General features: G+C 50.9%; 2 protein-coding genes across 7 annotated transcripts; one reads left to right on the forward strand and one right to left on the reverse strand.

Annotated features, from left to right (window-relative positions):
• Window positions 1-919: 919 nt before the first annotated feature.
• C13H8orf74 (chromosome 13 C8orf74 homolog) lies at window positions 920-29,294 on the reverse strand. 3 transcript variants are annotated; one of them, XM_035269879.3, is made up of 5 exons: window positions 29,208-29,294; window positions 28,138-28,343; window positions 26,827-27,019; window positions 3,783-4,189; window positions 920-1,292 (listed from the first exon to the last, which is right to left on the reverse strand). In XM_035269879.3, the coding sequence occupies exons 2-5, from the start codon at window positions 28,264-28,266 to the stop codon at window positions 1,056-1,058; spliced, it is 966 nt and encodes a 321-aa protein (XP_035125770.2). In that variant the 5' UTR covers window positions 28,267-28,343; window positions 29,208-29,294; the 3' UTR covers window positions 920-1,055. The 3 variants fall into 3 exon arrangements, with proteins under 3 accessions (XP_035125770.2, XP_035125771.2, XP_035125772.2); XM_035269880.3 differs by lacking the exon at window positions 28,138-28,343 and having other exon boundaries at window positions 921-1,292; XM_035269881.3 differs by lacking the exon at window positions 28,138-28,343 and having other exon boundaries at window positions 921-1,292; window positions 29,147-29,294.
• Window positions 21,402-98,375, forward strand: RP1L1 (RP1 like 1). Of its 4 annotated transcripts, XM_054243683.2 has the most exons (6): window positions 21,402-22,060; window positions 26,101-26,215; window positions 40,647-40,899; window positions 80,099-80,723; window positions 87,474-87,615; window positions 90,405-98,375. In XM_054243683.2, the coding sequence occupies exons 4-6, from the start codon at window positions 80,118-80,120 to the stop codon at window positions 97,832-97,834; spliced, it is 8,178 nt and encodes a 2,725-aa protein (XP_054099658.2). In that variant the 5' UTR covers window positions 21,402-22,060; window positions 26,101-26,215; window positions 40,647-40,899; window positions 80,099-80,117; the 3' UTR covers window positions 97,835-98,375. The 4 variants fall into 4 exon arrangements, with proteins under 4 accessions (XP_054099658.2, XP_054099656.2, XP_054099657.2 ...); XM_054243681.2 differs by lacking the exon at window positions 26,101-26,215; XM_054243682.2 differs by lacking the exons at window positions 21,402-22,060; window positions 26,101-26,215; window positions 40,647-40,899 and adding an exon at window positions 45,274-45,529.
• The last annotated feature ends 34,392 nt before the right edge of the window (window positions 98,376-132,767 follow it).

Genomic DNA, 132,767 nt, shown 5'->3' on the forward strand with positions numbered 1-132,767 from the left:
GAAAGTAGGTGGCAAAGGAGAGACCAGTGGAATGAGTTAATGACATGGGCCTGCCCCATTGGGCACAAGGGATGTAGCAGGCAGATGGCAGAACAGGGCAGAGGTGGTTTCTGGCTTGGGAAGAGGCAGCACATGGTGACCCCCTCACTGTCCTGATTTTGAGGGCCACAGTCACCTGTCAAACCCACAGCTCCAGGACTTTTGCCGCTGTTTCCATGAGAGGCACAACACCCCCAGGAAACAGCACGGAAGCAGGAGGCCTTCTGCACTCTGCTGTGTGTGACTTTGAGTAGGTTCTTGTGCTCCTTGAACCCTGAAACCCTTGACACGTGGGAAGAGCAAATGTCACCTTGTCTTTCTCCTAGTACATCTTAGTGAGAGAGGGACCTGAGACACCACCCTACAGCACCCCTACTCGGCAGGAGAGAGAGCCGGGGCCCAGAGGTGAAAGGGACGCATGCAGTGTCACACAGCAGATCCACAGCAGAGAGGGCTCCAGGCCAGGTCTCCAACCTCTGGGACAGCACCTGCCCCCTGCCTGAGTCCAGACAGTGCAGATGCTCCTGGGAGAAGGAATTTTCTGGAGGGCACATGGCTCTGCGTCCTATTGTGGGAGAGCTGCGGGCTGGGCTGCATGCGGTGAAGCCTGTGGTGGAAGAGGCAGGAAGAAGAATCCCAGGATAGATTCTCGTCACATAGTACGGGGTTCCCTGGAGGGCTTCACTGGTGTGTGGGGCACCCTCACTATTACCTGCTTGTACCCTTGGGTGGCTCCATCTTCAGCTGAGCTCAGGCTCGTCAGCACATGACCAGCGCCCCCAGAGTAAAGCTCTGTGCTTAGCAGAGGTGCGTAACCCTCTCCTGTCACTCAAGGGAAATTGTCTGGATGGGATTTTAGGTGGTTGCAGGTGGTTTCCAAGACAGAGACCAGACAGCATGGGTTTGTTTCTTTTTCATTGTAAGAAGTCTCTGTGGGTGCTGAGCTGACGGTGCCGCACAACTCACGGCTGTGGATGGCTGGTCCCCAGTCAGTCTTGGGTGGCGGTGGGGGCCTTCTACTTCCTTGCCTTCGCTTTCTTTCCTTTACTCACTTTGTGGGGCTTCAGAGCTTCCTCCTGGCCTGCGTGGCTGGTGATGGGGGGCGGAAAAGGGGCGGGGGTGTTGAGGTTCAGAGTCTTCTTCTGAAGCTTCAGGTCCAAGATGGCGAAAGTGTTCTGGATCTGGCACTGCAGCAGCTCCTGCAGGAATGCCATCTGGATGTGGACGGCCTGGCGGACGAGGCTCTCCAACTCCTGTAAGGAATGGGGAGGACCAGTGAGCGGGGCTGGGGAGCCTCGTGGGATCTGGTTCTCAACTCAGACCCTGTTGTGGGTCCGAGGATGTGTCCACTGTCCACCCTTCTCACCCTGACCATGTGCCATGGCTGCCTTGACCTCTGGCTTCTGGTTGGCTTCAGCCAACTAGGGGCGGGAGGTCTGAGGATGGGGGAGGTCCCATCTTCTGACCAGCTGTGGGCTGGCCATGGCGGGGGGCCCACTACCGATGGTCACCCTTCTGTCCTTCAGCCCTTGCCTATAACTAAAGCTCTCTTCTTGGGTTCCAATAGTCATTCCCTCCTTTTTCTTTTCTGGCTTAGAGTGGTGGCCATGCTGTTTGAGTGTGTCATTTGTCCTGGGCCCATTGGCCAGTGCCATATTTCCTAGAGATTCTACTCCCTGGGCAATGCAGGCTCCATCTGGATGCCCCGTCCCTCATCATCCTCATTCTCACCTCTCAAAGTTCCAGTGGCAACTTCATGGGAGGGGACGGGGAAATTGCTTCAGAGAATGGGCTTATCCTCCACCCAGCCACCCAGAAAAGGAATGGAAATGCAGCCACCGTCCAGCCACCATGTTGAACAGGAAACCCTGTTGCTCAACTCCATCGTGGCCCACAGAGCCTGGAGACATGGACCACGTAGCTGCGTTTCTCCAGGCTCCCTGCCGGAGCGACCACACAGCAGAGGAGCTGTTATTGGGGGAGACGCTGGGAGCCATTGGTTATCTGTAGTGCATTTATTTGAGATCTCGTATTTCACTTAAAATGTATGCAAAATTGTACATTGCCCCAGAATATCTCCTCGGTTGTTTTTGTAGAAAATAATGTTCTTCCACAACATTATTATTATTATTTTGAGACAGAGTTTCGCTCTTTTTGCCCAGTCTGGAGTGCAGTGGCGCTATTTCAGCTTACTGCAACCTCCGCCTCCCTGATTCAAGTGATTCTCCTGCCTTAGCCTCCAGAATAGCTGGGATTACAGGCATGTGCCACCACACCCGGCTACTTTTGTATTTTCAGTAAAGGTGGGGTTTCTCTATGTTGGTCAGGCTGGTCTTGAACAGCCAACCTCAGGTGATCTGCCCGCCTTGGCCTCCCAAAGTGCTGGGATTACCAGTGTGAGCCACCACACCTGGCGAGAATGGGCTGTGTTTATTCTATGGCTTTGAGTGCCCCATCTCAGGTACATGGCTGGGGCACATGGCATGGGGGGGCTCTAGCTCACCAGCTCCACCAGGCAGGGGCCAGCAGTGCCGTGCTGGAGGCTGGACATGGAGCTGAGAGTAGCAGGTAGGAAGAGCTGTGGGACATGCAGGGCATTAGGGGCCAATCTCTCCCACTGTGGCCACCGACCCCGCCTCTACCCTGCCGCCCTGTGTGCTAGAGCAAGGTCCCTGGCAGGGGCCAGAGACACAGACTGTTGCATGGGTTTTGTTGAATGTCTTCATGAGCTAAGATTACACGGCCCCTCAATGTACTATTTGTCTGGAGACTTAACTTTACTTAGATGAGCACCATCCAGGCTAATGTGTTCATTGTTCTTTAGAGATTTTCGTTTGTGTGTGTGTGTCCCTAAAGAAATACTTCCTAGGGCCATTTGCTCTTCAGCTGATGATTCAGAAACCAAAGCCCCTTGGGACTCACAGGCCCTGCGACTCCCACACTCCAATGCCTGAAACACACGCACACACACATACACACACATGCACACACTTGTCTCTCAAGGCATGTTCAAAGATGATTCAACAATGATGGCTTCAATGCCTGTGTGTAGCTAAGAAACCGATGGAGGCTTGGCCAGGCCCTCAGGAAGTCAGCTGCTCTGGGACCGGGCTCATCACAGTCATTGGAGAGCTGGTCATGGGAAATGCTGGCAGCTAGAGCCCCAGTGGTCTGGCAGACCCTCCAAGAGAGCAGTCCAAAGTCTGGGGTTTAGATCCTCCCACGTCTTCCCTGGGCCCCAGCTCCACCCTTTGTCTCCCTAGTCACATGATCCTCCAGAAGCTGTCCCCCTGTCCCTGCTTCCTCCATCTTCTCCCCCAGCCTGGGTACATGCCCGCTCTGGAGAATCTGCTGCAGTTCTAAGGCTGGGGTCTTTTTCCTGACTCTCTTGGTGGAATCTGTCACTGATAAATGACACAGAGGAAGGAGCTTAGAGTGCAGGGTCAGCCAGGTCTCAGTCTGAATGTGAACTCTACCACATGCTAGCTTGGTGACCTTGCAAGTTGATAAGTTCTCTGAGCCTCAGTGGTCTCATCACTAAAATAGGGACATGAATTTCTTCCTTGCAGGGATATTGCATGACGAGGTGCACTCAAAGCCCATGGCTAGACTCTAGATTCCTCCCTGCTTCTTTCCCCCTCCCATGTGTGCCAACGAGGTGCTCCCATCTGCAGTGACTCCAGCCCAGACTGATGTCCTTGCAGGTCTAGGTGCCCACCCTTGGCAAGTAGGCAGAGCCTCACCTGTCTTTCCAGGACCCGGCTGGGCTGCGCTGGCATGGCAGAGGTGAACGCCTTCTGCAGCGAGTTCTTCTTCTCCAGGAGCAGTGCTTCTTTCAGGAGCAGCATGTCGGTGCGTTTCTGTGCCTCAGCCTCGGTCAGCGCAGCCACCTGCTGCTTGTGGGTCCACAAGTCCCTGTCCATGCCCTCGGCCAGTGGGAGGGGCTGGGGTGGCACGCACACCTCCAGGTGGGCAACGGTCAGGTCGACCTGCTGCTCCTGGCCCAGGACATACTGGTAGAGTTTGTAGTGGTGGATGAAGGTGTGGTGGAAGTAGTCACAGAGGGCCAGCAGGCGGGTAGTGTTGAAATGGCCCTTGTAATCTCTGAGCTTGTTTCCCAGGATCATCACAGCCTCAGTAACGGAGCAGCCTGTGGGCACAGGAGCCAGGTAAAGAGTGGGAGTGGGACAGAGCTGCCCTGCCAGGCAGAGGACGTGGGGCTCTGCACATAGACAGCCTGGTCACAGAGCCCATGTCCCACTGCATTTTTTAAAATATGTATTTTTATTTATTTTTGAGATAGGGTCTCACTCTGTCACCCAGGCTGGAGTGCAGTGGTGCAATCATAGCTCACCACAGCCACCAGCTTCCAGGCTCAAGATATCCCCCTGCCTCAGCCTCCTGAGTAGCTGGGATTACAGGCACATGCTACAAACCTAATATTTTTTATTTTTTGTAGAGATGAGATTATCGTTCTTTTGCCCAGGCTGAACTTCTGAGCTGAAGCAGTCCTCCTGCCTCAGCTTCTGAAAGTGCTGGAATTACAGTCGTGAGCCACTGTGCTGGCTCTAACTGCCATTCTTGCTACCGTGATTAGCTCTGGAAAGCTATGCAGTGTACCACATTCCTTTTTTTACCTGCAGTAACTTACACTTATCCCATTTTTTCCTTACATGATTATCCCAGTATAATCATATAAATATGATATGATCTCAGTATAATCACATAATCATTACCATAATTTTTGTTTTCAAACTCTTGAGCTCAAGCAATCCTTCCACCTTGGCCTCCCAAAGTGCGGGGATTACAGGAGTGAACCAACACACCTGGCCAGTATTTTGTCTTTTAAAACTTATTTTAAAAGACAAAATACTAGGCAGGTGTGGTGGTTCAAGATAAAGCACACCTGTTACTTTAGCTGTGCTTTATTTTGTTTCATTTCTAACTTTTTTTTTTTTGAGATGGAGTTTCACTCTTGTTACCCAGGCTGGAGTGCAATGGCGCGATCTCGGCTCACTGCAACCTCCGCCTCCTGGGTTCAGGCAATTCTCCTGCCTCAGCCTCCTGAGTAGCTGGGATTACAGGCACGCGCCACCATGCCCAGCTAATTTTTTGTATTTTTAGTAGAGACGGGGTTTCACCATGTTGACCAGGATGGTCTCGATCTCTTGACCTCGTGATCCACCCGCCTCGGCCTCCCAAAGTGCTGGGATTACAGGCGTGAGCCACCGTGCTCGGCCTAACACTTTTAACTCTTTAGGAAGGAGATGAGGATGTAGAAAAGGAATTCTGATAAGAGTGAAGTAGGAAGTGGTGGGCATGGTGGCTCACACCTGAAATCCCACCATTTTGGGAGGCTGAGGTGGGTGGATCACTTGAGGTCAGAAGTTTGAGACCAGCCTGGCCAACATGACAAAACCCTGTCTCTATGAAAAATACAAATATTATCTGGGTGTGGTGGCAGGTGCCAGTAATCCCAACTACTCAGGAGGCTGAGGCAGGAGAATAGCTTGTGAGAGGAGGTTGCAGTGAGCCAAGACCATGCCACTGCACTCCAGCCTGGGCAACAGAGTAAGACTCCGTCTAAAACAAAGAAAAAAATTCCAACACTTTGGGAGGCCAAGGCAGGAGAATCACCTGAGCTTGGGAGTTTGAGACCAGCCAGGGCAACAGAGTAAGACTCTGTCTAAAACAAAGAAAAAAATCCCAACACTTTGGGAGGCCAAGGCAGGTGAATCACCTGAGGTTGGGAGTTTGAGACCAGCCTGACCAACATGGAGGAACTAAAAATACAAAATGAGCTGGACATTGTGGCGCATGCCTGTAATCTCAGCTACTCGGGAGGCTGAGGTGAGCTGAGATCATGCATTGTACTCCAGCCTGGGCAGCAAAAGCAAAACTCTGTCTCAAAAAAAAACAAAAGAGTGGAGCAGAAGGTGATTGATGCCCAGACAACTTGCTGTGCTGGTGGTTTGTGCCATAGACACAATGGGAAAATATTCTTGATCCCATTTGTGCGAAGGATTGGCTCTGAGGGTAGCACTACGGGCAGTGCTCCTCGGGGCATGACCTGTCTCCCCACTTCTCTCCTCCTCTCCCCTTCACTCCTGCTCACAACTCTTTCAGGTACTCAGCACACTGGTTAGAGGCTGGGCAATCCCAGCATCTGCTTGGGACTTGACAGAGGAGGGGGTTCATGAAGGGTTGTGGCCGAATTACATGCCTGCCCTGCTGAGCAGATGAGCAGACACCAGGCAGAGAGACAGGCAAGTCAAGGGCAGCAGAAGAGCATGGTCCTGGCATGGAGATCTGGGTTCTCATAGACACTGTCCTGGAAGTGCACTGTGGACTTGACCGAGCCTCTCCTGCTCTCTGACTCAGTGTTCCTTCTGAAGAGCAAGGGCTTGGGCCAGGCGTCCACCAGATCATGAGCTTCGGAGAATTTCATAGTTCCTTCTGCTAACAATGAAGGTATCATGCTATAGGCAAGGAGCTGAACTTTTGCCCGAGGTAGAGGACCTGGCTTGTTCACAGACCCCCTTCATTTTCTCTTCCTCTGTGTGAGCCCTCCATGGGGCCCTGTGGAGTTTCCCCACCCCCAGCTAGAGTGCTCCATGCCCCTTCAGCAGGGACTGTCTCAGCCTTGCCCACGAGGTTGTTTTAAAGTCCTCCCACCCCTCATTCCCTGCATGTTTCCTCTTGGCTGGTCATTGAGGCTGTCTTTCTTTGTATGGAAATATTCGCCTTGAATCTCCCCAAAGTACCCAGAGGGTGGAGACCCCATGGTCTTGGGAAAATATTAGCAAAAGCGGTACCAATCCACTTGGAGCCATGTTAGGATGTGCTGGGAGTGATGCTCAGATTCTGGCAATCTCAGTCTCCTGGCGGAGGGAAGGAGGGACAGCTCCATCACGCAGAATCCAGGCTGGAGGCTATACTTCCCCTTTCTTTCATGGCAAACCAGCAGGCTCAGAGCCCAAGGGTTATGCTCCCCTTGGGAAGGTACTGGGTTTGGAGGACTGTGATACTCTGTCCCTCTTAGATATGATACTTGGGCCTTTTTCTCTCACAAGTAAAATTTAGAATAGTGATTTGACTTCACAGCCTTGTTGGAAGGGCCTTATGGGGTAAGATGTCCAGCTTTGTACAGAGCCTAATACAAGCCAGCCATCAATGAATGCTGTAGAAATAGTTTACTTCTACCTTTGCAGAAAAAAGTGTCTTCTTTCCCCTCTTCCCTTCCATCCTGCCTTCCCTCTATTAATTCCTTCCTCAATCTCTGTCCATCTTTTTATTCATCCATTCTTCTACTTATCCTTCCACCCATGCATCCATCCATCCTTTCATTCATCCATTCATTCCTCCATCCACTCATCCATCCATCCATATACCCATCTATCCATTCATCCATCCAACCATCGCATCCATCTATCCTTTCTTCTATTTATCCATCCAACCATGCATCTATCCATTCTTTCATTCATTCTTCCATCCATCCATCCATCCACCCATCCACTTATCCATCCATCCATCCATCCATTTATCTATCTATCCGTCCATCCATCCATCCATCCATTTATCTATCTGTCCATCCATCCATTTATCCACCCATCCATTCATTCATCCATCCTTCTATCGATTCATTCATACATTTTTTCATCCATCTATTTTTCCACTCATTTGTTTATCCATTTACCTATTCATCCATCCATTAATTCTTCAATCTATCCATCCATCTATTCACCCATCCTTCCATCCATTTGTGAAAGGAAAATAAAAACTTGGGAACCCAATTCATTATACCAAAAGAAAAAAATTAAGCTGAAAGTTGAGTAATATGAGAAACTGCCTTTCCTTTTATTCCTAAGCAGATAGAATAAAAGGTCAAATATCTCCACAGGCAGCTATTCTATGTTCACCTTATCCTATGCAAAGTCCCAATTGACTGAGCAAGGGAGGAATACATAATTGATTATTTACCACCTGCTCCTTTTCTCTTGTAACATGTGGATTACCATATCCTCCTTCTTTCTCCTCCAGCCCACTTTCCCCTTTAAATATTGCAGCCCTCAAAATTATCTTTGGAGAAAGACCAGACCTTTCTCCCAGGTATGTCATTAACCTTGGAAAAATAACCTTCTAAATTGATTGAGACCTGTCTTAGATACTTTTTTGTTTACACATTTATCCTTCCATTCACCCAAGATTAGTTTGTCAAATGGTGACTGAACCTATAAATTGTTACTGCCTATTAATTTTACTTAGCACTATGCGAGATTCTGGCAATACTATGACAACAAGCCATATCTCCTGCTCTCAGGTGCTTCCAGGAGAGACACAAGCAGAAAATGGCAGTATATAGTAAAGGGGAACAGAGTTGGGTGAAGAAGAGCAAGGACTTCAGGACCGGGTCCTCCTAGAGAAGGCAATGTGTGACCTGCATCCCAGGGAAGGCTGAGCCAGGCCCAGAGGTGGGGCCACTTCACAGCCCAGCTGAGTGACAGCAAGGAGCAGGCAGCAACCTGGCCTGGGTGACAGCAGGGCGAGGCTTGTTGTCGTTGGCACCTAAAGGTGGAGGCAGATGATGGAAAGAGCTGCATGGAGAGGTGGGTGGAAGGCAGACCCGAAGGCCTTGAACACCACACTCAGAAGCCAGGGCTCTGTCTTCTGGGCAGTGCACAGAAGGAGCAGATATGAGTGTGAGGACCTGGCTATCCTTGGATGTAGGGCGTGCAAGACAGAAACCTGCAAAACCCCCAGGTTCTTATGGGAATGTTTGAGGGACAGTGGGCCCACTAACAGAGAGAATACCATATGGTGGGATGCTGACCTCTGACATGACCCCTGCCCTCAGAGCACTTCCAGTCTCAGCGACAGTTGAACAAATGATGGCTACCTTTGTATTCTCAGCCCCCAGCACTGTGAGTTGTGCATAGGAGAGGCCCAAAGTCTAGAGAGTGAATGAACCAGCTTTAATATGTCAATGCAGAACTGTTCATTCATTCTGTCCACAAATACTTATTCGGGACTTTCCATGTGCCAAGAGGTCTTCCAGGTTCCAGGGAGGTGGTGGAGGGAGGAAACACAGATACCTAGCTCTGCACAGGGCTGTGTGGGGTTGGCAGAGCACATGACAGGAAGAAGGTCAGGAAAGGCTTCCCTGAGGAGGCAGTAAAGGAGCTGGGATGGACTTGCTCAGAGGGGTTTACTGGGCAAAGAGGCGGTGAAGAGCGAGGCAGGAGGGAGTGCAGCTTGTGCAAAGCCCCTGTGGTTGAAGCAAGCACGGCCCACTGAGGGAACAAAAGGCAGGGGAGAAAGGCAGTAAGCAGGATGGACATCTGTGGGTGGGGAGCCAGCTGGCGGGAGATGAGGCTGGGCAGGCCAGGCCCTGCAAGCCCCTAGGATGCCCTGCCTTGCGGGGGTCCCACCCCCAGGGCCACCATCTTGCAGAGGCCCATCTCCCTACCCCACCATGGAGTCTTTCACCAGAGTAAGTCTCCCCTGATGCCAGGCACTGGGGGATGTTGCCTATGGCTGGAGGCTGCTGGGCTGGCAGAACAGGCCCCAAAGGCCAGGCCCACCTGAACATGGCAAAAGGGTTTCCAGCAGGCGGAAGACAGGGGGTGAGCGGAGCCAGGTTTCTGGAAGCCAATTCTGGAGGAACAAGCTGTGTTGGAAGGAAGGGCCAAGGCATCGGGGGTATCAGCCTAGGGCAGGGTCCAGGTCCAGCTTCACCAGCCAGAAGCTCTTGGCTGCCCTCAGGACAACAAAGACCCCGGGCCCCACATGCCCTGTGTCTCTTCCTGTCCTTTCACTCAGAGCAGGACATCAGAGCATGCAGGACTCCTCTACCACGAGGGCTGCCATCATTTAGCAGGAACTTCCCCACAGGGACACAGGGAGAGAGGACGGGAGCTCTGAGATGTCAGGAGATCTGCACATGCCCCATGTTGGGGGCACCAGCCTGGGGTCCAGAGGTCAGTGGGAAAGCCACCCAAGCAGAGGGACCAGCAGTGGTGAAGGCTGGAGGTAAGCAGGGCCACACCCAGCTGTCCGGGAGGCAAAGCTGGATTCTGGGGACTGAGCTGAGGGACCAAGCGTTTGTGGTCAGTTTGGACAGGGTCATTCATGATAGTCCTGTGTGCTGTGTGAAAGAGCTGACTTCACCACGGAACACCAGTACCTCCAAGGATAGCTTACATAGAGAGAATAATCAAATTCCTCAGAGTTTGGAAGCCGGCAGAGTGGTACCGAGGCCAGACGTGAGAGGTTGGGGCCACCCCAGAGGGAAGGCAGTGGCCACGTGGAGGACAGCAGGGGCGGCCCATCGAGGGATCCCAGAGGGTGGCCGGGCATGAGGCCATCATTTCTCATCGGCAAGCTGGACTCCCAGCCTGTGTGGAGGTGATGGTGTGTGAGTCTCATCAGGTGACTCATAGCACCTTCTCTGAACTTGCTGGAAGGTGCCCTGCTCCTCCTCCAGCCTGGCCTGACCTGATGGAGCATGGGGTGGGGCCACCTGCATCCTGCAGCTGTGGGTGGCTGTGTCTGCCTCCTCGGTCAAGGCCAGCTCGTGGACCCATCTGTTTAGCCCCCAGCAGCCACACAGAGTCTGGATCTGAACGGAGAAGTCCGAGAGGCTCAGTGTGAAAGTGCTCAGTAGCCGTGTGGGGGTGTCTTGGCGGCTTGCAATCCTGGCCACTGCCCTGTGATAGCCATGCCTGCGGCCTCTACCTACGAGGTCATACAAACCAAGTGCAGACCTAGTCCTGGGTCAACAGGGAAGGAGCCCCTGGGCTGAATCCTAACTTTCAGCCCCCAGACGCTCTTGGCTGGTTCTGGGTTTCAGCAACGCTTGTTGGAAGCCAGCTCATGCGACACTTTCTTGGCCTCAGACCACACTCCCCAGGCCTCGGGTTGAGAAGTTCCTGGTGACTCAGAAAGTGGAGGGATTAAGTCTCAGGGAGAAGCCGCTGGCTGCCGGGTGGACAGATCTGTGCCTGCAAGTTGCTCTTCAATAACAGGGAGTGGCCTTCATTTGCATTGGCTGCTGGGAACTTCCTGAAGATGGTCCCCAACCCCCTGGAGGCCAGCACCTGTGAGGAGAGCATCGGGAGTGGAGGAGGAGAGGAATGAGGAGGGGAAGGGCGGGGGATGGGCGTGCTGGCAGATGTCAGCACGGGACGATCCGACATCAGGGCAGAAAGCACCGGGGGGGCTCCAGGTGGCTTCCTTGACCCCTCACATCTGGAGTCTGGACTGGGCAAAGGGTGGGAGGAGGGAGATGCTCCACATCCCTGTGGGGCTGGAAATGGGGAGGGCTGCTCCTCTGGGTGGGCCTGGGCGGGAGGCCCCAGGTGCCCCGAAAAACCAGTTTGGTTCCCCCATCTTGCCTCCCAGGGGCAGGAACCAAGTCAGGCTAGAGCCTGGCACTGCTCGCCTCTCCCAGCACCTGAGTGCCTACCAGGGCTGGCCCAGTATGGTGGGAAGCAGAAAAAAGCAAGGGCTGCCATCTCCACCCAACGCATTCTTCACCCCTCTACATTGCCCCTGCCCCCTTTGTGCTCCTGGGGAGACTCTGCTAAACTCCTTCACCCTGGGTACCAGGGACTGTATCACCCAGGCATGCTCCCCTCAGTTAGGGAGCTCCCACTGCCTTGTGCCATGCATGTCCTGGGTCACTCGGCCTCCCAGCTCCCAGCACCCTTAGGCTGGCACAGGCCCCAACCCCTCTTCACCCAGGAGAGAAACTGAGCCTTAAAGAGGCTGAAGGATTTGCTCAAGGCCACTCAGCTGGTAAGTGCCTCAGCTGGAATTCAAACCCCAGGCTATCCAGCACCAAGCAGCTTTGGGGTCTTGTTGTAGATCCTTGGAGGTGGGCACTGCAAGGGACCTCCAACCCCATTGGTCACATTTTCCAAAGGACGTTTTGCAATGGCTACTACAGTTGACCCGGGAACAACGTGGGTCGGAACTGCATGAGGAAGGAGTCCCTGAGCTGAATTTTAACTTTCAGCTTCCAGATGCTCCTTCGGGTCCACTTACACATAGATTTTCTTCCTGTGCCACTCCCAAAACGCAAGACCACCCCTTCCTCTTCCTCCTCCTCCTCCTCCTCAGCCTGTTCAGTAAGAAGATGACGAGAATGGTGACCCTGATGATAATCCACTTCTCCTTCATGAAGATTAAATGTATTTTCTCTTCCTTTATGATTTTCTTAATGACTTTCTTTTCTTGAGCCTACTTTATTGTAAGAACATAGTACATAATCATATTACATACAAAACATGTGAATCGACTGTTTATATTATCAGGAAGGCTTCTGGTCAACAGTAGGCTGTTAGTAAGTACATTCTTGAAGAGTCCAAAGTTATACATGGATTTTCGACTGCACAGGAGGTTGGTGGCCCTAAATCTCATGTTGTTCAAGGGTCACCTGTACATCAAAATGAATGTTTCATAGCCAGAGAGACCTTTAAGATATGTTGGATCCAAGAAGATTAAATAGAGCCTTAATATGCTAATAAGCACAACCCAATATGCAAATGAACTTAGCAGATCACCAAAAGGCATCTAGCTTTTGCAGTGTTTCTCGAATCTATTCAGAGCACATAGTCTCTCCCAACCAAGGAGCACATCTCTCTGGACCAAGGAGAAATGTTGAACTTGTCCAATCATTTTTCTCTACAAATGGGGAAACTGAGGCCCAAAAGAAGGATGAGACTTGCCTAAAGCTAACCTGTGGCAAAGTCAGGACCTGAGCTCCAGCCCAGGTGCGGGGGTCAGGACCTGGTAGTGGAGCTGCCCTCCCCATCACCACTCCCTGTGTGGGGAAGGGGGTTGGTGTCTATTTCTTTTCATTGCCCTGGTCCTGGTGCTTTTTGGTAGGTCAGACATGTCTGCGAAAGGTGGGCTGGGGCACTGTCTGCCCAGGGAAGGCAAAGGAAGAGCCGAGGCAGGAGACTGGGTGCTGTTCTTGGGAGTTGCCTTTGTGGCTGCACTGCTGACCACGGCCTGGGGACAGGATTGTCAGGGAGAGCCCTGATAGCTCGCCACCCTTGCTTGAGACCTTTTCTGTGGCCTGGGGTCCTTGGGCTGCTGGCCTCTCCAGTTCCTACTGCAGCACAAGTGGTCCCTTCGGGATGACCCCTTTCCAAAGCCACATGGTGAACTGCAGGGAGAGGAGAGAGGGTAGGCTGGTTGGGTCTGATGCTCCCATGGGGAGGAGTAGCAGCTGCATGCCTACTGACCTCATCAGGATGGGCCTGGACTGGCCAGAGGAGGATCATGCTGGCTGGAGATGCATTGTCCTTCTGCCTGGCGACTTTGGCAGCAAGGATTCAATAGTTGTGTGTTCCGTTCTCAGCTACTATTCACGGTCACATGGCCGCCATCATTGAATCTAGGGCACTCTCCTATACTGAAGATGGCACTGATGCTGGGGCCATTCCCTGAAGCTCAGTTCCTGTTAGGGGCAGTGGGGTGTGTCTGGTAAGAGCAGACTGGAATTCCTGCAGACGTGGGCTCACATTGGGCTGCCTGACTTCATCGCTTGCACAAGTTATTTTGCCTCTCTGGGCATCAGTGTTCTTTGTCTTTTATATTCAATTTATTAAAGTTCAAAAACTAGCACAGCTACAGTGTTAGAAGTCAGTAGTAGTATCTGGAAAGAGTCAGAAAGGGGCTTTTGGTTGCTGATAATGATCTTTTTTTTTTTTTGGAGACAGAGTCTTGCTCTGCTGCCTAGGCTGGAGTGCAGTGGCACGATCTTGGCTCACTGCAGCCTCCACCTTCCCGGTTCAACTGATTCTCCTGCCTCAACCTCCCAAGCAGCTGGGACTACAGGTGCGCGCAACCATGCCTGGCTAATTTTTTGTATTTTTAGTAGAGACAGCATTTCGTCATATTGGCCAGGCTCGAACTCCTGATCTCAGGTGATCCACCCACCTCAGCCTCCCAAAGTGTTGGGATTACGGGTGTGAGCCACTGCTCCTGGCCTGGTTGCTGATAATGTTTCAGTTCTACTTTCTAGTTCTGGATGCTGTTAAACAGGTGGGCATACTTTCTGAGAAATATCAAGATGAACATTTATAAATTATGCATTTTTCTATGTGTATGCTATAATTAAAGACTTACTTTGAAAAGATGGTGACCCAGAAAAATAAGTGATTCCTAATTTGTGCAATGATGACAAAAGTCACAGAAAAGTCAATAGATTTACAAATCGGTATTTAAAAGCAGAATCTTTCCACACTGGAAGCTATTTTTCTAATGCAATCTATTTCCTTTTTGAGATGGAGTCTCGCTGTGCCACCCAGGCTGGATTGCAGTGGCACGATTTCGGCTCCCTGCAACTTCCAACTCCTGGATTCAAGCGATTCTTTTGTCTCAGCTTCCCAAATGGCTACATTTTTAGTAGCAATGGGGTTCCACCACGTTGGTCAGGCTAGTCTTGAACTCCTGACCTCAGGTGATCCATCTGCCTTGGCCTCCCAAAATGCTGGAATTACAGGCATGAGCCACCACACCAGGCTGTAACGCAATCTATTTCTATTATGCAAGACTTTTAATAAAAACGATTGCATATATTGATTGCAGAGTTTAAGAGACATGGGCAGCAGAGTTCCTGTCTGTAAAATAGAGGCAATAAAACTGTCCACCTCGTAAGGTTAAAGGGCAGCATGCATACATGGAGCTTTCCATAGCACCTGGTACACAGTAAGCACTCAATAAATAATGCCATCATCGCTGTTATAGCCATCATCAGGACTCTGCTGATGTTCCTACTCCCTGGTGTGCTGTGTGGTCTCCTGGACTCAAACTGGTCTGGTAGAGAGTGAAGCATGGCTCTAGGGCAATAGCCCTGGAAATTGGATTTCTTCAATTTCTTCAATCCAATCCCTTCTTGGTGGTTGCCTGGTGATTTTATTTACCATGGTGGGATGAGTGGGCATGGGGCCCCACCTGAAGACTAATGGAGGCCTCTTTCCTGGCCACTCAAACAGTGGAGGGGACAGGACAGCTGGGAGTGGGCCGGGTCCCCAGTTATGGGATGCAGAGGGCAGGGGAAGAGGCCAAAACTTACTGTATAACTCAACAGTCCATTGTGCTGTATCCTCTTTCTCCCCACTATTGTGGGTGCCTCTGTGGCAAGAACATGCTAGATGGGCCAGACTTCCCAAACCCCAATCAAGATTCTCTTTTTATTACTATTACTTCACTGAATTAGTTAATGGTTAAAGCCTACAGCACCAATTATTCCAGGGTGCTCTCCCATCCAAATACTAACCAGGCCCGACTCTGCTTAGCTTCCAAGGCCAGACAAGATAGGCCCGGTCAGGGTGGTCATGGACCCAAGTCTAGACCTTTTCTTGTACTGAAAAGCGTGTGGGTGCTTATGAGAACAACAGGGCAGAAAATGAAAACTTAAGATCTTCCCAGAAAGTTCTGGACATGTGCTTGCTGCCCAGGGCTAAGCTCTCAGGAAATAATACCACTACATTAGTGTGTTATTTTACAGTTTTAAAGCATTTCAGTTATCCATCAACTTATTTAATTATCACATCCAACCTATGAAATAGGCATTTGACACCATTTAACAGACAAAGAAATGGAGGTTTAGAGCACGCATGTGGCTTGTCTATTGCTATTCAGTAGCAAAATCAGGTCTCGAATCAGATCCTCCAACTCCAAGGAGAGTATACCACAGCCATTTTTTAGCAGTGAGTGGAAGCTATATGAAATATACAGCACTAGAACATGTCCACTAGGATTTCTTAGATTTAAATTTCATTTTTCAATTGCAAATATACCTAACATAAAATTGACCAAGTTACCTATTTTTAAATGTATAGTTCTGTGGCATTAAGAACATTCACATTCTTTTCAACCATCACCACTATCCATCTCCAGAACTTTTTCATCATCCCAAACTGGAACTCCATATCCATCAAACAGTAACTCCCTACTCCCCCTCCTCCTGGCCCTCGGCAATTCCCATTCTACTTCCTGTCTCTATGAATTTGACTACTCTGGGTTCCTCATAGACATGGGCTCATATTTGTTCTTTTGTATCTGGATTCTTTCACATAACATAATGTCTTCAAGGTTCCTCCAAGTTGTAGCATGGGGCAGAATTGCCTTCCTTTGTAAGGCTGAATGATGTTGCATTGTATGGATAGACCACATTCTGCCTAGCCATTCATCCATCCATGGCCACTTGGGTGGCTTCCACTTTTGGCTATGGTAAGTAATGTTTCTATGAGCATGGGTGTACAAACATCTGTCCGAGTCTCCACTTTCAATGCTTCTGTGAGTACCCAGAGGAGCAATTGTTGAATCATAGGCCAATTCCATGGTTACCTTCTTGAGGAATCGCCATCCTTGTTTCCCATCCACTATGTCTTTTCACTTTGTTTGATGAGATACAGTAGTCTCCCCTTAACTACAGCTCCAGTGTCCTTGGTTTTAGTAACCTGTGGTCAACTGCAGTCCAAAGACATTAAGTGGAAAATTCGGGAAATAAATAGTTCATAAGTTTTAGATGTTGCACTGTTTTGAGTGGCATGATGGAATCTGCATCATCCTGCTTCATCCCACGTGAAGCATGGATCACTCCTCCCTTCAGTGAACCCATGCTGTCGACGCCACCCTCCTGTCGATCACTTAGGAGCCATCTCCATTATCAGATGGACTGTTGTCACTGTATTGCAGTGCTCAAGTCACCCTCATTTGACTTAATCACAGCCCCAAAGTACAACAGGAGTGATGCTGGCAATTTGGATATGCCAAACAGAAGCTGCCAACTGCTTCTTTTCAGTGAAAAGGTGAGTTTTCAATTTCTTAAGAAAGAAAATCTTATGCTGAGATTGTTAAGAACTACATAAGAAAAAATCTATCTGTGAAACTGTGAAGAGAGAAAAATAAATTTGTGAGTGGTGGCTTTAAGATGTGGTACTATCCCCAGTTTCAGGCATCCCCTGGGGGTTTTGAAGTATATCCCCAGTGGACTAGAGGGGACTACTATAAACCAGTGGCCCTATTAAGGGGAAATCTACTCAAACACTAGGCTTAGAAATATTTCAGTGTCCTTTTAAAGACATCCTTTTTGGTCACTTGCCTAGGGTTCAAAGGGCAAGCACAGGATCATATGTTTTAAAGACTGTCATGGGCTCTTGTCCACCCACATCCTTCTTTGTTCACAATGGTTTCCCTACCTTGTCCGCTTAGGAGACTCCGCCCCTCACCAATCCTTGCTCCCATTTCTGAGGAAGCTAGAATGATTCACGTGAAAGAGCTTTGGCAGAAGGGACAGAACTTCAGTTGTTAGTGAAATGGGGACAACAGTACCCATCTACCCAAGACTGCCATGGAGATTAAGTGAGATGATATGTGATTTGGGCTCACTCTGTGCTTACTGGAGAATGGGGCAGAACAGGGACCAGCTGGCGGAAGGTTCAAAGAGGCAGCTTCCAGCGCAACAGCAGGAAGAACTTTCCAGAAGCATGGGCCGCTCACTGGCAGAGTAGGTCTCCTCTTCAGAAGTGAGGAGGCGTTTCCCATCAGCCTGACAGCTGAGAGCCTCAGGTGCTTAGACACTGGAGAGACCGGATTCCTGGATGTGTGTTGGGTGGGGGTTGGATATGGTGACCTCTGGGGTGCCTCTCAACTCTCAGAAGCTGTGGGGATTTCCATGGAATTGACGGTCCCTGTAGCCACAGCTGAGGCACTGCTGGTGTGTCTTGGCCAAGCCATGCAGCTGACTCGAACTTGGTGAGGGGAGCCTTGACTTGGGGTCCTCGTCATCGTCATGGTCATCGTCCCTTGAAGATGGAAGTGATTGGGCAGTCCCACCGTCTAAGGGACACAGAGCCATTGCCAGCTTGAGATGTGGCTACTCCATCTGCCCACACACAGATGGCACATCCAGGTCAGGGCACCTTGGCCAATGGGCACAACTCACCCTGCCAGCTGGGCCTGGGCCACTCACCATCTTGGAGCCCTCCTGCTGGGGTCAGGATCCCAGCCTCTCCTGTGAGCAGCTCTGGGTGACCCAGTTAGGAACGCAGCAGGTGTCTGACCTGGCTTATCCAGCTGTCATTCCATCTGCACTCTGCAGCCCCTGCCCACTTGCTGTGGGGGCTCTCCTGGGCTGCTGGCTTCTCAGAATTTGCTGCACCCCTGGATGGGTGGACAGGTCCCCATGGTCAAAACAAAAAGTCACATGGTGGGGTGGGTGCTGACCTGGGTTCAAATCCCGGCATCCCTCACTTGACATGTAGCCTTGGGCAAGTGACCTAACTTCTCCAGAACTCAGTGTCTTCATCTTTCAAATGGCACCTGCAAGGCCAGGCTGCAGCAACAATGACAGAAGCTGTGTGAAAGGCCAGGCATGTGACACATAAGGCCTCCCTCTGTGGATGAACGGTCTGTTGCAGGAGGCAGGGGAAGGTTTCTATAGCCCCGTCTTGATTTCTGGCCTACTTATGACACCGGCTCACCCGAGGAGCGGTGACCTCACTCAGTGTTACGGGCAGCACTGCTCGCACTCTACGTATTGAAGTCCTAACCCCAGTACGTCAGGACGTACCTTGAAATAGGGTCTTTACAGAGGTGATTAAGGTCAAATGAGATCATTAGGGCTGACCTCCATCTAACAGGACTGCTGTCATCATAAGCAGAGAAAATGTAGACACACACAGAGACACCGGGGCACACTTGCACAGAGGGAGACCACGAGAGGATGTGGGGAGAAGGTGGCCATCCGCAAGACAAGGAGAGAGGCTTCAGGAGAAATTCGCCCTGCCAGCACCTTGACCTTGGACTTCCAGCCTCCAGAACTATGAGAAAGTAAATGCTTATTGTTGAAGCCACATTGTGTGTGGTTCTTTGTGGCAGCTCTGGTAAACTAATACCCCAGGGAGGCATCTACAAAAGGAGAGCTGCCTGTTTGTCCCAAGAAATGCCCCCCCACCCCAAGATTTCAATCTAGGACCGCTGTGGAGACTTTCACCATCAATCAACCATGAAGTCTCATCCAAAGGCTCCTCCAGGTCTTGCCTGAGAAGTGAGGGGTTCTGGCTGGGAAGGAGGGTCCCTGGAGGCCTTTCCCAGGCTGCAGATGGTGGCACCTTCTCTCCGCTTGGCTGGTCTTGAGAGGCTGGAGGCTCCCCAATGTGAGGGTGGGGTATTTCAGGGCCACTGGGCAGACCCTAGGCATGGCCATGAGTGTCCCGGCAAGAACTGTCATGCCAAGAGCTTGGGAGAGTCACTGCCTCCTGCCAGCCCAGGCTGCCGTGGGCGGTGGGTGGCTGCCATCCCATCCTAGGCTACCTGGGCAGCATTTCCTCTAGACTCAGGAATGGCTGTGGGTGGAACTGCAGATGCCAGGACCATGAAACCTTTCACCAGGCCCTTAACCGACTGCCCTATGCCTCCGCTGACCGGTCACAAGGCCCACTTCCTGCCAGGCCTGGGATTTGGAGGCCTGGCCCGCATACAAGAGTTCTTCCTTTTTCAGCTGCCTTGATGGAGTCTTAGAGAGAGGTCGTGCCTGCCATGCATGATGGGGATGAAGGGTGGAGCAGCACAGAGGTCAGAGTGGTGGGCTGGGGAGGTCCTGCAGGTGGCAAGTGGCCACAGGTGGCAGACCTCCAGGCTCAGCTTCCTGCCAAGGGAGGCCTGAAGCAGGGGAGGCTGTCCCCACCTTCCCGGCCTCCTGTGCAGGCTCCTCAAGGCACCCGCATCCCTCTCCTATCCTAAGCCTCCCAGTCTTAGATAAAGCAGGCAAACTGTGCCCAGTTTCTGCTGTTTTCTCCCACTGGTCCTATCCCAAGCTGAAAGACTCCTGCTCCTCTGTACGGGTGGCTTCACCCTTGGCCTGGAGGAGATGGCTGGATGTAATCTGCCCAGAGCTTCCAGGAGGCTGGCCAAGAAGGCACAAGGAAAGGACTCCTTCTGGCCTGGTGTGGAGAGCAAAACATCTTGGAGAGGTGTTTGCCAGGCCAGAGCCAGCTGAAGTTTTTGAAGAAAGGGCGCCTTCCCTCCCTGCACCAAGGTCTGATCGGGTTGGGAGATACACTGCACTGGCAGCTGTGTCCTGGCAGAGCTCCGAGTCACTGCCATGCAAACACTACCTCCTTCACCATGCCTGCCAACTTTGTTATCTAGAATGCAAACACAACGCAACCATCCTTTAGCTGTGGATTAGCAACAATAACAAAAACATCCCTGGTGAAGCTACCTTCCAAGATGACCGAAAGCCCAGTGTGGATTTTAGCCAAAACAGACACAGAACCCCCGCCCCCACCCTGGCTGCCTGCACCCACATTCTGGGATGCAGGACACTGCCAGGAGGAGGGCAGGGTGGCATATAAGGTGGGAAAGAGCTGGAATGCACCAAGGACCTGACCTGCTACCTGCACCAGCTCTTCCCACCCCCAACTGCGTTGACCCCCTCCTGAGGGCAGCAAACAGTGTCCCGCTCTCCTGGTCTGGTGGGCAGCAAGGCTGGCTCCCCTCTGTGCCAGGGCCAGGTATAGATGTGGGCAGCCGGTTAGAGTCCAGGCCAGAGGTGGCCTGGTTTTCCCTTCTGCTGGCCCATGCCTTGAACCCATCTGCAAGATGAAGGGAAGACAAGAAAGGGTGTAGACAATGAGCACTCTGATGGCCCATGTGCAGCTCCTTCTTGCCCTGAATTGTGATGGGTCCATCCTGTGTCGCCTCCAGGCACGTGGTAGTGAACATTTATTGAGCACTTGCGATGTGCTGGTCACCCTGCTGTGAGTTCTGCACGTCCGATTCCTTTGCTCCTTCCTATGAGTAGGAACTGTTACTGCTCTCATTTTACAGAGGAGGAAACAGGCACAGAGAGAGAAGCTAATGCTCTCAAGGCTGTGAACTGACAGTGGTGGGATTTGAACTGAGACCTCTTGACTGCAGAGTCTGCTGCTTGCTGCCTCTCACACAAGCGACAGGTGCAGTCTGGAAGGAGCATCACTGTTCATGTTTCTTCCTTCAACTCCTACTCCGTGCCACGTGCATTGCTCAGCACTGGGGGGTCAGAAGGAACAAAGATGTGCCGGGCGCAGACCCCTCTCCAGCAGCTCCAGCCTTTCCAGACCAGGCCTACCTCACTGTCAAGCTGAGGACTCCAGAGAGGACTGCGGACTGCGTGGAGAGGGAAGGGGGACGGGCTGGTGAAAGAGGGTGTGAGAAGGACCGACGAGGCAGTCATCACAGGAAAGGCGCCAGGGTGGGGCCCAGAGAGGACACAGCTGCAGAAATGAAGGTGTGAGGTGTCCAGGCTATGGCCATGACCTGGAAGGGGAGGTAATCCCATGAGGCCCCGCGCCGGAGAGAAGCCAATCCCGTGAGGCCCCGCGCCGGAGAGAAGCCAATCCCAATCCCGTGAGGCTCCGTGCCGGAGAGAAACTAATCCATGAGGCTCTGCTCCGGAGAGAAGCCAAGCCCATGAGACCCAGCACGGGAGAAAAGCTAAGGCCGCGAGGCCCCGCCAGAGAGAAACTAATCCCGCGAGGCCCCGCACCGGAGAGAAACTAATCCCGTGAGGCCCCGCGCTGGAGAGAAGCCAAGCCCGTGAGGCCCCGCGTGGGAGAGAAGCCAAGCCCGTGAGGCCCCGCGTGGGAGAGAAGCCAAGCCCGTGAGGCCCCGCGTGGGAGAGAAGCCAAGCCCGTGAGGCCCCGCGTGGGAGAGAAGCCAAGCCCGTGAGGCCCCGCGCCGGAGAGAAGCCAATCCCAATCCCGTGAGGCCCAGCAAGGGAGAAAAGCTAAGGCCGCGAGGCCCCGCGCAGGAGAGAAACTAATCCCGTGAGGCCCCGCGCCAGAGAGAAACTAATCCCGCGAGGCCCCGCGTGGGAGAGAAGCCAAGCCCGTGAGACCCGGCGCGGGAGAGAATCTAAGTCCGCGAGGTGCATCGCCGGAGAGATGCCAAAAACCCGTGAGACCCAGTGCCGGAGAGAAGCCAATCCCGTGAGGCCCCGCGCCGGAGAGAAGCTAAGCCGGTGAGGCCCCGCACTGGAGGAGCCAAGATCAGCTCTGGGTGGTGCGAGCCAAGGACGGGGAGGGGCTCAGTCAGGAGGGGAGTTGACCCAGGGCTGGCGGGCACAGGAGGGGACGCAGGATAGATAAGGGCTGGTGACTCAGAGCCTATGGTCCAAACCTGGGCAGTGCCACTTGGATGTCACCAGAGAAGATCAGGGTTAGGGCTGGGGTTGGGCAGAACTGGAGCAGAAAGCACCGAGCAAAGCCGGGGCAGGAAAGCCTGCAGTTTCCATGAGTGGTGCTGTAGGGCTGCCCTGGCCGCAGCTGTCTGGGAGGGGCAGGCAGAGGACGTAAAGTTCCAGGCGGACAGTGGAACCCAGGAGGGGGCCTGAGACCCCTGCTAGCGGGTGTAACATAAAGGCCGACTCCAGCGCCCATGTTCAGGGCCTCTCTATGCTGGCCACCATTCCAGGGCCACACACGAGCTCAACAACCTAGGGGAGCGGATGCTGTTGTCTTAAATTTACAGATGAGTGGCCTGAAGCACAGAGAGGTTGAGGGAATGGCCAAGGTCCCACAGCTAGGAAATGGTAAAACTGGGGCCCCAGAACCATTCAGGGCTCAGCCTGGGCCTGGAGGTGACAGCAGCGTTTGTCCGTGAGCAGGACCCGGAAGGAGGTGCAGCTGGAATTCAACCCTCCGCCTCTGGGGGACTGTGGGGCTTGTTCATGTTCTCCCGAGTGTCCCTGTGCACAGTGGTGAGGACACAGTTGCTGACAAGGACACCACCTGGGCCACCTGGCTCAGGGACATCAGGCACCATCCTGAACGGCACCGTGGTGATTGAGGTGCAGGAGGCCTGGGTCTTGTGAGGCTCTGCACCCTGGGATGCTCCAGCTGCACCCGGCTGCCTACTCTCTCCGCACTGCAGCCAGCCTGGCACGGCTCTCAAGAGCTGGCTCTCCCGGTGGGTCAGTCCCCCCAGAGGGTGGAGCTGGGACAGTATCATTTGCCTCCCGTCTCACTCCTGACTTCTGGTATGAATGTGCAGTTTGCTTTTTTTTTTTTTTTTTTTTTTTTTTTTTAACTTCCTGGCCCTGCCCGGTCCCCTGCAGTGCATCGTCACTGGGACAGTACAGGGGCTGAGGAGAAAGGGCCCTGGAACGCATCTACTGGGCCTCATCCTTGCAAGAGCTGAGCCAAAACAGGTTACCCTGATTACACCAAGTTTCTGGATCACATCCTGCTCCCTTGAGTTTCCAGGTCATGTGTCTTTTAAAAATAAAGGTGCCACAGCACCATGCTGTGGGCCTTAAGGCACAGCCTCATTTGATCCTTCTAACAGTCCCAGGATGAGGGTGATCCCCGCATCCCCATTTTTCTAGGTGTGTCAAAAGAGGCTCAGATGGATGAGACTTGCCCTAGACCACGTACCTGGTGAGGGACCAAGTAGGATCTGAATTTTCCCTCTGGACCCCAGGCCTCCTGATGGTTCTGTTTTCAGCCAGTTCAATTTTAGGTGAGGGAAGCCCACCCAAGAGCTTGTTTCTAGTCCATGCTAGCCACCATGCCTCACATGTTTTCAGATGGTATGAAGGGGAGCAGAGGACCTGGTAAACTGGAGGGCCCAGGATTAAGGCTGAGAAGGTTTCAGGAGGAAGGAAAGGCAGGCCAGTCTGAACAGGACAGCATCAGTGGGGATGATTGTGAAGTCCTGTGCTCGTGATCGCCATCACACAAGGGCAGGATGGGGAAATGGTTAGGGGCTTTAGTGGACTGCCAGCCTGATGCCAGTCTATGTACCTGATGCTGATAAAGCCAGTGCATCCATTGGCTATATAAACAGGAGCATCATGACCAGCACAGGGGAGATGATACATTCCTGACCACCTCGCTGATTGCTGTGTTTGAATCCAGATGCCCTATGTTTATAATACTGACAAACAAGGCCGCCTGGATGAGGGTAGCAAGAGAGGGGGCAGAGGTTAGGAGGTGGTGGGGGGCAGGGTCTATGGGAATGATGTCATATTAAAATGAAAAAAGAGATGGCATGGTATGGGTGGCAGTAAACAGGTGCATTTTACTCATATACAGCATCTGAAGACTAAAATACGGTAAATAATGAATATATGTTAAATAAAATGGCATATATATGATTTATGGAAGCTCTAAATAAATGTATGTAGCTAGCATTTCAGTAAATATTTGAATTTTTAAAAGGAACAATAAAAGGTACCAGGATGTCTAGTCCAAATGGAAAGAGGTACTAGCAGCATTGTATGAAAAACCCAATAAATATGTTCAGGACCCACACACTGCTGAAAATCTGGAAGACAGATTTTTGAAGAGGTGCAGAAAGCAGCTGTAGGCTAGACACAAGGAAAAACTTCATAATGAGAGTGGTCATGTAAGGGATGAAGTGCCAGAGGAGGAGGGGCTCTCTGTCCCTTAGGGGGTTTCAGCAGAGGCTGGGATTGCTTAGCTGGCATCCAGGGCCTCCCTGCAGTCAGGGAGAGGAGTCGTCTTTGCACTCAGTTGGAGAGTCAGTTGGAGAGACATAGCTGTGCTGTGTTGGTAAGGCATGCTCCAACCAGAAGTGCCGAAAGCTCCAGGGTGATCTAATCTTGGACTGAAGTTGGGTTTGCATAATTGTCGACTGTTTTCCAAGGGCTCAGCCTATGGAGGCCCCAATGGGGACTTGAAAGAGTCCGCTTCCCACCTGCTTTGGGCTGACATTCCTCTTCCTGGTTGTCTGTGTTTGTTCTGGCCACGAGCCCCTGCAGAGCTCAGACACCAGGGTTGAACTCTGGTACCCACATGTGGCTGTGAGCAGTGAGGGATGCCCTGAAGGCTCCCATTGGTGGGGCCAGGGATGGCAGGAGTGAGATGAGATGTCCCAAGGATCTCTGAATCTAGCCCATGAGCGATGCCATGTCTCACTGTAGCCTTTAGGCTGGGACCACTGGGTGGAAGCCCAGGCTGGCAGAAGGGAATTAGAAGAGAAGATGGAAGAGAATATGGCAGCTTAGATTAAAGAAAGACTGGCCCAGGTGTGCCTGAGTCTGGGAGCACTGGATGCCTTCAGACAGAGGTGCCATGGGCCATTCTATGTGTCTGAAAAAGCATTCACAGTTTGGTAGATAGATTGCAGAATACAAGACTTGAAAGCAGTGGACAAATCAAGGGGATGTGAGGGGTGGACATGGTCCTGGCCTTGGGGATGGTCAAAAAATGGTGAGATTAGCAAAGGACATTGAGTGTTGCCAATGACTGAGTGCCAGTGACTTAGAGCTTCCATAAATCAGGACTGAGTGGTCACTTCTGGGTGCCTTGAGGACAGGCCCTTGTGTATGAGAGATAGGGCATTGTACAGCCTGCATGCGTGGCAGCTCCTGAGATTCTCACCAGAAAGCCAGAGGAAGACCTCTGATGTGCCACAGTTTTAAAAAGTCTTGTTATACTTTTTTGGAAAACAATTTCAAATCAAAATAAATTAAATACAGAAGAGTTGCAACGATAGTAGAAAGAAACTCTTCCCAGTCCACCCGATGCCCCACCCCAGCATCCTTTCACATGCATCTCCTAAAGCAAGGACATTCATCATCACGACCATCCAATCTAGACACTCACCCTGGATATGTCACTACCTTTTGGTCCCCAGACCTCACTCTGGTTTCCACACTTCTCCCAATAACCTCATTCATAGCAAGAAGACCTGGACAGGCCACAGGTCATGTTTGATCACATGTCTTAGCCTCTTTCAGTTTGGAAAGGTTTATCTGTCTTTCCTTGGCCATCATGGCTGTTGTGTGTCTGAAGCTTGCAGAAGAGCTACTTTGAGCAGTGCTCCTCATTTGTTGCTTTCTCTTGATGAAATTCAGGCCATGAGTCTTTGTTGGAACCGTCACAGGAGGATGCTGGCTTCTCGCTGCATCCAACCAGGTGCACAGGATTCTGGGTGGCCTCTTACTGACAATGTCCACTAGGGTCATTTGAATAAGGAGGCACCTGTCCTGTCAGCTTCTTCCCTGTAAGAGAATTCCTTTACCTTTGTCACTAGGAAGGATGCTGTAGGAGATGTTCTTAGAAAGCACAGAAGCATCCCACTTCTCATCAAGCATCCATCCACTACTTTCAGTACCCGTGGATGGTTCTCAGTGGAATGAAGTAGCACTGTGAGTATCACTCAGAGAGCCTGCCCCAAGTGATTGTTTCACGAATGAATCTGTACTTCATTGCCCAAGAGGTGAATGAAATGACCACAGCCTCGTGTGCCACCAGGTCCTTTTCTCATGCAAGCCCGGGGTAGGGCCAGGGTGGGAGCAATGCTGCCTCCATGCACCCACCTGACTGCATTCCCAGGCTTGAGCAGGCTCCAGGACTCCCCCAGGACCTACACCAAAGCCAAATCTCCTACCAGGAACAACATGCAGCCCTTCAGGGGTTCATGAAGCGTTTTAAGTTAGGGGGAGATGACACATTTGATTTATATTAAGCAAAACCAAACCAAAACCAAACAAAAGCAAACACCCTGGCTGTTGTGCAAATAGCTTGGAGTGGTTCAGATTTGTAGTCAGGCAGAACAACGAAGACTCAGTGAGGATGTTCGGGAAGCCTGAGTAGAGACGTTCTTTGCTTAGCGTTTGAGGAGTCCCAATGCCAGGGCAGGGCAGAAAGGGGCCCTGGCTTCTCCAAGGCTCCTGGGGCTGCGGTTGGCAGGGGAATCCTATGTGCACCCAACCCATCATGCCAGCCTCTGCTGGCTCCTGCCCTGGATGCTCCATACCTTTGGTTTCCCTTAGCAGCTCTTCTGTGAACTTGACCACTTGGGCCACCTCCACCCATGGGAAGCCTTTGCCCACTGCAAAGATGATGCTCTCGTAGAGGGTGTCCAGTAGGATGCTCCTCCGGGAGTCTGTCTGTTCATTAAATTCCTCCCAGTTCAGAAGCCTCCGCAGGTGCTCCCGACCTTGTGGTCTCTGCAGGGCATGACATGAGAATTGCAGGGTATAATATGGAGGTGGTGGGCTATGATATGGTGGTTGGAGGGTATGACGTGGGGTTTAAGAATATGATGTGAGGGTTGGAGGTTAAGATATGGGGTTGGAGGGTATGATATGGGATTGGAGGGTATGATATGGGATTGGAGGATATGATATGGGGTTAGAGGGTATGATATGGGGGTTGGAGGGTATGATATGGGGTTGGAGGGTATGATATGGGGTTGGAGGGTATGATATGGGGGTTGGAGGGTATGATATGGGGTTGGAGGGTATGATATGGGGGTTGGAGGGTATGATATGGGGGTGGAGGGTATGATGTGGGGGTTGGACGGTATGATATGGGGGTTAGAGGGTATGATATGGGGTTGGAGGGTAGGATAGGGGGGTTGGAGGGTATGATATGGGGGTGGAGGGTAGGATATGGGGGTTGGAGGGTATGATATGGGGGTGGAGGGTATGATTTGGGGGTTGGAGGGTAGGATATGGGGGTTGGAGGGTATGATATGGGGGTTGGAGGGTTGATATGGGGTTAGAGGGTATGATATGGGGTTGGAGGGTATGATATGGGGGTTGGAGGGTATGATATGGGGGTAGAGGGTATGATATGGGGTTGGAGGGTATGATATGGGGTTGGAGGGTATGGTATGGGGTTGGAGGGTATGATATGGGGTTGGAGGGTATGATATGGGGGTGGAGGGTATGGTATGGGGTTGGAGAGTATGATATGGGGGTTGGAGGGTATGGTATGGGGTTGGAGGGTATGATATGGGAGTAGAGGGTATGATATGGGGTTGGAGGGTATGATATGGGGTTGGAGGGTATGATATGGGGGTTGGAGGGTATGGTATGGGGTTGGAGGGTATGATATGGGGTTGGAGGGTATGATATGGGGGTAGAGGGTATGATATGGGGTTGGAGGGTATGATATGGGGGTAGAGGGTATGATATGGGGGTAGAGGGTATGAATGGGGTTGGAGGGTATGATATGGGGTTGGAGGGTATGGTATGGGGTTAGAGGGTATGGTATGGTGTTGAGGAGTCAAGAAGCCATCTCTCCTGTGTAAGACCCTATTGGGGTCCCCACAATGGTGCACCAGAGTCCTGAAGGGTAACCAGCACGTGGCCCCCCTGGAAGAATTGTGTCTTGGTTTCTGGACAGCACTCCCTCCTCCTCCTGGGACTTGCTCTTCTTCCAGGACTTTCCTTCCTCTGAGAGTTCTCATGCTGACCACTGCAGCCCAGGGTTAGTATACGTCAAGCAGGCCTCAGCTTCTGAAATATGATCCCTCCTCCCTCTTCTCTAAAATAAAATTTGACTTCCCTTAGCCTACTCTCAGCTAGCTGGGCTAGAGGCATTGATCTGACAATGAAATTCACACTACAGTGTAAATGACTGACCAAGAAGGGGCTTGGTGAGATAATGCTTTAGCAGAAGGCATGAGTCTTGGTTGGTGAAAATTCTCTCGGCAGGCCAAGAGAAAAAGGTAACTTTTTATTCCCTGCCTATCAGTAAAAACTCACTTTACTTGAGGGTTCAGCTGGCCCTTCCAGAAAGTTCTTATAGGCCACTAGCAGATGTAGAAGAGGCAAATGCCGCTTAAAGGAAGTAACAACAAAATGTTTAGGGTGAGGCAGAGACCTACATACCACACTCAGGAGGGTTGCTTTCCTGGGGCAAAGGGTCCTCTGGCTGGGAGGACCCTGGAGGACTCCGGAAGACTAATGACCTTGGCGACAGAGGGAGGCCCAGAGTCCTGTCCTCAGCCCCAGGGACTCCTCTTCCACTGCCACCACTCTTCTGCCTAATCCAGGCAGCACTCCTTAGGAAGCAACAGATGTCTCCCCCAACATACTCCCTGCTCATAAGACCCTAAGGGTCCCTAGGAAGGCAGGCACAGTCTCCTGCTTCCCATTAGGCAGGATCTGCCTTTTCTGGGCCTGTATGTGGGCTTGAGAAATAGTTCATGAGGTCCAGGGACTGGTAAGCCCGGGCCTGCAGTTCGGGCCCGCACACCTCGTCAGCCTCAGAGGTACTGTGCTGAGCTGGGGTGGCTGCCCCAGGGTCTCCTGAAGAGGTACGGATGGGCCACTTCCAGGGCATACCTCCCCATGTGCCTGGGGTGAGCCAGCTTCCATTTAAAAGCCACAGTTTCTCTTTCTTCACCTGAAATTGGAAGACTTCTTTCACACCGTGGGGTGTTAAGAGTGCCATGGCCCCTGCATCTGGTTGCCAGGAGACCGAGCCAGGACTGACTCAGGGTTTCCGGAATCCTGGGGGTGCCTGTGCCAGCTTTGTTAGGTCATGAATGGCTTTTCCCAGGCTTCTTTCCTCCCAGCCCCTCCTGTGATGCTCTGGGCCTGCTCAGGGACTGGAACTCCTTGCCTCTCCCTCACAACCTGTTCTCCTTCAGGAAGTGAGCATGCTGAGACTTCCCCAAAACATGCACACATACACACACATGCACACACACTGCCCCTCATCCTCGACAGACAGATGTTTCAGAAAGGTGCATAAGTATTCTTAACTTTTTTTTAGAGACAGAGTCTCACTATGTTGCCCAGGCTGGTCCCAAGCTCCTGGCCTCAAGGTATCGTTCTACCTTGGCCCCTCAAAGCTCTGGATTACAGGTGTGAGCCACCACACCTGGCGGGCTGGACCTGATTCTTGACTTGCCCTCACTCCTTCCCAGCTGCCTTGAAGCTCTGTGAACTCCCCTCCTAAACATTTGTTGGGCCCATTCTCTTCTCTCCATCCCATTGCCACGCCAAGTAGAGTCCATTGTCATTTCTTGCCACCCCCACCTGCACAACTACACCATCCATTCTCCACACTATTGCCAGAGGCAACTAAAACAATAAATCTAATTACAGACTGGGATTGACAAGAGTATTCGTTAGGATGCTGCTGTGCGGCATCGTGTTTGAGAGGTGGTTACACTAGTATGTATACATCTCACTTAAGATCTCTGAATTTTATTTTACGTAAATTACACCTTCTCCCTTTTCTCTACGCACACAAATACATCTGTATGTGAAATCGGACTGTCAATTTCTTGCATCCAAACCTTCCATGGCTGCTCAGTCATAAGCCCCAAAGCCTTCATGTGGCTGTCCAGCCTCAAGTGACCTAGGCCCTTCTTTCTTCTCCAGCCCACACTGGCCTCTCACCCACTGGCCTTGGCTTCACCCACACTCCCTCCAGGAATTTGCCTGCTGTCCTCTCTCCCTGGAATGCTCTTTCTTCCCTTGATCTTCCTAGATAACTCTTTCTGGCTTTTCGTGTCTCAGCTCAATCATTCCTGTCTCACGGAAACCTTTCCCGAGTCCCTGTCACATGCTCTTGGAGCACTAAATGCTCCCACAGCAGCACTTGACACGTTGTAATTTTTCATCTCCTATAGATGATTGTTCTAATGCTGCTTTCTCCTAGATTATTAGACAAGGAGGGCATTTTGTTTTATGACTGTGTTACCTACCACTGTACATGCCTGGCACATAGTAGGCACAGTTGTGTGTTACATGGCTGTGTTCATTTCTATCATGGCTCTCATGACATTGCACTTTGTGTATTGATTGAATGATGGCTTCCCCCTCTAGCCTGCTTGTCCTGCAAGGGCATAGACAATGTCTTAGTCACCTCTGGAGCCCTGGTACCCACTGCAGGCCTGAATGGTGGCTTGGACCCAGTACAAGTTTACTGGCAAATAATCAAAAGAGTCACAAAGCGATGTCGATGGCAAAAACTGGTTATGAACAGAGCTCACCTATGTTTGTGACCCATTTTGGCCACATCCAACGTTCTCTTGCTAAAGAAACATGGACATCCTCAAATCTCATCTGAGAGCCACACCAAAGCCACGTGACCTGGCAGGCTCGGGCTTCGTGGCATCTGCGGTGCCTTTTCCCATTTATTGTGTGTGGGATGGTTATTTGGATCTCAGTTTACCCACAGTAAAGGCCTCTTTGATAAAGAAAATAAAACAAAAACCTCACAGACAACAAACAACAGTGAAGAGTATTTTTAGTTAGTAGATAATGGTAGCTCTATTTCAAAGCTCCAAATACATTATCTCTTTTAATCCTTGCAACAATTCTACAAGATAAATATAATTATTAACATTCCCATTTGATATCTGATGAAATTGAGCATAGAGGGATTAAACACCTTGTACAAAAATCGCATGATCTTAACAATTGGCCATACTTTCGATGCTGCTGCAGGATTCAGGGGTTTTCCAGGTAGGGCCTGACATTTAGGCTTCTAGTTAGTGCTAAATCAGTGTTTACTTCAGCGCTTGCTTCAAGCTGCAAGAATCACCTATACGGTCGAGCTTTTGATTACCCTTGATTGCATGCAGATTTGACCATTATATTTTTCTTTTATTCTCTATCATCATCATCATCAATATGGTTTTTGTCGTCTTCATTGCCATCATCCTTGAACCCCTGCTAAGACGTGAGCTTGGATGCCTGAAATATAAGAAGGTATATGGTACAGTCACATGATCTAAAAGTATTCCATCTGAAAGGGAACACATAGATCCTTTTTCTAAAGCCCTTGACTTTTCCAGAAACAGAATGAGGTTCAGAAAAGCAAAGGGGGCATCTGTAGTCAGATATCAAAGCCAGGATTCGAACTGAAGCCCCCATCTGCTGTTAATGCTGCTTCATCTGCACCATGTTACCTGCCTGTGATGGTCAGTTTTATGTGTCAGTTTGGCTAGCCTGTAGTACCTAGGAATTTAATTAAATGTTAATCAAGATGTTGCTGTGAAGGTATTTTACAGATGTGGTAAACATCTATAATGGGTTGACTTTAAGTTAAGGAGATTACTCACAATATTGTGAGTAAGGCTGCAGTCTTGAGGCAGAGATTTTTCTTTTTCAGGAAACCTCAACTTTTGTAAGGCCTTTAATCAGTTGAAGGGCTGACAAAAATTGAGGTTTCCTGAAAAAAACATTTCTGCCTCAAGACTGTAGCATCAACTCCTGATCTTCCAGCCTGCAAGCTTGCCCCACAGATTTTGGACTTGCCAGGCGATGTGATTATACAAGCCAATTCCTTAAAATAAATCTCCTAATTATCTATTATCTATATATTTATCTACCACCTACCTATGCATCATCTATCTATCTACCTATCGATCATCTATTGTCTGTCTATCTACCTATCCATCATCTATCATCCATTTATATATCTATTGTATATCCAGAATCTATTATCTATTAATCTACAGTCTATTTATCCATCAATTATCTATTATCTATTAATGATCTATCAATAATCTACCATCTATCCATCAATTAACTACTATCAGTCATCTATCATATATCTTTCTATGATCTATCTATCCATCCCACTAGGCTTGCTTCTCTGGAGAACCCTAGTTGATACACTGCTGTAAGGGACTTACGTGGCACAAGTAACTTTTTTTTTGCACATATACAATATATTTAAATTTAAAGGAAATGCATAAAATAAAACATTCCAAAAAACTATTTCTACCTACTAAAAATGACCAAAGATAAGGTGAAAGCCGTCTAATAGGACAGTAGACAGATGAGCTGGGAGATGTCGGCTTATGGTATCAAGAGAACCTGAGTTTCCTCAGTGAAGATACAAAGAATGCTTATGTTCTCCAATATTTATTCTCTTGTCTTACTAATGGACCCTGATATTTCGTGGAGGAGGGGAATGTGCAGCAATAGGCTCAGGCAAAAGCTGTATTCCTCAGTCTCTATTTTGGCTAGCAGTGGTCCTGTGATAAAATTTCTCCCAATATAAGCAGGACCTCTTAGGTAGACTGTTAGGAGAGAGTTTTAGGAAGAATATTCCCAGCTGGGACACACTTTTGCCTTTTTTCCCCCTTCTGTTAATACCTAGGACGTGGACACTATGGCTAAGGCCTCAGCAAACATTTAGGACCATAAGGGAAAAAGACCAATCTAATCAGAAGGACTTGACCTTGACACCATGGGACACTGAGCCAATACCAGAAGTGACTACGTCTGGACTTTTCATTAGATGACAGAAACAAGCCCTTTCATGTTTAAGTCACCACAATTAAGTAGTGGTACTCATAGTGCTAACATCTCCTAACCTGGGATGACTATGATACCAGAAGTGGGGTACCATAAGTAAAAGAAGCTACTATTTGACAGTGACTGAATAAAGAAGGTAGATAGGGAGATATGAATATATCAAGCAGTACAGACTAAAAGCTAGTGGCCTTGTGATGTATTTGAAAATATTTTTAAAAACTGTATCACCTGCTGTACCTTGGATCATGTACTATGCACTAACCAAGGCTGTAGCATCACAGAATATGGTAGGCAGAACACAGATTTTTTTTTCAGAAAGAGAGAAATGAATTCAAACTAGGGTGGGACAGTCCACAAGCAGAAATGGATAGAAATACAGCTTTCCTTTCCTTTTTTCTTCATCTTATTTGTTTTTTGAAGACAAGGTCTTGCTCTGTTGTCCAGGATAGAGTGTAGTAGTGTAATTATTTCTCACTGCAACCTGAACCTCCTGGGCTCAAGCAATCCTCCTGCCTCAGCCTTCCATGTAGCTGGAACCACACAAGCATGACACCAACCCTGGCTAATATTTTTAAATTTTCTGTATTTTTTTATTTTTTTTTTTATAGAGATGAAGTCTCACTTTGTTGCCTATGCTGGTGTGGAGCTCCTGGGCTCAAGTGATCCTCCCACCTCAGCTTCCCAAAGTGTTGGGATTATAGGCATGAGTCACCATGCCTGGCCAAATACTGCTTTTCTAGAAGACGCATCCTCTACCTGTGATCTGTGATCTACATTGACTGAGATTACTGCAATTTTTGTTGTTCATGTATTTATTTAAGATGATTTTTGTGACAAACATAGCATAAAATGTACCATTTAAACCATTTTACATATACAGTGTTAGAGCATTAAATACATTCCAATTGTGAATTTCACATTGTTGACTATTCCAGGGACCTCATGTAAGTGACAACTCACACATCATGCAGCGTTTGTCCTTTTGTGACTGGCTTATTTCACTTAGTATAATGTCTTCAAGGTTCATCTGTGCTGTGGCATGTATCAGAATTGTCTTCTTTTTAAAGGTTGAATGATATTCCATTGTACATATTTGCCTTCTGTTTATCTACCTCTCCATCAGTGGACACTGGGCTGCTTCCACCTTTTAGCTACTGTGCATAAGCTGCTATGAACTTACGTGTACAGATGAGAACACTGCAATTTGGAGTGCTGCAGGATCCACACAACCCAACTGCTTCTATTCTCCAGATTAAACAGTGTATAAGTAGTGATTTCAAAATGGCAACCACACTGGGATAAGTGAGCTGTCTCATCAGACAAAGCAGTGATCTCCCAGCAAAGACAGGCTTTAACTTTCCAGCTGGAGGCTATTGGTTTAGAAATTACCTCTAGTTGGTAGCTATATTTTAAGTGCGAGGGAATGGGGGCTTGCACAGTGGCTGCGGCCAATATGTAAAAGACAAGCAGCTTCAGCCCTAAAAGTTATGCCTGGATAAGATACTTGATTCCATGTGCGACTTTCATGAAATCAACTGGAAGCAATCACAACTAAAGCGAACTAACTTTTGAGAGAACCACGTAACTATAGAAAGCCCAACCTGACCTGCAACATCCTTCAACTCTTAAATCTCTGAAGACCTTGAAACCCAAATAAATAATTGGTAGGCTTTAAACGCTGTGCATTTTTAAAGAAGGTTACTCCCAAACACTCCTCTGAGACAAAACTAGGAAGACTAAGTGAACTTTATAATAGACAAAGAGGACCCTTCCAGAGAGAAAGCAATGGAGGACTAATGCTTAAGAGAGATTCACTGGCAAGCTGGAGCAAAATTGGCCAGGTTGGTTTTAACCAAAGAATATAATCCATTGCCAAGACAGAGATCCCTCATTATTTCTGTTCAGGAGTATTTGTTGGTTGTCATGGCCCAATGACTACTTAGTGTTTCCCTTTATTCATTCTCTCTCTCTCTCTCTCTCTCTCTCTCTCTCTCTCTCTCTCTCTCTCTCTCCCCTCCCCCCTCCCTCTTCCTCCCTCCCTCCCTCCCTCCCTCCCTCTCTCTCTCTCTTTCTCTCTCTCCCCCCCCCCTCCCTCCATCCCCGTTCCCACCTCTTTTGAAATGGAGTCTGGCTCTGTCACTCAGACTGCAGTGCAATGGCACAATATCCACTCACTGCAAGCTCTGCCTCTCAGGTTCAAGCAATTCTCCTGCCTCATACTCCCGAGTAGCTGGGATTACAGGCACCTGCCACCACGCCTGGCTAATTTTTGTATTTTTAGTAGAGATGGGGTTTCGTTCTGTTGGCCAGGCTAGTCTTGAACTCCTGTCCTCAGTTGATCTGCCTGCCTTGGCCTCCCAAAGTGCTGGGATTACAGGCGTGAGCCACCGTGCCTGACCAGTTCTCTTTTCTTGAAGGAAGTTTTTACTACAGTTCCCTTCCTTTTCTGCCATTGCATATGGGACATGCTAGGGGCAGACTCTTCGACTTTGACTTTTTAGAACTCACAAGGACCACATCTAGACTTGATAGACAGGAGAGCCTTCCCAGAGAGCCTGTCTATCCCTTAGCTGAAAGATCAAGTGTAGGTGAATACTGAAGATGTTTATAGCTGAAGGGGCACTCCAGAGGGTGGATTGTGGCAGACGCTGCTTGTGATCTGTCCAGTATCATTCTCTTCTAGTCCTTTTACAAGAGAATTCCCATTTTGTTGGGGCACCGACAGTAATGTATGCTGTTTCTGCAAAACAACATTTCAGTGCCTCCCTTGCAGGTTGGACTAGTCATGTGACATGATCCTTGACAGCTTTTCTGGGCTTTCGAAAGCCCATTTACTCTATCCCTTTCTTTCCTCCAGCAGGGAATGCAGGGATGATTGCTGGAGCTATGGCAGTCATATTGCAAGCACACGAAAGAGCATCCCATCCCGAGGTCCTTGGTGAGAGCCAAGGCTTGCTGCACCCGGTCACTGACTCCTAACTCTTGGACTTTCTGTGATGTGTGAGAAGGAAACACCCACATTTGGGTTAAGCCACTGTTGCTTGGGCTTAGAGTTCCACATAGCTGCACTAGGTATTAGAGGCTTGAATTGCTGAGGCTCAAGTTGGGTCAAATGAGGTTGTGAGTAGGACCGGGCAGCGAGGGGCTCTTGCTCACAGAAGTCAAGCGATTTGCCAGAGCCAGGAAGTGGGGGCGTTGAGGTCTCAGGATATCTTCTTTTGTCACCCATGTGAGCTGCACCTCCTACTTCCTCTCAGGTCCCTGAGAAAGGGACAGTCAGGCTGTCATCTTGGGAGACTTTTCCAGGACTGGGGAAGGGTGAGAGCATGGGGGTGGGGGCTGGGAATCCTTCTCAGTAACATAAAAGGAACTCCATCAGGGACAAATCATCCTGATGAAAGGTGCGTCTACACCATGGTGGACACTTTCTCAGAACACCAATTTAGGCTTGTGAGCCTGCAGCCCCTTAGACAGGCCGGCAACCCTCATTTCTCCGGGGAAGGAGCAGCCAGAACATAGACCTTGCTCCCATGTTACCCTAAGCCCAGGCCCCTGGAGGTGGCTGGGGGAAGGCAAATAGTCCAGAAAGGCCATTTGCAGGACACAGGCAGCCTAAGCGTGCTTCAAAGCAGTCGTTCATTCATTTATTCACTCAACTGCTTGTTGAGTGAATAAATGAATGAACAGTTTGTTGTTTAAACTCAAATGTTTGTCGAGCCCTTAACAGAAACCACACTGCGGAGAGCATGAGATACAGAGATGGCCTGTGAGGGGTTATATGGCACTGCCCTGACTTCTGGCACTGCCTGGTATAGTCTGCTTTGCTTAATCCCTGCTGCTGGGCTTCCCACGTCTCAGGCAGGCTCCTCATGCATCTGGACCTTTTTTTCTGCCCAGACGGCTGATGCCTGCTTGGCCAGCTCACTTTGGCCAGGCCTTCATCCAATGTCACATCCTCAGATTGCAACCTTTAACCACACATCTGCAACAGCACCTCCCCCGCTCCACTCTCACTCTCCCCACCCAGCTTCATCCTCCTCCTTAGCAGGTTACCCCTTGCCCTGGCCTGGTTTACTAGGCATCTGTCTCCCTGACTAGGATGTTACTTTAGAGAGCAGGGGTCTGGCTTTGCTCCCTGCTGGGACCCATGCCCAGAGAATTATCTGGCATGGAATTGACACTTCCAATGTATTTGCTGAATGAAAGCACCAGGACATCCAGAGGCTCCCAGGACAGTAGAGAGCAGACCATGTCACCAGCCTGCAGGCAGAAAGTGAAGACAGAACCCTCAGGGGACTGGGATGGAGGAGAGGCAGGCCCTGACCCAGATGCCACTGCTGGCTGCAAAAGATGACTGCACAGGAGACAGAGCAGGACTCACTGGAGACCGAGGGTCCAGCAGAGAGAGAGGGGATGAGATGCCTGGAGGTGAAGTGGGAAGGTGACAGGACCAATGTGAGGTGGGCGAAGAGGTGGGCGGTAGGGGGAGGTTGAGAAGAGTCATCCCCAGTACCAGCCTCCCTTCATGTGGGAAAGTGCAATGTGGAAGTGAGCTTTAAAGCTGGGGCATGCCCCCTGGGGAGAGTCTTTTGTTTTTAATAGTTTCTTTTTAATGGCTTGTTTTAATAGCTTTGGTGTTTAGTTTGTTTTTAATAGCTGCCTTGGTTGTAGAAGCCTGGCTATGGGCAATTCCTAGAGCCAGTGCTGTCTTGGGCTTTCTACGTAAGAAGGGATAAGGCTTCAATATCTGAACAAAAGTAGCTTCTCCTTCCAGGAAGGAGGTAGAGAAGTTGTAGAGACAGCCAACACTCTCTGCCACAGTAGCATCAACCTTCTGCCTGGGGATAAGGAAGCATTGGCTGGAAAAGAGATGAGGCAGGACACTAGGAGGGTAGGAGAGGTGAGGAGTTAGGGCTGTCAGTGAGGAGGTCAGAGGTGAGACCAAAGTGGTGGTAGTAGAAGGTTCCAGGGGAGATGCCACCAGGACACTCCTCAATGGAAGGAGGTTTGAGCCTGAGGGCTTGGTGTGCAGGGCTGCATACTGGTCATCCCCAAAGGTCCTCCCTTGCAGGGCCGTGACTAACCCAGCTGCCTTTCCTAACCCCAATAGGTGATAGACAAGAAATCTGGTGGCAGTAAACCAGACTTGGTTCTAACTAGGTGAAATCATTAACCCCCAAATGCCCCCATGGATCTGCGGAGTCAGGTTCCCTGTCCAGCAAGATGGGGCTGGAGCCTGTTTACCTGAATCTGTGAAAAGAGAGAGACCTCAGTTTGATTTTCACTTTACAAAGGAGAGCAGAGGCCAGGCGCGGTGGCTCACATCTGTAATCCCAGCACCTCAGGAGGCGGAGGCCTGCGGATCCTGTGGTCAGGAGATCGAGACCATCCTGGCCAACATGATGAAACCCTGTCTCTACTAAAAATACAAAAATAAGCAGTGCGTGGTGGCGTGTGCCTGTAATCCCAGCTACTCGAGAGGCTGGGGCAGGAGAATCGCTTGAACCAGGGAAAGATTGCGGTGAGCTGTGATCATGCCACTGCACTCCAGCCTGGCCACAGAGTGAGATTCTGTCTCAATAAACAAAACAAAACAAAACAAAAACAAAAAAAAATAAACAAAAAACAAAAGAGAGCAGAGATGATGTAATTGCAGAGGTGGGGGTGGGGGCGGTTTGGAAGTGCATATGTAGGGAACAGGGCCCCAATGATTCCAAGAGTGGCCCTGCAGAACTCAGACCCACATGGAAACTTAATTTCTTCAAAGCCTGTCCTCTTTATGCCTGGGAAAGCTGGCACACTGGCTAGAGGAGTTCTAGTCAAGCCTGTCCTGGAGGGGAGGCTGTGACTGGGAGCTCAGAGGCTGGGGAGGGACGGCCTGAAGCAACTTTGGAAAAGAGGGAGCAATCCTGGGAGCCTGAGAGGTGAAAGGAAGAATTGGAGACCCCAGAACCTCAGCTCATGGGAGCACTGTGAGTTTATTTGGTATCTCCTGTGTCTAGGACAGTATCAGGCCCATAATCAAAAACCAGATCCATGTTTGTTGAATTCATGAAAGAAAGAAGCTCCTGATGGTAGTAATGTGGCCAGCAGCAGCCCTGGGGGTTTACCAGTTCACCACTGGTAGGGCACCTCAGAAATGAGCCCAGGTTCTCGAGTCTACCCTTATCTGTGGTTCTGTTGAAAGGGGAGAGCTGAGCTGCTGGGGCTGTGGGAGCCACACAGAGAGGATGAAAAGCCGAGAGAACGGGGCCCTGAGTGTGTGAATTCACATATATGAGGGGGGGAATCATGTCTTCCAAAACTTACATGTTGGAATCCTAACTACCCCACGTTCCTCAGAATGTGACTGTATTTGTAGAAAGAGTCTTTAACAAGGTAAATAAGGCAAAATGAGGTCGTATAGAAAGGGCCCTAATCCCACAGGACTGATGTCCTTACAGAGATGAGATTAGTAAATAGACACTCATAGAGGGGCAGCCACGTGAGGACGCAGGGAAAAGATGGCCATCTACAGGCCAGGAGCGAGGTCCCAGGGGAAACCAGCCCTGCCAACACCCTAAACTCGGACTTGCAGACTCCAGAACTGTGAGGAAATACATTTCTTTTATCTCAGTTTGTGGTCTGGGGTCCTGTGTTATGGCAGCCGAAGCAGACTACAGTGTGGGTGCCAACCTTGCATGGGTTGGCAAGGCCGATGTCTCCCTCCAAAGAAAGGGAAAGACATCATGGTCCCCAGGACAGAGAAGAGCTTCTCCAAAAATGCTGGAGAAGGAAGAACCTATTCATTTGGTTTAAAAATGTTGAATCTATTGTCAGTCAGTACTTATAAGAATACAATAAAATGAATGATTACGAAACGTATTAGGCACACTAAATATGAGCCAAGTGTTCTTGCCCTTAGATATCACCGCAAAGTCAAATTGCTCTACATTTCTAAATATGTACCCACCATGTCTGTCCTTATTTCACTTTGTGTAGGTGACAAACTGCCCAGAACTCACTGCTAGTTGCAATTCCTTTTAGAAGCACTGCTCTAAGGCCCTACCACTCATTCCAGGATTGGTCTGGCTTTAGAGATCAGACACCTGGGGAGCTGTGTCCAGTGGGAAGCTCTGAGGGGTCCTGCCAGCCACACCCCTGGTGATGGCGTCCTGTAGAGGACGCTCATGCATGGCCTGGCTACCTGCAGCTGAGAGCCTTCTCAGCAATAAGGAGAAGAAAAATGAGCATCTTTCCCTCCCAGGAGTAAAGAGGGATGCAGAGGGGGGAGGAAAGAGAAGAATCCAGATGGTAACTAGAAGACAAAACTCCTAATCCAACCACAGCAGCCACCTCAGCTCTGCAATCAAGACTTGGTGAATTTTCTGTTGAAGTCAATCTGAGCTCATGTGACTGTAAAAGAATGATGCTTACTGTGGTGTCTGGGTAAAGGCAATCATGGAGCTGGAACTATAACAAGACACAGAGCAACTTCTTTCAGGGAGATTTGCATTGTCCCTCTGCTAATTGCCGAGGAACAACATTAATAATAGCTCACCTCCTATTATCCTGCCCACAGGTCCATGGAGACGGTGACTCTGGGAAGCTGGTGAAGATTTCGAGTAGCAACTGTGAGGGCTGGACCTGACTAGGGAATGAGAGAAACCTTGAGGAAGAGCATCAGAGACTGGACCAGGGAACGAGAAAAACCTTGAGGAAATGAATCGAAATCTCAGTTAATGCTGAGACACTGAATCTGAAGTAACTTAAATCCACAGAAGTGAGCAAATTCTTCCAGAAGCTTCCAACTGGTGACAGTGGAGGAGAGGAAGGTAGGTCGTTGCATTGTTCTGCAAGAGAGTGGCTGAAGTGTGTTCCATGAGAATGGGGCTGGGCTGAGAGCCATTGTAGAGCCAGGAAGCAGGAGAAGGCATTGGGACACCATGGCTGAAAGGCTACCGGGCAGTCTTGTGGTGAGAGCAGGAGAGGAGAGAGCTGGAGGGATAGGGGACTGTGGCCTGAGACTGAGCTCTTTGAGTTTAGGTTTCTAGAGCTGATCACATCTGGGCAATGAAGTCTGGGGAGTGGATGGGGAGTGAGTTGGTGAGCTAGAGTGTGGAGGGTGCTGAATTGAGGGGATTTGAGGCCAGGTTGTGGGCCGAGTGCCATACAGACATACAGGCATCAGGGAACAGTGGCAGTTCTGAAGCAGATGGGGAGATTCTGCATGGCCAGGTGCCAAAATCCTCATGGCTAGGGAACAAGTCTATGAGGTCCGAGGATGACAGCAGCAAGGAGCTGCCAATTGGGGCAGAACCTGACAGTGGACGTGCCCTTCAAAGGAAGGAGGGGCTATGCTGAAGTGTGAGAATGGTGGCCTGACAGCAGCATTGGGGAAAACGAGCCCATCCTAGGTGGCAGAGTTCCCCCGAGAACAGCTGAGGAAGTGACAGTCCAGAGACCGCTGGTTCTTACTCAGTGTGTAAATGCCCGGTGCCCTGTTTACACATCCGGTCCCAGGAACCAGGTTCCTATAACGAGCTGTGGCTCCTCTTCTCACCTTTTTAGGACCTGCGTTGTCCTGTCCGTCTTGCATCCTTAGTCTCACCCCATCACTGGCCACTTACTTCTGTCCCCAGGCAGGCACAGGCTGCCTCCTCTGGCTACCGTCTTATTTCTTTCCTGCCATGCATTGGCAAACTTCCCAAACAAAAGGTATGTAATTTCTGCCTCTATTTCCCTACCACCCTCTCACCTATAGTCTCTCTTCTGTCCTCTCTTCTCAACTGAACAGCTCTCTTGGAGGCCACCAGGGCTCCCCGTACTGCCAAGAGCTGGTGCCATTTCCTTTTTATTCTCCTGGTGTCTCAGCAGCCATGGCTGGAGTACCATTCCTTCACCCTGCAAATACGCTTAGCCTGTTTTCACACTGCTGTACCCTCCCTTCTTGACTCTTCTCTCTCCATTCCCTTTCTGATGCTTCATTCTCTTTCTTCTATCTTCAATAAAATCCCTTCTTGGTGCTATGCTGTTCTCTCTACCCAAAGCACAGTGTAGTGATGAGACGCATAGAGGCCAATGCCAAACTGCCTAGACCCAAATTCTGGCTCCGCCACAGACCAGCCAAATGACCTTGGAAATTAGTTCTCATTTCCATGACTCAGTTTCCTCATATGGAAAGTGGTATGGTAACAATACCTACCTCCTAGGGTTTTTGAAACTCTAGACAGTGGCTGCTATGTGATAATTATGAAGGCTCTCTCCTTTGGGGCTCTTCCATCTACCACTCTGGTTCCATTTAAGGCACATTTTAAGTCTTTGTCAGATAGTCTCATGAAATTAGTTTCATTTGGAGTGAATTCATGTTCTCATTGCTGATTCTCTTGACTGTCTCTTTACATCGTATTTGTCATGTGATTTTAAATGTTGGTTTCAGGTTCACCTAGACTAGGGGGTTTGCTTTTGTTCTATTTTCTCTTCCCCCTCTGTCTGCCACCCTCCCTGGGTAGTAGTTTTGTGGTGGCCCTCAATGCAGTTCCCTAGTTAGAACCGAGTCTCCTAGTGACATTCTGGGAGTTCTTCTTTTGGGAATATATTGGGGGATATTCTAGACCCAGTTCACCAGCCGTGTGGCTGAGTCTTTTTGATCCCTCTTACTTATTACACCAATGGCTTCTTGTAAATGAAGGAATTTTAATAAGTTAGAATAAAGGTTGTCAAAACCAGTCGTTATCAGCTGAAGTCCTGATTCTTCATGCAGAGCCCAGAATATGAGTAACACAACTATATTTCCAATAGTTTATGTGGGTGACACCAATGGCTTCCTATAAACCAGGGTTTCTCAATCTCATCACTGCTGACATTTGGGGCTGGATAATTCTTTGTCATGGAGGGGATTGTTCTGTGTATTGCAGGGTGTTTAGCAGTGTCCCTGGCCTCTATACACTGGATGTTAGTAGCATGACCCCCTCCAGCTGAAACAACCAAAAATGTCTTCAGCCATTGCCATGTGTTCCCTGGACAACCCCTGCTCGACCAGCAGAGCTCCAGTATCATAAAGCCACGCCCCCACGCTGGGGTCACCGTTCCTGTTTACAGTGTCTGTGTCTGAAAAGTATGGGGGAGCCCAGCCAGCCTGTGGTCTCAGCCCTACTCACTGCTTTGTGTTTTTCTTCTGATTTTGGGCAATACAGATGTTTGCCTTTTTGGGATTATAGGGGGAAACCCTAGTTATATCTTTTTGTTGTTTCTTTGTTTCATTTGGTCTCTCGTGGCTATGAAATTGGATCAGAGCATATAAATGCACGTGGATATACTGCTTCATCTGGATCCAAATACCCTCCTTTTCATCCTTCAAGAATGGTGTCCTCCTTTCAGTCATGATAGTCTTTCTATCTTTGGAACATTTATAGCACTATTGTCAACAATCATCACTTGGCATGTTCTTTCAGCCACTCAGAAGGGTTGTCAAACTCTAGGATTGGTATTTCATTTTAACTGGCTTATCTCTTGCGGCTACAGTCTGATGTTGGCTTCTCTGAGGTTTCTTTGCATATTCAGAAGTAACTAAGGGGGCAGGTGGAATATAGTAGGTGTTTGGGAAACACTGAGTCATGAATCTCTTATTGATTGGTACAAAGCCCTCTGAGGCTCAGTTTCAAAAGTTTTACTTACCATCTTGCAGCTTTGAATCATTGAAGAAGGTTCTCTGTAGTACAAAGGCTGTTTGACCATGCAACTCACAAAATCAGAGATATTACACATGGTCATTCTTAGAGATAAGGTAGCCCTGGGTCCTGATTGCCTGGGGACAGTTCCAGTTTACTCCTGTCATCAGATGGAATTGAGAGTGCCCTGTTTCACTCCCCAGAGTGCCTTGGTTTAGCTGATAAAATATGAGGTAACCCCACTTCAAGGCCACTAGGTATATTCTCCTTAGTTTATAAATGTGGACATTGAACAGATTGTATTTTCCCTTTACTTACAGTGTTTCCCCACATTCCCCTGGAGAAAAGAAGCTAGTGAAATGTTTTATTGCCACTATGTGCTTACTCATGTATTTGGATAAACTGGCATTTACTGACTAGCAATAACTGCTGTACACTTGGCAGGTAGGTGCGCAATACATGTGAACCAAACACACATTATCAGAAATGCCTTTGCGGTACTTGCATTCTGTGCTCTGCATGAAGCATCTGGACTTCCGCTGATGACTACTGTGTTTGACGATGTTTGTGCTAACTGATTAAAATAACCTGGGCAAGCCTAGATTTCACCTACAGTGTGATCTGCCCCCCAGAGCCCACAGCCACACACATCTGGTCACTGGGACTGACCTGCTGTGTCTGTCAGCCAGAAGCAACGGTTAAAGTACTTCATTTGTGGAATTGATCAGTTCGAGGCGGGGTATACATTATGAAATCTTTGCCTCTTAATGTTAACACACCCTGAGTCCCCATAACTTCCACCAGCTACTCTTCTACCTAGTTAATTTCCAGGGAGGAAACTGCCAGGCTGGAGGTCACAGTTTGTCCCTTGCCTCCAGGCAGCCCTGCACCTAAACATGTGTATTTTAAACAAACCAAAAACTAAAAAAACGAATTTCCAGCCTTCTAAGAGAGTTGGTTTGAAGAGTCCAGGCTCCAGTGGTTCCCCAAAGGTGCTGCCAACCTAAAACCAGAATGATCCATGTTGTCTGAATGAAGAAGGAGGGCCATCTGGGGGAAGCTCCTGTTCAGCTTTGACAGATAAAACAGCTAAGGATGGTTGACTTCTTGGCTGTCTCATTCAGGCCTCCGTGTGCTGCCTCCTGTCCTATGCAATGTCATCATGTGTCCTTCTCTGTTTTCTTCCGGGAGATAGAAAACTGCCCCCCACCTTTCCACTGGTGTCCCCCACTCAGGACCTGGAGTTCCTGCCCAGTACCATGGTGGGTGGAATGCTCCCCCAATCCTGCAGGCTGGTCATGACCCCCCAGATGGCTGGAACAGGGTGGAAGCCGCTGGTGCTCAGAGGGCTCCCCTGCAAGCTCCCAGGCTGTGTTTAACAGTCTTGACAAGTGTACCCTTGGGCAGAGGGCCAGGGACAATCTGTGTAACCCACTAAGTTAATTATCCTCTCTGCAGACGGCCTCCTGCACTAATCCTCTTGGGTTTGTCATAATCCAGCTCCCTCTGGGGAGAGCGGCCAGGGTGGCAGGTCTCTGTGCAAATGGACCATCTGTCGGAGCTCAAGAGGCTGGGCTCCTGCCCAAGGGACTGGGGCCTCAGGCTCTCAGGCCAAGGAGAGTGGCCCCGAGGACAGTACGGAGGAGGATGGCCAGCCCTGCGGCCCAGCGGGGCTGAGCCAGTGGCAGGGAAGGAGGCGGCATCCACATCGGCCTGACTTTCCTCCAACAGATGTCCCCCTGAGGCTTAGGAGCTCAGGGGAGCTGAGCCATGCCCTTGTGCTCCCTGGAGGACGGTGAGTCAGCAGCTGCATGTGTCTCACAGGGTCAGCCAGACACCTGAGGGGCAGAGAGTCTTGGCTCTGGGAAGTCATAGCAAGCAGGGAGGCATTTCGGCCTGAGAGCCTGGGAGGGGCGTCTCGAACAAGATGCTTGCCGTGAGGCAAGATTGGGTCTCTTCTGCAAGGCCTGCTGGGCTGTTTGGGAGCAGATCATGTTTAAACACGGCGCGGTGGAGTTTCAGGTTCCTGCTTGTTAATTTACAGGATGTTAGTGTCATAGCCTGTCTGGTTCTCCCACCTGGACCTGGAGGGTGAGCAATGCGGTCACTGGAGCCAGAGAGGGAGATATCCCTCCCCAGGACCCTCCTGGGGCTCTTGGAGAAGAAGGAGAAGGGGGCCAGCTACCCCTTGACTCCTGCTAGGTGAGGTCAGCTGAGGTGGGAGAGGATTCTGGGGAGGGGTCCAATTTGCTTCTTAGAGGACCTAGACTTCAAGCAGTCTCTGAAGATCTAGGGCAAATAGAGTGACAAGGAAGGGGCACAGAGGGTCCCTATGAAAGAGGTCATTGAATTTTCTCTAGGCTGCTCATTGAATTTCCCTGGCATCCTTGGCCCATTTCTGCAGAAGAGAATGAGGCCCAGAGAGATGAAATCATGGAAGGGCCACAAAATTAAACTGGAGCCTCTCTTTTCATGGTAATAACACCCCCGGCGGCAGGGCAAGTGCTGATCTCCTGTCCGGTTTTCTGGTGGAGAAACTGAGGCTTAGGGGAGATAGAGGTTCCAACAGCAAATGAGCAAAGATCCATGGTCCAGACTGGGCTCCTCAGACCAGGTCCAACGTGGCTGTGGCTGACTGTCCCTGTGCCTCAGCTCTGTACTTCCCCGTGAGCCATGCCCCACAGCCTACTCATCCCCTACCCCAGGCTCCCTCCCCAACTGCTGCACAGGAAAGGGAAGAGGGACAAAGACACTGCCTTGGGGTACGCCTTGGAGGAGGTCCCGGTAGGGCACCAGGGCTCCTTCCCTCGGAGAGGTCCACAGCCCAGAAACACATTTCAGATGGCAAGAACACATCTTCGAGTTGCGCATTCCACATCATTCTTTATTTACCCTCTTGGTTATATAAACATCTTCCAGAAATCCTTTTACAAATAATATTGACCTCAGACAGGCCTGCTGCTCTCTTCTAATGGGCGGGGGAGAACGAGAAGAGCTGGTCGCCATTTTTTGCACCTCTCTGCTTAATGTATATGTGTATGTGTGTGCAGGTGTGCACATGAATGTGCATGTATGTACAGGTGTGTGAATGCACATGTGATGCATGTGTGGGAGGTGTGTGTGCACATGAATGTGCATGTGTAGTACAGGTGTGTGTATATGCATATGTGATGCCTGTGTGGGAGGTGTTTGTGTGAATATGTGTGTGTTCACAAGTGTGCATGTGTGTAGTGTGTGTGCACAAGTGATGCATGTGGGGGGGATATTTGTGTTTATGTGTGTGGGTGTGCATGAGTGTGCATTATGTGTGCACACGTGTGTGTGCATGTGTTGGAGTGTGTGTGTGTGTATGTGTGTGTGTTGGAGGGAGACACCTGGTGTTATGGAGGATTCCGTGGACCTGCAGTCACAAAGTGTAGGCCCACTGGGCCTGGCGAAATGGTACTCTGCTCCTCTGCTCCTGGGTTTTGATCTCTTAGGTGAAAATCAAGGGAGTGGGACTAAACAAGCCTTCATTCCTCCCAGATCGATGGCCTGTGCATGCAGTGTTCAACAACTTTCCCAGCTCCAAGTTAAATAACCCGTTCCCGCAACCTTTCCCTGTAAAACACATTTTCCGATCCTTTAATCATCTTGGTTACTTTCCTCTGAACTCCCTCCAAGAGACCTGTGTCATTGGATAAGTATGTCACATAAATTAGTCAGTAAATCAATCTGTCAACAATATCTCTTGAGCAACCACTCTGGCTTTCTGTAGGTGCCAGGCTGATACAATCCAACCATACAGGAGCAAAAAGTTTTCACCCTGCCTCAGACCAGGAGTTCATTTGTCCAACAATGGCCTGAGGCACCCACTGGGATGTCATCAATCCCCAGAGACCTGAACTTCCTCTGGAAATACCTTAGGTAACATTAGCTGGGCACCTGCTCTGTTCAGAGCTCTGCTAGGCACTGTGATAGTTACAAAAGTGAGCATGGTGACCTCCAGGGAGGGCAGGCATGGAGGCCTGTAGGAGATAGGGAAGCAGGGGGGACGTGGGCTCAGAGTGGGGAACTGGCCACCCTCAGGTGCAGATGGAACCTTGATGTTCAGACATGGGCCACTTTGAAAGGGTTTTTTTTTTTTTTTCCTTCAATACAGAAGGATGAATTGTAAAATGAAGTAACCAAAAGCATTTAGAAATTGGAGAAAACCATACTTTCACATTCAAAGGGTGATTTCACCACTCACTGGCTATGTGAACCTTGAGCAAGTCATTGAAGCTTTCTAAACCCTGAATTCTTTAAGATACTGTGGGGCTTATACCTGGCAAGAAGGAATATTTGAGTTAGATGACATTGCATTCGTCAAGTGTCTGGTGCATAGTGGGAGATCTACATGTATAATCCCCTTTCTCTCCAGAACTCATGATGAATCGGTTTCTGAAGAGGTCCCCAACCCTTCTGGATGGATATCTCTATTGTCAGCTTTACTATTAGCTGGGGCTCTAAGTTCTATGAGTCCACTCTGTGACGTGTATCATGTTACTGTCCCTGCTAATTGATCCTAAAAGAATTTCCTTCAATGCTGAAGGATAGTGTTTTATTTATAGTGGAGTCATACGTGGCTTCATGATGGGAATGCATGCTGAGAAGTGTGTTGTTACACAGTTATGTCATTGTTTTGTGCAAACATCATAGAGTGTACTTGCACAAGACTGGATGGTGTTGTCTACTACACACTCAGGCTCTATGCTGTAGCTTTCTGCTCCACAGCTACAAACCTGTACAGGGTGGTACTATACTGACTTCTATAGGCAACTGCAGCACCATATGAAGTATTTGTGTTTCTAAACATGGAAAAGAGATAGTAAAGATACAGCATGAAAGATTTGGCCAGGCACAGTGGCTCACGCCTGTAATCCCAGCACTTTGGGAGGCTGAGGTGGGCAGATCACAAGGTCAGGAGTTTGAGAGCAGCCTGACCATCATGGTGAAACCCGTCTCTACTAAAAATACAACAATAATAATAATAAGCCAGGTGTGGTGGCATGCACCTCTAATCCTAGCCACTCAGGAGCCTGAGGCAGGAGAATTGCTTGAACCCGGGAGGCGGAGCCTGGGTAACAGAGCAAGACTCCATCTCAAAAAAAAAAAATTTTTTTGTAATGGCACACCTGTATAGGCAGCACCATGATTATCTCATAGGGTCACTGTCGTCAGTGAGGCCTGTCATTGACAGCAGTGCTGACTGTGTACTGTATGCTTTGGGATTTTACAGTCATGGAGCAACGGCTCTGAGCATAGCTTTTATCTCTGTGGTTGGGATCCATGCTCTTTTTTAGCTTAGCATCAGTTTGCTGTGCTAGAAAGAGCGCTTGGTCCTTGACCAAAGCCCCTGATATTCTGATTCACCTGTCAAGGTCATTTTAGACAAACCACAGAAAAAGCACTGCATTGCTCCTCAGATGTCAGTGTGAGCAGAATCACCTGGAGGTTTTGGTAAACACAGATTCCTGAGCTCCACCCCCAGGTAATTTGCATTTCTAAGAAGATACCAGGCCAGGCTGAGGCCACAGGTCTAAGACTTAGACTGTGAGAACTTCTTGAATGGAAAGAACAGCCCTGGAGTTTAGTGGAGCTTGGTAGAATCAGTTGCCCCTTCTGAGCCTGCTTCCTGTTTTATCAACCTTTACAGACTAGATCTCAGGGTAATAATTAGACAAATTATCCCAGAGCACCTTGCAAATCATAAAACATAGCTATTAGCAGCTTAATGTTTCCCTTCAGCTTTCACTTGCTCACGTACAAAATAGGGATAATAATGGTAATTTTCATAAAGATTAAGTGACATAATCTACATAAAAGCACTTTGTGAAGTGTAAAGAACTATGGAGTCGGCTGGGCGTGGTGGCTCACACCTGTAATCCCAGCACTTTGGGAGGCCGAGGAGGGCGGATCACCTGAGGTCAGGAGTTTGAGAACAGCCTGGCCAACATGGCAAAACCTCATCTGTACTAAAAATACAAAAAAATTAGCTAGTTATAGTGCCATCCACCTGTATTCCCAGCTACTCGGGAGGCTGAGGCACAAGAAGAATCACCTCGGATGGCAGAGGTTGGCAGTGAGCCAAGATTGCATCACCATACTCCAGCCTAGGTGGCAGGGGGAGACTCTCCCTCAATTAAAAAGAAAAAAAAACCCTGTGTCTTGCTTTTATGACTTCCTGAGCCTCAGTTTCTGCATCCCCAATGTGATAGAACGGCCAGTGGGTCCATCCTGGGAGCAATCCTCAGTCACTTGGTAGCTCATTATCATAGATGTGGGTAATGCAAATTTGCGTGTAACACTGTGGCTGATGCTGTTCTGTGTCTTGTTGGCCCCTTTGGTCAAAGCTATATTCTGGGGGACTGTATCCAGCTAGGATGTTTCTGCCTGCCAGAAACAAAGTTCCCAACTAAAAGTGGCTTTAAAGATGTGGAGTTTGTTTTCCTGTCTAACAAGAAGTCCAGAGGCAGGGGAGTTTGGGACTGATAAGTTCACTGGCTTCGTGAGTAGATACTCTGGGATTCTCGTGGCTTTCTCCTCATGATCACATGGTGGCTGCAGCAGCACCGAACATTCCATACACACGTGACCATCCCCAGAAGCAGGAAGAGGTAAGTCTCAAATTTGTGTCCCTTTTGATGGACGGAAACACTTTCTCAGAATCCTCTCGTTGGCCGAGGTTGGATCACCTGCCTCACAATGAGGGAACTGGGATTGCGGAATTGACTTAGGACAGCACATATTCAACCCCTGTGGCTGGGAGGGGCCTACCAACTCCAGGCCACCCAAACAGACCTGTGGCAGCAAACAAGAGATGGTGCAGGGGTGGCTGAAAACAGAGGAGGCAGCCAACAGTATTGGCCGTATCCACTATCTCTTTCCAGGAAGAATCATGGGCATAAGGGAATTGCTTGCATATCTGTAATCCTGTGTGTTGTTCTGAAGCTGGAAGCACAGCCAGAAAGGGGCCCCAGCAGAATCTCCAGAAGCTTTTTTCTTTTATTTTTTTGAGAAGGAGTCTTATTCTGTCATCCAGGCTGGAGTGCAATGGCGCAATCTTGGCTCACTGCAACCTCCACCTCCCAGGTTCGAGCAGTTCTCCTGCCTCAGTTTCCCAAGTAGCTGGGATTACAGGCGCATGTCACCACAATGGCTAATTTTTCTGTATTTTTAGTAGAGATGGGATTTCGTCATGTTGGCTAGGCTGGTCTAGAACTCCTGCTCTCAGGTGATCCACCTGCCTTGGCCTCTTAAAGTGCTAGAAGTACAGGCATGAGCCACCGTACCTGGCCAGAAGCTTTTTTAAATAGGTATTTGTGAGCCTTCCCAAGAGAACACTGGGCTCTCTGGGATCCAGGGACAGCAACCCACCATCAAGTTACCTCCTGTCCTGGATGGGGCAAGCTGTGGGCTAGCGGGTCAGAGTGAGACCACAGCCAGCGGGACTCAGCTGCCCACGGCTATTTCTCAGGCAAGGCCCTTGATCCTGAGAATTCACAAATGAAGACTGATGCATTGCTATTATGTGCTGTGTTTTCTCCTAAATCTAACATAGTCCTTGTCCCTAGAGTAGGCTTCCGATAGCTGCCTGAGTGCTTAAGAAAGAAACTCTACTGGCCATGAGTACTAGAGTTTGGTCAGCAAGTGAGGAAGAGGAGAATGAAGAGGGATTTGAGAGTAGAATCGGTTTTGCTGGAAGAAAGTCGTGTCTGTGGGTTGTTTGAATCTCACACTTTGTCCTCTGTGAGAGCTTTGCAGATCCACTGGAGTGGTAGGTCCAGGAATTTTCTAAGGAAGGGAAAACCCCTATGAGGCTTTTATTCCACAGAGCAGGTTCCTGTCTGGGCTCAGGCATGGCCCTGCAGCTCTGTACGAAAGTAGGGCTGGGAGGGGAGGGCCTACACCCTCACTGCCTGGGCCTCTCCTGCCTGGGGAGCAGATATCTTTGGCTCTGAAGCCTCCTCGCAGCTCCCATGAAGCAATGTGGGAAAGCTGTGAGGATGAGACCATCAGGGGCTTCTCTAGGGATGGTGTGTGCAGGGTAGAGGAGGTTGAATGCTGGGAAGGGGGAACATTGTGTCTGATTTCCCTGGGTGTATGGTGTCTATTAACCAAAGGGATTTCCCAGCAAAAGAGATTTTTCTAAGTTCCCCATCAGGGTCCCTCACCCCCCACCCCGCAACTGAGTTTCACTCTTATTGCCCAGGCTGGAGTGTAGTGGCATGATCTCAGCTCACTGCAACCTCCACCTCCTGGGTCCAAGCAGTTCTCTTGCCTCAGCCTTCCGAGGCAAGGCTGGTCCCGAACTCCTGACCTCAGGTGATCCACCCGCCTTGGCCTCCCAAAGTACTGAGATTACAGGTGTGAGCCATTGTGCCCAGTCCCGTCAGGGTCTTAAACCCATATAAGAGTCAGAGAATGGCAGAACCAAATAGATCTCATTGCTTCTCGGTTGGAAGCTCCCATTTTACTGGCAAAGACATGGGGGCCACTTCAAAGGAACAGGAGAACCTAGGGCCTTGGATGGTGTATTCTCAGACCTGCCCCACTGTTCCTCGTGATGTTTATTTTAAAAGCTTGGAAACACATAATGGATCTGGGCTGGAACACATGCTGCAACTGCTGGATTTCAGAGCAGGGTCTCAAGCCTATCTGTGTGTCAGACTGGCCTAGGAGACTTTAAAAATAGAGCAGCTCTGGGAGGGGACTGGGAATCTCAACTGAAAAACAATAGCAGCCATTAGAATGGACACTATTAGGAAAAAACACAGAAAATAACAAATGCTGGTGAGGCTGTGGAGAAACTGGATTCCCTGTGCACATGGTGGGAATATAAAATGGTGCAGTGCTGTGGAAGCAGAATGGATGCCCCTCCGAAACATTAAATGTATGATTGTGATAGGATCCAGCAATTCCTCTTCTAGATGTATACCCAGAAGCATTGAAAACAGGGTCTTGAAAAGCTGTTTGTACACCTTGTTCATGGCGGCCTTATTCACAATAGCCAGCAGGTAGAAATAATCCATGGATTCATCAGCGAGTGCATGGATACACAAAAATGCTGGCATATACATGAAGTGGAATATTATTCAGCCTTAAAAAGGAAGGAAATGCTGACCCATGCTGCAACATGGTGAAATGTTGAAGACATTATGCCAAAAGATAAGCCAGTCACAAAAGGACAAATATTGCATGATTCTGCTTCTATTAAGTGCCTAGAGGAGTGAGATTTATAGAGCCAGAAAGCAGAACTGTGACTGCCCAGGGCTGGGGAGAGGGGAAATGAGGATCGGGTGTGCAACGGGTCCAGGGCGTCAGCTAGGGTGATGGAAAGAGTTTTGGAGATGAATGGGGGTGGTGGCTGCATAACAGTAAATGTACTGAATGCCACTGGGCTGTGCACTTAAACATGGCTGAGATGGTCGGTGTTGTTATGTGTACTTTACCACGATTAAATACATGAGAACCCAGACAGTAGCAGAGACAACCATAGCAGGCTCAGCTGTCACAGATATGCTCCCAGCTCCCTCCCTAGTGCTCATGACTCTAGGTAGTTTAAACCTCTGAGCCTCCATGTCCTCCATTGTAAAATGGAGATAGAATAGTGTCTCCCTCTGGGGTGTGTGGTGACGAAGTCGGCCTGCGGTTGGAGGTCCTCAGCTCAGTGGGCTCTCAGCAGCCTCATGGGCGATGCCCTCCTGTGGGTCCTGCAGGACCTTCTGCCCTTCCCAGCACAGCCTGGTCCTTGCCTGTCCCCAGCCTAGACTCTAAGCTTGGAAGTGCAGGGAGGGCTTCTATCTTGTTCTCTTGGTGACCAGTGGGAGGCTCAGTCTACCCCTGCCGAGGGGAGGAATGGAGAGAACAGGGCTGCCTGCCTGGGGAAGGAGGTCTGAGGGCAGACATTCATTAGGAGGTGTCCTTGGTTGACTTGTCACAATCTCCATTGCTGGGAGGCCCTGGAGCAGTCTGGATGGGGAAGAAGTTGGGCTGCTGTGGCGCCTTGTAGGGGGAGAAGCTGGGCTGTCGTGGCGCCTTGGTGGAGACGCAGCCACTTTTATAGGGAGCTCTGAGGCAGGACAGCTCTTTCCTGCTGCCCTAGCCTGGGGGCCGGATGAGGCTGGGTGCCCTATCCAGCCCCTCCTGGATCTCAGTTGGTCCTGCACTGCCTTGCCAGGGGTTCGGCCTTGGGCGAGGCTTTCTTCTGCTGGAGCGACCCTCTAAAGGAAGCTGACAGCTGAGGGCGGGGGTGGCATTTGAGAAAAGTGACTGCAAGGGCCTAAGAGCTAGGGACACACAATAGGCCTTTAATACCTATCTTTGTTTAATCTTCGCTGTGATCTTCATAGCCTCTCCAGGGAAAGCAGTATTATCCTTGTTTTGTAAGGAGGGCGAGGAGCAGATAAGTCAGTGGCCTAAAGTCACGTAGCTAGTAGGTGGCTGAGCTGGTTTACAGCTGTCCTCAGTGCTTGTATGCCAGCCATGGGTGTGGGCAAGAGAGGCCCTGCCTGGGCCCTGGACTTCAGGGAGGCTGGCTCTGCCCCCTCCGTCCATACCACTTCCTAGGGGCTGTGTTCTCCTCTGCCACAGCTGGAGCCCACACTGGGAACTGGGAATTCCCTGGGTGTTTCTAGGGCTTGCATCACCTCTTCTCTGGCTCCATCCTCTCTTGGGCTCCGATAATGGGGAAAATCTTTTGACAGCTCCTAAATGAAAAGCAGTCTTAGTAGAGCATACAAGGCTCCCAGAGATTGAGAAAACCAGCCCTGATGTCTGCTTCTGGGTTGAAATCCCAGCTCCCTTCCTAGTGCTCATGACTCTAGGTAGTTTAAACCTCTGGGCCTCCATGTCCTCCACCGCAAAATGGAGATAGAATAGCATCTGCCTCTGGGGTGTATGGTGATGAAGTTGGCCTGAGGATGGAAGTCCTCGGCAGAGCAAGCTCTCAGCAGCCTTGTGGGCGATGCTCTCCTATGGGTCCTGCAGCACCCTCTGCCCTGCCCCATGCAGCCTAGTTCTTGCCTGTCCCCAGCCTAGACTCTAAGCTTGGAGGTGCAGGGAGGGCTTCTATCTTGTTCTCTTGGTGATCAGCGGGAGGCTCAGTCTACCCCTGCTGAGGGGAGGAATGGAGAGGGCAGGGCTGCCTTTGTGGGGTTGAAGAGATAAGGCTTTCTGTGGGGGGCCCAGACAAGTGGGAGGAGGAGAAAGCCCAGGTGCGGCAGATGCTCCCAGCCTCCAGAGCCCTGCTGATCATGCCCCGTGGAGCCTGGTGCAGGGCTCAGAGGTCCCTGGTGGTCAATGGGTGAGCGTGTCCTTCCGCCTGGCCTAATCAACTCTGGAGGGCTGGACTTGCTTGCATGGTGCCATCACTTGCAGGTGTCCCTTTGCTCACGGCCTTGTGACTCCTTTCCTTCCTAGAGGCCTTTACTCCTGGCAGGATGTGTCCATGGCAGTGATTCTGCAGCCTGGCTGTGCTTTCAAGTCACATGGGGTGCTTGCTGACAGACTTCCCATCCTCCCTCTGAGGGCTGGATGTGCTCTTTAAGGTAACACTGGACATCTGTGATGTGGACTGAAGCTTTGGTGATTAGGATCTATTCGGTGTTGAAGACTGATGTTTGGAAACCACTAATTTAGAAGGGAGCCATAAAAATTAAATTTTTACCTTTTCCTTATGTGTTCCTCATTCCCTCCAAACTGTGAAACATTATAGAAATTGTTTGTTTTTGAGACAGGGTCTCACTCTGTAGCCCAGGCTGGAGTACAATGGGGTGAAGCTCACTGAAGCTTCAACCTCCTGGGTTCAGGTGATCCTCCTGTCTCGGCCTCCCCAGTAGCTGGGACTATAGGAGTGCACCACCATGCCCAGCTGATGTTTTTATTTTTTGTAGAGAAAGGATCTGACTATGTTGCTTGGACTGGTCTCAAACTCCTGGCCTCAAGTGACCCTCCTGCTTTAGCCTTCCAAAGTGCTGAAATTATAGGCACGAGACACCATGTGGAGTCAGTCCTCTCTTATAGAAACTTAAGAGGTCAGTGAGTGGGGTCACTGAAGTTGTGTCAAACAATGTCAAAATAAATGGTCATTGGTGCTAAAGATCAGTCACACTGGCCGTTAGTGTTGTACAAAGTAAATTACATGGCTGAATTTTCCACCGTTACTAGTAATAGCCCCTGGACTTGTGCAGAGTTGTAAAATGTGGTTCTTAACCTTGGCTGTATATTAGACCCCCATAGGAAGCATCAGAAATATATTAAAAAGGCTACTAAAAATACAAAAATAGCCAGGCATGGAGGCACATGCCTGTAATCCCAGCTACTCGGGAGGCTGAGGCAGGAGAATCGCTTGAACCCGGGATGCAGAGGTTGCGATGAGCTGAGATGATGCCATTGCACTCCAGCCTGGGCAACAAGAGCAAAACTCTGTCTCACTATATATATATATACACACACACACACATATATATATATACACATATCTATAAAGGGAGTTAAATGACCTGTCTGCACGGCGGGCCCCAGCTGCTTTCCTGGGTGGCCCGCAGGAGCCGTGGCTTTGACTTCAGGGCTCCTCCTGGAGCCAGCTTAACTGAAAAACAATAGCAGCCATTGCCAGGGAAAGCCTGTGAGAGAGGCAGCGGTTTTGCTTTGGTTTTGTTGATGGAAAAGGATTAAAAAGCTGAGGTCCGGAGAGGCAAATGAATTAGCCAAAACGAGAGAAGGGAAGAATGGGTTCCCGGGGCTCTGTCCAGCATCGCCTTGAACCATTAATTCTCAGCTATCACAATTCTCTGCACAGCTAAGGGCTGGAGGGACTCACACCTGTGTGGCCTGGTGTGAACCTTCAACAGTCAGGGCCAGGCATGGATAGACCAGCTCAAAAGCTCAGCTGGGGCTGCTTTGCCCTGGAAGCCTTCCTCTAGGGTCATAGAATTTCAGGATGGGCAAATTGTCTAGGGACAGCCTTGTCTAGCCTCCTCTTTTTTTTTTTGGAGAAGAAAATCTGGAGATGTGATGTGACATCCCTGAGTCCTTACCGCTTAGTGAGACCACCATGCTGTTCATTCAGCCCCAGTCCTGAAGGAGTAACCCTGTGATACCAGTTGCCCTGTTCCTGAATGGAGCTTGGGGCCCAGTCGGTTAAGATGGCAGGGGGCAGAGCACAAGATTTCAAGGCAGGCAGAATTGGGCTGAATGCTCTTGAAACCTGAAGTAGCCTTCTTCACCTCCCAAACCACTCCCTGGCAATACAATCCCTTGATGACAGATGTAGGAAGGTTCTGCTTCTCCTCTGACCACCTCCCAACCTCCTTCCACCAACCTGGCCATGTCTGCCCGCTTGATAGAGATCGCAGCCAGTTTGATTGCCCTGCTCTTGCAGATCAGTTTCTGGTAACACCCGGATTGCTTCCATTCTCTGAATTTCCATGGCTCTATCGACATGTTCCTGGAACTGGATGCTCTGCCTTGCACCATCACCTGCCCAGATGAGAGGTAGCCAGCAAGGCCCCAGGCAAGGCGGCAGTGTTTTTCCAGTGCCCACATTAGGTTGTTGGCAGCACCAGGATCTTCTCTTTCCTGGTGCAGGGATTGGCTTTCATCTCCCAGGCAGGAAAGACCACATTCCAGCTTTTCCCAGACTCTGCTACTTGGCAAAAGAACCAGATGGAAAGACAGCTTTTTTTTTTCTTTTCCAGTACATTACCTTAAATGCTTTTCTCTCCTTTCTTAGAAGCTGAGAGTGTATCTCTCATCCCCAATCCCTGAATCTTTGGGTAGTTCACAGCAGATTGGCCATCCCATGGCAGATGTTGGATTAGGAGTGGTCCCAGGAGGGGAAGAACTAACACTGAGACTGGCCGTGCACCAGCCACATCTCAGCCTGCAGTCAGAATCAAAGAGACTCCGTTCTGATACTAAAACAAATTAAAAAAAAAAACTTTTTTTCTAGACAAGGTCTTACTCTGTCACCCAGGCTGGAGTGCAGTAGTGTGATTATGGCTCACTGCAGCCTCAACCTCCCAGGCTCAAACCATCCTCCCACCTTGGCATCCTGAGTAGCGGGGACTACAGGTGGATGCCACCACACCCACCTAACTTTTGCATTTTTTGTAGAGATAGGGTCTTGCCATGTTGCCCAAGCTGGTCTCAAACTCCTGGGATCAAGCAATCTTCCTGCCTCGGCCTCCCAAAGTGCTGGGATTACAGGTGTGAGCCACCATGCCTGGCCTGAAAAAATATTTTAACTCAAATCTTTACTGAAACTTTCCTAAGAGGCCCCAAGGAGATAATTCCATAGCAAAACATCCAACAGCTATTCTTCACCTATCTTTTCCCTCCAAAATTTTTCTAAACACTTAAAATCTTCGTATGATCTTAGCTGGTGCTATTCATTGTTCTTTCCTCTCTTCCTTCACTTTCAACTTCCTAATCATTATTATTTTTTAAGTTTCTTCAGAGCTTTCTAATGTAAATAAATCCAGACACTCTCTGCTCTTTTGATTCTGCAGACTTACTTATTACCCTTAACTGCAACTAAAACCCAGGCCAACACATTTCCTTTGCACTGTGGGGAGTGGGAATGGGCAGGGGGAGATGAGGCAGAGAGCAATGTGGTGAGTTATATGGTGTACCAAGTAGGAATGGATTTGATTGTATTTAATGGAAAATCAAACTTGAGGGACTTAAATGAGAAACTCAGAGAGGCATTCCAGGGCTTCCATGATGTCTCTTTGATCATTGGCATCTGAACCCCTTTTGTCTGTTATCTTTAGTACTAGGTTTCACTGTGGTCACAAAATGGCATCATAGCCCCAGCCATCGCATGCGTGTTCCAGGCATCTGAAAGACGCAAGGAGCAAGGGGGAAAGGGTCTTAGCAACCTTTCAAGAGGTTTCCTAGACGCTCTTCCATATGACATCTGCCTAAAAATTATTGGCCATCCTCATCTGGAAAGGAATTTGGGACAGTAGTTTTATTAACTGTACATATTGCAGTCCCCCAACGTAGGAATTCAGTGAGTAAGAAAAAAAGGAGAGTAAATATTAACAGTCTTTACCATACATCTGTCACTCTTTCGACTTTTTAAAAACCTCTCTGAAAAAAATTAAACGTTTCATTTTGAGATAATTTATTATAGATTTAACTTCTCATATGGCTCCATCTAACTGTGAGGGACAAGAAAACATGCAAAGAACATAGAGGAACATGGCCCAGGATGGGATGAGCCGTGGCACTATGTGAGAGATAACACAGAGGGATCACCTGTAGTCTTCACCCAGTTCCCCCCAACGGTAACATCTTGTAAAACTATAGTACAATATGATCACCAAGACATTGACACTGATCTGGTCAGGAGACATGGTATGTCCATCACCATAGGGATGCCTCCTGCTGCCTGTAATAGCCACACCTACTTCCTTCCTAGCTCCACCCCTCCTTAACCCTGGCAACTGTTAATCTATTCACCATTTCTGTAATGTTGTCATTTTGAGAATGTTATGCAAATTGTCACAGGGTAGGTAAACATTTGGGTTCCATTTGTTGTGTGTATCAATAGTTCCTTCCTTTGCAGTGTTGAATGGGAGCATTCCATGGTGTGAACGTGCCAGTTTGCGTAAGTCTTCATTCTTTGAAGGATATCTGAGTGTTTGCAGTGTTTGGTGTAAAAGCTGCTATGAATACTTTTGTATAGTATTTGTGTGAACTGAACTTTTCATTTCTCCGGGATAAATGTCCAAGAGTGCAAGTGCTCAATCATATGGTCCATATTACATTATGATAATGTTGAAAATATGCAAACAGGTTAAAAGCCATTTTTGTAACCTATAGGCACCATTGTCTAAAAATAGCCCTGTTAAAACTCTGGAGTGTTCTCTCCTCACATGTTTTTAAAATGTGTATTTCATTTTTGTTGTCATGTGTGTATGTACATTTGCATAGATAGACAAGGTTATGCTGCTGTGACAAATGACCCCCACATCTCAGTGGCTTAGTCCAACATGTTTATTTCTCGTTGATACAAGGTCACTGTCAGTCCAGACAACCCCCAGGGGTGCTGTCCTGTAGATGGTGACTCCAGGATCCAAGCTGCTCTAGGATTTGGGCTCTGCTATTACTGCGGCAGCATGGTAGTGACATGTCATGTCTGTTCACATTTCATTGGCAAGAACTTCTCATATCTCCGTCTAACAGTGAGGGACAAGAAAACATGACAAAGAACATAGAAGAACATGGCTCGGGATGGGATGAGCCGTGGCACTGCATCTGCCATGCAATGCATGAAAAATGTATTTTATTTTATGGGTTAATGTTATTTAGCCAGACATGATGACAATGTGCCTGTAGTCCCAGCTACTTGGGAGGCTGAGGCGAGAGGATTGCTTGAACCCAGGAGTTTGCAACCTGCCTGGGCAACATGGAAAAACCTCATTGCTACAAAAGATACAAAAATTAGCCAGGCATGGTGGCATGCACGTGTAGTCCCAGCTACTCAGGAGGATGAGGTGAGAGGATCACCTGAGCCTGGGAGGTCAAGGCTGCTGTGAGATGTGTTTATGCCATTGTACTCCAGCCTGGATGACAGAGCCTGTCTTGAAAAAATATACAGACAATCTTGGAATATTATAGCATAAAATATTACCACACAATATCTTTCCTACATCTTACAGATAATAATTGTTGTTATTATTATTTTGAGACAGAGTCTCACTCTGTCACCTAGGCTGGAGTGCAATGGCATGATTTTGGCTCACAGCAATCTCCACCTCCTGGGTTCAAGTGATTCTCCTGCCTCAGCCTCTAGAGTAACTGAGATTACAGGCACCTACCACCATGCCTGGCTAATTTTTGTATTTTTAGTAGGGGCCACCATGTTAACCAGGCTGGTCTCGAACTCTTGGCCTCAAGTGATCCACCTGTCTCACCCTTCCAAAGTGCTGGGATTACAGGCATGAGCCACCGTGCTTGGCCACAGAGTATTAAAAAACAAAATTGGAATGATTTTCAGCATATAAAATAATCTTGATCTTTTTTTTTTTTTTTTTTTTGAAGAATTCTGTGACCTGCCTGGGAAATTCACTTAAGCAAGTAAAATGGTTCATTCTCCAACTGTGAGGTAGATGAGGCCTCACTGTCAGAATAGCATCATTGCTGAGACAAAGGAACAAATGACACCATTTGGATTACGCAGCTTTACTCCTTGGCCCAGTGAAAGGCCATTATCAACCTCACCCTTAAATCTTCCACCAGTTTTCATACTTTCTTTCCTATGATGGGTGTCATTCTGAGACAGCTTTATTTTTCAGTTTTGTTTTTAAAACAAAGTAGAACTAAAAGGCGAATGAACAAACATCTTGACCATTCAGAATCCTGTAAATACAATAAATAAATTGCATATATTGTATTAAAATGTATTTAGTAAAGAAATACATCTCATATAACATTCTATCAATACCATCCCCTGAAAAGAGGGAGATAATGCAGGAACTTTGTCCTTTCCTCTGGAAATACTTTTCATTTCATCTTTGCCAAGTTAAATGGCATTCGTCTTTCAAATGTGTTGTGTGGGGATTCCTTGAAGTAAAGGTAGTCTATGTACAGTTTGGTCAAGCCTTCCCTGCAGTCATGAAACAGAAAGGCTCGCAATAAGATTCTCCAATGATATGGTTTATTCAGCAGATTTAAACTGGCCAGGCACAGTGGCTCACACCTGTAATCCCAGTGCTCCGGGACGCTGAGGCAAGAGGACTACTCGAGGTCAGGAGTTCAGGACAAGCCTGGACAACATAATGAGACCACCATCTCTACAAAAAGTACAAAAATTAGCCGGGTATGGTGGTGTGCACCTGTAGTCCCAGCTATCAGGAAGCCGAGACAGAAGAGTCACTTGAGCCCAGGAGTTTTGAGGCTGCGGTGAGCTGTGATCGTGTCACTGCACTCTAGCCTGAGCAAGACCCTGTCTCTAAATAAATAAGCAAAATCAAACCATCAGCAAAAAGCAAAGGAAAAGAGGTGAAAGAGGTTAACACACAGAGGACAGAACTGCATGGGCAGATTCCTTGGTTGTACGCTGCTTGCCTGTCCCGGCTCTTTCTCTCTCTGATGCATGAGCCTTTCTCAGTGAGGCAAGCGAAAGTCTCCGCAGAGTCAATGCTTGCTCTTTTTTTTTTTTTTTGAGTCAAGAGTCTCCTCTGTTGCTCTTGCTGGAGTGCAGGGTGTCATCTTGGCTCACTGCAACCTCTGCCTCCCAGGTTCAAGCGATTCCCCTGCCTCAGCCTCCCAAGCAGCTGAGATTACAGGCATGCACCACCGTGCCTAGCTAATTTTAATTTTTTAATAGAGACAGGGTTTCACTGTGTTATTCATGTGGGTCTCAAATTCCTGGTCTTGAACTCAAGTGATGTGCTGGCTTCCACCTCCCAAAGTGCTGGGTTACAGGTGTGAGCCACCATGGGCCCTTGCTTGCTTGCTCTGTCAGAGAGCAGAGGCAGGAACATGGGTCCCACTGCCCAGCTATAGCTTCTCAACTATCCACTGGGCAGCAAATGGGTTTTATCTGTGTCCCTCCATTGAGTCCCTTTGTTTGTCCTCAGTCCTAGTCCCGACAATTCCAAACCTCAAACAATTCAAGTAGACATTTGTATCTAATTTTGTGGGGGAAAAAATAATCGAGGGAATTATTGCGATTCTTCCTTTTATTTATTTATTTTTTTTTGAGACAGACATCAAACTATCTCAGATTCCTCCTTGAATGCCCAGCATTCAGGGGAAGTTTCTATTTCATACTTCCATTTGTACTTTTATCATCAAGGCTACCCAAACTCTTTTACTCGACCAGACCTCAGTGGGAACCATAGATGCCTGTGGATACATGGACATGTGTTTGAATGTATGTTTCATTTGCATGGACAAGCTTACCCGATATTTTTGTGTTCATGTGTGTAACTGATGTAAGCCCTACCTGAAACTAACAAAATATTGTATTAAGCCTGACAAAGTATAAACAAAGCAGGTGTTCCCAATTGTTCCTTCCCGCTGTGGGCTAAAGGCACGCTTCCTGGCATCAGTGGCTGTGCCTCCTGAGCTGCTCTGGCCTCGCAGACCACCAGCTTCTGGGGTGGGCACCCTCCCCTGTTCTTGTTGTAAAGGGACCCAGCCCTGGGGCTGCAGGCAGGAGGGTGGGGCTGTCCCAAGAACTAGCTCCTTATCAGGAGGATACAGAGTCCTGAAAATCCCCCACCCCTGGAGTTTGTGTTTCCTTTCAGATCTCTGAGCATCTTTTGATCTTGAAACTAATCCATTTTTCCTCTCTCTCTTCCTACTTCCCCCTTCTCTTTCCCCTCCTGTCTCAACCAACCTAGGGAAATAAACTTCTATGAAGGAGATAAGTTACCACAAATAACAGCTATGTTAACTCTTTCTTTGCAGGAAAACTCAGCTGAGCTATAATTAACTGGAATGTCCAGTATATATCAAGTAGATCAAGTTACTATAAATGGGGAGGTTTCTTCATTTTAGATATATATATAAAATGGCTACACTTGAACTGCTGAGCTCAAGTTATCCTCTCACCGCAGTGTCCAAAGTAGCTGGGACTTTAGGCATATGCCACCGTGCCTGGCTTTTAACTATGTTTTTTTGATTGCTATGTTTATTCCTTCATTTAATGCCAAAAAAGGCTTAGAGGAGTTTTCTGCCCTACATGACATCACACACAGCAGGTCCTTGTTAAGTCTTTTTGCCTAATTGGCTTAATTGTGGTGCATTTGGTAAATACTGGAGGAAATCCTGTGCTCTGCTCTGGAGCAAGAGGAACCTGCCCTTCTGCGAATTCCGAGGCCAAAGCTGGCAGGCTGGGGACTGTGGAGCGGATGCCCCTGACGACATGGGGAGAGGCAGCCTTGCTGTGAGCATTGAGTTTGAGTCAGGAGGCCTCATCAGGAAAGCTCAGCTCTCTCCTTGCCTGCTGTCCAGCCCTAAGTGGCCCTCGCATTCAGGAGCCTACTGCAGGGTGCACCTGGAAGAGTGAGTGAAGATGCTTTGTACACCACAGGGCGGCCCCACATAGGGCTCTGCCCTCATGGCCTCAGGGCAGGGAAGGTTCTAAGGTTGGGCCAGGCCTGGGAGTTGTGTCAAGGAGCTGTGTGGACAGAATGGCCACAGTCCTGGTCGCGCCAGCTCCATCCAGGTGACTAGCAGCTGATAGCCAGGAGGGAGCCGGTTCTGCCCTGCTGCGGGGTGGGGGAGGGCTCAGGCTGGGCTGGGCGTTACTTAATCCCAGTGAAGAGCCTGTCTGATTGCTTGACCGCTGCCCTCCTGCAGCTGGATTAGCAGCTGTGGCTTGGGGGAATAGGCTTGTTTATCATGCCTGAGACAAAAGGAGGAAGCTGAGAGCAGTTAAAACAACAGTCCTTCCTGTTGCCCCCACGCCTTTCATCTGAGGAGGCTGGAGGAGGCCGTTGTGAAGGAGAGTCCTCTTGGTGGTCAGGCCGGGGCCTGGGATGCCATTCGAGGGGGAAGGGAAGAAGGTGAGGTCTAAACTGCGCAGGCGAAGCTCAGCCAATCCCACTACAGCCCCACAGGGCAGATGCAATGTCTCCGTTTTACAGAGGATGGTGACCAGGCTCAGAGAGGTTGATTCATTCCTACAAGAGCTCACAGCTGCCAGAGGCTAGCCCTGGGATGCTGAGGGATCTGGCTGCCTGCAGACCGCCTCCTCTTTCCTTTGCCTCATGTTAACGTCTTCATGCTGGACAAAGCAAGAGTCTCCAGCCCCAGATGCCCCCAGCATCCTTCTTTAAGGCCAAGATATTGGGTGTCCTGGAACTCTTGTTATACACTCAGAAAGTCTGAGCAATGACAAGACCCATAAGCATTGTTGAGTCCAAATAAGTCATTTTACAGATGAGGAAACTGAAGTTGGGAGAGGTGAAGCCACTCATCAACACCAAAATAGCATTTTAGTATCTTGCAGAAGGCAGGTGGTCAGCAGAGCTGCTGAATGATGGAATTTGTGGCAGGGAGCCAAACACGTGTCCCGACCCAGCTCCCAGTGCTCTTGGGCCTGTGCTGTCCTCTTCAATGAGGATAGTTTTGTCCCTGGGTTGATACTACAGCCTGACCTGGAGGGTCTCCTGTGTATGCTGGCTCCAGGCAACCCACCTGATGGCCTTCCGCTGATCGTGAGTCCCCATGCTCTGTGCTCTGTAAGTAACTTACGTTTATCTTGGATTAGTTCCAAATCTACTGAAAAGTTGCAAGAATGGTACAAAAGCCTCCCACATCCTCCACCTTCTCCACAAACATTCATTGCTCTTGCCACTTACTTTCCGGGCTGTCAGTAGCTCTGTGCCAGGAGGGAAGGAAAGAAAAGAGCAGTGAAAATGGAGGCTCTGGGCATTGTGTAGATCAAAGACTCCTCCCTTTTTCAATTCCACAGTCCCCTGGAGAATAACAGAGTAAAGAACTTACCTGGTCTTTCCTGACCATGCCCAGGCTTAGCAGGTATTCAATAGGGATTTGCAGAGTGGAGGAATGGATCGATCTCATACGACCTGAATTGCATTGGCTATATTCCTTCAGGACACCCGAGAGAGCAGAAAGTGCATGAGGTGTTGGATCTCTGGGGTGGACTGGGAGTAAGCCAGCATGGTAGGGTGAACAAGACCAGAGATTGGCCTGGGGGGGCATTTCTGGATGCCCATAAGGGTCCACTGTTAGAGAAGGAGACAGAATCATGGGCTATAGAGGCTAAGGGGTCAATTGGAGGGCACCTGAGCCTCCCATTTCCTCCCCCACTTTTCAGAGGGGAAAGTCCCAGGGAGATAAAGTGACTTCCTCAAGGATACGCCCCAGCCAGTGGCAGAATCAGATGAAGACCATGTCACCCGAGTCCCCAGACTCTGCCTGTTTCCTCCCTGGCTCCATTGCTCTGTGCGTTTATGATGGTTAGCCCCATGTTAATGCGGCAAAGCTCACACTTTTATACACTTCCAGGTTGCACTGCAGGGGAAAAGTAAGAAGCCCCAGCACTCTCCTAGGGTTGTGGTGGGTGCATTTCTGGGGGAGATGGGCCTCTCATTCCTGGTGAAAAAGGTCTCAGGGAGACTGGAGGGGCAATTACTCTTGGTGTCCCTTGAGAAGAGGGAGTCCCAGTTGGGGTTGGGTAGACTCACACTGGGTGGAAGAGTCATCATGCCTGCATGTGGATTTCCTCTGCCTGGAGGTTTATGGGGGTCTCCTGGGCTGGTGGGTTCTGTGTGGGGGCCCCTGTGATGCTAGGAATAGCAGCAACTGTAGGAGCTGTCCCTGGGCCTGCGGGCTCATTCCTGGGGATGGCTCCTAGCCCAGCAGGAGCTTGGGTGATTGGCACTCTTCTGCCAAAGCTAGAGCCTTCTTCATCTCCAGCAAGTGGTGTCCCAGCAATGCCAGGAGCACTGGGGGTGACCCCTGGATGGAAATGGAAACCCAGTTCTCTCCACACAGCAACACCAGACCCGATCCTCACTTTCTGCATGTCAGCTGTTTGGCATTCTTTGTGTTGATCTTCCCTACTTGTCACATCACGAAAACTGGTCCATATGCTGTGAGAAGCCTTGCAGATACCGGTGAGGATGCAGTTGTCCTAGGGCTCCTGAGCTGCAGCTTCTTGCAGCTCTGCCCACAAGCATCGGTGCTGCTCCTTCTCGGGTCCTGGGAGAACGTGTATTCAGAACTGTTTGCAGAAGATGGTGATATGCCTGTGGCTGAGTTCATTTAGGAGGTGGATGAGTGAGGTGATGTCAGAGATGATCCAAGGGACTCTTCCCCGCTGGCAGGTGCTGTGTGTCATGAGTACTGCACCATATTAGGCTCCCATCACTTTTCCTCTTACTCAGACAGCTGTGGTGTGGTCCAGCCTGACGAGCTCTATCTGCCATGCTGAAGGAGCTGAAGCTACCTTAGGCTTGCAGTTGGGGATCAGGGTGAGTTGGGGTACCTGGTCAGGCTCTCAGGCACTTTCTCCACAGGCAGCGAGTGAGAGAGGAGAGGGTATTGAGAATCCTGAAGCCTGGGTTGCCCTCACATTGATCAATCAGTTTTCTCAGCTGAAAAAATTTGGGGAGGCTGAAAAGCAATATAATTCATGCATCCCTCCTGGAACTATGTGGAGATTCTCTGCAATAACTGGAAAAATGCCTTGCCATAAAGTAGTGGTTACTGAAGCTCATGTGGTCTGCACATAGGTCTGGAGAACTTTCCAGGGCAGCTTGGGTCATGCCTCGGAGGTTTGGAGCCCTCCTGGTGCTCTCGGTGGATGGACGACTCAATCATGGCCGCAGAGCAGTGGTTCTTCTGCCTCCTGCGTGGGATGATGTGCTCCTCTGAGTGGGCTTGCCATTCCCCAGGCCTCCTGGGTGCCTGGTACATAGTAGGGCTACAGAGAGTGTCTGTGAGACTGAAGGGCACTCCAAGTTGCAGGGATGGAACTGGTGTCCTCGCCCAAGGTTTCATTTAGCTGGAAGCTGATGTGATTTGGGGCTCTGGCTTATTATATCCCTGTCTACCCCGGCCCCCAGATCTACCCTTTGTCCTTTGACCTAGGGTCTGATCTCTCTGGGTTGCCTCATCAGGCTTCTTGCCCTCTGATTTCAGGCTGGGTTTGGTCAATGGGGGTACCAGGGGGAGATCAGAGGGTGGCGGGAGAGAGAGGTCAGCATCTCTGCTTCCCCATTCCTGACTTGGCTGCGGCTTTTCAAGGCCAGCATACCCTGCTTACAGCCCTGGGGCAGCTGCTGTGCAGCCCTAGCTCCCACTGGCTAGCAACCTCCCTTGACCCTCCAGCCACAGATGCAGTCATCACTGCTGCTGTCTCCTGGGAATGTTGCCGTGCCCTGTTGGATGCAGAGTGTTGGACACTCTGCCAATGTCTCTCCCATAAACCCCATGATACAGACCCTCACTTTCAGAGTGACCCCTGAGGCACTGGTGCTCCTCTGGCCCCAGCAGTGACTGAGGAAGCACTCGTCTCATGTCGCAGCTGCTGCCCAAGGAGTGGGGAGTGGACGTGGATGGCACTGAAGGAGAGGTTGGGCATCCTTAAAAGAGTAGATCATTCTTGGCTCGAGTTGTGTCAGAGCCGTCAGTGGGTCCTCAAAGACTTCCAACTCCTCATCTTGACCTCGTCCACTCTACATAAGGTCAACCTCACACTGGGAATCAGGGGGCCCATGTCTAATGAATGTTGATTGGTTTACTTATTCAGTCACTCAACAAACAGTTCCCGAGCACCTACAAGGTGCTGTGCACTGGGAAGCCGAAGTCAGTGGCTTCATCCTCACCCTCCGTTCAGCAGGAGAAATAAGGCATGTACACACACAGGGATTCTACAGGCGGTGAGTCGGCAGGAGAATGAGAGGAGCAGAGACAAGGGGCTGCAGGTGTGTAGCAGGAAAGGAAAAAGGATGAGATGGGGGGTCCCTCCCCTGGATTTTAAGTGGTGATATCTGCATACATCAATAAATCGGATTGTAGAGCCAAGAGCTGTTTGTTACCAATGAGTTAAATGACAATATGTGAAAGGTGCTTTATAACCACCATCTCAGACATGCCACCTCCATTTTCCAGAGGAGAAAAGGCTGAGGAAGAATGTTCTAGAACGTTCTAGATGTAGCCAACCAAACTCTAGGATCACAGAGTATTGCCCAGATGTAGCTAAATCTAAGCAGGGAAAATGGGGATTTCCCATAGTTGGACATTTGCGCCCCTGGTAGCTTCTTGTTTGTTGGAACCAGGGCAGGACTGTGAAGTCACCACCCTGCCTTCATTGGAAGCATCCTCGGGGCCAGGGTTGCCCCATCTTTGTGCTCTTTGCTTCCTCGACAGGACCTGTCCTCTGGTGGCCCTCGCAGGCTCCCCCTCTACCCCCGCCCACCGTGTGAAGCACGATGACCAAATGATAAAAACATTCTCAAGGAAATGAGCTGCTCTGTTTCTGGGGCCACCGCGAGTGTCAGAGAAAGCAGGTCTGGGAGTGATTGACTTGCATCCATGGCCTGACTCCAAATCCGCCCCATCCTGGCTTCCCCCTTCCTGTTTTTGAGTCCAGACCTTGCCTGGCAGTGTCTTCCCCGCCGTGCAGAGCCCCCCAGGACTCATTGCCCTTGGTCTTCGTCTGCTCGGGGGTGGGCTGCTTCCCTCCGGCCTCCAATCAGCCCTTGTCCACAGGCTCAGGCGGCCCTGGCAGAGAGAGCCCAGCGCTTGCGGTCTGAGAGGTGGCTCCAGCCTTGCTGTGGTCATCTCAGAAGTGGAGGAGGGGGGACAGGGTCAAACCGTGGAACTTTGCCAAGCATCAGATGTCTCCTTTGTTGAGGGGGGTTTCCTGGCCGTCTCTCTAGGTAATTGTAGGAATAGTTGAGATAATGTTTATGCATATGTACAATCCCGCTGTAGACGGAAAAGAGCTTCACATATCATTATGTAAAGAAGTGCTCCCTACCCAGCACATGTGTGTGTATGTGTGTGTGCATGTGTGCGTGTGTGTAAGTGCACGTGTGTACGTGCGCATATGTGTGCATGTGTGTGTGCGTGTGTTTGCAGGTGTTGCCATGACAGCGTTCTCTTCTGGGCCCTTCAGAATATGCTGCTGGTTGATCTTGGGTGATTACCACTTTCACAACATCATGCCCTGCTCTGAAGTTGACCATGACTCCCAACTGCGGCAGCCATAAACAAACCTCCTCCCCACAAACCTGGCAAAGCCATTCCCCCGAGAGGCAGGCATTCACTCCATTTGAGCAAGACCACTTGCAAAGGGGCTACCCTTAGCCCCACTTTGCTGGTCCACACCTCCCAGTACCCACAAGCCCAGCTGGGAAGTCTCATCAGATTCTCCCGCTGCAATGCCCGGTCTCCTGTGAACCTCTGTTGTGGACTTTACATCACATGAATTGGCACGCAGTTGTCATTCAATCATGTCCAGTGTTTTAGCTCAGTGGGTTTCCATACTCATTGAGAATCACCTGGACAGCTTTTTAAAAATGAAAGAATTCACTTCTTTGTGCAAGAGGTGAATTTAGAGGTCATTTTACTGATGGGAACCTAGATCCCAGCAGTAGAGGGCAATTTGGCCCTGGTTGTCTAGGGAAGCAGAGCCCAGGCTGGAATCTGCCTGTCCAGAGGTGCAAAGCTCCCTTCTCTGAACCCTGCTCTCCTATAGGCTGGGAGTTCTTCTGCTGGGAAACAAAGTGAAAATGAATTGCTTCCACTCTCCAGAATTGGCCTTGACATTTTCTTTCAATCTGTCCTTGATAGCTCTCAAACTTTATGCCCCTTTCTCTTTTCTCCACCTGAAGGCCCAAGCTAGCTGAGAGTGACATCCCTGCTGTCCCTTCCTCCCGGCTGTCTTCTGCACATGTAGGGACCGTCGGGGAACTCAGCTCTGCAGTAGGGTGGAGGCAGGAGTTGTTAAGTGGAGTGGTCAGGCCAACCTTGTACGCAGCCAACTCAGTCTGTGCCTTTGCCTCTCCCCCATCCTCCTGTCTGGGTGTGGATGGGGTGGCAGAGAGAAGAAAGGTGCAGGGATGGAAGACCACAAGATGGGGTCTGGTCCCTACTCCACTGTACTGCCAGCTGGGGGTCAAGGGAGGACCATCCAGGTATGGAAAGAGATACACCAAGGGCAGAGGGCTTTTGCCCAGCTAAGCCCCGGGACTGAGCTCTAACAGAAACCCCCACCAACCTCAGCAAGGTATGTTAAAAGCAAAACAGATTGGAGGAGACTCTGACCTCTGACTTCCTGAGCCACCTTGATGCCTGTGTGGTGTGGGCAGGGCCATGCGGGAGCAGGAGGTAAGGGGTCTCAGTGAGCACAGAGACTTGGGGACAGACCACTAATGCCAGGCAGAATGGGAGCTCAGTCAAACTGCAGGGCCCACAGCAGTCTTCCTGTGACTGTGAGGCATCATGAGAAGGGAATAAGTGGTAAGGACAGCAGGGCAGAGAGATGGGAGAAGCCAGGGACATGGGTGGCACCATGGAGCCCTCATGCCAGCGTGGGAGTGGCCATCTCTAGACTCCTTCTATGTGAGAGGAAAATAAACCTCTACCTGGTTTCAGTCATCTCATGGGGAGGGTCTCTGTTGCTGACAATAAAATGCAATTTCTGATTGCATTGGTTGCAAAGCAGCCCAAGCCACCTTGGGGCCATGTTTGTGGTTTAAAGTTGTTGGCTAAGTTGAGCTGAGATCTGCCTCAGAGGCCGAGGAAAGCCTGGCCAATCCTAACTCTCAGTTCTGCCAGGGCCACCCCAAAGAAATCTAGTCCCTTCCTCCTCTCCAGCTTCTCTCTATTCCTTCCCGTTTACTTTTCATCTTGATGTTCTTTGCTCCATCCATCTGCAACTGTTTGTTGGCTCCAAGGGCCCCCTTAGTCGATGTCTCATTTCCTCAGGGTCACGGGCAGCCCCAGGCAGGGTATGCGTCCTGTCTGTGTACTTCCCAGACCCTCGGCAGCTGCCTCCAGCCCCCTCAGCTGTTGCATTTGCTTGTTCCTTGACTGTTGATACGTTTCTTCCATGCACTTGCTCCGTGATCAGGCAAGAGAGTTCTTTCTACCTGTCCTCTGCTTCATTATCATCCTGTTCTCTGCTTACCGTACTTCTCACTCCATTCTTTTCCCTGCTCGGCTCCCCAGGCATTATGCATTCTTCAAACATTTGACCAGTGTTTGTGATGTGCCAACCACAGGGCCAGAGATGCACCAGACCCACTTCCTGCCTTCAAGGGAGCTCAGAAGAGACTGCGCATCCCACTTGGTGTTGTAAGCTCCACAAATCCAGGCCATCTCATTAACCTACTTCCCTTGTTGATAAGTGGCCTAGAGACTATTAGCAAGTGTGTGTTTTTGGGGGTGGACAGGAAGATGCTCTAGTACTTGTTTTTGTTTTGTTTTTTGACCGTTTCCAAGTATTCTACTTTCGGTGTCAGTATCAGGGTTTTCTCAGTCCGAAGTCTCTTTTCCTGAGTTATCATGGATGTGTCCTTTTGTGACCAGACATAATGGGAACTATCATTGGGAAAACCTTTCTCAGTGACTGCAGGTTGGACAAGAGTCTATATTCGGGAATGTGATGTCTTTTCTTCTTTCAAAGTCACACCATCAGGCTCCACAGCCAGCCCTGAGCTGCACTGCCACTCTCTGTTGTTTCTCGTCTCCTTGTTTTCTTCTCATCACCAAGGATTAGGTCACAGGTTCTTAGCCTGGCTTCCTGGATCTCTGGGGCTGGGGGTGGGGGTGCATCTGTGATGAGCTGCAGAAGCCCATGCCTTCACAATTCTGTGCAATATTTCGTGTTTACAGGATGTGCTTGTATTTCAGGAGGGGCATTGGTGGTGTTCATGGTTTTCACCATCATTTTGAAAAGGAGGGGGGCACTACCTAGAAAACTTTAAGAATGACTGTCTTTGGTAGCTTCTCCAGAGGTCTCTCAGATTGAGGGTAGTCATTTACAGCACACCCTCCTGTGCTAACTTTTTCTACAAACTCCTAGTGTAACCTAGCGATTCTGTGGTTTAGCATCTGTTTATGGTTCGGACAGTGGAAGCACAGAGAACTCGGGTAGTTCACTCAAAGCTATCAGCTTGTTAATGGCAGAGCCAAGATGGGCTTAGGAACCTGGAGCCCTCCAGAAGCAGCCGGGTTGCTCATGCACAAAGAGTGAGGCCCTCGGTGCAGTCTGTCTGCTTTCCTGGATTATAAGTTGCGGGAGGCATGAGTCTGCCTCCCCAGGCTGGGCCTCAGTCTGTGTCTAAGTCAAGGGCTGACACACAGTAGGTGGTCCTCATTTGCTGCTGGATTGCTTTGTGCCTGTTCATCAGAAGTACTAACTACCCTTGTGTGAAGCCCTCTTTCCCTACTCATTCTGTTCCTCTCTATCTGAGTTTACTGCCCAGAACCTGGAGTGCCAGAGAGCACCTGTTCTGATGTGTGGAACGGTGTGATGTTTCCCTAAACTCTCACTAGTTTAGGAATGACTTAGGGAGGATATCTTCTACCAAATTACCTTCTTAAAGGGTAATTCATCCCTCCTCCTTTTAAATTTTTTTATCATTTTATTTTATATTTTGTATTGTGATAAAATACACATAACATAGAACTGAGCATCTTAACTGTAAGTGTACAGGTCTGTGCCATGGATATGTAACCATCACCACCACCCAGCCCCAGAAGTCCCCAGGGCAAAACTCTGTATCCTTGAAACATGAACGCCCCACTCCCACCTCCTCCCAGCCACTGGCATCCCCCATTCTACTTTCTGTCTCTATGAATTGGACTACTTTAGAGAACTCATAGAAGTGGAATTATACAGCATTTGTCTTTTGCAACTGGCTCATTTTTCTTTGTGTAATGTCTTCAAGGTTCATCCACATTGCAGCATGGGCCAGATTTTCCTACCTTTTCAAGGCTGAGTAATTTTCCTTTGTTTTTCTATATGGCATTTTGCAAATCCATTCATCCCCAGATGAATGTTTGGGCTGTTTCCACCTTTTGATGACTGAATAAAGCTGCAATGAATGTGAGTGTGCAAATACCCCTTTGAGCCCTGCTTTCAATTCTTTTGGGGAGACACCCACAAGTGGGATTTCTGGATCATGTGGCCATTCCATGGTTCCATTTTTGAGGACCCATCATACTGTTTTCTACAGCAGCCACGTCATTCGACCTTCCCACCAGCAACGCTCCAACTTCTCCCCATCCATGCCAACACTAGTTTTCTGGTTTTTACAGTAGCCGTTCTAATGGTGTGAAGTGGCATCTCACTGTGGTCCCTCCTTATTTATAAGAGTCACATTGGAGCCTGAAAAGGATCCAGCTCCCTGCTGTGTGCCTGTTCTCTCTGGGGGCTGCATTCCCCAAGCGTTTTTCTTTGGGGACATGTGTGCTTCCCATCATGCTCAGCTTCTTTCAGCAATCTGCTTGTGATATTGATCAGCCCTTCAAGATCTCCCGGCAGCACTGTCCCCCTCCCTGCTTGGCCCTCTGGGGCCTAGCTTGGATTCCTGCCACTTGCATTCTCTCCTGCAAAGCCCAGCCTCCCCCAGTCCTCCCCCTGTTCACTCTTCCTGAAGCCACCACCCCTGCCGCCTGTGCCCACTGCCAGCCCCTTACCCAGCCTAGCCCACTCATGCTCCCACGGCTGCCAACAAAACTGTTTCCTCCCTGCAGGTCCGACCTGCCCATTCCTCCACAGGGCCTGTCCACTCCTTGAGCATTTCCGGTGACTTCTATTTTTTTTCCTTTTGCCCCGTAATCTGTTATTCCTTGCTCCCTCTGTCCCCTCCCACACACAGCTGGAAGGCCTCTGCTTTCTTTCCCTGCTTCCTCCCAAAATCCCCGGTACCGCCTCCTCCTTTTCCACCCCACAATGCCACCTGCACCTCCCCACTTCCCCACACTGACTCAGCCTCCCTGGCTCTGACCTGTGTAAGTGGGCCCTGGGGTTTGCTGGGAACTAATCAGCCCCAGCGGTGGGTTCCTAGGTCTCTGTGCTCACCAAGACCACCCACCACAGCTTCCCGCTCCCTGCCAGGCCCTCTGCTCCCATGTGGTCCTCTCCGGGCACCTGGATGGTTCAGAAGTGAAATGTTGGAGCCTCCTGCCTGCACTTGATGAGGCCCTGCCCTGTGTGGGAGGCGGGCTTGGCTGGGCAGAAGCCCTCCACCTATGGAGCATCTCACTGTATCTGGATGCTTCCCCTCTCACCTCCCAGGGCTCCCCACTTGACCCCCAACTAGGCATGGAGTGGAGAGTGGAAACTATACCCCATACCCACCTTCCAGCTCTTTCCCCTCTTCCCTCTGTCCTTCCTCCCAGCTTATCTTCACACCTGTATCTTGAAGGCCCAGGCTCCTGGCCTCATCCCCTGGGTAAGTGGCACTAGAGGAAGAGCCTTCTCCCTCCTGGGAGCTTCTGTGACCCTGTGGCCAGCCTGGTTCCTGAGATGGTGGAGAGTTGCTGGATGCAGGCAGGGCTCCCTCTCCCCAGGCCCAGCCTGGCACCCACCCAGCCTGTCTTGTTATGAGGTCAGGTCTTCTGCTCCTGCCCCATGATTTTGAAAGGAAGAAACCAATAAGGGGAAAAGTGACTGATATGCAACTTTGCATATCCGCTGATAGTTTACTCTCCGTCAGGTCTGGAATATAGGAATGCAGCGGTTGTCTCCTGCTATCCGCAAGACAAAGGTGGGGGTCTGACTGTAGTCTTGGCTCCTGCCCCCCCACCCAGGCTTCTCCCTAACTCAGAAACCCAGCTTCAGGGTCCCTGAAGGCGAGGTGCTCGCTGTTGTCACTCTGGAGCCCACATCTCAGCTGGGCTCTTCCTGCTCTACAAGACAGAAACCCCAATTTACACCCGCTCAGCTAAGGAGAAAAGTGCCAGCTCATGGAACTGAAAAGCCCAGTTTTCCAGGCCAGATTTTGAATGCCCTGATGCAGGGAAGGCAGGTGTCTGGCACCCAGAATGGCCCAGCTCTTCCCTGACTCTACGGCAGCCAATTCTAGCTTGCAGGAAGCCTCTGACCTTCTCCTCCCAGACTTCTGACCCCACCCAGCTTGCCAGAGAAGGTGCCAGGGCCATATCTATTTGCCATGGTCCCAGCTTCTTCCTAGAGCCACAGAGACTAATCCCTAAGTTGTGTTTAGGCTTCAGCTGAGGAATCTCTACATCACCTCCTCCTCCAGGAAGCCTTCCTTGACCCACACTGCCATTCCTTTTACTCTGCATTCAGTCACATCCAGTGTATATTGTGGTGTATGTGCGAGTGTGTGTGTATGTACACATATACACATCAGAAAATTTATTGCTGTGTGTAGGAGCATGTCTGTCACACTGGGATGTGAAGTTTCTGAAGCTCGGTACTGTGTCCCACTAATGTTTTCATCCCAGAATGCCACGCAGAGCCTGATTTAATAGATGCTCAGAAATCTTTGTTGGATACATGAGAGAGTGAGTGATGAGTGACAGAATGTGCGGAGAATATGATGGGCTTTTCTGAGGGTGAGGGCTGGAAGGCGATGCCTCTTCCGAGAAGAAAACCCCACGTTTGCCTCTCCCTTCCCCTTGGCTGCAAGGTAAGGGCATACTGGGGACAAGACAGTGCTGAAGACAGTGATGCAGGGGACATGGAGGTGCTGGTTCTGGGACATGGTGATGCTGGGAATGTGGAGGTGCTGGGAACATGATGATTCTGGGGACATGGAGGTGCTGAGGATATGGTAATGATGCAGACGTGAGGTGCTGGGGACACAGTAGTTCTGGGACATAGTGATTCTGGAGACATGGAGGTGCTGGGGACATGATTCTGGGGACATGGAGGTGCAGGGGACATGATTCTGGGGACATGGAGGTGCAGGGGACATGGAAGTACTGGGGGGTGACTGGTTCTGCGACATGGTGCTGCTGGAGCACATGGTCATTTTGGTGGCATGGTGATGCTGGGGAACAGGGTGACAATGAATCATAGCAATGCTGGGGACATGTGCTGTGCTAGGAGCACAGTGATGCTGGGAACATGGTGACTCTAAGGACATGGTAATGCTGGGGACATGGAGGTCCTGGAAACATGATGATTCTGGGGACATGGAGGTGCTGGGGACGTGGAGGTGCTGGGGATATGGGGATGCAGGGTACATGGAGGTGTTGGGAACATGATTCTGGGGACATGGAGGTGCTTAGGACATGATTCTGGGGACATGGAAGTGCTGGGGACATGATTCTGGTGACATGGAGTTGCTGGGGACATGATGGTTCAGGGGACATGGAGGTGGCTGGGGACATGATTCTGGTGACATGGAGGTGCTGGGGACATGATGGTTCAGGGGACATGGAGGTGCTGGGGACATGATTCTGGGGACATGAAGGTGCTAGGGACATGGAGATGCTGGGGACATGATTCTGGGGACATGGAGGTGCTTGGGACATGATGATTCTGGGAACATGAAGGTGCTGGGGACATGGAGGTGCAGAGGACATGGAAATGCTGGGAACATGATGATTCTGGGGACATGGAGGTACTGGGGACATGGTTATGCTGGGGACACAGTGGTCCTGGCTTCACAGTGGTTCTGGGGACATGGTGACTCTGAAGGCATGTGACTCTGGGAGCATGGTGATGCTGGGGACATGCTGGTGCTAGAGATATGATGGTGCTGGGGACATGGTAGTGCTGGGTTCATGGAAGTATTTGGGACATGGAGGTGCTGAGATATAGTAATGTTGGAGGACATGGTCATTTTGGGGACATGGTAGTGCTGGGTTCATGGAGGTATTTGGGACATGGAGGTGCTGGGATATAGTAATGTTGGAGGACATGGTCATTTTGGGGACATGGTGATGCTGGGTTCATGGAGGTATTTGGGGACATGGAGGTGCTGAGGACATGGAAGTGCTGGGGACATGGTAATGCTGGGTTCATGGAAGTAGTGGGGACATGGAAGTGCTGGGGATATGGTAATGCTGAAGAACATGGTCATTTTGGGGACATGGCAGTGCTGGGGGACATGGTGACACTGAAGACATGGTGGTGCTGGGCACACAGTAATGCTGGGCCATGGCAGTGCTGGTGACATTGTGAGGGTGAGAACATGGCAGTGCTGGGGATGTAATTGTGGTGCTAGGCACCTGGCACATTGCGATGCTTGGGACATTGTAATGCTAAAGACATGGTGACACTTAGGACATGTGATGCTGGGACATTGTAATGCTGGTAATACAGTGATGCCGAAGACTTCATGGTGCTGAGGGACATGATCACACTAGGGACATGGTGAAGCTGGGGACATGGTGTTGCTGGGATACAGTGATTCTAGGGGAAATGAAGATGCATGGTACAGTAATCCTGGGGACATGGTGCTGAGAGACACAGTGACACTGGGGACAAGGCGGGCTTCATTTCTTTCGCTCCCTCAGTGTGTGCCAGATGGATGCTCACAGTGCCAGGTGCAAATGAAAGATGCTGGAAGAAGGGCTGTCCCACAGCAGCGTCTGGGGGAAGTGCTCCAGCCTGGCAGGGAGGTTAGCCAAGGGCTGGGAACAGCAGCTTCCAGGGATTAAAGTTAGGTGGGAGGAGGTAGCCCAGCTAATTATAAAGCTTGTGTCAGAGATGAGGGCAGATTATCAGGTCTTTCTGCACCACGATTCTGAAAAAGAGAGAAGAGTTTTTTCCTCTTAGGACAAATAGGGCTAGATGGAGAGGAGGGTGAGAAAAGGAGATGGGGGCCCCAGTTACCCTGGAAATGGGCACAGTGGTCGCGGCAGGGAGGACCACTGCTGCCCATGGCCTTGCACACCAACGGGGGTCCTGGGCTGAGCCACCTGTAAGCTGGGATGACTCCTTGCCCCTGGTAAGTGCTCGGGGCCAGCTTCCAACAGTCCTGGCTCTAGGAAGCATCAGCTTTCCTTGTCTGTGTGCATTTCTTGGCCCGACTCTGTGCGGAATGAGGGGCTGGAGCCCTGGGGAGCAGAGGTTCTGCCTCCCGGGCCCTGGTGGAGTTGGCCAGAAAGGGTGCAGGCCCAGATATGGGAATTGCTGGAGAAGATGTAATGAAGAGGGGGAGTTCCTTGGGCTTGTAGGGGCTGAGTAAAAATCTTCGAAGAAGGAAAGCGAGGCAGGGGCCGCAGGGCAGGGGCCACCGTGAAGGAAACCCTTGCAGCCAGGCAGCCTGGTAGGAATGGGGAATTCTCATGTGGGCAAGAAGCGGGGGGTGAGGTGCCCAGAGCAGGTGCGGCCTCCTGGGCTAGGAAGAGCACAGAAGGCCTGTGCAATCCCATGTGAGGCTGTGGCTCTCCTCTGGCAGTCAGTGGGAGCAGGAACGGACTATGGGAGAATGGCCTTGACCTCCCACAGCAGCTCTGAGCCCCCTCTCCCATGCTGGCAGCAGTGGCCAAGATATTCACCTGTAGGATTTATCATGCACCTTGCACAGACTTCGGGTAAATGTAAGAGGCAGCATCGTAGTTACATGAAAGCAAACCTCAATATATAATGCAGAAGACACACAGCTTCAAACAGTGTCACCCCATTGGGGTTAAGGATACAGAGCTCCAAGTCTCCCTGTCTGCACCCCTGTCCCTGTGTGGCTTGGGATCCGTGCCTTCCACTCTAGCCCTTTCACACAACATCTGGAGAGGAGGAGTTCAAAGGGGCAAGAACTTCCAGAGGCCGCACAGGGAGACCTCACGAGTGGCGTGTGCTACCCTAGCCTCCCGAGTCTCTGTCCAGCCTTGGTACCTCTGTGTTTCATGGTCTTCTCTTACTGACTCACCTCCTTAGAGACAAACTGCTAAAATACAATTCAAAAAAGTTCAAGGTTGGTAGAAGTGGGCAACAGAAACAGCAGGAAGGAAAGAAGTAAAGATTTATTGCCTGGCATGGTGACTCGCACTTGTAATTCCAGCACTTTGGGAGGCCGAGGTGGGTAGATCACCTGAGGTCAGGAGTTCAAGAACAGCCTGGCAAACGCAGCAAAACCCTGTCTCTACAAAAAAATACAAAACTTAGCTGTGGTGGCGTACACCTGTGATCCCAGCTACTCGGGAGGCTGAGGCACAAAAATCACTTGAACCTGGGAGATGGAGGTTGCAGTAAGCTAAGATTGCACCACTGTACTCCAGCCTGGGTGACAGAACAAGACTCTGTCTCAAAAAAATATATAGGTAGGTAGGTAGGTAGGTAGGTAGGTAGGTAGGTAGGTAGGTAGGTAGATAGATACTTGCTCAGTGCCAGGTGTTTTTATGTCTAGACTCATCTGATGATTATAACTGCTATGCAGAGTGGCTACAGCTGCATTTTACAGATGGGGGCCACCAAAATCCAGATCACATCCTTAACCTTCTGGGTCACACAGGAGTAGGTGATGGGGCTGGAATTTTTTTTTTGAGATGGGGTCTTGCTGTATTGCCCAGCCTAGAATTCAGTGGCATGATCATAGCTTACTGCAGCCTTAACTTGCCAGGCTCCAACCATCCTCCCACCTCAGCCTCCCGAGTAGCTGGGACCACAGGTGCACACCACCTGGCTAATTTTTGTATTTTTAGTAGAGATGGAGTTTTGCCATGTTGCCCAAGCTGGCCTTGAACTCCTGAACTCAAGCAGTCCACAAGGCTGGGATTTGAACACAGATCTGTCCCATGCCCAACTTCTGTCCTTCCTTCTATTCCATCCAAATAGATTCACCTGCCTTTCCATAGTGGAGTGGAACACATTTGGGGTGGGCAGGAAGCACCGCTACAAAGAAGGGGAGAGACAGAAAAATGTCAGTCTCCCAACCTGCTCTCTGACCCCTCTTTCTCTGACCTGTTACAGCTACCAGAGCCCCTACATCATGAACAGCACCCCAAGGGATGCCCAGGCCCCGAGCCACCGTGAGTGCCTCCTGCCCTCTATGGCTCGCACCCCCTCGGTCACCAAGGTCACTCCAGCCAAGAAGATTACCTTCCTCAAGCGAGGGGATCCACAGTTTGCTGGGGTCCGCCTGGCCGTTCACCAGCGCGCCTTTAAGACCTTCAGCGCCCTCATGGACGAGCTCTCTCAGCGCATGCCTCTCTCCTTTGGGGTGCGCTCTGTCACCACACCCCGGGGTCTGCACAGCCTCAGTGCCCTGGAGCAGCTGGAAGATGGTGGGTGCTACCTATGCTCTGATAAGCCCCCCAAGACACCCAGTGGGCCAGGCTGGCCACAGGGGAGAGGCCCTGCTGCTCCACGTTTGCGGGATATTGAAGGCCAGCGTGAAGTCCCAGGAACATCCTCCTCCCGGAAGAGTCTTAAAACTCCCCGGAGGATACTGTTGGTTAAGAACACAGACCCTCGCCTCCAGCAGACAGTGGTCCTCAGTCACCGGAATATGAGAAGCCTGGCTGCCTTTCTCAGCAAAGCCTCGGATCTCCTGTGCTTTCCTGTGAAGCAGGTGTACACAACCAGTGGGAAAAAGGTAGGCTGTCGGGGTCTGATGTTTCCTTGAAAAAGTTCTTTAGACCCCAAGTCAAAATATGCACATGGAAGAGGGAGGTTATTCCTTAAAAACGGCACTTGATTGCCCTGCTACTAACTAAAGGTGAATAGCATGGAGATGTTCAGTCAAGTCAATTAATCCAGAAGTAGTTGTGATTCACGTTTTTAACTGCATTGAGAGAGGATGTGGTAAGTGCCAGGCATTGTGCCTTGTGTACTCTTGTTGTTGTCTTATCCAATAACCTATTAATGCAGGAATTTAGTGCAGGAAACAGAAACCACTCAGGGTACCTTAATTAGAAAGTGATTTAATACAGGGCATTGGAGGTCTTCCAAATCTTTGGGAAGCCAGAGATTGAATTGGAAGCTGGGTCTGCAGGAATGGCTCCCAGCACGTGCGGAAAGCTACTACCTCTGCTGGAAGCCGCTGTGATTATTGAGTTCAGGGACATCCGTGGATGTAATTTTTGCCTTTCCAGGTTCTGCAGAACATGAATTTCCACCAAAGGTGGGCAGAATGGAGGATGGAAGTTGACTGATCTAATTCAGTCTCCTCAAGATTCAGTCCTATTGCTATTTAACATCTATATGCACCATTCTACCTTCATAAACATCACTGGGTGTGGTGGCTCACACCTGTAATCCCAGCACTTTGGGTGGATGAAGCAGGCAGATCACCTGAGGTCAGAGTTCGAGACCAGCCTGGCCAACATGGTGAAACCCCATCTCTACCTAAAATACAAAAATTAGCCAGGCGTGGTGGCGCATGCCTGTAATCCCAGCTACTTGGGAGGCTGAGGCAGGAGAATTGCTGGAACCTGGGAGGCGGAGGCTGCAGTGAGCCAAGATCGCACACTGCACTCCAGCCTGGGTGACAGAGCCAGACTTTGTCTCAAAAAAAAAAAAATCATAGCATCATTATAAAACCTTCATTATAAACACCAGCTACAGCAACACGCACTCATGTATAAATAGAGCTCTCCTCCTACAATCAGAGCCCCTTTCACCTTCTTCCCCCAATCACATTATCACTGACCCTTCGTCTTCTATTCTGTGACAACCTCACCTTGATATCCCCTTATCTCAAGTTCTACTTATGTAGTCCAGCACCATCAAAGTAGTATAGAAATAAAGAGCAAAGAAAAGGGAAACTGATGAATATGTATACCTAGCAGAGCTGCGAAGAAAATTATCTACCACAAGGCCGTCGTTGGTGTTTAAAGCTTCTTTCCACTCTTCACTCCCTGTTCCTCTGTCTCCCACCAGCACCTCAGCTGATTATGGTTATGTACCTGGCAGAGTGACTGAACCATATTCCTGAGAAGTCTGAGCCCTTGAAGTTCCTCACTAGATGGGGCTGCTGTGTTCTTGTGTTCATGTTGACCCCTGGACATGACAACCAATAGGCTGCCTGAGAGACAGGTGACTTCTTCCCTGTCCCATTATGTAATAGCTCTATTTCCCCCTTGGACAATCAAAACCAACCACCCCATCCAACACAGAACCTCCTTATTGCTTCTTGGTTCATTGTCATGAGAAGCCTTGTATGTCCGAGGCAACCATTTCAGTTTTCAGCTCCACGGGGCCACTGTTGCATTGTTGTTCCTCCTTCTCCTCCTCCTCCTCCTCCTCCCCCTCCTCTCCCTCCTCCTAGTCCTTCTTTTCTGAGACAGACTCTCACTCTTGTTGCCCAGGCTGGAGTGCAGTGGTGCGATCTCGGCTCACTGCAACCTTGGCCTCCCAAATTCAAGTGATTCTCTTGCGTCAGGCTCCCAAGTAGCTGGAATTACAGGAGCCCACCACTATACCTGGCTAATTTTCATATTTTTAGTAGAGATGAAGTTCCATGTTGGCCACACTGGTCTCAAACTCCTGAACTCAGGTGATCCACATACCTCGGCCTCCCAAAGTACTGAGATTACAGGCGTGAGCCACCATGTCCAGCCCACTGTTGTGTCTTCTAAGAAGCACCATTATCCCATGGGTCCTGAGACTGCCAAACCTATGCCATAACCCATGCAGATGACCATGCAGATCACTTCTATCCAAAGAACTAATTTTATAGCAAAAGAAATGAGAGAGTGGACTAACACCCATGGGATTCACTGTATAGCTTGCAGAGACCAAAACTGTTGGGACGGAAAGTAGAATGTTTGCAGTGAGGGCACAGGTGTCTTATTGCCAGAGAAACAGCACTAAGTATCAGTTGCTAGTTCAGAGCACACATCACATCCTGTAAGACAACATCCCAACATCATAAAGTGACATCTAGCTGCTGCCCAAACTGGGTCTTCCATAGAATATTCTATTGTTTCATAAGTTAGAGATGCTTTGGGTGATGGGGTACATGGCCACACAGTGAGTTCCATGGGGGTTAGCCCATCTTCTCACATCTCTGCTATAAAATCAGTTATTTGGATGGAACTTTGGATGGATCTTCATGGGTTTTGGCAAAGATGAGCAAGGCATTCCATGCGTCCATGGAGGGTAGAGGAGGATGATGGGCCAGGTGCAAAATCTACCTGTGAAGCAGGTGTCTATTACAGTGGGCACAGATTGCTGAACACCACCATATCAGAGGGGTTTGACGTCATTAGGTTTCCACCAGGGGTCTGGCTGCATCCCTCAAGGTCTGATATGAATCACTGGGTCTCTGCTCTTAGCAGATCAGGCCATGAGCAGAGGTGGCAGCCAGGTTTGTTTGAATGAGGTGGAGCGTCTGCTGCTAGTTGATGCTTCTTTGCCACTTTGTTCAGGAGCTGCCTGAGCATACCTGGGGTGGCTGGAGGAAGCGGATGGTTGACTTTACAGAGCTGGTCAGTGTATCCACCGGATTTTCACCTTTTGGTAAACATGCATGGGGGTCACCACTGTTCTCACCCTCTGGGCTGGTTCTGAGCGATCCATTCAGATTCATCTCTGGACTTCCTGTCACCCATCCTCCAGTCCCCTTCCTTCAAGTCCCTTGATTGTCAGATTTAACTGCTAACCACTGCCCATAAATTGCTCTAGAACCTCTTGCCATTGCTTCTTCCGGGTAGTCACCAAATCACACTGTCCCCTGGCTTTCCCTTCACCACTGCTCTTCATGGCCCAAGTGAGTCTGTCACACAGCAGCCACCTCTTGGTCATGTCACCATACTCTCTGCAACCGTCTGAAAGCCAGAATAGGATCTTTTCTTCTTCTGTTAGCTGGGATGGGGAATTTCCCAGGAAGTCATAGGTGTGTGCTAAGGAGGGACAGAAACGCGGCAGAAGCAGGTGAGCTGGGGTGTGAGTTGCCTGCTCGAGCAACTTACTGATGCCTTAGTCAATCTTCTTGACGCTTGACGCTTCTTGATCTAGTCTGCGTCACCTCCACTTGGTGATCAGGGTCCACTTCCGCACAGCACCGCTGCTTTATGGCTTGATGGAGCACCTAACACCGGGTTCAACTGTCTTTCAGCCACCAGCAGAAGCAGTTCTGCATTTGAGTTTTGGCAACAAGAGAAAAGAGACTCTTTGACAGCTGTTGAAGAAGCCCCCACATCCTCTGGCCATCCTTGAGTTAGGGCTTAGACTTTGAGCCTGCCATTTTTCAAAAGTGGGAAGTGCCAGCCCACCCCATAGCCCTTGCAGTTCTCACTCATTTGAAGAGGCTATCCCCACAGCCAGTGGAGGGTCAAAGTTCTGCTCTCAGGAAGCACTGCTTTCTGCTATCAGAGGGGATCATCTAAGAACTATGTTGTCACTGTGTGCCACGTGCTACAAGTGCCCCGTTGCCACCGGTTTATCACCACTTTCACATCATCCAGATGAGAACACGAATCCCAGATTCCTATCTTTGAAGGTCCATTGCCTGTGGCCATCTCTGATATGATACTCTGTGTCAGCCATGCTTCAGTACAGGAAACAGAATCCTCTCTCAGCATCTTAAGCAGAAAGGAATTACACTGAGAGCATTTGATGCTTAGAGATTCACTGAAAGGCTGGAGGAACACAGGCTGGGTCCTGGAAAAGACTCCCAGAATGCTTTAGACCAACCTATCAGTGGTGTCTAGGAAATGAGGAAAGGAGGTTTAGGGGATTGCCTCTGGAATGACTGAGCTCTGAATTACCCCACCATTGCTGGGATCCCACATGGGAAGATGATGGGTACTAGAACAACGAGGGCATCTTTTGCCATATCAGTGGCACATGCCTCTCGGCATCTTTGACTTCATTTTGCTTATGGCAAGAGTTAGGAACAAAAGGAAGATGGCATCTGCTTTGCCACCATGTTCCATGCCCTGCACAAGTGCATCTAATTAGTGGACTTATTTTGCATTTAGATCCCAAGCTGCAAGGGAGTTCAGGAAATGGGCTGGCAGCTTTCTAAACTCTGCAGTACTGGGCCAGGTGTGGTGGCTCACACCTGTAATCCCAGCACTTTGGGAGGCTAAGGCAGGTGGATCACTTGAGGTCAGGAGTTCGAGACCAGCCTGGCCAACATGGGGAAACTCCAACTCTACTAAAAATTCAAAAATAGCCTGGCATGGTGTTGCATGCCTATAGTCCCAGCTACTCGGAGGCTGAGGCAGAAGAATCACTTGGAACTGGGAGGTGGAGGTTGCACCACTGCACTCCAGCCTGAGTGACAGAGCAAGACTCAGTCTCAAAACAAACAAACAAACAAACCCAAAACAAACAAAGAAACCTCTGCAGTACTGGAAGGCACACCAGAGAGAGAGTGGGGTAGAAGTGGCTGGTCCAGGGCTTAGCGTTCACCACATAGACTCACCAGGTCACTGATGTATTACTGTTATTCATTATTATTATTATTAATATTTGAAACAGGCTCTGACTCTGTTGCCCGGACTGGAGTGTAGTAGCACAATCTCAGCTCATTGTGGCCTCGACTTCTGCGCTCAAGTAATCTTTCCACCTCAGCCTCCCAAGCAGCTGGAATTGCAGTCACATGCCACTACACCTGGCTAATTTTATTGGTATTTTTTAGTAGAAACAGGGTTTCACCATGTTGCCCAGGCTGATCTCAAACTGCTGGGCTCAAGGGATCTACCTGCCTCAGACTCTCAAAGTGCTGAGATTACAGATGTGAGCCACTGCATTTGGCTGGTAGCTGATACTATTATCCCCTTGGGACAGATAAGAAAAGTCAAGCACAGAGGTTAAATAATTTGCTCCAAGTTGCATGGGTGGCAAATGATGGAGCTAATATTCATGTTTGGAAAAGGAAAAAGAACATGCCCTGTGCTTTAAAGATGGAAATACATCCGCAAGCATTGCTAATTGCAATGTAATGCAAGGATGCTTTTGAGTTAGTGTGTGTTACATGGACTAGTGTGTACTGTACAAACAGACAAATGAGACAAGATCCCTACCTTGAGTTAGCTGCAATTGAGTGGGTGCAGTGATGGGGAGAGAGCTGGCACAATATGAGTGAACTGGAGAAAAAGACATTAGATATTTTCACCTAGACTTACTGCAGAGCTGTTAGAGTTTCCATAAACATAATGACCTCCTTTCTCCCCAGGAAGAACCGAAACATGATTATCAACGTTCACGTTCCCTCCCGGATAGTTGTTCTTGAAAATGCTCCTTTTCCTGTGGATTCTAGCCTTCTGCCTCTCTCGAGGAATGGGAGCATCATTTAGTCTTTAATTGTTTCTTCTTCCCTGAGAGTCTGATTCCCTAGAAGCATGGCTACATCTATGAATTCATAGACTTGGGTCATGTTTGTATTTTTTTGATGGACCAGAAATCTAAATCAAAGAAGAAATGGACCTAGTCATTTACACTTGATCTTAGCCAAAAGGCTAAGAAGCCGTGGACCTAGTCATTTAAAACCAACTTCGAACTTGCTAGGCTGAAAGATCTAGTGTACAACACATTTCTAGGACATATGTTTGGGGAAGAGAATGTAATGTTTCCTCTTTCATTTTTTTTTAATGAGCATACCCTTCTAATTTTAGAAAATGAAAAAGAACATCTCTGTGCTTTAAAGATGGAGATACATTCCCCAGCATTGCTAATTACAATGTAATCCTGTCAACAGTGCAAACCCTGAGATCTGCAGGGGCCTCTGGGTCCAGGGACCTGTCTCCTGGAATGGAGTACTGCAGTGACATGGCCTGCCCCAAGTCCAGCAGTGGGTAGGGGACATCCTGATGGGTCTGGGGAGGGTCAGGACCTTAGATACCATTGCAGGAGTCTGGAAGGGAAGGGGTCCCTGCAGGGAGAGTGGTGCCTAGCCCCTCTTCCCTCCACTTGGGCAGAGGCAGAGGCAGAGGCAACAGACTCAGATTGTACCAGAAAACACAGGTCAGGCAGCACAGAGGCTCCTCCATTTGGGAAAAGGGTGAGAGAGTGAATCGGGCCTCCCTGTGGGAGCTGGAGGGTGTGCTGCTCTGGCTGCTTCAGGGAATACATGTTCTGGAGGCTGGACATGTGGGCAGAGACACAGCCTGCAGAAGTCTTCCGCAGCAGGGGCATCCAGAGTAACCTTCAATCACAGACCTCACACCTGGTGGAGGGAAGGGTATAGTTAGAGTGAGAGATCATGGTGGTGGGACTTCAGCCCCCAGCTAGTGATTGAGGTGCTATGGGGAGTGGAGAAGACTCCTCTTTGGACCAGGAAACTGGGTTGAGATGGTCAGAAATCAGGACAGGGCTGGCGAGACTGGCCTTCCTCCCCCAGGCCTTGGGACAGGTGTCTGCAGCCCAGGCCTCCTGACCCCTCGCCCTCCCTCAGGTGGACTCACTGCAGGCGCTGCTGCACAGCCCCTCCGTGCTGGTGTGTGCCGGGCATGAGGCATTCAGACCTCCAGCCATGGAAAATTCCAGGAGAAGTGAGGCTGGAACTTTATCTGGGCTGACTTCAAGAAGCAAAAACAGTGAGTTGGTGCTTGAATTTCCCCCGTCTGATTTGCCCTGGATGGTGGTTCAGTAGGGCTGAGTGGATACCCTTCCAGATAACTCGGGAAACTTCCCTTTGGCCCCAAATCTTAGGTATCCCAGTCATTTTGGGAACTCTCTTGCCTCTTTCTCCTTCTCATCACTGTCAACCTCACTTGGGTTGAACATTTGACTGAGATAGGAGAAGGCAGTGCTTGGTATATAAAAGGAACAGAGGCTGGGTATGGTAGCTCATGTCTGTAATCCCAGCACTTTGGGAGGCCAAAGTGAGAGGACGGCTTGAGTCCAAGAGCTGGACACCAACCTGGGCAACATAATAAGACTTTGTCTCTACGAAAAAATACAAAAAATTTGGCCAGGCATAATGGCACATGCCTATAGTTCTAGCTACTTGAGAGGCTGAGGTGGGAGGATCACTTGAGCCTGTGAGGTTGAGGCTGCAGTGAGCTGTGATTGTACCACTTCACTCCAGCCGGGATGACAGAGAAAGAGCCTGTCTCTAAACAAACAAACAAACAAATAAAAAGAACATGGATTAAGAGACTTTGAACTTGAAATTTCTAGAATCTAAAATAAATTTTATTAAGAACCACAGGCACAGAGGCTCACACCTGTAATCCCAGCAGTTTGGGAGGCCAGGGCAGGAAGATCACTTGAGCCCAGGAGTTCAAGACAGGCCTAGACAACAGAGAAAGACCCTGTCTTTACCAAAAAAATAAATAAGTAAATGAACAAATTAGCCAGGCATGGTGGCACATGCCTGTGGTCCCAGCTACTTAGGAGGCAGAGGTGGGAGGATCATTCGAGCCCAGGAGTTTGAGACTTCAGTAAGTCATGATCATGCCACTGCTCTCCAGCCCGGGCAGAGATCCTGTCTCAAAAAAAAAAAGGAACAACGACAGTGGGTATGACATCATGGCAGCAACGGGCCATGTGTGTGGCGTGGCATCCTTTCATGGTCACGACAGTCTCAGGCGACAGTGGTGGCCTGCACGGGTGTCAAAAGGACTAAAACTAACCAAGGCCATGGGTCATCTATCCATCCATCCATCCATATATCCAGCCAACGAGCCAGTCTGTACTCTGTTATTTTTTAAAACCACACACACCTATTTTTTAAAAGCATAATTAGCAAATGCAGTTTGACGATGGAAAAGTGTGATGCATAAACAAAGTACTCACTGTCCTTCGTGAAAAGCTCAGCAAACTCCAAGGACAGGCTCGTGGTCCCTGTGGGACACGTACTGGAGGCACAAGGACAGTTCACTCTGGGCCCCTCCCTGGAGGAGTCCTCAGTCTCATTTGGCCCCTGTGGAGGGGCAGGACTGGGCAAAGCCATCTTCTGCCCAGACATGCACCTGGGGTCTGTTCTTTTGCTGACTGTAGACTCAGCCTCTGCTAGCATTACCCTCTTGCCATGTGTTGGCTCTGAAGATGAAATTCTAAAGCACTTAAGGGCTTCATTCATTCATTCATTCATTCATTCTTTTTTTTTTCTTTTTTTGAAACAGAGTCTTTCTCTATCACCTAGGCTGGAGTGTAGTGACGCGATCTCGGCTTACTGCAACCTCTGCATCCTTGGTTCAAGCAATTTTCATACCTCAGTCTCCCAAGTAGCTGGAATTACAGGCATCTGCCACAACCCCCAGCTAATTTTTTGCATTTTTAGTAGAGATGGGGTTTCTCCACATTGGTCAGGCTGGTCTCGAACTCCTGGCCTCAGGTGATCCACCTGCCTTGGCCTCCCAAAGTGATGGGATTACAGGTGTGAGCCACCGTGCCTGGTGCATTCTTACTTAGAGCCACTCCTTTGCATTCCCAGCAGCCCTTTCTTCTTCTCTTTCATGGCTGGGGTGCAGGCTTGACTAGCAGGACCTGATACGGTGTACCCGGGTCTTTCCCTGCAATCATTTATCAACCCAGGAGCTTGATGAGGGTTAGGGTGATAAATCACCATTAATAATCGCAGAGCATAAAACAGTTAACACTCAGGGTCATATGCAGCAGTTTATCGATTTCACCTGCTGAGCTGGTGGCGGGCATGAGAAGGGCTAGGAGCAAGCTCTGGGCACTGCCGTTCTGCCTGCCAAGTGTGCATCTCTCGAGAGCCTACCGTGTGCCAGCAACTATGGAGGAAGTTTTATATGCATGGCCATGCATCGATATGAACTGACTCAACCAATATTATTATGCTTACTTTACGGTTGAGAAAACAGGTCTGCCAAAACTACACAGCTAGGAAGTGGCAGAGTTGAGACTGAATTCAGACTCCAGTTCTCCTTGCTAGATGACGCCAGTTCACAGACTGGCAGCTCTGTGGATTGTCATTCTAGAATAGCTCTGCCCTTAACATGCTTTTTTTTTTCCTTTTTTTTTTAAATGGTCTCACTCTGTCATCCAGGCTGGAGTGCAATGGCGCACAGCTCACTGCAGGCTCGAACTCTGGGACTCAGGATTCTCCTGCCTCAGCCTTCCAAGTAGCTAGGAAGCTGGGACTGTAGGGCATACTACCATGCTTAGCTAATTATTTTTTAATTTTTTTTTTTTTTTGTAGAGATGGCGTCTCACTATGTTGCCCAGGCTGGTCTTGAAACCCTGAGCTCAGGCAGTCCTCCCGCCTCGGTCTCCCAAAGTGCTTGGATTACCGGCATGAGCCACTGCACCTGGCCCTGACCATGCATTTTGGAGGCAGTGGTGGTATCCAGGTGGTGGCAGGCTCATGACTTTCATCTTTTCCTCTTTTCTTTTCCTCTTCGCTGCATGCCAGGGAGCTGGGGACCAAAGACCAAGCCGAGCGTGATCCATTCACGGTCCCAGTCAGGCAGCAGGCCAAGGCTGCCAGAGAGACCTGGTCCCAGTGACCCCCTGGTGGGCCCTGCTCCTGACAGGCACCCTCAAGACACGCCGGCGCAGCCGGGCCCGCTGGTGGCCGGCGATGACATGAAGAAGAAGGTCCGCATGAATGACGATGGCAGCCTGTCCGTGGAGATGAAAGTCCGCTTCCACCTGGTCGGCGAGGACACGCTTCTGTGGTCCCGGAGGATGGGCCGGGCCACTGCCCTCACCACAGCCAGCGGGGAGGACCCCGTTCTGGGGGAGGTGGACCCCCTCTGCTGTGTGTGGGAGGGCTACCCCTGGGGCTTCTCGCAGCCTGGGGTGTGGGGACCCCGGCCCTGCAGGGTGGGATGCGGGGAAGCCTTTGGCCGAGGTGGGCAGCCAGGGCCCAAGTATGAAATCTGGACGAATCCTCTGCATGCCTCCCAGGGACAGAGAGTGGCGGCTCGGAAGAGGTGGGGGCTGGCCCAGCACATCCGCTGCAGTGGCCTGTGGGACCATGGGGCTCCCAGGAGGGAGAGATGCAGCCAGGACAGTGCCAGCCCAGCCTCCAGCACTGGCCACCCTGAGGGCTCGGAGCCAGGCTCTTCCTGCTGCCCCAGGATCCCAGAGGACAAGGTAGACAGCGGCAGCCCCTCTGCCCAGAGAGGGGCCGAGTGGGAAGCTAGCAGGAGCCTGGGTGAGGACCCTGGCACGTGCACAGATGGAGCAGGGCTGGGCGGCCCAGAGCAAGGCGGCCGCCTGATGTCCAGAGCCCGGAGTGAGGAGGGGGCTTCTTCAGACTCGTCAGCCAGCACCAGGGAGGGATCCAGCAAATGGGGTGGGCGGACCCGGGGCTGCCTGGGCATGGCAAGGGCTGAGACCTCGCAGCAGGAGGCCACCGAGGGAAGCATTCCAGGTTCTCCAGCCCTGACTCTTTCATCTTTAAGGAGTGAGGACCTGCAGGCGGAGATGCCAGGACACGGCACTGAGCACCAGCAGGCCAGGGGTGCGTCTGTGATGAGGGAGCCTCTGGCTTCGGGCCTTTCTGGCTCCTGGGACTCAGAAGGAGCCTCTTCCACCCCTCCCACCTGCACTTCAGCCCAGCAGGGGCGGAGAAGGCACAAGAGCCGGGCCAGTGCGGTATCCTCACCCAGCAGCCATGGCCTTGGCCGAGTGGCCCCAAGAGACTCTCCCAGGCAGTGTCGCTATTGCAGGGGCACCCACGGCCTGCTGGACTCCCCTGCAACCATGCAAGTGCCGAGGCCTCCTGAGCGGCAAAGGGTCTGCCGGGATGGCTCAGTGCCACGATCTTCTGGAAGCTCATCGAGCTCCAGGACACAGGCCTCCGGGGACCTGAGACCTCCCTCCTCGGGCTCTCTTCCTTCCCAGGACCTTCTGAGAACCAGCAGTGCCACTGTCACCCCTGCAGGCCACTCAGACTGTGCCTCTGGGGTCTCCCCCCACAACGCTCCCTCTGCTGGGTGGGCAGGGGAGGCAGGATCCAGAACATGCTCACTGGCCCCCACACCGCCTCATACATCCAACTGCTACTCAAAATCTGGGGCTGCCAGCCTGGAGGAACAGGCCTGGGACACCCCCCAGCCCTCCTTGCCGTTAATTCTGCAGGTTGAGCAGCCCGAGCAAGGGGCATCAGGCCCCCGCCAAGGCCGCTCCTGCTCACAGACCGGGACACTGCCAGCCCAAGAGGCCCAGTGGGGACCATCCCTGGAGGCCCACTGGCTGTGTGGCAGGTACTGCCCCACCCCACCAAGGGGGCGGCCCTGCCCTGAGAGGCGCCCTTCCAGCTGTGCCAGCACCAGCAGCAGCCACCGGAGTGCTGCCCGTGGGCCAGGTGGGAGCCAGCAGGAGGAGGGGACACACCAGGCAGAGCTCACAATGTCCTCTGGCCCCAGTTCAGGGGCATCTAGGAGAAGCTGTGTGAGCCAGGTTGTGGGGTCTGGGGTGCTATCCCAGGAGAAGACTGCTCGTCGGGGAGGCCTCCAGGGGCAGGAGGAGACCAGTGGCATGTCCCCTGGCACGCTGCCCCGCTCGTCTCCAGAGGCTGTGGTCCGAGAATGGCTGGACAACATTCCTGAAGAGCCCGTACTCATGACATATGAGATGGTGGACGAGACCACAGGTGCAGCAGGGGGTGACCTGAGGGGCCCTGAGGTGGACCCTGGGGATGACGGTGCTCTGGAAGGCCTGGGGGAGTCAGCTGACAACAGACAACAGCCCCTGGAAGGGGTTGCTGGACAGGACCTGGAGCCAGAGGGAGTCCTCCTGGTGAGTGGTGACGTTGGTCCCCAATCAGGAGAGGGTATCCCCCAAGGGGCATCTCCAGAGGGAGTTTCTGAGGCCCCTGCAGAGGCCGGAATGGACAGAGGGGCCCCGGCCAGCTGCGGGGTGGGCCTGCGGGCTCTTCCTGGCCGGGTGTCTGCCTCCACGCAGATCCTGAGGGCACTGATGGGCTCCAAGCATGACCGGCCCAGCAGCGTGCCCGAAGTGTCTCGGCCCATGGCCAGGAGGCTCAGCCGCTCAGCTGGGGCCCTCATTACCTGTCTGGCCAGTCTCCAGTTCTTTGATGAAGACTCTGGGTCTCCTGCCAGCAAAGTGAGGTTCAAAGACTCCCCTCGGTACCAGGAGTTGCTCCGCATCTCAAAGGACCTGTGGCCAGGATGTGACCTTGAGCAGGACCAGCTGGACTCAGGCCTCTGGGAGCTCACATGGAGCCAGGCTCTGCTGGACCTTGGGTCCCATGTTGCGACAGAGAACTTCACGCCCACGTCCTCCTCGGGCGTGGACATCAGTAGCGGCTCTGGAGGCTCAGGGGAGAGCAGCATACCCTGTGCCATGGATGGTACCCTGGTCCCTGAGGGGACAGAGCTGTCCCTGAAAACCTCCAACCAGAGGTCTGATTCCAGAACCTCTGAGAACCCAGGGGATCTGGAAAAGCAACAGCACTGTTGTTCCCCAGACTTCTTGAACTCCCGAGCCTGCGCTTGTGCCACCAAGGAGGAGGAAGCAGAAGGAGACAGGGAGGAGGAGCAGATGGCTGAAAACACAATGCGAGAAGAGGAGGCACAGTCAGAGGAAACTAAAGAGGGAACAGAAGGAGAACTGCAAGAAGAGGCGCAGTTAGAGGAAGTGGAAGAGGCAGAAGGAGAAGGGCTTCAAGAAGAGGGGGCGCAGTTAGAGGAAACTAAAGAGGAATCAGGAGAACTGCAAGAAGAGGCGCAGTTAGAGGAAGTGGAAGAGGCAGAAGGAGAAAGGCTTCAAGAAGAGGGGGCGCAGTTAGAGGAAACTAAAGAGGGAACAGAAGGAGAACTGCAAGAAGAGGCGCAGTTAGTGGAAGTGGAAGAGGCAGAAGGAGAAGGGCTTCAAGAAGAGGGGGCGCAGTTAGAGGAAACTAAAGAATCGGGAGAACTGCAAGAAGAGGCGCAGTTAGTGGAAGAGGCAGAAGGAGAAGGGCTTCAAGAAGAGGGGGCGCAGTTAGAGGAAACTAAAGAGGAATCAGGAGAACTGCAAGAAGAGGCGCAGTTAGAGGAAGTGGAAGAGGCAGAAGGAGAAAGGCTTCAAGAAGAGGGGGCGCAGTTAGAGGAAACTAAAGAGGGAACAGAAGGAGAACTGCAAGAAGAGGCGCAGTTAGTGGAAGTGGAAGAGGCAGAAGGAGAAGGGCTTCAAGAAGAGGGGGCGCAGTTAGAGGAAACTCAAGAGGAATCAGGAGAACTGCAAGAAGAGGCGCAGTTAGAGGAAGTGGAAGAAGCAGAAGGAGAAGGGCTTCAGGAAGAGGGGGCGCAGTTAGAGGAAACTAAAGAGGAAACAGAACTGCAAGAAGAGGCGCAGTTAGAGGAAGTGGAAGAGGCAGAAGGAGAAGGGCTTCAGGAAGAGGGGGCGCAGTTAGAGGAAACTAAAGAGGAAACAGAACTGCAAGAAGAGGCGCAGTTAGAGGAAGTGGAAGAGGCAGAAGGAGAAGGGCTTCAGGAAGACGGGGCGCAGTTAGAGGAAACTAAAGAGGAAACAGAAGGAGAACTGCAAGAAGAGGCGCAGTTAGTGGAAGTGGAAGAAGAAGCAGAAGGAGAAGGGCTTCAGGAAGACGGGGCGCAGTTAGAGGAAACTCAAGGAACAGGAGGAGGAGAGCTGCAAGAAGAAGAGGCACAGTTCGAGGAAATGAAAGAAGAAACAGAAGAACGGCTGCAAGAAGAGGCACAGCTAGAGGAAGTTAAGGAAGGACCAGAAGAAGGACTGCAGGAAGAGGTTCTTGAAGAAGGTCTCAAAGAGGCAGAGCTTCCAGAAGAAGGACGCGTCTGCAGACAGGAATTGTCAGAGGCCAGCTCTCTGGATGGGGAAGGCTCCCAGGAAGAAGACCCAGCCCAGGAGGAGGAAGTGGGAAGAGCCTCTGCCTCTGCAGAGCCATGCCCCCCAGAGGGAACAGAGGAGCCCACGGAGCCCACTAGTCATCTCAGTGAGATGGACCCAAGTGCCAGTGAGAGTCAAAGTAGCTCCCAGCTTGAGCCTGGCTTGGAAAAGCCACCCGGAGCCTCCTGGATGGGCCAGGAGCACACGCAGGCCCCACCTACCCAAGGGGCTGCAGAGAAGAGCTCTTCGGTGGCCTACAGAGTGGCTCTGGACTGTGACCCCATCTTGGTGTCTGTGTTGCTGAAGAAGACAGAGAAGGCCTTCCTGGCCCACCTTGCCAGTGCGGTGGCCGAGCTCCGAGCACGCTGGGCCCTGCAGGACAACGATCTGCTGGACCAGATGGCGGCTGAGCTGCAGCAGGATGTGGCCCGGCGCCTCCAGAACAGCACCGAGAGAGAGCTCCAGAAGCTCCAGAGTCGAGCGGGGCGGATGGTGCTGGGGCCTCCCCGGGAGACCCTCACGGGGGAGCTGCTCCTGCAGACCCAGCAGCGCAGACACCGCCTCTGGGGCCTACGCAACCTCTCGGCCTTCTCTGAGCGGACCCTGGGCCTGGAGCCTCTCTCCTTCACCCTGGAGGATGAGCCGGCCCTCAGCACAGACCTGGGCACCCAGCTAGATGCAGAGGCTGAGGGAGAGGAGTTCTGTCCTTGTGAGGCCTGCGTGAGAAAGAAAGTGAGCCCTACATCCCCAAAGGACACAATGGGGGCCACCAGAGGTCCCATCAAAGAGGCCTTTGACCTGCGGCAGATTCTGCAGAGGAAGAAGGGAGAACGCACCGATGGGGAGGCAGCAGAGGTGGCCCCTGGCAGGACCCACATGGACCTCATAAGCACCAGGACTGTCCAGGGAGCCGAGGGGAGGCCGGGGCTGGGGCTGGGCCCAGGGCCTGGAGTGGACGAGGAAGAGGATGGTGAGGGGAGCCAGAGACTTGACAGAGACAAAGATCCCAAACCGGAGGAGGCAGAGGGAGCTGCAGTGGCTCAGGAGAGAGAAGGGAAAACCCACAACAGCAAAACCAGCGCCAGCAGTGAGCTGGAGGAAGCTGAGCAGGAGGGAGAGGGCCTAGGTGAGAGGGGAGAAATTGGGAGCCAGGGCTCTGGGCATGAGGACAACTTGCAGGATGAAGCTGCGGCAGGAGGTGACCAAGATCCAGGACAGAGTGATGAAGCTGAAGGCATAGAGGCCCCAGAGGCCAAAGAGGAGGCCCAGGAGGCAGAAGAGGAGGCCCAGCCAGAGTCACAAGGTGTAGAGGCTCAGGAGGCAGAAGAGGAGGCCCAGCCAGAGTCACAAGGTGTAGCGGCCCAGGAGGCAGAAGAGGAGGCCCAACCAGAGTCAGAAGGTGTGGAGGCCCAGGAGGCAGAAGAGGAGGCCCACCCAGAGTCAGAAGGTGTAGAGGCCCAGGAGGCAGAAGAGGAGGCCCAGCCAGAGTCAGAAGGTGTAGAGGCCCAGGAGGCAGAAGAGGAGGCCCAGCCAGAGTCAGAAGATGTAGAGGCCCAGGAGGCAGAAGGGGAGGCCCAGCCAGAGTCAGAAGGTGTAGAGGCCCAGGAGGCAGAAGAGGAGGCCCAGCCAGAGTCAGAAGATGTAGAGGCCCTGGAGGCTGAAGGGGAGGCCCAGCCAGAGTCAGAAGATGTAGAGGCTCAGGAGGCAGAAGAGGAGGCCCAGCCAGAGCCAGAAGGTGTAGAGGTCCTGGAGGCTGAAGGGGAGGCCCAGGAGGCAGAAGAGGAGGCCCAGCCAGAGTCAGAAGATGTAGAGGCCCAGGAGGCAGAAGAGGAGGCCCAGCCAGAGTCAGAAGATGTAGAGGACCAGGAGGCAGAAGGGGAGGCCCAGCCAAAGTCACAAGGTGTAGAGGCCCAGGAGGCAGAAGAAGAAGCCCAGCCAGAGTCAGAAAGTGTAGAGGCCCTGGAGGCCGAAGGGGAGGCCCAGCCAGAGTCAGAAGGTGTAGAGGCCCAGGAGAGAGAAGAGGAGACCCAGCCAGAGTCAGAAGGTGTAGAGGCCCAGGAGGCTGAAGGGGAGGCCCAGCCAGAGTCAGAAGGTATAGAGGCTCCGGAGACTGAGGGGGAGGCCCAGCCAGAGTCAGAAGATGTAGAGGCTCGGGATGCAGAAGGGGAGGCCCAGCGAAAGTCAGAAGGTATAGAGGCTCTGGAGGTAGAAGAGGAGGCCCAGGAGGCGGAGGAGGAGGTCCAGCCCGAGTCAGAAGGTGTAGAGGCCCTGGAGACTGAAGAGGAGACCCAGCCAGAGTCAAAAATTATAGAGGCCCCAGAGGTTGGAGGGGAGACCCAGAAAGCAGAAAGGGAGGCCCAGCCAGATTCAGAAGATGTAGAGGCCCTGGAGGCTGAAGGGGAATCCAAGGAGGCAGAAGAAGAAGCCCAGCCAGAGGCAGAAGGCATAGAGGCCCCAGAGTCTGAAGGGGAGATCCAGGAGGCAGAAGGGGAGGCCCAGCCAGAGGCAGAAGGTGTAGTGGCCCTAGAGGCTGAAGGGGAGACCCAGGAGGCAGAAGAGGAGGCCAAGCCAGAGTTAGAAGCTGTAGAGGTCCCAGAGGCTGAAGGGGAGGCCCAGGAGGCAGAAGGGGAGGCCCAGCCAGAGTCAGAAGGTGTAGAGGTCCCAGAGGCTGAAGGGGAGGCCCAGGAGGCAGAAGGGGAGGCCCAGCCAGAGTCAGAAGGTGTGGAGGCCCCAGAGGCTGAAGGGGAGGCCCAGCCAGAGTCAGAAGGAGAAACTCAAGGTGAGAAAAAAGGGAGCCCTCAGGTCAGTCTAGAAGATGGCCATGCAGAGAGGAAGACCATCGGGATGTATCCAGGAAGTTCCACTTCTGAGCAAGAAGAGGTCCCTTCAGGCCCAAGGACTCCAGAGCAGGGGGCCAGCAAAGGCTGTGACCTACAAGATGACCAGGCACTCAGAAGCCTCACGGCCACTGAGGTGGTGGGCAGGGCAGATGGCTTTGGCCAAGATGACTTAGATTTCTAGACAAGATCAAGCTGCAAGACGGTTGTGAGCCTGAGAGCTCTGTTTTTATTCATATTTTTTCTGCAAACCTGAGTAACACTCAGTCCACTGGAGACGTGCACAGCACATGGACAAAACCAAGGACTTGCTAAGGACACAGCCCATGCTGTGCTGTCCCGTGATTCTAAGTCCAGAAGCTTCGGAGAGCTCTGTGGCCTGTCCCACAGGCAGTGCGAAGAAGGGGGGTCTGCGTATCTGCCCTGTTATTGGAGGTCAGCCTGGCTTCCATTCATTTGTCTGCAGAGCCTGAAAGATGGAACTGACTGGAAAGGCTCCAGTTAGCTTCTGTGTGTGGGTCTGTTTTCTGTTAGCAAGTGTTTCCCACTGTCTTTTCCCGATCGATCTCCTGTTCCTTTTCTCCTTGGTGTCTGTGGGCACTCACCTCATTTGACTTTGAGGTGCTTTTTTTTCCATCTTGAATATATTTGGTGACTCTGCAGAAATAATTGGGCAAAGCAAATAACTTCGGAGTCATTTGATAAAGTTTGTTCTCAGAACCAAAGTCCAAGTTGTTTTTCCTTAATTCATACTTTTTTTAATAAAAAAAAGTGGAAAATGCAAAAAAGCAGGGAGAAAGAAAGAATCCCATCACTCAGAGACTTCTGTTAGCAAGTGGATGTATTTCCTTCTCATTTCTCACCTTTCACAGTTGACATGGTTCTTTATATTTATATGTACATATGTTATAAGTACTTAACAATGTAAGGATTTCCCCCATTTATCTCAAAATCATAAAGCGATCTTTTAACACCTGAATAATGTGCCATTAATAAGTATATTGAATACTTTATCATTTTCCTATTTTTGACCTTTTAGATGGGCTCCCTTATTTTGTTCTTAAAACTTTTTTTTCTTGATCGTCTGATTAATTCCCAGGCGTGGAATTACTGGGCCAAAGGATATTAACATTTTTGAGACTTCTCATATCCTGCAGCCAAAATGTTTTTTCTAACAATCTATACTCATAGTGAGAGTACGATCAGTGTTTGATATTGTCATCAAAAATGAAAAACCCACAAATTTTATCAGCAAAAAATACTACCTTATTTTCATGCAGTACTATCTTAGATATATATTTGATAACTAATGAGATTATAATTTTTTCTAGGGTTTTAAACCATTTGCATGTAAATTATGTGTGCATGCCTTTGACCCATTTTTCTACTGAGTTTCTAGCTTTTTTTTCCTTTTAATGAATTGATTTGCCTGTGCCCTTTATAGATTTTTTTTAATTCTGTTTTTCATTTGTAGGATTTTAAAAACGCCTTCTCTGCACACCTTTCTGTAGCAGGGCTTAGACCGAGCCCCATACAGGTGGGGAGCTCCTGGATGGGTTAGAATGTCTGTGACTTGTTCTCACCGGCTTTCCTGCATGTTCCAGCGCATTCTGTGGCATCCAGATGTATTAAAATGAACTCTGTGCTATGATGCCAAAAGCTGCCCACCAGTTGTCTAAATGTATCCACAGAAAGCAAGGGTTGGGTGTCTGCAGTCTCTACATGTCTGCAGTCTTCTATCCACAGATGGAGATAGTTCTTTGAAACTTTTTTTATTATGATACTTTAAGTTCTGGGGTACATGTGCAGATCGTGCAGGTTTGTTACATAGGTAGACACATGCCATGGTGATTTGCTGCATCCGTCACCCTGTCATCTACATTAGGTATTTCTCCAGGCATGGTAGTTCACATCTGTAATAATCCCAGCACTTTGGGAGGCTGGGGAGGGTGGATCACCTGAAGTCAGGAGTTCAAGGCCAGGATGGCCAAAGTGGTTAAACCCCATCTCTACCAAAAATACAAAAATTAGCTTGGCATGATGGTGCATGCCTGTAATCCCAGCTACTCGGGAGGCTGAGGCAGGAGAATCACTTGAACCCAGGAGGCAGAGGTTGCAGTGAGCCGAGATTGTGCCACTGCAATCCAGCCTGGGTGACAGAGTGAGAGTCCGTCTCAAAAAAAAAAAAAAAATTGACATATTTTTAAAATATTCTGCAAAGGTGATTCCTTAAGGTGTTTACAATAAAAGCATAATTATATATATATGTAAACTGATATAATTGGGGAGTAGTGTTTCTGCACACTGGATGAAGGGCTGGTGAAGAGTTAACGCTCACAGGTCGCATCAGAGTGAAGAACTGGCATCATAGCCAGAGGCCGCAGTGGAACAGACTGCACTGAGATTGTTCTAGAAATGCTGAAATGCTGGGGTGTGCAGCCGTTGTCGCTGCTGGCTGGCACAGAGCATCCACTGGGCACCTTCTCTGTGATTTGAAGTCCTCATTCATCCCCTAAGAGATGTTCCCATTGTTTCACTCCCTGCTACCCCGCCCCCAAATGCCAGTGACAACCAGCCCTGCCACCTACTGACCTGGCACCTCATGAAAATGGCATTGCCCACCTCTGGTTAAGAGCATGCAGTGGAAAGAGCATGGGACCTGGAGCTGAAGGATCTGGGCTCAAAACCCAGTGATCGCAACTCAGTTTCAGCATCTGTGAAATGGGCTAAGTGATGTTTTCCTCACTGTACTGCTGAGAAATAGGTAATATGAAACTGTGTGACACACATAGTGAGGATATATACATATTTTCATAAGTGCAAAGTATTCAATGCCTAAAATGTGTCAGGGATCATACTAGAGACTCCTGATATAAATGATCACTTGTGAGGTTTAAACTTCTCCACACGTCTGTGAAATAGGCAAGCAGGTATTATCTCCATTTCACAAACGGAGAAACCGAGGCTTAGAAGAGAGACAGACCTGCCCAAGCTCACACAGCCAGTTAGGAGCAAAGCCTGGGTATAACTCAGGTACCGGACTCCAAAGCCAACATCTTCCGTTGTATCATAGTTTTTGTTTCGGGTCGATTTAGATCCTATACATAAACACCTTAGCTAAAGGTGGCCAACACCTTGTTGAATGACTTGACTTTATTTACAAGATAGGGGAGTAAATGAAATGGGATTTTTGACTCAGCTGATTACATTTCGCCTCTAGCAATGTTTTACTTCTGTACACGTATCAGTAGCTGGAAATAACCCGGGTTTACAAAGCTGGGCATTAAACTGAAAAGTTATCTGCCAATGGGGTTCACCTTTTAGTTTACAAACACGCCTGCTTTAACTCCTCCAACCCCCGCCCCGCATGTCTGCACTTTATATTTTAAACATTTGCTGTTAATGGACAACTCTGTGTTTTCTTCTGATCTGGAGATAAAGAATTTCAGGGCCATTGGCTGAGGGGCTTTTGTGCCTTCTCCTTGATTCCTTTCTCTACAGCAGTCATTTAGCATCTCTTAAAATGCTGGCATTTTTATAGCCTCAGCCTGTCCCGAATCAGAAGCCACGTCATCTGTCATTCAAATGCTGACAAAGCACCCATAGTATCAGCATAATTCGAAAGCTTTTGGCCGGGAGTGGGGGGTGGTTTCCCCTTGAAGGGTGGGGAGAAGGATCAAGTCCTTCTCTCCTGTCTATTGTCCAGCTGGTGGGGGGGATCAGAGACTCCAGTTGAAAAGGATCACCATTTAAGGGCTGAGAACCAAAGACCCGCGTCCAACCCCACACCCGGAGATGCTGACTTTATCAGTCTGGGGCAGCATAGCACTCCTGGAGGGAACTGATGTTCACTTGAGGTGGCTGATGGCTGATTCAGTCCAAAACCCCACAGCTGGATGAGTGGCTGCGCCCAGACCAGTTCCAGGCCTTTCTCCATCTCTCACTCAGTATCCCCCATCCCAAAACTAGAGAAATGCAGGCAGACAGCAAAGCCACTCCCTTGTCATCCAGACCAGCTGTCCCCTCGCCGACATGCCCCCATTCCTCTTCATTCAAACTTCCTGCACCATCGAGGTCTCCGTGCAAGGGCAGGGTGTGGACTGGAAGGGCCCCTCTAGCCTGGCCAGGGGAGAAGGGGACCCACCCTTAATCTTATGAAGCCTTCAACACAAGTGCATGCTTGCAACAGGGAGGTTCCTGAGGTTTCCAAAGATATCACAGGCCTGTGAGTTTTTCCCTGCACTTAAATGTACATGAAGCTTACCTACAGAGCTCGTTTAAAATTAACAGTTCCGCTTACGACACTCTGTTCCGGTGTGTCTGAGGCCTAGGAATGTGTGTTTCACCAAGCACCCAGAGGAAAGCGGGCACCAACCCCAGCCTGCCTTCTACGGCTGAGCTTTGTGGTCCTTGGAGAGGCTGAGCACCTCTCGCCAGCCCTGGACCAACACACACACAGACACGCGCACATGCGCACACACGAAATTACACACACACAGGCGGCTGCTTCCGTGCTCTCATTATGTAATCTCCCTAAGGGACAGTGGGGGTCAGCCAGAGTCAACCTCTTGCTCTGCCTCCCTCTCCAGAGAGGCAATTAGGGTGGCTGTGGAGCCTTCTCCTTCCTCTGACCCTCTTGCCCCTGTGTCCACAGGCACAGCTGGCAGCCCAGGCCCCCATCCATGGAAACGGGACTCAGCCAGCACAAACACACATGTGGGCTGCAAAGGCGCCAGGACTCACTCTCACTAACCAAGGACCCTGGGCAGAGTGGCCCTGGCCGGTTTCATGACTTCTGAAGCCAGCCAGGCCTGGCCTCCTAGGGTCATCGGACTGGGGTCTGAACTGAGCCTCCAGGTCCAGAGGGTGGCGCTGGCCCCTTGGTGCTCCTCCAGGGACCAGGTCTCCACTCTCACATTGGTTCATCCCTTACCCTGAGAGGATGGCAGAGCCCCCCTGTGCCCCCCTGGGTCTCATATTTTGAGACCTGGTTGGGGCGATCATGGCCCCAGGCACTCGGGTTGTGAGTGAGGCCCTGCAGCTCGGTGGGTGAGGAGCATACTCCCCCGGTCCCTACCCACCTCTCCCATCACCTCTTTCTCTCCTCCCCTCTCCACTCACTGCCCCCACCACCTGCTGGACCCCAAATCACTGCTAGCTGTGGTCCTATTTTCCAAAGGCGAGGGTGTTCTCAGTCCCCCTTTCCCTAGATGGTGGTGGCCAGCACTCCTAGGACACTGACCCCAAATCGGTGACCATCTCCAGCCCTCTCTAGCCCAGCTCTGGCATCTCAAAGGGGGAACGCCAGCATCTCCCCATCCTCCACCCACCGCGGCCTGCCTCTGCCCTCAGCTCCCTGGGTGAGCCCATCTGGGCTCTCCTCTTCCTGCTTTTGAGCAAGGGACTCCCAAGTCCATGGCTCTGGCCCAGGCTCTCCCTGAGCTACCATCACCTCATTGCCCGGAAGCCACACAACCAGAGCAGAAGGCACCCTCCATCCTTGTCCTCGGCCTGCTCCTGTCCCCATGGCTAGACCTGGCCCCCAGACATCCCAGGTTTATCCACCCCCATCCCCAGCTCCCAGCCCTGAAGCCACCGAAGCTGCCCCAGGCCCTGCCTCTTCACCCCCTCCCCCTGCCTCTTCCCACTCCCGCCTGCCTCTCCCACCTCCGCCTGCCTCTCCCCTACTCTGTCTGCCTCTCCCCCACTCCACCTGCCTCTCCACCCCTCCTCTCTACCTGCCTCTTCTAGACTGACCCACGCTGCTCTGTCCTCACCACTTGCCACCACTCGCCTCTGGAAAAGAGAAATTTCGCCATGCTGCCTCTGCCTGCAACTGCCCAGGGGCCCTCACCTCCCTAAGCCAGGGACACCCCTCAGCCTGGGTTCTGCTTACCCCATTTCCCTACCTCCCTTCTTCCCCTCCTCCTCCTGCTCTCCCCTCCCACCCCTCCTAGCCATCTGTCCCCGTCCCTCTTCCCTCACCTTCCTTGTGCCCCAGCCTAGCAGCTCCCAGTGTCCAGGGAGCTCCTGCTCCAGCCCCAGATGCCTGGGCTGGCAGGGTCTTTGCTCCATGGCATACTCCATGCCCAGTCTGGGCACAGCACCCACAGGCTCACACTGGCCTGGGCTAAAGGGCGTTTGCCCTGTGGAGCACCCAGCCCCTTCCTGGGCCCAGAGCGTGCCCACAGGCCCACACCACTGCCTTGGAGGCCCTTCCTGCTACCGGCCTGCTGACAGTGACCTGCGCATCAAGGACACCCGCCAGAAGCTGTACTGTTAATGACTTGGAGAAAATCTGCTTTTACTAAGACAGTTTGCTGAAGCTCAGGGACAAGGCTGTTTCCTTCTGACTCCCTTCCCCAGGAGGCTGGCTCAGGTGCATCCTGTCCGGGCCCTGTCCAGGGGTGCATCAGGGAGGTGGAGGGCAGGCTCTGGGGTACACTGAGGGGTTCCAGCATCGATGCACCAGGAGCTGCCGTTCATTTAGCCACCGCGACCTGAAAAGGAGGAAACTGAGCTGTTGAGGTGACCGAGACAAAGCTCCTGAGCCATCGGCAGCCCCAGTCACCGTGGAAACTCCTTGTCAGCAAATGTCATTACTCTGTCCTTTTTTTTTTTTTTTTTTTAATTTTTGAGGTGAAGTCTTGCTGTCAGAGTTCAGGTCGGAGTTCAGTGGTGAGATCTCTGATCGCTGCAACCTCCACCTCCCAGGTGCAAGAGATTCTCTGCCTCAGCCTCCCGAGTAGCTGGGACTACAGGCATGTGCCATAACACCCAGCTAATTTTTGTATTTTTAGTAGAAACAGGGTTTCACCATGTTCGCCGGGCTGGTCTTGAACTCCTGACCTTAGGTGATCCACCCACCTCGGCCTCCCAAAGTGCTGGGATTACAGGTGTGAGCCACCACACCCAGCCATTCTGTCCCTTTTATCTAGCAGAGTCGGGTATGTCAGTACAAGAAAAGCATCTCGGGGCATTTTCATTTGGGGTCAGGGAGCTTCCCCTAAGACCAAGGCTGATACTGTCCAGTGAGAGGGGAGCAGGATGTGGGTGGACACGGTGGACGCTGCAGGCAGCAGGACTCTCCCCGCCGGCGGTTCAGAAAGCAGTGGGACGGTGACCCTTGGCCCAGGCGTGTGGGATGAGCTGTGATGCACAAGATAAAGGTGGGGGCATTCCAGATGGAGGCGGTCACCCCAGATGGAGGAGGTCACCCCAGATGGAGGAGGTCATTCCAGATGGAGGAGGTCATTCCAGATGGAGGAGGTCACCCCAGATGGAGGAGGTCATTCCAGATGGAGGAGGTCACCCCAGATGGAGGAGGTCATTCCAGATGGAGGAGGTCACCCCAGATGGAGGAGGTCATTCCAGATGGAGGAGGTCATTCCAGATGGAGGAGGTCACCCCAGATGGAGGAGGTCATTCCAGATGGAGGAGGTCACCCCAGATGGAGGAGGTCACCCCAGATGGAGGAGGTCACCCCAGATGGAGGAGGTCACCCCAGATGGAGGAGGTCATTCCAGATGGAGGAGGTCACCCCAGATGGAGGAGGTCACCCCAGATGGAGGAGGTCATTACAGATGGAGGAGGTCACCCCAGATGGAGGAGGTCACCCCAGATGGAGGAGGTCATTCCAGATGGAGGAGGTCATTCCAGATGGAGGAGGTCACTCCAGATGGAGGAGGTCATTCCAGATGGAGGAGGTCACCCCAGATGGAGGAGGTCATTCCAGATGGAGGAGGTCACTCCAGATGGAGGAGGTCACCCCAGATGGAGGAGGTCACCTCAGATGGAGGAGGTCACCCCAGATGGAGGAGGTCACCCCAGATGGAGGAGGTCACTCCAGATGGAGGAGGTCATTCCAGATGGAGCAGGTCACCCCAGATGGAGGAGGTCACCCCAGATGGAGGAGGTCACTCCAGATGGAGGAGGTCATTCCAGATGGAGCAGGTCACCCCAGATGGAGGAGGTCACTCCAGATGGAGGAGGTCACCCCAGATGGAGGAGGTCACCCCAGATGGAGGAGGTCACTCCAGATGGAGGAGGTCATTCCAGATGGAGCAGGTCACCCCAGATGGAGGAGGTCACTCCAGATGGAGGAGGTCATTCCAGATGGAGGAGGTCACCCCAGATGGAGGAGGTCACTCCAGATGGAGGAGGTCACCCCAGATGGAGGAGGTCACCCCAGATGGAGGAGGTCACCCCAGATGGAGGAGGTCATTCCAGATGGAGGAGGTCACCCCAGATGGAGGAGGTCATTCCAGATGGAGGAGGTCACTCCAGATGGAGGAGGTCATTCCAGATGGAGGAGGTCACCCCAGATGGAGGAGGTCATTCCAGATGGAGGAGGTCATTCCAGATGGAGGAGGTCACCCCAGATGGAGGAGGTCACCCCAGATGGAGGAGGTCATTCCAGATGGAGGAGGTCACCCCAGATGGAGGAGGTCATTCCAGATGGAGGAGGTCACCCCAGATGGAGGAGGTCATTCCAGATGGAGGAGGTCATTCCAGATGGAGGAGGTCACCCCAGATGGAGGAGGTCACCCCAGATGGAGGAGGTCATTCCAGATGGAGGAGGTCACCCCAGATGGAGGAGGTCATTCCAGATGGAGGAGGTCACCCCAGATGGAGGAGGTCATTCCAGATGGAGGAGGTCACCCCAGATGGAGGAGGTCATTCCAGATGGAGGAGGTCATTCCAGATGGAGGAGGTCACCCCAGATGGAGGAGGTCACCCCAGATGGAGGAGGTCATTCCAGATGGAGGAGGTCACCCCAGATGGAGGAGGTCATTCCAGATGGAGGAGGTCACCCCAGATGGAGGAGGTCATTCCAGATGGAGGAGGTCATTCCAGATGGAGGAGGTCACCCCAGATGGAGGAGGTCACCCCAGATGGAGGAGGTCATTCCAGATGGAGGAGGTCACCCCAGATGGAGGAGGTCATTCCAGATGGAGGAGGTCATTCCAGATGGAGGAGGTCACCCCAGATGGAGGAGGTCACCTCAGATGGAGGAGGTCACCCCAGATGGAGGAGGTCACCCCAGATGGAGGAGGTCATTCCAGATGGAGGAGGTCACCCCAGATGGAGGCGGTCACAGGAGCATGGGAACAAAGAGGTGGAGCATGGACTCAGAGGGTGAACAGGGAATAGTCGGGGTGCCAGTCAAGGTGTGTGAACAGAGAGTGCGTGGGTATGTGCCGGGCCCACTGCTGAGGCTTCAGACCTCTGGACCCCAGGACAGCCCTGTACTTGGGCCGGAGTTGTAGCAACAGCCCTGGGATCATCTGGGCCTGAGGGCTGCACTCCAGGAGCGGGACTGCTGCCTTCTCCCCTGGGCTTGGGTCCCGGCCTGGGGAACTCAGTTCTGCCTGGGAATTTTCCACGGGGCTTTCACCATGTTCTTGATGATGCAATTGCCTCCCCTCCCCAGTGCCACTTTCCTTCCTTCGTGGCACTCCTAATGTGTATACCCCAAAGGCTCTCATGTACAGAGTAACTTCTAATCACATCCCTGCAAGGTTGTCTTGGCTCAAGAGATATGTTCAGAGGAGAGTCCTCCAAGGACATTCGGCTAATGGATTCCGAAGCAGGATTTGAACCGAAACTCACTCCCTGCAAGGAGGGACTCCCTGCAGCCGGGACAGGCTGCATGGACAAGGGAGGCCGAGGGAGCAGGCTTTGGTTTCACCCCAACGTCTCTCCTTGAAGCCCCACTGCCCCAAGGTACTGTGGCTGAGCCTTGCTGGGCCACATTGAAGCCCTGCTCTCATTCTGCAGGACAGAACCTCAAAGGTTCTCCTGGGTTGCATCTCAACCCCCCTGCCAGACCCACCCCGACACCCTCCACCAGCCTGTCTCTTCTTTTTTTTTGAGACAGTCTTGCTCTGTCGCCCAGGCTGCAGTGCAATGGCATGATCTTGGCTCACTGCAACCTCCACCACCTGGGTTCAAGCGATTCTCCTGCCTCAGCCTCCCGAGTAGCTGGGGTTACAGGCTCCCGCCAACATGGCTGGCTAATTTTTGTATTTTTAGTAGAGACGGGGTTTCTCCATGTTGGTCAGGCTGCTCTTGAACTCCTTACCTCGGATGATCCACCTGCCCTGGCCTCCCAAAGTGCTGGGATTACAAGCGTGAGTCACCATTCCCAGCCTAGCCTGTCTCTTCTAAGGAGCAGGGATCCTGTGGTTTTCCAATCGTGGGCGGCCTTGGAAAAATGTTGAGTGTTTTTGTTTGTCCCGGGGAGTGGGGATGCCGGTGCTATTTTACCTGCAGGGGCCAGGATATGAAACATCCTGTAGTGTGCGGGCCTGTCCTGCACGGGGACAGGCAGCCTTGCTCCCAATGTCCCAGTGACTGCTCCAGAGTTCAGGGCCACGGAGCCTGCCCAACATCCCACAGTCAGGAGTGAATGAGCATTCCCCTCCTGATTCCTCACTCTTCCCACTGTGTCCCAGAAAGAGCAAGACGGCTTCACACTCCAGCCTGCCTCGGCAGCACCCTGCCTCCAGGCAAAGCAATGGACTGGGTGACTTCCCAAAGCCCCACCAACCACAGCAATTCCCAGAAAGGGCAAAGCTGGAGAGGCACCCAAGGGGTTAAGCAGTGGAAAGTGGGAAGGGTGAGAGCTGGAACATGACTCATCTCCCTGGAAAAGGCTGGCCCCGAGTTCTAGTCTGTTCTGCCCCAGCACCGGGAGGCTGTACTTGGTCTGTGAGAGACAGGCCCCAACAGGACAGGCAGCCCCCAAAACTGTTGGGGACCGTGGGGTACAGAGAATGTTTTACAGCTCTTTTGTTCCCCATTGAGTAGCAATGAGTCTTTCCCATTTTCTACCTCAGCTTCCAAACACACCTGAACTCCCCAAAAGTGCATCAGAATTAAACTTGCAAAAAGTTCTGAATTTAAGAGATGAGAGTGAGGAGAGAAAACTAAGTCCATTCCCTCTTGGGTCAACGACTCTTGACCCCACTATGCAGCGAGGCAGTGCCCACTGTGTCCTGGTCTGAGCAGCTGTTCTGGGCCAGGCCATGTGGCAGCAGCTGAGGCTGCAGAGATGGAAGTGCTGCCCTCCGTGTCCCCACTCCAGCGCATACCTGCTGTGAGCACCACCTCCCACCCCTGGAGGTTCGTTGCTCACAGGCGCTGCCCTCCTGACAGCTTAGTGACCGAACAGAACAGCAGTCCTGCTCCATGCACCCAGGGGTCACAGTGACAGCACGGAACCTAGGGGGTGGCTGGGAAAATGAAGAGATGCGGAGGAAGTGGCCCCCACAGCAAGGGCTGGTGAATTCCTGGGGGGCAGGCAGGTAGCTGTGAGAGGCTTCACTGGGAGGCAGTGCTTGGGCTAGGATGGCTTGGTGAGTCAGGAGTTGGGGCTGGCGGGGGTAAGGGGACCTTAGGATGGGGTGACCCCAATCACAAGAAACCACAGATAGGTTACATGGCATGCACATGTATGCACACATGCATATGTGTTTATGGGCATATGTGTGTGCATGTGTGCATACATGCATATGTTTGTTTATATGCATGCACTGGGGGGCTGGAGGGTCTCTGGGTAGTGGGTATGGGGCAGAGAGGGAGCTGACAGGTCATAGAAATGCTGCCTGGTTGAGGAGGGGACTCTGAAGTCCCCAGGCTGGAGTCCTGAGAGGTGCGCATTTCGAAGGTGTTAGAGTGTGTTGTCGGGGTGTGCTGTCGGGGTGCGCTGTTGGGGTGCGCTGTCGGGGTGTGCTGTTGGGGTGCGTCATTGTTGGGAGCAGGAAGTGTGGGACTCCTTCAGGCTCTATCAGAAAAATAACTCAGAGCTCTGGCCGTTGAGGGGCAGGCCTGCAGGTTTCCACCTTTGGCCTCGGTGAGGATGGGGCTTCAGCCAGCCCCTGGTACCAGCTTGAGGCCTGTCCCTGGGTTGAAGGCCACACAGCCACCAGATCCCCGAAACACAGACCCAGAAAGGAGTGGCTGAGAGTCTGAGAGAGGTGAGGGTTGCTATTGGCTAGGTTTGTTTCTTGTAGGAGACGTGGTTATGTGTGTCAGGACCCCTGGGGTCCTGACGGAGGGCATTCAGGGCTTCTCTCTTCCAGATGTTTCTGCCTGCAGCCACACACTTCTCCAGCCAGAATGGACTTCCTCACTATACCGAGCTTCTCATGCCAGCTCTGTCCCCAACCAGCACGATGACCCAGGGTGCCCTTGTCCCTGGAAGACTCAGCCACCCCTTCCCGGCTCCGGGAGCCAAGGATTGGAGAGGCCCATGCTTGGCCAGCAGCTACAGCATCGGAACCAGGAGGAGAAAAGAGGGCTTCCCACCATACCCAGAAACCCTCGGCTTCTGGAGCTGTGACAGTCAACCATTGGAGCCGCACCGCTGTTTCCTGATCCTCCAGGCCGTAGAAGCATGGGACTTCAGTACCAGAAGGTCCACACGCCTGCTACATCTTAGCTCTGCCATGTCTCCGTGTCGCTGCAGCCTGTGTAGTCCCGCACCCTCATTTGAGAGATAATGGCACAGAGGCCCAGAGAGGTTGTGCCCCTGCCTAAGCTCACACAGCAAGTCAATGCCGAGCTAGGCATAAGAAATGGGTTCTCTGATTTTCAGGCTGCATGGGCCTGAGAGCGAAAGCCTCAGATCCCCGCCTCCCTGCGTGGGGGTGGGCACAGAGTGTGGGCAGGGAGGGCAGCGTCCTGGCCTAATTAGACGCTGTCGAGGAGCGGGGACATGGGAGGCCCTGCTTGGAGATTAGTGCCCCTTCATAGATCATAGGCACACCGAGGACATAATAAATAATCTGCCCACAGCTTTTAAAGGTAAAAATCAGCAAACCATTAATAACCTCCCGGCACCATACATCACACTGAAACCTTCCTGTTACGCCGCCCCCTCAGCCCATGTGCATTTTCTCCACTCTCCTTTTTTTGGGGAGGTGGGGATTACGGTTGATTTTATTCGTTTTTAACAAACACTTTAAGTTCTGGGATACATGTGCAGAATGTGCAGGTCTGTTACATAGGCACACATGTGCCATGGCGGCTTGCTACACCTGTCAACCTAGGTTTTAAGCCACACACACGTTAGGTACTTGTCCTAATGCTCTCTCTCCCCTTGCCTCTCACCCCCCAACAGACCCCGTGTGTGATGTTCCCCTCCCGGTGCCTCTTTGCCCTCCTCTTTCTAGTGTGTTCCGCCTAAGCCTTAAAGCCCCTCCCGCGCATCCTGCTGAGCCCAGACCAGGACTCGGAGCCTTTCTGTATCCCGTTTACACTCAGGCTTGGTGGCAGCTGCCGGGTGAGACAGGGGAGCTGCCCACTCCCTCTCTCGGGATTCCGGGCTCTGCTTCCACATTTCCTTCTGGGGAAAAAGATGGAGTTTCAAACACCCGCTGCCCCCCAGCTCTAAGCAGGCACAGCTCTTGCGCCTCTCAGAAAGCGAGGAAGTTTAATTAATGAATGACACAGGGTCCTGTTAACAGAAGCTGATTGTGCATTTTCCATCTCCAACCTGCCTGCCCTCAGCCAGGAGCCCCAAGGCAACCAGCAGGCACTGGGGTCCTGGTTCCCCACATTTGGGCACCCGAATGCATTTTTGTAGCATTTGCAGGTGACATGTGGTGTGAAGCAAATCAAGAGCTGGGGAAGAAGTGGGGAAGATCAAGGAGGGAACGGCTAGAGCAGTGGCCCAGGCTGGGTCAGTCCAGCCATGCGCAGGTGACTTGCCCTGCCATGTCGGGTGGCTCGGGGGCTGTGACAGACAGCACAGGTGCAGAAGCAGGGGCTGCACTGGGGTCTCCTCTCCAGCACAGGCAGTGAGACTGACCAAGCCACACTCTCAGCCTGAACCTCCTCAGTGCAGTGGCACAGCAGGTGAGTCACTAGATGATTCTGTGGAGTTCTTTGCAGGTCCCGGGCCTCACTCCTTCATTAATTCCCTGGAAAAGACATGGATTGAGGCGCTCCTAACTGTGGTGAAAGATGGAGAGTCTAGAGTGAAGACAAGAATTCTGTACTCGTTAACTGTTGGCTTCTAGGAAGACCCCTAGGTGACTGTTGTAGGGGGACCCTCCTGGCCACTTGTCTGGAGTGGTTGTGGTATCAGCTCTTTCGTAATAAGCTGGATGACCTGGAACCAGCTCCTTCACTCTTCTGGGCCTGTTTCCTCACCTACCACACTGCTAAAGTCCCCATTCTGAAACGTGGGGCTTGGTCACCCCTAAATTTCCAATGACACTCCCTGGAGTAGAACCAAAGCTATGTGCTGGACTCGAGGGGTCCTGGGTTAGAGCCTGGTTCCAGCAGCCTCAGCCTTTTTCTTCTTTCTGTTTTTTGAGACAAGGTCTCACTCTATTGCTCAGACTGGAGTGCAGTGGTGCAATCTCAGCTCACTGCAGCCTCTATCTCCCAGGCTCAGGTGATCCTCTCACTTTAGCCTCCCAAGAACCTGGAACTACAGATGTGTACCACCACTCCTGGCTAATTTTTTTTTGGAAGAGATAGAGTCTCACCACGTTACCCAGGGTGGGCTTGAACTTCTGGGCTCAGGGAATCTGCCCTCCTCGGCCTCCCAAAGTGCTGTGATTACAGGTATGAGCCACTGGCAACCAGCCCCTGCCTCAGGCTTTTTTTTTTTAATTTGAATTCCTGTTTCTGTAAGACGAGACGCTGGAGAATGTGGGCATTGATCCTGCTAAGTAAGCGCTCTACCACTTGAGCTAATTCCTGCCCAGGCTTTTTCAACCCTGGCTAAGACACAACCCTCTCCAAGACTCAGGGTTCCATTTCTCCCTCCCCAGCCCCATAGAGACAAATCAGAGGAGCCCAACAGATGGTACCTCCTGGGTGAGTTGCCTGGTACATTTTACAAAGCTCAGCTGGGTTTCCTCTGTCCCTCAGCAGGACCCATGAAGAGGCAAGGCCAGGCCCGCTAGACCCATTGGATGGATGGGAAAGTGACACAGAAAGATCACCAGGAGGCCTGGAGCACTCCTCCAGGAGAAGGCTGTCTTGTGGACAGAAGCCTGAGACCGGCATAGCATGAGAGTCAGCAGAGACGGGGTGTGAGCTTCTCTCTGCCCTGGCAGGTGCCACTGAAAGCCCACATCCTCCTGAGGTGGGTGGAACTTCAGAACCAGATCATCCCAGCCACCCGTTGTCCTGCCTTGATCTAGCCCGGGGTCCCCAGTAGAACATCTGTAGGTCCCAAAGGTGCAGCGTGCAGTCCCCGTCACACCTTCTTCTGCCTGCAGGTTGCTCCTTTGCCACCCTCTGCTCACGAAGAGCATGACTCAGGGCAGCTCCCAATGTCTCTGTGCCTCAGTTTACACATTGGCCTCCTAACCTACCTCTGTGGTGGAACTCAGTGGTAAATCAGATGGTATAGACGCACCATCGTGAATATTTGATAAGTTAGTTATTCCTGTGACAGGTTGACACTGGCTTCCAAGGTTTGAAGGCTGCTGCTGCTCAGCCAGGAGCGAGAAAGCCCATTCACACTGGGGTGGGGTAGAATAAGTGGGGATAGGCTCTTTGAAGAAAGAGGAGCGTTGTGGGGGACGAGGGGAGGTTCCAGAGCAGTGAAGAGAGGTGTCCACAGTGCAGAGGCTTGGAAGACGGCCAGCGTCCAGCCCGGCCTGAGCCCAGGCACAGCAGGAGAGGGAGGCATTTTGGCCCATGCCTGGCTCCTGGAAGTCAGGCCTCACTAATCCTGATGATGTAAAGCACTTTGCCACCCAGCTGTCCTGAGATTCTCTGGCTTCACCCCCCACCCCCGCCGTCCTGATCCCTGTCACCGTGACAGGCCCTCGCTCCCTCTCAGGCCCTGATGGATGGCCCCCTCGCTGGGTGTCATACATCTCCGTCTTCCCCAGAAGCTGTGACACAAGTAATTGGTGTCATTGCTGTTGACTGCATGCCAAGTGCTGACAAAACAGACCATAATAGGAGCTCTGCAGCAACGGCCTTGATTGCGTTGGGGGCGGGGCCTGCTGAGACCTGGACCAGTGTGGTCCCCTCCGGGTACCTGAGGGAGAGGGAGTGGCCCGCTGGACCAGGGCAGCAAATGCAAAGGTCTCCTGGTCCCCACCTGGAGAAGGTGCTAGAACCCCTCTGAACTGCACAGCTCCATGCTGGGGACCCACGACTGGCCCCAGGGCTGCACCTGGCATAGAACGTGCACCTGCCCACCCCACAGCGGCCTGTGGGCCTCCTGGGGGTGGAGTCGGAGGCTCTGGAGTTGCCCTCTGTGACTCCGGCCAGCCAAGCGCCTGCTGCTTCCCTTCACAGCTGATGTGGATGCAGGTGTCCGCCAGGGGAGGGGCTGGGGACTGGGCTTGGTGGGTGAAGACAGGTGACCACCCACCGAATGACAAGGTGCACTCTCATCAGGCCAGGCCTTGGCCTCCTGCCCTCCAGGGTGGAGAGAGGCTGGATGGCCCCTGAGGCATCGTCTTGCCTTTCACAAGAGGGCAGCAGCCCCACCCAGCGCTCAGGACTCAGCAGGGAGGCCTGCAGTGAACCGGGAGCATGCACGGCCAGGGGAACGCCTCCAGCTCTGGCTACCTGACGCCTCGCCAGGGCCCACGGAGGAACGGGCAGGCTGAGGACTGGGGGGCCTCGCTAGTCACAGGCAGTCTGCCACTGCCTGAAGCTACACAGCAGAGTGCTGGACACGCGGATAGCAGACAGCGGCCTCCGTCTCTGTTCCTGACTGTCTCTCCCTGTGCTGCCCTGCCTAACATCCAGGGAAGCTCCCAGAGACAGCCTGGGAGGGGCAGGTGTCCACACACGGATTGACAGCACGTCCTCTCCAGGAGGACCTTGGGTGAGGCGTTCCCTTTGGTTTTAGTATCAGAAAAAACCCTTGGGTTTCCTCCTCCCCCGTACAGCCGTGACGGGCCGTGGTTTTTTTCCTGCGGTTAGCAGCTGACCTAGCCGTGCTGGGCGTCATGGCGTGACCTTCGTGGACTTCGCCTCACTCCTGGCTCCCTGTTACCTTCCTTCTGTGTTTCTTTCCCCCTCAACTTTCTTCCTTATTAATGTATTTATCTCGTTATACTGTTTGCACCTGTAGGTTGCTCTGAGGCGTTTTCAGCATAAGGTGGCGCTGGGAGTGAACCCACAGATGTGGTCTCAACCCCAGCCGTGTGGATGCCTCAGAGGAAAGAAGCCAACATCCCCAAGGGGGCTGAGCCTTTGCTCCCCAGGCACCCCTGAGGAGATCTCCCATTCCAGCCTGGGAGGGTGGGATTATACATGCCACTCACATCCATGCCACCCCTACTGCCTGCCATGAGCCACAGAAGCAGTGCACAGCCCTCCTGCCATCTCCACCACCAGCCTGCTCAGGGCAGAGGCAGCGGCTCTTGGGGACCGTGTCAGCAGCGCCTGCAAGGCACGTGGCCATCCCCACAGCATGGTCTGGTGTTGGGCCAAGCCTCGAGGTACTGTGTTTCCCTGCTGCCCCCGTGACCAGCCTCCCTGAGTGACTGGTAGCCTGGGTGTCCTGTGTGGACACAGATACTCTCACGGGCTGGGGGAGAGAAACCTAATGCTGGGTGTTGGAGGGACAGGAGAGCAGCAGATTGAGAGGTCCCCGGATCGCCTGTGGTCAGAACTGTGGCCATCCTGGGAACTGCTCGCTCCCCACTCTGACAGGCGACCTGCCCTCCTGCAAGTGGAAGGCAGGAAAGGCCCATCTCAGGGGCACGATTCCCCGTCTGCACCTGCCCCACCCACGGGGATGTGTCGCTGCCTCCCTGGGGAGTGGAGCCTAGGGCGTCCCCCAAGCGCCAGTCCCCAGCCTGGCCCCTGGGACTCGTGAGTCCTTCCTCACTCCCGCCGACCTGGGAGAGTCCTGCCGCCGGCTCATTGTCCTGCTCCTGCCACTTTTCCTCTGCGGCATTGTTCCCGTTATCAGCAACCTACACGCTGCAGCGGCTGCACAGGAAAGTGAGGCTGCCGCTGGGGCTGTCGGCGAGGCCGCGCGAACGACCCAGGTGTCCTGCTGGTGGGGGCGGCCGCACAGGCGATCCCACGGGCCTGTCCCTTAGTCCCGGCCGTCTGGTCTGCTGGGCAATGGGGTGCCAAACACGCTGCTGTGCTGCCTGTGTGGGATCCTGATCTCTGTGCTCGGGGTGGGGGAAAGGAGACTCCGACCCAGGTCCCCACTTTCCAGCTGTGATGTTGGGAGCCATGTGCCGTCCCCACAAGTGTGTCTGTTGGGTTGATGCCCTGCGCAGTTTGGAATCTCTGCCTCAGTTTCCCTCTCTGTTTAGCATAGGACTGTTGCTTTATCGAAAGGACCAAAGGCCAGGCACGGTGGCTCACGCCTGCAATCCCAGCACTTTGGGAGGCCGAGGTGGGTGGATCATGAGGTCAGGAGTTCAAGAACAGCCTGACCAACATAGTGAAAACCCATCTCTACTAGAAAAATACAAGAAATAGCCAGGCATGATGGTGTGCACCTGTAGTCCCAGCTAATAGGGAGGCTGAGGCAGGAAGAATTGCTTGAACCTGGGAGGTGGAGCTTGAGGTGAGCCGAGATCACGCCACTGCACTCCAGCCTGGGTAACAGAGCCAGACTCTTGTCTCAAAAAAAATAAACCAAAGAAGGTCAAGGAAATGTGAGTCTTTGTGGACTGTCCGTCAGACAAGAGGGAACGTTAGGGAGCTTGGGCGAGTGGCCCGTAGCATCCACTACTCCTTGCTCTTTCTGAAGTGAGGGGTTCAGATTGTCGCGGGCCTGGTATGGCAGCTCCCCCAGGGAGTTCTGGGGAGAAGGGACTGGGGGAAGGGAGAAGGAACCCCTCTTTTGGTCTGTGCTGAACTAGAATATTGCAGGAGTCTCATGAAGAGGGTGATGATGACTTAGCAAATAAAAAATACAAGACACCTTGTTAAATTTGAATTTCCAGATAAACGAAGATCACTTCAAAACATGCATATTCTGTGCAATATTTGGTGCAGACACACGAATATATTGTTCCTTATCTGGAGTTCAAACTTAATTGGGAGTCCTGTATTTTCTCGGGCAACACTGTTCTAAGACCCCCGTGTGGGGTCCCGAACGCTGCATGGAAGTCTTTGGGATGTACTGACCGAAGGAGGTGGGTGAGGGGATCTGTTCGTTCCCGGAGTTTCTCCCAGGCCTCCTTCCCGAGCCTTTTAGGGGAGACCTGCCGGCCAGGCTGGCTCTCCGGAGCTCAGGGGATGCTCCGAGTATGACTCCCCTCGGCGCAGCCTGGCTCAGACACTGGGGCCCGGGCACCTCTGCTGTCTTCTTAGATGGGGGCCACTTTGTGAGAGGGCGTGGGTGCAGGAGGGAAAGCCACCTGGTGGCCCTGCTGGTCTGAGACAGATCCCTAGTGACTGCTCCCGCTCTGTCCCTGCAGGCGGCTCTGTGTCGTCCTCTGCTGGAGAGTGCAGATATGACAGGGCTTTGTATGCCCAGGAGGCCAATCTGGATGGCAGCTTTTCTGTGAAGAAAAATTCACCCTCATGAATTTTGGTTACTGAAAAAAAAAATCCATTTCCTTCCCTCTAGCCAAGCAGGAACTCGGAGATATCAAAATATAAAGCCCATTCATTTTGTGTTGCAGGAGGAGGAAACTCAGAAACTTCTAGAAACGAAAACATACCCAACAGACTGGGAAGTAAGACCTTTCCGCCATTAGAAGAATGAAGCATCAGGCCAGGATGGCCACACTAAGGGAACCTTCTGGCTCCCGGGGACCCAGCTCGGCAGGGCAGGACACCCTCTCCCGTGACCTCCAAGTGACCAGCGATCTCAGGACGAAGCTCCCCACACACTGCCTGGCAGGCCTGACGGCACAATCCCTGCAAAGAAGTCAAGGTATGTGAGGAGAGGGACCAGCAAAATCCAGCCAGAGGACATGTTCCCTCCTGGCTGAATGCTGGAATGGGAGACACTTCTCCACTGTTAAGACAGCTCCAGTCTGGGCCGGGTGTGGTGACTCACACCTGTAATCCCAACACTTTGCGGGGGCCAAGGCAGGAGGATCACCTGAGGTCAGGAGTTCAAGACCAGCCTGGCCAACATGGTCAAACCCTGTCTCTACTGAAATACAAAAATTATCCAGGTGTGGTGGTGGGTGCCTGTAATCCCAGCTACTCAGGAGGTTGAGGGAGGAGAATTGCTTGAACCAGGAGGCAGAGGTTGCAGTGAGCCGAGATCACGCCATTGCACTCCAGCCTGGGTGACAGAGTGAAGACTCTGTCTCAAAAAATAACAAAAACAAACAAAAAGATAGCCAAAGACAGCCACGATCTGAATGGGAAATGGCTCAGTTGTCAACGTGAGCCGTATAACTGAACGGAGGCAGCACACACACGGGGCAGACCCAGGGTTTGTGGCGGCAAACAGCCTCGACACTGGGAGAGGCAGAGTCCCAGACTGGACGCGTGATTAGGCTCCGAAGTCGTGTTGAGTAGGCATGAGGAAGTCGGTCACAACAAATCACATCTTTTAAAATAGGCTTCATATTTTAGAGCAGTTTTAGGTTCACAGTAAAATTGAGCAGAAGTTACTGAGAATGTCCCTATACGCCCCCTCCCACACACACAGCCTCCCCCACCATCACCATCCCCTCGAGAGTGGTGCATTTGTTACAGTCGATGAACCTACACGTTGACACGTCATCTTCACCCAGAGTCCACAGGTTACATTAGGGTTCACACTTGGTGTTGAACACTCTGTGAATGCTGGCAAATGTGTAAGGACCTGTATCCACCACTACATTATCATACAAAGGAGTTTCACTGCACTAAAAATCCTCTGTGCTCCGCCTGTTCATCCCTCCGTCCCCACAGACCCTGGCAAACGCTGAACCTTTTACTCTTTCCATAGTTTTGCCCAAATAGTACATTTTTAAAAGCTAAAAACTCCACAAATATCACAAAACCAGAAAAATGATCCTTTCAAGGTTCTGGGTCTGGGTATTTCAAATATTCTTTCTCTTCCACTTTATATGCACTGAGGAGCTAAGACGTGTTCCTGCAGAGGCCCTGCAGCCAGCCTTGTACCTTCACCTTGTGGTCCTGGTGGGTCCCCAGCAAGTGTCTGTAGGCCGTGTCTACACCAGGACACTTATCGATGCTTATCGTTTTTCTGAAATGACTGAGATAGATTAGATGATAGCCAGATAGATGGTTAGATTGACAGATAGATGGATAGATGATGGATGGATGGATGGATAGATGGTTGGATGGATGAATGGTCAGAGTAGACCCCATTAAACCCAACTAAATAAGTCTTCAATTTATTCAAATGGCTGTGGGAACAGGTTGCCAGGTGCTCTGAGGCTTCGTCTCTGCCCGCTTTACCCAAAAACCTCCCACATCACACCTTACACTAAGGCCAGACCTCAACACAAATGATGTTAACATTAGCCACTAAAAACTGGCCAATATTGAAAGAATTGTTAGTGTTTCAAGTGTTTCAGGACCATTTTTCCAGGAAACATGGCCTGGTAAGAGTGATTCTGATTTTTGCCTGTCTTTATAGAAACCAGACTTTCTACTTTAAGCCCAACAAATAATCAAATGCTCTTTATTTACCATTTATAAGATCAAGTTTTATCCTGAACTGTCAGATAATGTTACCTTGAATCTGCCAATGTTTAAATTAGGCCCAATTTGTCCTGTTCCAACCCTGCCCCGTCCTCTACTCCAGAGACGTGAATGTGGTAGCAAATGCCCGGCAAAAAGAATGATAGAGGGAAGGCATCGTGGGGAGGGCACCTGACCTGCTGCGGTGGAACCCAAGGTTCAGTCAGTGGAACAGAACGGGAGGAAATGGAACATCATGGGTGCCGGTTGGTCGAAGGGGTTCTCGAACGGGAGGACTGCTACACCTGGGCCGAGTTCCTGAGTGGGCAGGAGGGCTCGTTGTGAATGTCCAGCCTTCTCATCTGTTGGGCTGGCTGGACTCGTTTTGGGAGAGACGGGGTTGCCGCTCAGATGACCATTCTTAGGATGTCAGAATTCTTTCTCTTGGCCTAGCTTCATACCTGGATTTTAAGTAAATACTGCCCTCTACTGCTAAACGGATTGCATGACAACTGGGAGGGCCGCACAGCTTCCCCAAGGGAGCTCCGTCTGCAGAGAACCCTCCAAGACAAGTGGCGTAAATTGCGCATGAGAGTTTTATCCTTAAGACACGGAGTGCCTTCAGCAACAGCAGGTTTCCATCTCAGCAACGTACTTAGGGGGAAGCATCAGGGTGAGGTTCGACTATGTGGCCCTTAGAACTGTGTCAGCACCAGGACACAAGAATATCTGGATTTGGTTGGATAATTTTAAATGCAAAGCAAAACACTTTCTCTGCCTCTTTAGATCTAATGGATTGGCTGGTGTATAGATCTCACCAGGTCAGGCCTTTGCAAACAGAATGGAAGGTCTTGTCAATTCAGAGCTTATTCGATTTATTTATTTATTTTTGAGACTGAGTTTTGCTCTGATGCCCAGGCTGAAGTGCAATGGCTCCATCTCAGCTCACTGCAACCTCCGGGTTCAAGCCATTCTCCTGCCTCAGCCTCCTGAGTAGCTGGGACTACAGGCACGCGTCACCACGCCCAGCCAATTTTTTGTATTTTTAATAGAGACGGGGTTTCACTGTGTTAGCTGGGATGTTCTCAGTCTCCTGACCTCGTGATCCTCCTGCCTCTGCCTCCCAGAGTGCTGGGATTACAGGCATGAGCCACCGCACCCGGCCAATTCAGTGCTAAGAAACAGGATTCAAGCACACCTGTCTGTCCGGGACCTCCAATCTGATGTAACTTAAGAGAGGTGAAGACATGGACGCCTGTGCTTTATGTAACTTGAATATCTCCCTGTGAAACTTGGATTTTCTTTGAAAGATACTTGGAACTACAATGTACATGGTAATTTAGAATAACCTGGCTCAGTCTTTGTGACAAAAGCCCTGTGTCCGTGTTCTCTGAGTTTCTTGGTTCCCTGCATGGCAGAACTGTCACTTCCTTCTCAGCTGGACTTTTCAGATGAATTCTCTCTTTAGCCCCTTACTGTAGGCTGAGGGAGCAGGCCAGCCTCCATTGACCTCAAGCACTTTGCTTGACTTGCTCAGCCTCACTCTTCTGTCCTGCAAAATGGATTGAACTGGCTGGTGGCTGCAGTATCTTCCAGCTGCCTCTGAGAACCAACTTCCTTCTCCCCACAAGCATCCACCATGCTCTTTCTGGGTAGGGAGAAGGGGTCCTAGTGGTGGACGTCTAATGCCAGGTAGCCTCTGCAGCCTGGGACACCTACTACTCTCTGTGCAATCTGTGTGTTAACGTCGAGTAGAGTAGCGATGCCCCCTCCCCACATGAGAAGGAATGATGTTGAGGAAGGCCCTCCGTGCTCCATGAAGGCAGGCACACCTCACGCCTTCACGTGATCACATACCACTCCCTGGGATGAGTTCATCTCACACCTCCACATAATCGCTGGATTGACTTGACAAGTTGTTTCACTGGCTTGAATGGTTGCATCAGGCAAAAATGCCAAGACTCACCTGGGTTTATGATATTTTCAGGTAGCGGGGGGTTGTTTCCTAAGAATTCAGGCTTATTTTCTATCTGGATTTGCACCCCAAGGGACTGCATGCAGAGAAGCCTCTTTAGGCATTCAGGGTGTCAGGCAGTTGGGTGGGAGGCCTGCGCCCGCCAGGAGGGCTCGGCCAGCTCTAGTTACCCACTCCTGAGTGCACCAAGCCTCTGTCCTGACGAAGGCAGCCCTGCATGGAGATCAGACTCCTGCAATTGTGCTCCATTTGTTTCTCCTCTAAGCTCCCTGGCAGCTGCGGATGGGAGGAGAGAGCCAGATAAAATCAAAAAGGAATCCATGCAATTTAACCGGGTGCCTGGAGAGCTTCTGGGAAACTCCCACAGGCACGGGACCACCCGGAAGATAATAAATAATAGTGGCAGAAACCAGCGCCTAATGCCTCCCCTTTCATCTTCGGTTTCCTCCAGAGGGTCTTGGCGCCTGGGTTCAAAGTCGTCCTGCGAGTTTTGTCCTACTGTTTGACTGTGCCTTGGTATGAAAACAAAAACTCCAACTTCCTCTGACTGCACGGCGACCCTGGGAGGACCGAGGAGAGACTCCCCAGGGGCAGGGTCCTGCTCGTCCCCACCCCCTCCCACCCCAGCAGGTCTCTGTCTGGGGATCACGGCACCCTGATCTATGCGCAGGTTCAAGTGGAGAACTTGGAAGGTGAGAAGCCAGGCTTCATATCCTGTTAAACCCACACGTGCACGTGCACGCACACACACACACACATGCACACACAACCACACACACCCCTCCGACTGTAAATACAGGATTCAGCCTATAAAAGAAACAATGAGAGCTGGATTCAATGAGGTTCCCCAGCAAATGGAGTGTTTAGGGTTTTGTTGGGATTCTATTGTGTAGACTGGAGTTCCTTAATACAGTTGAGACAGTGAGCAGCTTCCTGTTATGGAAACAGTCAAACCCTGACATTCAGAAAGTCAATCTATACAGCAACTGGGTAAACAACCAAGATAATCATCAGCCATCATCGGCACAATAGCCAAAATGACTTTGCTTGGGGACAAGGGGCTGGCTCAGACCCAAGCAATTCAAATGAATAGAAGCCATCTCCTGGCCAACAGGCCTTCATTGTGCCCGGGATTGTGCCCGCCGCCCTGTGCGCTGGGGCTGGGAGTGTGCATGCCCAGATCCCAGCACTATTTATAGGCCCGCCCGCCGGGAGCCGTGTGTCTGGCTCTCTGGGTCACCTTCTGAAGGCCTGTATAGGGCACTGTGTCGGGACAGACGTCTCATCTCTGCCAGTGCTGAGATTGGAGACAAGACTCTGGGTCCCATCCGTTGTGGGGTGAGCTTGGCCAAGCCAGGTCTTGAGTGCAGTGCTCAGCCCACCCGTTTGCAGGAGGACCCTAACAATGGGTCCAACTCTTCCGCTCCCTGTTTCCTCTGAGGGCTGCACACATAGCTGTGCCTTTGACTAGAGAGGAAGGGACAGGCAGGGGCAGCTTTATTTATTTATTTATTTATTTTTGAAGAAAGAGAAAGAAAAAGAGGGAAAAAGAGGAAAAAAAGAGGGAAAAAGAGAAAAAGAGGGAAAAAGAAATATTACTTCATTCCTAAAATGGGTATCAATAATGGCTGATCAATATTTTGTGTGTTTAAAGTGGACAATGTATATTTTGTGTGTTTAAAATGGAGAGCTCTATTGAGTTTATTTGTTCTGGATCTGAGTTCAAGTCCTGGATATCATTATCAATTTTCTGTCTCGTTGAATCTAAATCTCATTATGGGTCTTATGTATCTGGGTGTTAAGATCTCTTATTATTACATTAATCCTTTTACCCTTGTAACCTTGTAGCTTTGAAATCTATTTTATTAATTGTGAGAATTGCAACTCCTGCTTTTTATTTATTTATTTTTGCTCTCCATTTAATTGGTAAGTTTTTTTCCAACCCTTTATTTTGAGTTTTTGTATATCTTTAGATATACCGTTAGATTTTGTCTGTATCTTTTGATTGGGGGATTTAGTCGATTTAAATTTAGGGTTACTGCCATTTGATATTAACTGGCTATTTTATCCTTTCGTTGATGTAAATTCTTCTTTATGTTAATGCTCTTTACTTTTTGGTGTATTTTTAGAAAGGCTCATACTGGTTGTTCCTTTCTATGTATAATGCTTCTTTTAGAAGTTCTTGTAAAGCAGGCCTGGTGGTAATAAAATCTCTGAGTACTTGCTTGTTCCTAAAAGATTTTATTTTTCCTTCAATTGTAAAGCTTAAATTGGCAGGATATGAAATTCTGGGCTGAAAGTTCTGTTCTTTAAGTATATTGAATATTGGCCCCCACTCTCTTCTAGCTTGTAGGGTTTCCGCTGAGAGATCTGCTGTAAGCCTAATAGGCTTCCCTTTATGGGTAACCTGATCTTTCCCTCTGGCTGCCCTTAATATTTTCTCCTTCGTTTCGATCTTGGTGAATCTAACGATTATGTGCCTTGGGGTTGGTCTTCTTGAGGAATATCTTTGTGGTGTTCTCTGTATTGCCTGGGGTTGAATAGTGTCCTGCTTTGCTAAGTTAGGAAATTTTTCCTGGATAATATCCTGAAGAATATTTTCCAGCTTGAATTCATTCTCTCTGTCACATTCAGGTACACCAATCAAGCGTATATTAGGTCTTTTCACATAGTCCCATATTTCTTGGAGACTTTGCTCATTCCTTTTTATCCTTTTTTCTCTATTCTTGTCTTGTCGTTTTATTTCATTAAGTTGATCTTCGACCTCTGATACCCTTTCTTCTGCTTGATCCATTCGGCTGTTTAAGCTTGTACATATTTCACTAAGTTCTCGTGTTGTATTTTTCAACTCCATGAGTTCATTTGTATTCCTCTCTATATTGTCTATTCTTTTCATCATTTCATCTAACCTTTTTTCCAAGTTCTTAGTTTCTTTACATTGGGTTAGAACAAGTTCCTTTAACTCCTAGAAGTTTCTTATCATCCACCTTTTAAAGCCTACTTCAGATAATGGAACACAGTCCTTTTCCATCAGGGCTTGTTCCGTTACTGATGAGTCCTTTTCCATCAGGGCTTGTTCCGTTACTGATGAGTCCTTTTCCATCAGGGCTTGTTCCGTTACTGATGAGTCCTTTTCCATCAGGGCTTGTTCTGTTGCTGATGGGTTCTGATTTTGAGTATGCTCGGCCTTCTTAGGCTGTTTTTTTCCCTTCATTGTAGATGACCCGCCTTTCTAATTAGGTTTCTGAGTCGACGTCCGATTTATTGATTCCCAGTGCTGGGATCCGAGCCACCCACTGTGGCGGCCTAAATAGCAGCGATAAGACTGATGGTGCCCTTCTGCCCGGGAATCTCTGGTCTGGTTTCCCTCTTGAGTCCGCAACAAGCGGCTCTGACTTCCCGGAGCTCCAAACTCCGGTCAGTAGGGGAAGCAGTCCCGTTGGCTCTGCATGAAGAGCTGCTGCGCCCAGACGCCGGCAAAACCGCTGCGGCGGCCACAAGAGTCGCACTGGCGACCCGTGGGGCTCCTCCACTGGGAATCGGCTGATCCGTGAGTGACGAAAATTTGTCTAAAAGTGTGGCGTCGTCTCGTTCTCGGGGCTTTCACTGGGAGCTACAATCCCGAGCTGTTAGTGGTCGGCCATCTTGGATCGGTCTCCGGGCAGCTTTATTTTAGGAAGTATCTGAACTTGGGACTGGGCCCTTTCACAGTTGCCAGGCTTGTTACTGGAAAGGGGTCTGGATCCAGACCCCAAGAGAGGGTTCTTGGATCTCATGCAAGAAAGAATTCAGGGCAAGTCCATAGAGTGAAGTGAAAGCAAGTTTATTAAGAAAGTAAAGGAATAGGGCGGGCGCGGTGGCTCACGCCTGTAATGCCAGCACTTTGGGAGGCTGAGGCGGGCAGATCATGAGGTCAGGAGATCAAGACCATCCTGCCCAGCATGGTGAAAGCCTGTCTCTACTAAAAATACAAAAACTGTGTGTGGTGGCAGGTGCCTGTAGTCCCAGCTACTCCGGAGGCTGAGGCAGGAAAATCACTTGAACCCAGGAGGTGGAGGTTGCGGTGCGCCGAGATTGCACCATTGCACTCAAGCCTGGTGACAGAGCAAGACTCTACCTCAAAAAAAAAAAAAAAAAGTAAAGGAATAAAAGAATGGCCATAGATAGAGCAGCCCCAAGAGCTTCTGGTTGCCCCATTTTATGGTTATTTCTTGATGATACACTAAACAAGAGGTGTGTTGTCTTGCTTCCCCTTTCTAGAACATGTTGGGTGACTTCCCAGCGTGGCGATGGCATTTGTAAACTGTCATGGCGCTGGTAGGAGCATAGCAGTGAGGATGAACAGAGGTCGTTCTCGTGGCTATCTTGGTTTTTGTGGGTTTTGGCTCATTTCTTTATGTCACCCTGTCTTATCAGCAGGGTCTTTGTGACCTGTATCTTGTGCCGACTGCCTGTCTCGTCCTGTGGCTAAGAATGCCTTAACTCCCTGGGAATGCAGCCAGGTACGTCTCAGCCTCTACTGTCCAGCCCCTATTCAAGATGGAGTCACTCTGGTTGGAATGCCTCTGACAGGCTGAATGCAGCAAGACACATCTTCTGTCCTCCACACTGTGCTGTCTGACGCTGAGAGAGTCCTGGTCCCTGATCAGCCCTTACACAACACGCATACAGCTGATTAACCTGCCCTTGGCATCAGATTCACACCAAGAATGACGCAATCCCTCTACCTAGGTGGCATCACTGATCACACATGTATTCTGGCCTGGAGGGTCTGAGACGGTCTTACAACCCCCAAATCTTTTCTTTAGCAGCCAACATCTGTCTGAAAGCAAGTGGCCAGCATTTGACTCTTTGGATTAAGCCAAAGTTTGGGGTATATTGCAAGTAGGAGCAGAGTGTCAGGACAGCCCTCTTGGGGTGGATGTGAGCCTGTGAGGGGAATGGAGGCCCATTGGAGGCCCCCTGCTTCCTCCCAGGCCTCAGTCTCTTTGCTCGGGAAGAGAGAGCAGGTATCAGACAGGGCCTGGGGAGTCAGAGAGCCTGGGAAGGACACTGTGGGGCAGGAGGATCAGAGGAGGCTGGCCTGGGGTCTGGGGAGCTCTTGGAATTATTCAGGGGACAGAGGAGAGAATCGCTCTGTGAGAGCCTTCCTGTAGCATTCAATTCTGAAATCTTTGCACAAAAGAGTGGACTAACAGATCTTTTTCCAGATATAAATAATACTTTGCTCAGTCTCTATTTTTCTTCTACACATGACGATGCCATTCAAGTTATGAAATAAACAAACTTGTCAATATACAAGGCAGTCAACACAACCAGACTCAGCCATGGCCCAGATGTTGCAGCTACTTTACAGCCACTTTAAAGTAACTGTAATGAACATATTAAAAGATATACTAGAAAAGGTAGGCAACATGCATGATGGTGAGTTTCAGCAGAGGGATGGAAAGGACACAAAGGTAAATAAAATGCTCCAAATACAAAAGAAACAAAAACCCAGATATAAAGGGTTAGCGTCAGAGGCCATGGACCCCCATCAGAAAGGGAGTTCAGATGGAAGTGGACTAATAACACATTCTGAGTTTCCAAGGGGCAGGGATCCGCCTTTCAGAGCTAGTTTGCATCTCAGAGGTTCCTCTAGGCTGAATGCCGAGGCTCAGAGGGAGGGTGTGACTTACCTGTGGATGCAGCATGAATGTGGTGGGTCAGAGGCGGGAGCCTGGATTTCAGAGCCTGGCCTTCCTCCCTCCACACCTCACAGCTCCACCCCACAGAGCCTGAGATGGCAGCAGAAGTCCTGGGAGCTTCCCAGCTTCTCAACCTCAGAGAGAGGCTGACCCAGCGCCCTGCTCAGGGAGTACCTGTGTTCATCGTTCCCCAAATTCTTGGCCCTCCATGCCTCCTAGGCGCTCGCAGCACAGAGCCTCCCCAGCAGCCTCTCAGCAGGGAGGAGGAGAGCAGGCTTGCTGGGTGCATCCTTCCATCCCTGCCTGAACACAAGGCCCCACCTGGGCCAGGAGAAGCCTGTGATCGGCCACCACACCTCACACCTGTCCGCTCTGTCTTCCCTGCTGCCCAGGGAGAGGAGGAAGACAATGGTGAATGTCAGCAAGGATGACACACAAAAAATCAAATCCTTTGGCTGGTCAAGGTGGCTCACACCTGTAATCCCAGCACTCTGGGAGGCTGAGGGAGGCAAATCACAAAGTCAGGAGTTCAAGACCAGCCTGACCAACATGGTGAAACTCCGTCTCTATTAAAAATACAAAGAAATGAGCCAGGTATGATGGTGCCTGCCAGTAATCCCAGCTACTCAGGAGGCTGAGGCAGGAGAATGCCTTGAACCTGGGAGGCAGAGGTTGCAGTGAGCCAAGCTTGTACCACTGTACTCCAGCCTGGGCACCACAGTGAGACTCTGTCTTAAAAAAAAAAAAAAAAATCCCAGGACACTCAACTCACTATCCCAAAGGGAAGAGTTCAGCTAGGAAGTGAGTCATGCAAAACCTGTCTTCCTTTTGTTCTCAGACACAAAGCCCATACCTAGTTATCTCATGTAAAATATGGATTGGCCGGGCACAGTGGCTCACTCCTGTAATCCCAGCACTTATGGAGGCTGAGGTGGGTGGATCATGTGAGGTCAGGAGTTCAAGACCAGCCTCGCCAACAAGAGAAAACCCCCGTCTCTACCAAAAAAAATACAAAATTTAGCCAGGCATGATGGCACATGCCGGTAGTACCAGCTATTTGGGAGGCATGATAATCACTTGAACCCGGGAGGCGGAGGTTGCAGTGAGCTGAGATCACACCTGGCTAATTTTTCTATGTTTTGTAGAGATGGGGTCTCACTATGTTGCCCCGGCTGGTCTTGAACTCCTGGGCTCAGTAGATCCTCCCACCTTGGCTCCCAAAGTGCTGGGATTACAAGTGTGAGTCACCACACTGGCCAATGCTGTATCCCTTGATAAACCTCCCCATATATCTCTCTTCATCCTGTCCTTCTCAGCCTCTAGTATATTCTGCTCTGCTTTTCACTTGTATGAGATCATTTTTTTTAGCTTCCACAGGGAGTGGGAACACGTGCTGTTTAGCTTTGTTCCTGTCTCCAGCCTGGGTGAAAGAGGGAGACCCTGTCTCAGGAAAAAAAAAAAGAAAGGATTCAGTGAGTTCTAACCAGAGCCTCAGGGGAAGGAAACCACTTGCTCATTTCCTACCCTCCCTTTTCTTCCCCTTTCCTCTCCTGCCCATTCTTTCCCCTTTAAATGTTGAAGCTGTCAAGACATCTTTGGAAGAAAGCATAGGCCACAGCTACTTCTGCAACTTGTGTTTCTTCTTCCTGGGGGTCCTCAACCTTGGCAAAAGAAACCTTTAACTTCATTGAGATCTGTCATAAGCATTCTTGGCTTTCCTACTTTAAGCAAGAGGGAATTCAGGCTAAGAAAATCAATTCTGGAACCCCCAAATTATAACCCTTCCTATTTCTATGGCACATAAAGTAGTTCTGGGCCCCTACATACACATTCTCCAGTATATAAAGCATTTTCAGGTTCACCCACCCTTGGTTTCCCTATGTCCACAGATTCCATTATTCCATTTTACAAACAAGAAGCACTACCGCCCGCAGGGCTCAGTAACTTACCTGAAACCACACACCTGGGGAATTCCATAGTCAGGATTTCAGGCAGGCCCTGGGACTTTGAGCCCAGTGCTCATTCCTCTAAACCTTCCCAAAGCTCAACTCCACAAAATCCCTGCTTAACCATCACGTGGATTCAAAGGCAGGAGGGATGCACGTTTACTCTGTTTATAGCTGACAACTTTCAAACTCAGGTGAATGTCATTGTTCACCTGCTGCTGGTTCAATTCAAGAATCTCAAGGTCTTGAAAGTGGAAAAAAAATTCCACCCTGATTCTCAAATCAGACGAATGTAGCATGGTTCACGGAGAGCCTCATCTCTCCATGGTGGAGAAGTCAGCCTTCGACTATGTACACAGAATAATAAAGATGTGCCAGGGCGAGAGGCCAGAGGGAAACAAAACCTGTCCACGCAGCGCACGGTTCCCTCCAGACACAGGATGTTTTCTGTGGCCCAGGTGGCAGTGCGGTGGCATGATCTTAGCTCACTGCAACCTCCGCCTCCCAGGTTCAAGTGGTCCTTCTGACTCAGCCTCCTGAGTAGCTGGGATTACAGGCACCCACCTCCACACCCAGCTAATTTTTTTGTATTTTTGGTAGAGTTGGGGTTTCACCATGTTGGCCAGGCGGGACTCGCTCCTGGCCTCGGACTGCCTGTTTTGGACCACAGTCAGCTCTGCAGCTGGGAAGACACAGCAACTAGTTTGTGCCCTAGGACGGGGTGTCATGGTCTTATTTTACTTCATTTTTTTACATTCAGTATGTGTTGTTCTGGCTGGGTGTGGTGGCTCATACCTGTAATCCCAGCACTTTGGGAGGCTGAGGCAGGCGGATCACCTGAGGTCAGGAGTTTGAGACCAGCCTGGCCAACATGGTGAAATCCCATCTCTACTAAATATAAAAAATTTAGCCGGGCTTGGTGGCATGTGACTGTAATCCCAGATACTCAGGAGGCTGAGGCGGGAGAATCACCTGGGCCTGGGAGGTCAAGGTTGCAGTGAGCCGAGATCATGCCACTGCACTCCAGCCTGGTGGACAGAATGAGACCCTGTCTCAAAAAAAAAAAAGTTTAGTTTTTATTGTGCGTCAAGTATACCTCAACAAAGCTTTAAAAATATATAAAGTGTGAATCTATAAATCTCTATAAAATTTATGTAAATGAAAATCTATATAAACGAAAGCTATAACATTTATGGTGCTGCCATTGTAAGTTTATAAATTTATAAATAAATATAAATATAAGCTTATAAATTCATCGTAATCCCAATAAAAATTCCAGAGAGTTTTCTAGGAAAAATAATCACGATGTTCAGGTTCTATCCCTGACCAAGAAAACCAGAACTTGGGGCATGAGGTCTATGTTTTTTTTAAATTTACATTTTAGTTTTTACACTTTTAATTTTAATTAAAACTTTTTTTAATTGTACCCATTTGTGGGGTCCACAGTGATGCCTTGATACATGTAACATACAGTGATAAGATCGGGGCAATTAGCACGTTCATCCTCTCAAACATTTGCCGTTTCTTTGAGTTGGAAACACTCAGTATCCTCCTTCTAGCTATTTGAAAATATGTAATATATTATCATTAACTATAGCCATCCTACAGTGGTTTGGAACACTAGAACTTATTCCTCCTATCTAGTTGTGATTTTGTGGGGTTTTATTTTGTTTTGAAACAGGGTCTCGCTGTCACCCTGGCTAGAGTGCAGTGGCACGATCACAGCTCACTGCCACCTAAACCCCCAAGCTCAATGATCCTCCTGCTTCAGCCTCCCAAGCACACTCCCACACCTGGCTAATGTTTCTATTTTTTGTAGAGACGGGGTCTCACTATGTTGCCCAGGCTGGTCTTGAACTCCTGGGCTCAACTGATCCTCCCACCTTGGCCTCCCAAAGTGCTGGGATTACAGGTGTGAGCCACCACGCTGGCCAATGCTGTACCTCTCAGCAAGTCACCCCTTATCTCTCCCTTTCCCCAGCCCTTCCTAGTCTTTAGTATGCTCGGTTCTACTTTTAACTTGTGTGACATCATTTTTTAGCTCCCACACAGGAGCGAGAACATGTGCAGTTTACCTTTGCCCCTGGGGTCCTATTTTTCTTCCCTAACAGGACCCCTGGCCTGGCTGCACCAGCCCCTCACAGCTGTGTCCCTCCTAGGTCTCCCTGATCGGGGACCTTCAACTCTGGTGTCCCCTCTGGTCTTGTGTCTTCCTGTGATACTCAAACCCAGCTCACATGCACTCAGAGCTTCCCTCGGGGTGGCACCTGAGCCAGTTCACACCATCTCACGGGCTTCTCCTGAGGCCTGAAAGTGGCTCCATGCCATGTGGCTCGATGGTACCTGACTCCCCAGTGAAGCAGCAGCAGAGGCTGGACTCTGGGTTGCCAGGCTGTGGGTCTGGGGCTTCTTTCTGCACACATTGTCACCTGATACCCCATCTCCCAGTCCTGCAAACTTAGGCCCTTCCTCATCTTGACCCAGTGAAGCTCCAGCCACAGTCCTGACCCGCCTTCTCCTGCCCTGCTGGCCTCTGGTCCCCACCTCTCCGAAGGACCAGATGCCATGTTTCCACCCTGAGCAACACCGCTGGCTCACTCCTCCTGCTCCTCCATCACACTTTCTCAGGAGCAGAACTTGTCAGTGGCTTTGTCTCCCTCTCCCTGCTCTCCTCAGCATGGACTGCACAGTGGGAATCATGAGAAAGAACTCCAGGGCTGCCAAGTTCACAGCTAAGCACCCCAGATCTGCGGGGTTGGGGGAAAGACAGGCCTGGATCCCAGGCTCCTCACGCTCTCTGCCATTGCTGGTGCTGGTGCTGGTCTCAGGCCTCCCAGAGGGTCCCCCTGTGATACCACATGGTCACTTCTGACACAGGCCAAAGACCCAGCTCAGGTGCCTCCCAGGCCCCATGGCTTTAGCAGCCCCTCTGGCCTTCAGAGGAGGCCCTGCCCAACCCGGCTCCCTCACCTCATGGCCCGGGTGGACAAAGCCGATCCTGACCCTCCCTCGCTGCAGCCCTCCTCCCGCAGCCTTGCCTCCTCCTCTCCGTCCCTCCAGATCTCATCCACGCTCCCAGCCCCCATCCACGCGCTGGCTCCTTCAGGAAATCTTCCCTTGTGATTTCATTTTGCAAAGGAGGAACTGAGTTGGGCAGGTTTCGATAACCTGCCCGAGGTTCTGCAGCTAGTGGGGAAGGGCTGGCTTCCTTCCTCTGTTGGCTCTTTCCTCCCTCTGATGGACTCCAAAATCAGGCATCTCTTGGCGCAGCCCTGCCTCCTTGGGAGGGACAGTCTGGAGTGCACTGCCCAGGACCAGGTGCTGCAGCGGTGTGTGCTCCCCTCACCCCTCGCAAAGGGCCGGGAAGCTTGGAATGTGCTTCTCTAGCCCCTAGAAGAGGGCCAGCCACACTTTGGGGGTGCAGGCAGTCCCCGCAGGAAAGACCTCGGTATTAACTAAAAACATCAGCTGCCACTTACCAAGTGCCAACCGCCTCGGAGCCTCTGCTAATTCTTAGCGCTTCTCCCATCTAATCCTCACCCCCACCTCCCATGTTAAGTCTCATTATTTCCACCTTCAGAGGAAGACGCGGGGCTCAGAGATCACATGAGAGCTGGCACCTTCCCCACACTTCTGCCTGTCCTCCTGACCACGTGAGGTGTTATTTCTGCAGGACACTTGGGAAAATTGGGGTTCAGCAAGTTTCAGTCACCAGCCCTTGCATGTGGTGGAGTTGGGATGAAAGTCCAGACCTGGAGACTTTGTTCCCTGGGTCCATTCTGCTGCCTTTGATGGAGTGGAGGGAAGGCTCACCGTGGGAGCCCTGCGGATGGCCGGGGGCCATTTCCATGGTTTCACCGAGTGGAGGAAAGGGGGTGAGGAGCTTGTCATTGCTTTCAAGGGACAGTGAGGCACATCACATAGGATGCATGAAACGATTCATCAACT

Source organism: Callithrix jacchus, chromosome 13 (genome assembly GCF_049354715.1).
Source record: "Callithrix jacchus isolate 240 chromosome 13, calJac240_pri, whole genome shotgun sequence".
Lineage (NCBI taxonomy): Eukaryota > Metazoa > Chordata > Mammalia > Primates > Cebidae > Callithrix > Callithrix jacchus.

Excerpts from the sequence above, each read along its gene's own strand:
- C13H8orf74 (XM_035269879.3), bottom strand. The coding sequence starts at position 28,266 with ATGAGAACTCTCAGAGGAAGGAAAGTCCTGGAAGAAGAGCAAGTCCCA. Across the intron at positions 4,190-26,826 it reads GCTGCTAAGGGAAACCAAAG|GCTGCTCCGTTACTGAGGCT; the intron begins GTATGGAGCATC and ends CTGTGCCCACAG. Across the intron at positions 1,293-3,782 it reads GCCGGGTCCTGGAAAGACAG|GAGTTGGAGAGCCTCGTCCG; the intron begins GTGAGGCTCTGC and ends CATTCCTTACAG.
- RP1L1 (XM_054243683.2), top strand. The coding sequence starts at position 80,118 with ATGAACAGCACCCCAAGGGATGCCCAGGCCCCGAGCCACCGTGAGTGC. Across the intron at positions 80,724-87,473 it reads ACACAACCAGTGGGAAAAAG|GTGGACTCACTGCAGGCGCT; the intron begins GTAGGCTGTCGG and ends GCCCTCCCTCAG. Across the intron at positions 87,616-90,404 it reads GACTTCAAGAAGCAAAAACA|GGAGCTGGGGACCAAAGACC; the intron begins GTGAGTTGGTGC and ends GCTGCATGCCAG.